Source organism: Sciurus vulgaris (genome assembly GCF_902686455.1).
Source record: "Sciurus vulgaris genome assembly, chromosome: 3".
In the NCBI taxonomy this organism is placed as follows: Eukaryota; Metazoa; Chordata; class Mammalia; order Rodentia; family Sciuridae; genus Sciurus; species Sciurus vulgaris.
The window spans coordinates 168,621,413-168,765,591 of NC_136463.1; the positions used below are offsets into that span (position 1 = coordinate 168,621,413).

At 45.5% G+C, this 144,179-nt stretch overlaps 1 protein-coding gene and 1 long non-coding RNA gene across 8 annotated transcripts; one reads left to right on the top strand and one right to left on the bottom strand.

Moving 5' to 3' along the window:
- The first annotated feature begins 16,990 nt into the window (after positions 1 to 16,990).
- LOC306657372 lies at positions 16,991 to 81,175 on the top strand. 7 transcript variants are annotated; one of them, XR_013762770.1, is made up of 5 exons: positions 16,991 to 17,199; positions 39,498 to 39,651; positions 40,461 to 40,606; positions 74,096 to 74,147; positions 79,654 to 81,175. It is a non-coding gene; the product is annotated as an uncharacterized lncRNA (long non-coding RNA). The 7 variants fall into 7 exon arrangements; XR_013762771.1 differs by lacking the exon at positions 74,096 to 74,147; XR_013762772.1 differs by lacking the exon at positions 79,654 to 81,175 and having other exon boundaries at positions 74,096 to 74,801.
- A 23,241-nt stretch (positions 81,176 to 104,416) lies between these two features.
- TNP1 (transition protein 1) lies at positions 104,417 to 104,791 on the bottom strand (the record flags this gene model as incomplete). The annotated part of the gene is made up of 2 exons (XM_079132506.1): positions 104,417 to 104,445; positions 104,653 to 104,791. The coding sequence occupies 2 exons, from the start codon at positions 104,789 to 104,791 to the stop codon at positions 104,417 to 104,419; spliced, it is 168 nt and encodes a 55-aa protein (XP_078988632.1).
- Between the last annotated feature and the right edge of the window lie 39,388 nt (positions 104,792 to 144,179).

Below are 144,179 nucleotides of genomic sequence, written 5' to 3' on the forward strand. Positions count from 1 at the left end.
ATAGAGGTGTACTGTGCAGACAGAGAGACACAACAGAGAATATGGACGCTGTGGACTGGTAGGCCTGGATGTCCTTTGAGAGTGACCTTCATCAGTGACACCCCTTTCCTTTAGCGTTCTCCAGCCCCCTTCCTCTACCTCTCTAACTCTCTTTGTAAACCAAGCTCTGAACATCTGTTTCTGTGAATGAATTCGTGGAAAGTTTTCCCCACTGTGTGGCAAGTGGTGGCTTTGACTCCAGAGCCCTGGGGCTGAGGACAGCCTCCTGTGCCCAAGATCCACATCACCAAATTGAGAAGGAAGAGGGGATGGCATGGGTAGGAATCACCTCTTTGATCTCTTGGGGACGATTCCCAGAACCTTTTCCTTTGGATGGAAATCGTGCTATAACATTTTGCTATGTTATGCAGGACTTCCTAAGGATCTTGCAGGTAAATTTGGGTACTGTGTGTGTGTGTGTGTGCACCTGCGAATATGGTAGAGAATCACTTTGCCTATCTTTTGAAAATCCTTTCCTGCCTGTTTAAATAGTGCTCTTCCCTGTTTATCATCAGTTTGGTGTTAATGGCCATTGCTGAAATCTTTCTTCATAGGACATTCTGTATCTATAGCAGGCAGTAAGGTGAGAGAGGAAACAGGAAAAGAGCTGAGGGACTTAAAAGAACAAATTGGATCTTTCTCTAATAAATTGCAAGTAGGACAGTTAAGGTCGCTCTTGCTAGAAAGAGAACAGGGTTGGTTAGAGGCTCCTTGCACTTTTTTTTTTTTTTTTTTAAACAAAAACTGCTATGAAGACACAAAGCACAGTCAACTTGGGATAAGCCCTGGGGAGAATTTATGTCCAAGTTAGGATAATCAAAAAAGAATTTAATTTGCTCAGTTCTGGAATAAAACCAAGACTATTCAGCAATATTTGAAACCCGTTAAAGGTTAGCAAATGAGATGGCCAGTTGTATTTGTGTTTGCATCTGTTTATTTACATTTTACATTGTACTCTAAGTTATGTGCTTTTTTAAATTTAAGAAAATGGTCATAACTAATTATTTCTGTCATAGCTTAAAAATTTCAACAAGCAAAGGAATGGAAAAATCATTTTCCAGTCTTCATTATTTACTCCTTCCCTCTCAGGGGTCTTTAAGCTGAAGAGTATCTGTTAGTGAATTAGAATAAAACCACAGGGTAATTACTTTCTGGGCTTCCAACGCAACATGAGTTGCTTTCCATTGTGAGAATACTGGGAGGTTGCCACAAATTTAAACCAATTAGGGTAATAAGGGAAGAAAGAGAAGATTAAATTTATTTCCATCTGATTTAGCTTATTAATTTCTGAAGGGAGAAGGATTTCCCTGCCGTTGACCTCCTGGTTTTAACCCATGAGTCCCTTCTGTTCTCAAGATGTACTTGGGTTGGAATTCAGCCCTGCCTGTCTCCTGGCTCTTTGTGGTCCCCTCCAAAGCCCTTGCCCTTGGGAAGTAGGTTTGAGGAATCAGAATCTGTGAAGAAGTTAGTCAACAAATTTGTTTTAAGCCTCTACCACTTGCCAGGCATGTTATACAGAGGAAGGATTCAGTGTGAACAAACCAGAGCTCCTGGCTTCCAAAACCTTATGTCCTAATGGGGCAAAAGAGACAATAAACACATAAGCAAACCAATCACTAAAGTAATTGATCGGTGCTGCAGAGACTGTGGACTAGGGAAGCATGACCGGAAGTCACTTCCCAGCAGCTAGGAGAGCAAGGGCAAAGACCCTGGGACAGGGACACACTTGGAGTATGTTCAAGAAAAGTCTTGCATGATCAGGGCAAGGTGGGGAAGAAGGTAGTATTGAACGCACCTCCTCTTCCTTCACTCCCTCACCATGGCCTGTGCAGCCAAAATTGTTTCCACTTATTTATTTATTTTGAGAAAAGAGAGAGTTTTATTGTTCACAGCAGGGGATCAGTCTGAGAATAGGACTGACCCTACCCTCTGGCAGTTAGCAGAGTTTTTATAAGTTTTTTTTTTTTTTTAAATTATTCGTTCTTTTTAGTTATACATGGCAGTAAAATCCATTCTGACATAATTATAAAAGTATGGAATATATCTTGTTCTAATTCAGTCCCCAGTACCTCTCCTTCCCCTCTGGCTGCTCCCTTCTGTCTAGTTATCACTCTGCCATTTACCCACAGTTATTATTTAAAAATTAACTTCTTGTGGATGTGCACGATGGTGAGACTCACTGTGGTGTATTCATACATGTACATTGGAGAGTCCTGTCACTTCATCCCACTGTCTTTCCTGTTCCCATCCCTCTTCCTTCCCTTCATTCCCCTTTGTCTAAGCCACTGAACTTCTTCCTTTTTTAAAATCCCTCCTCCTTTATTGTGGATTAGCTTCCATGCATCAGAGAAGAAAACATTCAGCCTTTGATTTTTTTGAGATGAGCTTATTTCACTTAGCATGATAGCCTCCAGATCCATCCATTCACTGGCAAATGTCATACAGTTATTCTTCTTTAAGGCTGAGTAATATACCATGGTGTATATATATATCACATTTTCTTCATTCATTCACTCATTGAAGGGCTCATAGCTTGGCTCTGTAGCTTAGCTATTGTGAATTGAGCTGCTATAAACGTTGATGTGACTGTGTCACTGTAGCATGCTGATTTTAAATCCTTTGGGTTCATACAAAGGAATGGGATAACTGGGACAAGTGGTGGTTCCATTTCTAGATTTTTGAGGACTCTCCAGATGCTTTCCAGAATGGTTGGATCAATTTTTAGTTTTCTCATTTTTTTCTCTGCCTTGTTTACCATAAAGAAAATGCCAAGGAGGGATTTGTTAAATTCTCAAGGCTGGTTCTGCAGTTGGTTCTAGCCAAATAATAAAGAAACGAATATCATCATTGTTCCAGCACCTAGGGAATATAGTTTTCTTATTTTCTTCTTAGGTTTAGGGCTTGGTTCACCCCTAGTTAACATGTCTGGGGTGGTAAATTCTTCTTAAGGGTTCTCCCACTTCCAGTTACACTCCAGCTCATCTTAGCCGAAAGGGATTTTTGAGGTGGTGTAGACACATCATGGACCAAATGGGAGGGCTGAAGGAAGATTCTAGGCTGAGCTTCCAGGAGTGACTTCTATGGGAGCTGCTGCTTCTGCTGGCTTCAGGAAGCTGCAGCCACTACTACCTGCCCGGGGTCCACCTGCTTTTGCTATAGGTAAACGGATATCCCACATGGGTCCTCTCATTCCTCATAACTTGATTTCAAATCAGTCTTGAATGAGTGTATCAGGTTAAATGGATCCCACATCACATCCCAACCTTAACTGAGTGGAATCAGAGCAACGCAGTTTCTGGAGTGTGGGCCACTGCAGGGGAGGGAACCCTGTCAGAGCCGGTGTGGATGCTGAGCATGGCAATCTACCGAGCCAGGTCTACGCCATCTGCGTTCTGAACATGGGGGCTCATTCCAGTGACTCCAGCGATTTTCTCTCCTGTGCATGAAGATTGAGGCAGCTGCAAACCACAAGCAATTTTCCTTTTCAGATTCTGTGTTCAGGGGCGTGTGCTCCCTGGCAAGATTTAATCTAGGTTGGGCTGGTTTAACCTGACAGAAGTTTGGAGGAACCTGGAGGAAAAGCTAATCAAAAGAGGTGACATTCAGGCTCTTGGCTCCAAGAGTGGGCAGCTGTGGTTGGTTCTGCTCATCTTTATAGTGACAGTATTAACATGGAGCTTGACATAGCAAAGGCACTCAATAAATATTTATAAAGCAAATAAGTGAATGAATAAAAGAAGAATAGGGAGAGAAACCCTTTGGCATTAAACCTTAGGCAACTTCATTTGAGCCTGTGTTTGTTTAGCAAATACTAATAATGTTTGTTATCTGCCAGGCACTTCACAAATATTCTCAGTGCTTCACAAATATTAATTCATTTAATGCTCATAACTGCTCTACAAGATACGTGCTATTATTAATCCTATAAAGACTCAGGTACAGAGAAGTCATGCCATTTGCCAAGAAGCAGTGGAGGAGTTAGAAGCCCACTAGACTGGTTGCCTTCAGTATCTTCAGTTGCTGGAGGATTTGCCGTTATTGATCTAACCCACCTAGAGCATCCTGAGTTTGCTCTATGTACCATATGAAAAGCACTTGTCCTTATTCCTTCTTTAGACTGTTGCCCGGTCTCTTCCAGTCTCCCCTAGGCCCTGACTGCCCAAGTATCTTTCCCTCAGTTCCCCTGCTGTCCCAGATGGACCAGGAGCCCTGCTGAGCCACCAGGAGGCCGTGGTCCCTGAATGAATTCCAGAGCAGGGCTGTGGCAGGGAGAGACAGCTGCAGTCCTCTTTGGGCCTCTGACTATCCTGATTGGTGCCACTCCCCAGAACTCTGTGTGTGTATCTTTCTGGAAATGCTGGGGAGACCATGACAGCAATACAGAGCATCCTGTCCCACACTGTGTACTGGGACCGGTGTCCAACCGTCTTGTTGGCTGGTTTCTTTGAAGGTAATAGGTGCCTTGGAAAGCTGGAGATAGAGCTCTGGTCCAGAGAGCATGGTATTTCCCGGTGCTCTGGAGAGCGGCTCTTTTCATAGACTCAGCCTGGATTATCTGCAAAAACCCAGAGAGTCCACTGGCGATCTCACAGCTCACACAGGGCTGCAGAGGAAAGCATCCTCTTTGCCAGCACAAACAGTAGGGGCAGGGAGGGGTGTGTGCTCTTTCTTTGGAGTTCATTGCATCTATCCCCCTGTCTCCAAGCAGTGCAACCTTCCTTAACTGAGATGGTCGTTTTGAGGCCCCTTCCTTCTGGGAAGGCAACTGGCAATGAGGAAGCCTCTGACATCTAACACATCCTGCTCCAGGACTGCAGAAGTCTAGTGCGATGCGCTTTTGGTGTAGGGGAAAGCTAATCATGCGTGGATCTTGCTGCCCTACATAAAGGATTCCCCACACTATGAGGGGGTTGAGGTTCCCTTTGTGCAGGTTTGGAAATGCACTTGTGTCTTTGTCTCAGGCCCAGAGAATTCTGTAGCTCTGGACTTGCCTCCCCTGCTTCATCTCTGGGAAGCATATTTTTTCTTTGAATTTTTTTCTTTCCCTTTAGTGTTTACATGAACTGGTTGAACCCATCATGCGGTGAGTTCATGTTTATATTTGCAGAAGCACTGCCCAGGGAAGTTCTGTTTGTATCAAGGTCACCCCGTGTCCTGGGCTTGGCTGTCGCCCCATGCTGGGGTTTCAGCAGCAGTAGCTGAGCACATCCCAAGGGCCACGCTTCTCTTCTCCTTTCTCTCTGCCCCAGGGTCAAGGCTCCTAGTCTCGGTGTGCCTCTTAGACTAGGAGGAAGAGGCTAACCTGCTTTTCCCAGGTGTGGTCTGTCTCATTTCTTAGAATCTTGCTGTTCTGCATGGTCTTAGAGTCAGACATGTGTTGATAAGCAAATGGTAGAATTTAGAGACTCACCGTGTTTCCCCCCCTTTTACTGGGCCGATGATGTAGGAAGGTTGAAACCATAAACTTTGGGGTAGCGGTAATTAGAATCATTACCTTTGCTAGCTGTGTGGCCTTGGACATTACCTCTAAGACTCAGTTTCATCATCTTAAATGAGTATAATAGTACTAGCCCTTAAGATTATTAGGGGGATTAACTTAGGGGATAGGCATAACATGTTTTGATGATGATAGTGGTGGTGATAATAATAATAACTATTATGGAAGTAAGGATTGGAAACTTTCCTCCATTCATTTTCTCCACTTTTATCAACTTTTTTCCCCCATTACCACCCCCTTAGGAGTGTTCATATACATTGATTTCTTTATCATTTCCCTTCCTCCCCCACATACTCTGTTCACATACTGTGAGGCTTTAGAGATCATGAGTCATTATAACTGTTAAGATCCAACATCAATACAGTCCCTGTTAAAAGTGCATGTGTTCGAGAGAGGTTCTGCTATCTGGGGAATTGTGCACTTAAATGTTGGTCTTAGACAGAATAGCAAGTCGACCCCAGTGTAACCCTTTTGTGGGGCTGGCTGTCCATAGGAGAGGAAAATCAAATGCTTGTACAATAATGGTACTCACTGACCAAAAGGGTAGGGCAAGAATCTTTTCCCAGTGTGTACTCTTCTTTGTCCCATCCCTGTTTAATGCCTGTCTTAGAACAGCTCTCACTGTTGGGAGAACAGAGGACCTATAGTCAGTCACTCTTGCTCAAGCATCTGGCTCCCTTTCTTCTACTGGTGTCTTTAAGCCTGAGTGGCCACCAGCATGCTGGAGCTGACCAGAGGCTGCATGAACAGTCCTACCTGAGAGAGTTCAAGAACTGACTTAGGAAGCTGAGACCTCTTTATATGGAAAGGAGAGAAAGAGTTCCTGAAGGAGACTGGCGTTCAGGATAGGGAAATTTGAAGGAGCAGTGCTTGAGGACATGTCCATGACCTGAGTGTAGGTGGGCTGACTTAGGGGTGAGGCAAAGCTGCCCTTAGGCCGTGGGTCATACTCCCACAGTGCCAGGAGAGCCACTGTATGACTGTTCCATGCACAGGACCCCCAGGATTGTGCAATGTGGTGGCCCTGCACACACCACCTCTTCCTCGTGAAAACCTGAGCCTTAGATGCTTCCACTGGGAGCTGAGAAATTCCACTTTCAGAGTTCACTGAAAATTAGTCCGGCCTAGATAATCCTTTCATTTTGGTTTTCTCTAATTCACATGTAACTATAGCTTGGTGTTTTAGTCTTCTGGTGGCCAAGGAAAGGAGAGGGGGTGTTGTCTCAGCCTGGCTCCAAGTTCTAGTAAAGAATGGATAATGGCCTATTGGAAGAGGTATGGTTTCAAACACTTGGGGTGAATAGGAGTGGCTCCAGGTAAGCCTGTGGCAGAGCATCCCAAAAGGACATATGACAGAAATAACATTGGATCCGGCTTGGAAATACCTCCCTAGGCCAAGCTATCCTCAGAGGGGAAGTGGAGTCTGGGAGTAACTCTTGAGTGACAATCTTTTTTGTTGCTTGCAATATGCCAGGCAGGTTATTAAGTGCCTTGATTTACATTCTTGACCCATAACGTAGATGGTGATGATGTTTATCACTTAGCTTTTATATTTTTATTTTTCTACGTTGGGACAGCAATATTCTGTTTTGGCTTTGAGGTCCTGTGGAAGCTGAGAGAATTGTCAGTCAGCTCCACCTCAGTGTGGATGTGCCCATTCAATTCTTTCCTGAAGAAAGTGTGACTCATGAAGAAGAGGAACCTGGCGTCTGGGAGAGAACAAAGTACAGAGAAGGAAGATGAGGAGTATAGAGCACAGGCCCTTTTTGGCTCTGCCCACACCCCCCACCATTAGCTTTTCCTCCAGTAGCACCATAAACTTCTAAATGTTTCAGAATGTTTTGAGGTCTTTGCTTTTTATTTATTTCCAACCATTTGCCTTCTCCCTTAGACTTTCCCTAGAGTCCTCTGTGGTCACTGTCCTGCCTCTATGTATGCTTCTCTACCTACTGTGTGACATTAGGCTAGACCTTAGCATCCAGGGTGACTGGATGGGAAATAACCCTCATTTGAAGGAAGATGTGTGGGGTACAGGGCAATGTCCTGGTGAGGCTTTCCGGGTTACACATGGTGTGAATATGAGCTTGGATAATAAAAACACTCTAAATCTGGATTCAGAAGACAGGGGCTGTGGGCCTGGCTCTCGCACTGGCCCTGACTGGACACATTATTTTAGGCAGCCCATCTAGGCTGCCTGAACCTAGATATCTTCATCTGCAAAGGGAGGAATTTTCAAGACAGTTTTTGAGGTCCTTTAGTCCAAATATAAACATATAAACATAGTTTTCTGTTGCTATAGTAAAATCCTGAGACTGGGAACTTTATAAAGAAAAGAGATTTACTTCTCTCTAGATTGTTAATATTCTACAGATTCAAGAGCATGGCACCATCATCTGCTCAGCTCTCTTGAGGCCCTTCTTGCTGTCTCACAATATAGCAGATGACATCTTGGTGGGTGTGTGGGTGACGGCATGAGATCACAGGGTGAGACAGAAAGTCAGAGACGAGGGAGGAGCCAGTCTTGCTCTTTGTACAACAATCCATCTCTTGGGAGGTAACCTGGATCCCACAAGAACTACATTTATTCCTTCTGAGTGTGGCACCCAGAGACCTAACCACCTTCCACTGCACCCTACTCTGAAAGGTTCTACCACCTCAACACATTACATTACATTACATTGGAGATCAAGCTTCCAGCACGTGAACCTGTGGGAGAAAAATCACATCCAAACCACAGGAAGATGTTATAACTTAAAAAACACTTGGTTGAAGGAATCATCAACTCCTTTCCCTCACAACATCTGTACCTCACTTATCAACCACTTAGGACTTAGAACATCATACCTTTCCAAATTTTTGACATATTGCTCTGTGAGCAAGAAATAACATTTATTTCTTCAATTGCTCTGTGAGCAAGAAATAACATTTATTTCTTCAATATTGGTCAGAGCCTCTATTATCTTGACTCTATCCTGCTTACCACCTATCAACTCTTAGTCACCCACGGGCAGTTGGGTGAAGGTCCTGAGAACGCAGGTACTGGAAGCTGAAGCAGAGTTAGGAAGGAGTCTCTAAAGAAGAAGCAGGAAGGACATCAGTTATTAACAGTATCCTTCAATTCCTCAAATTGATAATTGCATAAATATTAATTGCATAATTAATAATTGCTATTGATAATTGCATAACCATGAAAAAATTCTTCTCCATCCTCCTCCCAGCACTTCAGGAAATTGGCCTTGAAGAGAAGAAACTCTTTTCCTTCCAAGTTGTGACTACCAGGTTTTGCCTTCCTGAGTCACTCACATGGTTCTGTAGACAGGGTTAGACTCTGTGAAAGAAGCTGGTGTAAAGACCCCACAGGATGGGGTCTTCTGTCCTTTTAGGCCCAGTTACTGGCCACTGAAGTGTCTGAGGCAGCTGGAGAGTGAGGAAGGATGCACTGCTCTTCCTCTTGGTCTTAGTGACTCCATCCCCACCCCAGGGACCAGAGGAGGAGAGTTGAATGGCAAGATGTGTTTAATCCCCACCCCAAACTAAGGTTGGAAGATTCTGTTCTCTGTGGACCTCTGTCCTCAGATGGACCTTCACCTCTTCAAAGGTTGTTCCCTCCACCAAGCAGTGCCTGACTCATCTAACAACCACTTCTTTGTTCTGCCAACACACTCTTACTTTAGATGCTTTATCAAGGTCTACTCTGTCATCTCTCTGTAGAGAAGGTTGAAGCTAAGTACTGGCAGAAACAGAAGATGCTAGCACTGACTAAAAATTACATTTTCCAGCAAACCCCAATCCCAGAGGAAAAGCAATATTTTAGGGCCTTCTCAATCCTACAGACAATGGCCAACCTATAGACAGCGAGGAAGAGGGCATGTTTAGGAACTGGGATGGTGGTTTCAGGAAATGGGAATGTGTGTGAATTTATTTTTTCAGAGGAAATAAGGAACTGAAAAAAGGACCTATTAAAAATTGTCAAGTACTAAATGCTTTTGGGTAAATGGAGCCACAGTTTGTGTATCTCTTGGCATGCAGGAAGAACTGACCATAATTCACCCTGGACAGAAAGATCCAGGGAACTTCAATCATTCATAATTATCTTTATAGTCAGCAAAATTTTCCTGACAGCTTCAGTTTTCATTGCTTTCCTCTTATTTTATTTGGACCATCAAGCAACTGAAAAGACTGCCTTCCATATTGTATTTGGAAGTGACCCTGCAGGAAGGAGCTTAAACATGGTGACCTTGACCCTCCCTTTCCCATTGTGAATGACATCGAACTTCTTCAACAATCAGTCCTCAAATTGCACTTGGTCTTAGGAGAAAGCTGGAAGGGAAGAATGTGCAGAACGTGGACAAATTCTTGTGGTATAATGTTAAGAAAAAGGATATCACAGCATCCAAAAAGTGTGAATAATATGATGATAATTGTGCATGTTAAAGAGATATAAGGAAGAAAACTGAAAGAAGTATACCAAAATTCTACCCATGATGAGATTGCCCCAATTTCATCCCTCAGTTTCCCAAATGTTTCCAGGTGAATCTCTTTTATGTGTGTTTCTGTCGGAAGTGGGATGTATAATTGGGCAGCTGACATCTTTCTTGTCATTGTCTTTTGAATTTAAGAACACAGAATGAGAATCATGCATTTTTTCTGAATAGAAGATCTGTGAGAGATTTTCTGATTCTGCGTGTCTCTCCTTTGATTTTTCCTAAGCAACACACACACACACACACACACACACACACACACACACACACACACTCTTACTCCCTTCTAGCCCAACCTTCACAGGGTAGGGAGAGCAGTGCCTCTGGGACGGGTCTCTGTACAGAGGTGCTGCTTCAGGCAGCCTGCTGGTCCCAGCCCCGTCTCTAACCATTCAAGATGGTGGGAACTTAGTGGCTGCTGAGGCCGATGTGGGAGCATTGCAGAATCCACTGGTGAAAGGCACCTGTGTTCCTCTCCAAATCTGATCTGAGGGAACAGAGAAAGGGATTATCCTGGGACTTGGGACTCAGCCCTCTTTGACCCCACCCTAAGCACTGGGATGGGGAAGGGCAGATGGGAAGACACTAAGACGTCAAGGTTGTGAAGCCATTCAGCCGCGGCCACCCATCGCCTCTCCAGGAGCTAGAGTTACCATGACCTCACATTGGGACCCTTGGCTTTCCTGGTTCCGGACCAGAGCACTCTCTCCAAATCTCTCTGTGACTGTGTAACTGCCCTATCACCTGTCCTCTGCTCCACAGCAATGCAGTGGCTGAGAGCCAGGGAGCAAGAATAGATCTTTCGGATGTCAAGTTCAAATCTGAAATTCTTCCAACTTACTGGTTAATCACCATTCCAATAACCAAACCACCCCCTGGCCTTCTAGACGTTCCACATGCTTGCTTTTCTACATTTATCTGGTTACGGCCGCGCGCTAGGAGGCCAAATTCATGGTCTAGTTTTCTGTGAGAACCATTTAGCTTGCTCAGGTCTGTGGCCAGTGGCTGCTGCTTCCTTAGGCTTGGAGGTGACTTGTGTTAATAGTGTGGCCATGACGATGATGGCTGGTGTTCACGGAGCGCTTGAAGTGTATCAGATGCCATCAGAGCAGCACCTGTGCAGACTTGTTCGGGGCTCATCTGGTTCCATAGGGACAGTTTGTTATTAGCTCCACTTTTTCAGATGAAGAAGCTGAGGAGGCACAGAGTAAAGGAAGTCCCCAAAGTCCTCACACTGGGAAGGAGCAGAGCCCACTTTTGAATGAAAGCAGTGTGGGTCCAGAGTGCATTTTTATCCCTTTGACGTTGGGGTTACTGCTGCCCTGACAAGGGAACATGGGAGACCCAGGGATGCATCCCCCAAATCTGGAAAGCAATCATCTGAATGTGGTAGAGAGAAAGGGGCTTGCTGGCCACTTTGGCATAGGAAGACTCTACCTCGCTAAGGTTAGAACCTTGCTAAGGTTCATTTGTATGTCCCCAGTTGCCACCATGGTACCAGGCACAAGGTGAGCATGGCAGGCTTAACCGAATGAATGAATCATTGAGTTATTAAATATTTGCTTGAGTCAGGGACAATGCTTGATATTCCTGTAGGGGCAGGGATAGATCTGTCTAGTTTACTCTGCCCCAAAGCAGTTGTTTGGATGGTGTTGAACATGGAGGTGATGTTCAGTTTGCTGTTTCTTCCTTTTGCTCTTCAAGCCCTTCTCCCTTCCCCCATGCACATATGTCATCACCCCTTATGTGATTCTCTTGGGTATTCTCCTGATGCTTATTCCTATCCAATGTTTGGTTCTCTCTTTCTCCCTGACCTCGAGAAGTTGACTTTCTCCAGGTTTTTCTCTGGAGCTGTGAATTGATACCTCTCAAGCAGTCAGTTTAGGTAACTACAAGACTCTGGGACCACAGTTGGGGGCTCATCATGCCTGTGTGGTTTATGCCAAATTGCTTGCTCTCTCAGAACCCAAAGTGGAGACTATCCACCCTGAAATTACATAAGGATGGGCAGAAAATGCCCCCAATCTGTGTTTTAGGAAGGTTCTCTTGCAGCCATAATGTTTGGGAAAGGCTTGGCTGAAGGCTCATTTGAGCAGGAACGTGGGAGCTGTTGGAGGATGGACTTGGTGAGCAGTGGGGGGATCTTGAAGACTGGTCAAATAACTTTCTTTTTAAAAAAATTTAATTTGTTCTTTTTAGTTATATATGACAGTAGAATCTATTTCGATATACAAACATGGACTATCTCTTACTCTAATTGGGATCCTAGTCTTGTGGCTGTACCTGCTGTGAGGTACACTATAGTGTACTCATATATGTACACAGGAAAGTTAGGTCAGATTTCTTGTACTGTCTTTCCCATCTGCCCTCCCTTCCCATCATTCCCCTTTGTCTACTCCACTGAACTTCTGTTCTTCCTTCCCCTGTGCTTAGCATCCATATATCAGAGAGAACATTTGACCTTTTGGATTTAGTACATCTGGGTTTCTTTCAGCCTTGTGCCAACTTGAGCCATTCTTGTAGGACTGTGTCAAGGGAGCTGCGGCTGCAGGTGAAGCAATCCATTCAGCAGGGATGAAAGCAAACACTTTGCCCTCGAAGGCACACCTAGCTCTGCCAACTCCCAGCTCCAGAAGCTGGCCAGAGCTGGCCAGAGGTTCTGGTGTGACAAGCGTGGCATTCTGGGTATTGACGCGCAGATATGCAGGGCATGATATGTGGGTGGGTAGAGGGACGGTCACTTGCAGTTTAGGGAGTTCTTCCTCAACAGACTGTCAGTCTCTCCCTAATGAGGTGACTTGTGAGTTGCAGAGTGGAGACAGGGAGAGGAGAGGTCAGAGAAAGGAAAAACAGAGAGAGAGTGCGCGGCAGGAGTGGCAGCCAGCTGCTGGGACAGCCTGCCTGCTCATGTTTCAGAGGGCTACCTGAGAAAGGACTCCCCAGATCTCAGATGAGGCCTCAGGGCTGCCAAGGCTGCCTGGCCCCCCAGGCTCCTCACACCTGGCTGCATGCTGATTAGGAGCTTTACCTCCTTCCCTCTCTGGAGGTGGCCTCGATTCCTCCAGGTCCTTCTCATTCACAGAGATTGCCCCATCCCACCCAAGGTGCTGTCCAAGGCACTGAGCCGCTTGTTTCTCCCGTCAGCTCCCAGGGGCTCCGCCCAGCTCTCTGGCCACCATCATTCTTTCATCCGACTCACTCATCAAGTCCCTAGCCAGCTGCCCGCCATGGAGTGTGTGGCATCAGATGGATGAATGGATGTCCAGTCTTCTCAGCACATCTGTGGACCATCTTCTTGCCCCTGTGGACACAAGGCAGCTCCTACATTGTGACCCCCAAATACTGCTTTAAAATCTGTTGAGCGCTGTTTTAGTCAGGACAGGCCAAGTGTGTTAATAATCAGTACCCAAAACTCAGTGGCTTCACATGCTAAGTGTTTATTTCTTACAGGGAGGAAGGCTGGGGTTGCGGGGAGGGGCCTCTGCTTTCTGAAGTCATGAGCTGCCTAGTGTCTCTTTTCATCCACAGCCCTGCGTCCTCCACTGGAGCCTAGTATGCCCACCATGGCAGGGCTGGTGGGAGGAGGGGGCTGAAGGGGACCATCTCCTAGCCTCAGCCTGTAGGTGACGCTCTTTACTCCTGCCCACATTCCTTCCTCTAGTGCTGGGCACATGGCTACACCTGACATTCAGGAGGCTGGAAATGTGCCCCAGGGATGAGACATGATGGTCTGGTGAAAGTAAAGTGGTCTCTGCCATGAGCACCTTGGGCTTTTGAACATAATGGGGCATGCACCAGGATGGCCGAGTGGTTAAGACATTGGTCTTAAGGACGTAATTTTGGACTCAGGAAGACTTCGTCTCATCTCAGTGCTCAGCTCCACCAGGAAGTAAGTATGTGCTGCTAACTATGGAGAAGCTGTTGATCACTGAGTTAACCATACACAGGTAAAGTGATAAAGAAGGTGCTCAAAATGAGGCCGACCCGACTCCAGAGCTGCTGGTTTTGGGTTGCTTACTTACTTTCTGGGCCTCCAGTTTTCCATTGGTAAGGAGCTAGTAGTAATGCTCAGCAGGGTGGTTTTTCAGCAGGTGGTGTTTTGCATGTGAGGGCTCAGGAAATGCCACTTGTCCCTGTTATTACTACTTGCAGTGTTGTTGGGTTGTTACTTGATGCCGTCATGGGAGTTGGGGTCAAAAAGTCAGGCTTAGCAGAAACTTTCCCCTACCCTCAAGGATCTCTCTGTCTTTCAGGGGAGCTAGCATGTCAACAAAGGCTTTCAGTATGGTGGCATTCTTCATGAAGGGGATGGCTGTGGCCAGAGGGGGATGAGTGCCTTATCTTAGTGAGTCAAGGGATTCGGTGGCCTCTAGATGTAGCTTGGTGGAACAGGAGGACTTGGAGAGGTGGGGAGGTGGACGGTGGGCAGTCACAGCGGGGGCTTAGGAGGTGGGCAGTCCAAGAAGCCTGGCGGCATGGTGGGCAAGTGCCAAGCAGCCCTTGGGGGATGATGGGGTAGGGCCTGCATGCCCTGGAGGGAGCTGGGGTGTCATAGAGGGTGAAGAGAGATTAGCCGGAGCCAGATCAGGAACACAAAACAGAATGAAACTTGACTTTGGCCTGCAGACAGTAATAGGATCTTCTTGGCAGCCTCTGGCCTCGCCTTGTGCCTGCCCCAAGACTAGCCTCAGCATGTTGTCACTTTGCAATCCCACAAGTCATGCTCCCAACGTTGGAGGACCTGCCAGAAGAGGGCATATTATATCACATAGAGCAGAGCTTTCTAGATGTCCTCTAACCACCTCCACGTCAACCAACCACCACCTTTTTTTCTCTCTTTCTACTCTCTACCCCTTCGGTTCCTATTTCCCTATCCCTAGATAAAGTCCAAGCTTCCTTCTTCCACTCAGGACTCCTGAACCTTTCCCCCAGCCTTTTCTTTCTTTCTTTCTTTTTTTTAAACATAGAGCAACTCAGTCCTTATTTGCCTTCTCTCTGCATGCTTCATTTCCTTTCTATAAAACAACCTTCTCCTCTTTACCCTTGCCCTTGGGGGTAAGTAAATGTTTTTTCTCCCTGTCAAACATAGATTAATTGAGTTCCTACTCTATGGAAGACACACTAAGTAGTGGTCCTCAGGGCTATTCACGGGCAGGGGGTAGAGTTACCTTTTTTCTTTTTCTTTTTTTTTAGGGGGTGGGTGGGTACTGGGGGTTGAACTCAGGGTCACTAAACCACTGAGCCACGTCCCCAGCCCTGTTTTGTATTTTATGTAGAGACAGGGTCTCACTCAGTTGCTTAGTGCCTCGCCATTGCTGAGGCTGGTTTTGAACTTGTTATCCTCCTGCCTCAAGCTCACAAGCTGCAGGGATTACAGGCATGCTCCACTGTGCCCGGTGATTTAACTTTTTTCTATACACTTTAATTCAGATGTGGTGGATGACTTACTTTGGCCAATGCATGTATATCCCTTCCTGTCAAATGCTTAAGAGGTGGTGTGGGACTGGCCATGCTCGTTCCCTTATGTCCTTCATCACTGACACGAACAAGGTCTGAGCTGTGGCTGCCCCACCAGCCTGGATCTTGGAGGAAGGAGACATCCACTGCAGTATGTCTAACTAACCTGGGTTGATTAAAGCCTTGGAGGGTTGTTTGTTACAGAGCACAACCTGCTTGTCCATCCTGACTGCTACATCTGGTAATTACAGACAGAAGTCATCACACGGGGGATTAAACCTTATATCTCTGGGTGCCATGACATACTTTCTGTTGAGAAAGATGACTACAGGGGTGACAGTAAGAAGCAACCCTGGCACCCAACAGAGAAGGTTCTATTGTGTGACCCAGATGACTGAGTTAAGGAAATGAGGTGGCAGAGGCAGCTAAGGATAGGCTATCTTCCAAAGAAGGGAAGGGACTTGCAGTGGCTGGTGAGCACCTGAGGCTGGAACATAGTGGAGAGAGGGTCATGCAGGTGTGATTAATGAATCTCCAGTGTCCTGGGTCATGCTCCACATCATAGCCAGTGTGTGTCAACCTCATTCATTCATTTATTCATCTAAACTATTACTTATTGGGGGCTGCAGGCCCTGAGCTCATTGCTGTGAATTTGAAGATAGTTTGGATGTGGCCCCAGGGTTCCAGTAACTGCCACACAGGGATGGAAATTCTGAATTAAAATGTAGTGTGCTAGGTGCAGTAGCACCATCTGTAATCCCAGCAACTCTGGAGGTTGAGGCAGGAGGATTGCAAGTTCGAGGCCAGCCTCAGCAACTAAGAAAGATGCTGTCACAAAAAGAAGAGGACTTTTTTTTTAATAGAAGAGTGAAACAGATATTATTACCTCATGTACATGTATGACTGCATGACTGATGTGATCCTACAACATGTACAATCAGAAAAATGAGAGATTACATTCTATTTATGTATGATCTATCAAAATGTATAAATGCATTCTAATGTCATGTACAACTACTTAGAACAAATAAAATGAAGTAATGTAATTTAAAAAAAAAAAGAAAAGGACTGGGGATGTAGCTCAGTGGTAAAGCACCTTTGGATTCAGTTCCCAGTACTAAGCCAAACCAAACAAAAAAACAAACAAAACCCCCACAGTGTGATTACGATTTCTGGTGTCTGCAAGCAAACCAATATGAAGTCGTTCAACAGTAATGCTCCTAAGTTGCTATGGGTCCTGAGATGAACAGCCCATTCTTCCCAGCCAAGTCTCCAGGTAGGAACTTCTCTTTCCCGCCAAAAAGAATTAGAAAGGATCCTCCAAACCAGGCAGTGGAGAACAGTGGCTGTCTGAGATCTCAAAGCCCAGGTTAGAGAGAAAGCTGCTGGGTTGAACCAACAGGGCCTTGTGATTTGCACGTGTTGTTAGGAAGGCAGGGTGTATTTATTTATTTATTTTTAGAGCAGGTTTTAAAAATAAACTTTGAGAGCTGGGGATGTGAGATGTGCAGGCGAGGACAACTTGGAGGCCAGAAGGTCAGGCCTGCTCAGCTGCTCCCTGAGGTTGAGGGTCCTCCTGGAGCAGAGGGTGGGGGGGAGCTGGCCACGCCTAGAGAACACCAGCCTTGGGTGGCGCAGTGGAGAATGAAGCTGACATTTTCAAGCTGTTAACCTCTCTGGGCTCCGCCGTTCTCATGAAATCCTTTTACCATCTTCAGAAAGGTCAGTGTCAGGTGTCACAGTTAAAGGGTGTAGTTACCAGACGGCGGAAGCTTGCTTGATCATCAAGATTCTGGCTCCTGGAGGTGGCAACACCAGGCGAGTAGCCCTCTTCCAGGATTCTGTCTTTACCAAGCCGCTCTGGTGAAGAGGTTTGGTTTACACTGAGGGTGGGGGCGAGGGGCGGGTCCAGGAGGCTTTGTTCTGGAGGCTGCCTCTCCTCCTCAGGGGCTCCGGAAGATTCTCCCTGAGAAGGCAAGGGTGTTTCGGGCAGAGAGAACTCTCTGCAAGCGCACAGGAGGATGGATGGAACACTTCCCTGTCCAGGTCAGGGAGTGGAGGTTGCAGGGTACGTGCTGGGTCCACAGGCCCGTTGCATCATTTCAAGATAACAGGCGGTCTAGTGAAATGGCCGTGACGTGGCAATCCCAGCCTCGTTTTCCCCAGGGACGCCAGCTTGGTGTTCATCATGGTCATGAAATATTTGTTCTCAGTGTTCCAAAAATAGGCCTGGGTTCTAGGGAGGACTGCTTGCCACCCAGTGGCTCATGGATTCTGTTCCTGGCCAGCATCTCTTCAGCGAGACTTTCTTCCTTGGATTTGGGACTCTGAAATAACCCAAGTGCTGTTTACAAATGATGATATCTTCTTTCTCAGTGGGACCCTAACTCAGTGGTGCATCTTCCCATGCATATATTTTAGATTTGGTAAAGTCTGTGCAGTTGGTTGATGTACTTTCATCTCCAAACCCACTGAAGCAGCACTATCTTTAGGGCCTCATAGGAATTGAGAACTTTCTGTTTGTTTCTGTCATTGCTACTGGTAAAGTCATCAGCTTAAATGGATGTCAATTAGATACTTGTCACACAGTCATGAAATTAGCATTCTATGAGTCATTTTAAATTTGATAACCTTTTCCATCATGGCGTACTATGTGATGTTTTTTAAGAAGACAGTTTGAAAAATTAAAAAATGGACTAAACCACAAATAAAAAAGGATCAGTTTAAAAAATCAGGATACATCCACATGGTAGAATGTCAGTTGCCATGAACAATTATGTTGGAGGAAATGCACATAAATGACAGGAGACAATCGCTAGAGCAAACAAGAGCTAGGCAGTGGTGATACGGTAAAAACAGATTCCATTCAGGCATAGCTAGGGAATGAGAGACCTCAGTACAGAACCGGGCTCTTAGTTTTGAGTACAACACAGACCAATGGGGCTTTATAGCCTTGGAGCAGAGTGGGGTGGGGTCAGTGGATGGAAAATTACTAAGAGGCATCAGGAGGAAGGGGGAATTCTGGCTAAGGACACTAGACTGGATGCTTGCTGAAGCCAGGCCAGAGTGATCAGAAACCAAAGGGGCAGACGGGGAATTTGATGAGATGTCAAGGCTAGGGGATTCTTTCTAAATGGACTAAGGAAGATACTCAATGCACCTGGGTGATAGAGGATTGACAAGGACAGATGCCAAGGTCAAAGCCTCCAGGGCTGAAAGTTATTGTTATGGTTTGGATGTGAGGTTTGGAAGCTTGTGTGTGAGACAGTGCAAGAAGGTTCAGAGAAAAAAAAATAACTGGGTTACAACTTAACACAATCAGTGAATTAATCACCTGATGGGATTAATTGAGTGGCAATTGAAGGCAGATGGGGTGTGGCTGGAAGAGGTGGGGAATTGGGGGCGTGGCTTTGGGGTATATATTTGTGTCTGGCAAGCGGAGGCCTCTCTCTGCTTCCTGATCATCGTGTGAGCTGCTTCCCTCTGCCACCCTCTTCTGTCGTGTTGCTCTGCCTCACCTTGAGCCCTGAGGAATGGAGCCTGCTGTCTATGGGCTGAGGCCTCTGAAACCATGAGATCTCAAAGAAATTTCTCCTCTTCTACAGTTGTTCTGGTTGGGTCCTTTAGTCACAGCAGTGAAAAAACTGATTAAAACAGTTATCCTGGCTTAAGTTTGGTCAAGGGGAACGTCTTTGTTGAAATGTTCATGTCTTATTACTGCGCCCAAAATGTAGGTGGCGTATTTTGCAGTGTGAGCCTGATTGTGTTAAAATATCTACATACAGATATATGCAGAGAATATGAGGGAATTTGGTTTTCTTGTTGCTTTCTCTCAATTTCCCAGGTTTCTACAGTGAACTTGTATTGCTTTTATAATTAAAAATATATGTTAAGTTTATTGCACCTATTTGAGAGGTGGGAACTTTTTCATCTTGACTTTTAGGGTCAGGCAAGATTTCTTTAACTTTTATTGGAGTGTTGCAGCCTAGAAACAGAAACTAAGAGTCTTTGCAGACCATTGTCTGGAGACAGGGCCATTAGCTGTGACAGAGAGGGGCCCGTCAGTGAGTTTTGGCAAAAGGGACATTGAGACCAGGAGTTGGTGTTCTGCAGCTGTGGTACAAACTCATTCTGGTCTTGAATAAAAAGAATAGATGGTCCCCAGGTGATCTAGCTCATGGGAGACCTGCCATCTACTTTTATAGAAAATTCCTCACCCTGGAAGTGGGGAGGCTGAGGAATCATACGGTTCATATTTATGAGGCTTTTGGAAGATGAAATGGGGTCCACCTGGATGTGATTTTCAATTCCTTCCTTATGAGAAAGGAGCATCCCTAGGGGCATAAAATGGGAGCTTATAGAAAAGAATGTAAAAGGACACACACTTTCCAGGCCCATTAATACATTGAGTAGATATTATTATCTTTCAAAGGTAGTACAAGTGGATCCCAAAAAAGCTTGCTTGAGGGTGATGGGATCGGAATATGCTCCAAACCCACTAGTTTCCAACCTTTTTCTATTTGTGGCATAATATCGAAAACATGCTTCATACGATTATTTTTAAGAACCTAAGATAGGGCTTAATGAGTCACTGTTGGTGACAACGCAGTCGATACTATCTTTTGGCATCTGTCCCATGATTCTCTGGAGTTCCTTTCAGTGCTGCGATCCTGGAGAGGAGATCTCTTCATGATTCTGACTTCACGTGGACCACTGAGTGTGTCCCCTTCTGTGAAGCGCACCTCCGTCCTCTTAACCCACAGCGGACAAAACCTGCTCAAACGGAGTTAAACGACGGAGTTGACTCGGAGCCACCTGGTCATCACTGCCCGGTCAGTGTGGATACCCCGGGCAGAAAAATCGAGAGTACACATGCAGGGTTGGAGGCTGGCCTGAAGGTCGGGAACGTGGGCTGGGAACCACGGCCCCAGCCTGTGCTGCTAGGGATGTGGCCGCCTGCCCCAGGGAGCTGGCAGCATTGGGTTGCAAGGTAACTTTGGTCTGACCTGGAGTGACACTTCTGATGTTCTTGCAGAACAAATATCAGTTGGACGAATGAGGGAGGTTGGTGGTGTTTCCAAGGTCTCAGTCAGTGGCATGTTTTCTTTGGTCATATGTTTGAAAATCTTTGGAAGGATGACAACCTGTTCTTTCTTCTTTCCCATCTTAATGTATAAAACGAGAAAAGAAACGGGTGAGGCGTGGCACCCTCAGGTGAGAGAGGCACTTAGTTTGGGGGAGACCATTGGTTAGATGTGTGCGCATGCCTCCATGTGCACGTGCTCACAGTGGCAGGTATGTATTTCCCTGCTGTCAGGTGTGCGGACACTCTCACAGTTCAGCTCGCAAGGCAGGGGCCCCCACAGAGTTTAGAAGAGGTTGGATGGAGTGGGATGTGCCTGGTGTGAGAGGTGCGTTGGAAAAGGGGGTTCTAGCTCACTCTTCCTGGACAGCCCGTCATTGAGGGAGTTGTCACCTCACTTTTGCTTCCGCATGAGAGAGGGTCATGTTGATCTCTTCATCCACATTCAAGGCTCACGGCTCTCTGAGGCTTTGGAAGCATTCCTTTCCCTCAGTTTTGAAAGTGGGCAAGAAATTCATCTCCTCATATGTTAAGAAGTTATTTTTACACTTAGCGTCAAGTTTATGGGGTCACTGAGGGCTCCAGTCACTAGAAGGCTTATCCTCTGTCAGGTTCCACTAGATCTGCTCTCTCCTGCCCAGGCATCTGCTGGGCAGATGAGTCCCTGATGGGCAGAGGGGTGCCTGGGCGGGGCCTGCTGAGTTGAGAGCTGGGAGCTGGGGCCAGACCAGGCTGATGGGGCACTTTCGAGGGATCTAAGGCCCTTCTCTCTTCTTTCCGCCTCCTCTGTAGGCCAGACAGCCACGTGCAGCCCCGGGGTGGGAGGCCAGCCGGGGCTGGAGGAGGGACGGAGAGCCGGGTCAGCAGGACCAGGCTTTGCTCAAGGCAAAGCTGTCAACTCTGCCCTTTTGAAAATGAGCAACAAAGGGGAAAAGGAAAGAAAAGAGAAAGGGAAGTGGGGGAAGCAGGGTGGGCCGGGGAGGAGGGCGCACAGGTGGGGACTGTTTAAACAGAAGGCCTGACTCAGCCTTTCCTTTCACTGAATTTCCAAAGACTGTTTGTTTTAGCTCTCCCAGGCAGTGGGGGAGTGAGGCTGGGGCCAGGCCTGGGCTTGGGGGAGGGGAGCGGCCTCCCCAGGGCTCAGCCCGCCTTTCTGGGGAACTACTTTAGGGGTTTCAGTTGCTCCCTTTCTGGTTTCTGAGCCCCAGGGCTTTCTCCTCCAGAAACTGGAGGGGTGGGAAAGAGAAGCTTTGGGAAGAGTTATGATCCCCACCCCATCACCCCAAAGAGCTATTAATCTAGGAAACGTGAAGGTGCAAAGACTGATAAAGGCATGAAGAGAAAGGAGGATCCTCCGGCCTCCCCAGCCTAGTTATTAGAAGGTTTTTCTCTTTGGAGAAATGTGCCTTTTTTCTGGCTTCTTAATTCCATGATTATATTCACTCACAGGGCAGATTTTAGGACTGGCAAACCATACCTCCTACAGGAAGGCCCCAGGTCAGCTTTAAAGGGAATTCTGCTTGTATTTGGTCTTACCATCTCTCAGTGAAGTTACCTGGACCTGCCTATTGAGACTTGGAGACCAATGATGTCCATAGCAGAGAAGCACAATTTGCCAATCCAGGTGGGGGTAGGTAGGGGTGGGAGGTGATCTGCTTGTGCAAGAGTTTTGAAAGCTAGTGTTTTCCCAAGGTTTGGTCTTATGGGGCCACCTGCAGGGCCTAAGAATCAACAAAGTGGTTTTAGGATTTGATATGTTTATCATTAGGAGTGAGACTCAATCTCAACTCAAGGTTGTAACCCCAAGGCAAAGCTGCACTTGAACCAACACATGATTAGCATTAAAGGAGAAGTGTAAACAGCACTCAAATTCACAATTGCCCCTACCTCCACGCAGCCTAGGACACCCAGCAGGATCTTTACTAGTTAATGTCCACACTCCTCCCAGTCCCCACCCCCCGCCCCTCACCCCACCGCTCTCCCTTTCTGTGTTGGTCCCTCCTGCCTCTCCTCTCTTCTGCCCTCCATTCCTGAAGCCTGGAGGTAGCTCGGCCAGACTTCCTGTCAGATCTCAGAGGTCAGGGAGTCTGGTTTTCTTTTGCACAGAACTCAGTGTGGTGTCCAGTGTATGTCAGGGAGGAGGTGGGTCTGGGGCAGATCAGCAATATTTCATCTAGTTGTGTTGCCAAACACCAAATTGGATTCAAAAGAAAAAAAATAAATACTTGTGAATCTTCACATTTAACCAGATTCATAGTTCATCCAGGGAAATATTTTCACGTATTGAAGATATGTCAGACCTAGTGTAACCAAATGCAGTGAGTTTGCATCTTGGTGAGTGCAAAGCCCAAAAGCACAACCAGGAGATAAGAGTGTAGGAAGATTTATTACCTGCAGCAGATAAGGATATCATTGGGGTTATTTTCCAAGTGCTCTCCTCCAACACGGGAGAAGCATGGGGGTTATATTTGGGGTGCCTATACATGTTCATATGGGAAAGCACATGCAGGGGTGGGCACGTTTCTGAGCATGCTCAGTTTATGGTGTACTTTTCCGAGCATGCTGAGTGTAAAGTCATAGAGCACATGTTCAGACAGGAAAGATGGCAGACATATTTCTGAGCACATTCAGTTTAAGGTTATAGATCACATGTTTAAAAAGGAAAGATGGTAGTCACAAATGCCCTGGGCATGATCAATTCAGTATTACAATGAGCTGAGTTTACTCAAGGCTGCCTAAAAGAATGAGTTAGAGTGATTTGGTGACCTTGTCTGGTCTTCCTGAATTTCTCCAGAGTTTCAACTGCAACAAAAAGGAAGAACAACTTTGAGGTGCATTTACAGTCTTTTAAAGGTGGAAGGCAACTTTCTCCCCAGAAGTGGAGGAGTTTGCCCCTGCAGGTGCCTGCCTTGCTTAGCTGCCAACACTGATGCTTAGTTGAATCGCTTGACCTTAGCAGGAAACTGCATAAGGGGTGTGGGATGGTACTTACCAGTCCCCTGGTGACTTGAGGCAAGTCTCTTCTCTGCTTTGAAGCATGAAGAGGTTGGATAAAATGGGAGTTTTGCTCTCTTTTTTTCATCATCAATAGTTTTATTATATGAAATTCATACTGTGGGGCATTTGCAGTTAGAATCTTTAAGGATAGAGCTCTGTATATTTTAAATCTTAAAATCAAGCCTATACTACCCATTAGTGCATGAGATAACTGGTGTTTACCATATAAAGTTCATTTAATTCCAAGAAAAATAAAAGCCCACAATTAAGCTAATTATTGCTGAGTGCTAGGTCCTCTACTAAACCCTCACATGCAGAATCTCCTTATCCTCACCCAAACCCTTTAAAGTGGATGTTATGGCCGAATTTGGGTGACTATAAGAGGGAGTGCAGAGCAACTGAGGCAAAGGGCAGCGCGCCACACAGCGACCAATTAAAAGGGCAGGAAAACTCCACTGACCCTTAATTACCTGTCACTCAGCAGGCCCTCAGCCCATTCCGGCCTATAAAGACCCTGGGCATTAGGGCCATGTGTGATTTTCTCTGGCCCCTACCCTGACCTGTGGGGCGGGCGGGGGGGGGGGGTGCGGGGTTGGCTGGGAATTTCACCCGAGAGCCAAATTCCAATAAAGCTTGCTTCCACCACTTTCTGTCTGATTTTATTTGGCCACTAGCCGTGCCCCGAGCTTACAGTGGGCATTATTATACCTATTTTATATTTACCTATTTTGACACTAAGCTTTAGAGAAGTTAGCAACTTATCTGAAGTCACATAATTTGTAGGAAGTGGTAGAGTTTGGGGTTTGAACCCACATCTCTCAATCAAGACCCCTTCTCTTCTCCACTATGCATTCCTGTCTTCCCAAACAAAATGTTACTACCATCTCATCTGGCTTGTTGGCTTCCTTTTGGTTCATTTTCTGTTCTGCCTTTTAATGTGGAGAACACAACTCGTGAACACTCATTATTAGTTGGGACAACAAGATAAAATATCCTGATCATATAGACAAGTGAACACACAGACAAGAGTTAAAGAGTTAAAATGGATTTCACTAAAATTAAAACCTTCTGTGCTTCAAAGGACACCTTCAAGAAGCTGAAAGGAGAACCTACAGAATGGGAGTAAATATTTTGCAAATCATATTTTGGATAAGGGACTTATCTGTAATATATAAAGAATTCTTATAGCTCAATAAAAACCCCATAAAAATGGGCAATGGATCTGAATGCACATTTCCCCAAAGATGACATATAAATGGTCAATAAATGCATGAAATATGTTCAACGGCATTTGCTGTCCAAGAAATGCGAATTAAAACTGCAATGAGATATCACTTCCCCCTCAAGAGATGGTTAAAAGCAAAAAGCCAGATGGTAATAACGAGGACTGTTGGCAAGGATGTGCAGAAACTTTATGTCCTCACTCATGCTGGTGGGAATGTGAAATGGTGCAGCCCCCGTGGAAAACAAGTGGACCATTCCCCAAAGGTTAAACAAACTTACTGTAAGATCCAGTGATTGCATGCCTAGGTATATACACCCAGGAGAGCAGACTTGTCCACACAAAGATTCGAACATGAAAGTTCATAGCAGCATTATTCATAATAGACCAGCCCTGATCCCACCGTCTGCCTGCCGCGTGGCAGGGATGCAGTATATGCTTCTCTTTGTCCCTCTGAACCTCCTCTGGGCTTCTGGAGGAAAATCAATGGCTCTGAGACGATGCTGAGCGATTTCTTTCTGTTCTCACGGTTCAAATGGTGGGTACTTGCTTATTCTGTTCATTCTAATTAGGGATAGAAGACACAGTCTCATCTGTCCTCTCTGCCGGGCATAACTTAGTCTAGAATCTTCTAGATCCAGCTGACCTCCAGCTGTAGAAACTCAGGTTCATCCACAAGAGTAAATATTTGCCTCCTTTATTTAAAAATGATTTTGGTCACTGAGTATGATAGAGTTTATTTATATTGTGTGATGCTTTGGGTGGAACCCAGGGTCTCTCGCATGCTCGGCAAGCACTCTACCACTGAGGTAGACCTTGAGCCCAGCACTTCCTTTTCTTCTACGCTCTTTTTTCCCCATGAGGTGGTGGTTCTGGATCAGCTACCTCTCCCTATTAGATGCTTTATTTCAGTCATTAGGCAATGAACAGCCATGGAAAGGGAGTCACACTGAATAATAGGGAGTTAAATATACATAATCAAAGAGTGAGAAAGAGTGGGTAAATCGGACTGGTGCGCACAGTGATGTGAGCTTGAGATGGAGATGGGTGCTGTTAATCTCCCACTGCCTCCTGGTCTCTGTCCCCAGGTGCATCACCTTGCGGCAACAGCTCAGCAGGTGGACGACTCTGGTGTTCTCACTATGGGCTGTAACCACAGTTGAGCCACTAGCTGGCTATATTCTCAAAGGAATGGATCTCTTCCTACATTGAGGTCAAAACAGATGCTGAGAGGTGGTGTGTGCTCTCCAATGGAGGGAAATCGAAAGCTTATCTTGACCACTGGGAGTTTTTCCCCTGGACACTGACTTTGGAACTCAATTCCCACAGGAGATGCCTCACTGGGGCTACTAAAAAAAAAAAAAAAAAAAAAAAAAAAAAAAATATATATATATATATATATTTAGTTGTAGATGAACACAATATCTTTATTTATTTATTTGGGGTGCTGAGGATGGAACCCAGTGTCCCACATGTACTAGGCAAGCACTTCACCATCCCAGCCCCAGGGGCCACTTCTTGTTCCTCCAGTGCTTGTCACGATGATGGGATCAGCCATCATGGAGTCCTGAAGGAGCTTTCCATTGAGGGACAATTTCTTAGACATTCTGCACAGCTGGCCCTCTCACTACTGCCTTGTCCCTATTCCACCCAATGGCGCTACTTCCTGTATCTTCCCAGGTGACCAGGGCACCTTCCTTTGCCCTTCCCTCTTTATAAATGATTTGACATGTGAGATGGAGGGGGCAGTTGGTGTGATTGAGTAAAGGGTTTCTAATAGACCCAACGGTAAACTTCGGGGGTTCCTTTTCTTTTTCTTATTCCCGGCATTGAAAACAAGGTAGACTCACCGTCACGTTCTGTAGTGGTTGGCATAACAGAGCCAGTCACAACAATGGGTTTAAGCAATTGTCTTAGATTTTTCCTCATTTATCACCCCCTTCCACCCACTTTCCCATCTATCCACCCACCTACCCATCCATCCATTTTTACATGTATCCATCCATCCATCATCTGCCTAATATTTTTAAAAATAAAAAGCACTATATACCCATGGGAAAACTATAGAACACGAAAGGGCTTATAGTGACAAGCAGCCTTTCTCCTTTTGCTCATCCCACTGCCCCAATCCTCTTACCACTTCCACAAGTATTTCTTGTATAAAATGTGCTATATTTAAATCTTTGTATTTTATTTATTTTTCTCAGATGGAATCATAAAATTCACATTTTCCTCCTTGCTTGTTCTCACTTCAGCATGTATTCGGGGGGTTTCCTTATATGTCCTATATGACTCTTCCTTTTCTCACCCCTCCCTGGCATTTCTTTCTTAAAGCCTTCACAATGACATCAAGTTCCACCTGGAATTTTCTGGTTTGGGTATTTTTCTGAATAATAACAATGGCTGTGAGCAGACATGTTGCGTTCTATGCATATAAACTCATGTAAGGCATGCAATAAAACTGAAGGATCAGCATTGTCATCCTCATTTTGGGAAAATGAAGCAGATGGGGAAACTGAAGCATGGAAGGGTGAGAGCTGGGTAGGCGAGCAGCAGAGCTGAGACCTGCGACAGGTAGCCTGAAGCTGGGGTTCACCAGCTCGGCCCCTATGCTATATGTGCCTTGGCCATCTGCCTTCGACTTCCTTTGCCATTTTGATCTCAGTAATCTGAACATTCTCAGGTGAGAGGTCTCTTCTTCAGAACTGGGCTCTGCCCTCTACCTCTGTTGTGGGCGAGGGAGTTCAGAGAACATCTGAGGATGGTCTGACTGGAGGTTGTGATGTGGCACATATTCCTGGCAGGGGCCTCGAACACATCCATGCAATTCTGTCTGCTGGGTTACACCTGATTGGGGGAACTCTGGGTTACAGACTGTCCCCACATCCCTGCTCTGATTTGTCTTTGGGAACTCTACCCAGGGCCCTTCTAATTTCTCTTAGATGGGTTTTGGGACCCCTGGGGAATGTCTCCTATATGCTGTGCGGATCAGTCCTCTTGACCATCTTCCCTGGAGGATGCCATCTTCCAGTCGCCTGTCTGGGCTTCCTGCCAGGAGGCTCTGACTGTGCAAACCCACGAGACGCAGCTATGTTCCTAATGGCTGCCAAAAAGGTCTGCCACCCTGGGGGTCCGCCTGTACTATGGTGGTGGGAGATAAGAGTCCTTCCAGAGCCCTGAGCAAAGTGCTTGGAGAGGGTACTCAGAGGTGCAAGAGAGCCTTTAGGATCTGGGATGGGGACTGCTCACCATGGAGCCTTTGATCTAGAGACTGTCAGTGAATGTGGGCAGGGGTGGGGTGGGCAGAAGCTATTCTGGGAAAGAATATCACAGAGGAGACACACAAATCTGTCACCTGAGACTCTTGAGTTGTGCTCAATACCAAGCTCTGAACTTAGCCGAACTGCCCCTGGTTTGCCACAGATTCAAATCCTATACAACTGAGTAGGGCCCAGGTAAAGCTCTGCCTCCTCCCACTCCAGCCTGTTCTGGATGTGAGTAGCATTGACCATCCAGGAAGAAGCAGCAAGTATTTGTTGAGTGCCAGCTGTTCACCTAGCAATGTTCTCCACTGGCTGTATACATACGGAGGCACTCTCGGTGGGCTCCCTGGCTTCTTGGAGTTGGGGGAGGTGTGAGGGCAAGACTGGACCTTTCTAGCCTGAACTGTCCCTTCCTCCCGCTTTGTCCCAATGGTGAAGGGCTTTCTCAGTTGTTAGTATTTATCATTACAGGCCTGGTTTTCTCAGAGCCCAGTTTAGATCAGGTGTGTAGGGACAAAAAGGCAGAGCATGATGAGGAGGAGGAGATGGGGCGCCAGGTCTGGTAACATTGGAATCCCTTCTATCTCAGGGTCTTGAGAGACCACCCCCTTTTTTACTGGATCCTGGAAAGAAGGACTGGAGTGGGTATGGAGTAGGTGGGTACACTCTCTGGTGGGAGGGAACAGAGTCATACTTAACAGAGCACCTACAGGGTGCCAAGAATTTTCCATGGGTGCTCTCATTTGGGAGAAGGATAATTTCCCCCATTCTACAGATTAGGAGTTGAGGGCAAAAATAGATCAAGCAATTTATCCCCAACTTGCATATTATTGGTATAGTTGGATCTATTTGTGAATTATCCAAGACCATGCAGAGAAATTAGAGTAAACAACTTCTCCAAAGAAAGACAAAGTGAAAGAGAGACTACAGGAAGCCCCTGACACCCTGGGACCCAACCTCAAGTCCTTATCACTGTGGGTTGCTGCTTCTTTGAGCCCAAGATCTCTGGATGCTACTGACTTGGAATTGTCAGAGAGGATGTGAGTCTCTGCACACCCTGGGGAGAAGGCTTGCTCACTGGATTCCAGGTTATGTGACTTGTACCTAGATTAGCAACAAACGAAACCACATCACAGTCACATAAAGAAGGGGCCCAGTCACATAAAGAAGGGGCACAGCCACAGAAGTGGAACCGTTGCCAATGGGGAGATGTTGGAACTCCTGGATATCTGCAAGCGGGAATCAAACCTTATTTTTGGAAAAAGAAGGGTCATGGAAAGGGTGAGGAGTTGAGTGGAGGGGTCGTTGTAGTTGAGCTTTTGGAAACCAGTCAGGATGACCTTGCCTTTAGAGATTTGGGAAAGTTCTGCGCTGCAACTGGAAGTTCAGCTGAGCGGGACGGGGAGGAGGGAAGTGGTGCCTAAAAATACTCCCCGAGGAGGGCTCGTGAGGTCATCTCCCCAGGATACTCTGTCCACTCTGGCAGACTGGCTGCGGTCCCTCGTCCAGCTCCGAGTACAGTCATCTGTGCAGAGCAGGAACGATGGTGTTGACTGATGGGCAGCTCGAGAGGCACAAGGGGAACCTGGAGAGGGTTCAGAGAAGGGACCCAGAGGTGATGAAATAGCTGGAAACTAGAGCCCAGAGGCGAGGTCAAGTGCCTGGGACTGGCTCCACCCAGGGTGGAGAGGGCTGGGGAGGAGAGGAGTGGAGAAAGAGCTATTCCTAGCCCCAAAGCCTCTGGCTGTGGCTCTTATCTGGCCCTGACAAAGAGGGAATGAGGGTCCCAGTGTGCTCTGCTTCTGAGGATGGACCTTGACCTCCTTTCCAGGGAGAGCTGCATTTTCAGGTTATCAGCACACTCGTCCCCTCTGCAAATGGGAGAAACTGGGGCTGAGAGCCACTGCAGTTAACGGGTCCTGAGAGCCCGTGGGTCCTAAAAGCTGAGTCACGACAGATGTATTTTAGACGTTGGCACCAGGGAGGTGGGGACTGTTTTGAACGGGGTGGGGGAGGGCCTACCTAGTACCCATCAATCACCCTTTGCATGAGGTCACCCACTTTTACACTGGACATTGGGAAGGAGCCCTGGAGCTGGTTTGGAGCAGCTGGATGAAGACCCTTTCTCTGCGGAAGGGAACAGAGCCACACTTTTGGAGCACCTACTGGATGCTGAGTACTTTCCAAGGGTGCTCCCATTTGGGAGAGGGGTAATTTCCCCATTTTACAGATTAGGAGATGAAGACATTAGAGATCAAAAAATTGACCCAAACTTGCATTGTGCGCAGCAGACATGAACCAGGGTGGGTCCCGGCGGCGGCTGGTGAGGGAGAGGTCCTTGTCACCCAGGAGAGCATCCTTAAAGTTGCGCTCACTTCATCACTCCGTCTACACCTAAATTCAGAGGTGACTCTCTCTTGGAGCACCCCTGGGTCCCTCCCCGGCTGAGTGGAAAGTGCCATGGGGAGAAGGGATGCAGTTTGTGTGTCTGGAAGTGGTGAAAGAGATACAATCCTCAGGCTTGGATCTGCAGTGAGTGTCTGGTTGCCTCAGCCTGGAATCTGAACCGGACCCTTTTCCATGGGCGAATTAGCTGAACAATCCAGCCGACAAAGGGAGCAGCTCTTGATATGTCAGTTAGCAGGCTCAGAGGGGCGTGGGGGCCCGGGGGTGCACAGAGCTGGGAAGGGAGGGAGGAGAACGTTGACCTTCTCTTGTCTCACTGCCCTGAGTCCCAGCCTTTCTGCTTGGGAACCTGGGAGGGAGGCTGGTTTGATTTCCCTGTGGTCTGAACGGTGGGAATTTTTTTGGTGGCAGATTATGTTTTCCTGAGGCGTTTTGAATTACACCTACCCCATTTCATTTAATTAGCCTGGCGTTGCTGTCTATTGTGTCCAGTGGGCCTTCCTGAATGAATAAATAGTAACATGTTTGTTTTCTTTGGGGTGGGGTAGTTTTTTGTTTTTTTTGTTTTGTTTTTTTTTTTTAATGGTGGGTTTGGCAAAAGAGGACAGAGAATAAGAAATGACGGTGAAGTCATGGGGGAAGAGGGTAGAAGCAATTTTTCACCCCTGAGTCGGAGCTCAGTAGCCTCTTCCCCCCACTTCTCTTTGCCCCCCTTTCACACACTGTATTCAGAGCCTCCTCTGCTTTCACATCTACTCCCCAGCCAGGCTTTCTTTTTCTTTGCAACGTCCCTGGGAATCAGGCACTTCCTCCTTCAGCGCTACTTGTCTGGCCTTGGCCCTTCTCGTTTCACTGTAGTTTTCCATGGAACCCTGCATCCCCCTCTGTCTTTCTCTAGTTTCTGTCTACCACAGGTTCATCCACAGTGAACTTGTTAAATATCTCAGCACAGAACATTAGGCTGCTGAGAAAAAGAATAGAGAGACTTATACAGATGTCAACATGGAATGCTTGTGGAAAGAGATAAAAGGAGAATGGTTGTCAATAGTATGCTCCATTTGTATAACACAGGGATGCCTATGTGTACACATAATATTTCTGGAACTATATAGAGATCTGTTGCTGCCTGAGTCGGGAATGAATGGAGCTTGGGTTTGGAGAGGGACCAATATTTATATCACATTTTTTGTGCTATGTTTTTATGATCGTGCACATGCATTCCTTTTTTTGTCAAGAAGAACTGGTATATAAAAGAAAAAATGAAATATGAAAACATAATACAAGATGGTACATGCTTAATGACCAGGTGAAGCAGTAATTAAGGATTTAGATTTAATTTGCAGTTCTCCCAAATATTAAGCATGTGACTGTAGGCAATTTACTGAATCTTTCTAAACCTCAGTCTCTCATCTGTAAAAGGGGCTAACTATAGTATCCATGAGGTTTTTGAACTTATACTTTGCAGTGAAGGCAAAGTTAAGTATATAAATTGGTGGATTTAAGTTTTAGCTTCTTTATAAACTATCCATGACAGTAAAAGCACAGATTATTAACAATGTAAGACCATGAATCCTGATTTTTTCCTTTTAGAAAATGTTTGAGACAGATAATGACAGGTCTAAATGCCAAAGAGATTGGGAGCAGTGTTTAACGGGGAGGCTCCTAGAGGCTTTGGGGAAGGGGTTCTGACAGCTGAGTCTTGAGTGACAAACAAATTTGGTGAGGCTGCACCACGAGGCGCCCCCAGGCATGGACCGCAGTGTGGACAGAGTGATGGGAGGAAGGATGGAGGACGCTGATAGACAATGCACAGTCGATCCGACAGGAACCGAAGTTTTCTCTAGAGGGTCAGAAATGAAGACAAAGATTTGGAACCAGGTTGTGAGGGTCCGGAAGGCCAAGCCAAGTATCTCAGACTGGGTCCTAGAGATAGTGGGAGGTACTTCAGTGGGAGCCACCTCAAAGCCTAGAGGCATAAAACAACCATTTGTCATGCTCACAAACTCAGGGTGTCAGTGATTTGGACTTGGTACAGCAGGAGCACTTTGTCTCTGCTCTCCAGTGTCTGGGACCTCAGCTAGAAGACTTGGAGGTCTTGGTGACTGTGGCTGGACTCATCCTGAAGACTTGTCTACTTAGGTGTTTGCATATGATGCTGGCAGTCAGCTGTGTCTCCAGAACGTGCTCTTGACCTCTCCACATAGACCTGGTTTGCTCATAGCATGGCAACTGGGTTTTAAGAGTAACCATCCCAGGACAGCCAGGAAGCTGCGATGCCTTTCCTACCAGTGTAAGAAGTCCTGAAGCATCCTACCCACTGATCACAGTTCATCAAGGCAGTTACAAAGTTTTGTCCAAATTCAAGGCAAGAGGAAGCAGAGACCACCTCTTGATGGAGGAAGAGCGTGCAGGACCAGAAATGTTGTTGTGAGCATCTTTGCAAAATAAAGTCTGCTATAGAGAGTGGTATAAGGAAAGCCATTTTTGAAAACAAATATTTATTGAGCATTTGTGGAGTGTTAGATACCATGCTAGAGGCAGAGAATATAGTGATGAGCAAAAGCAGACACAGTTCTACTTTCCTGGAGATAACGGGTGGGGGAGGCAGACATCAATCCATTCATTAAACAATGTAAAATTTCAACTCTGGTAAGTCCTGGAGAGGAGCAAGGGGACTCTGAGCTCCTACAACAGATTGTGAATTTTATAGTCAGAGAGGGAGAAAAGGTTTTCCCAATAATATTTGGGCAAAGAACTGAGGGTGATAGAAGCAGAGTTAGCAGAAGCCAAAGGAAGAGGGCTTTCCATGTAAAGGTCTTATGACAGGAGGAAGGTGTGCCTGGTGACACGTGTGTGTGTGTGTGTGAGTGTGTGTGCAGTCTTGGGGAGAGAGGACTGTGGCAATACGAATGAGTAGCCATGGGGGACGATTTGGAGAGTAAGACATTGTGTTCGTACTGAGAGATGTCGAGTTTGAGGCAGTTGTGTTAAAAAAAAATAGCAGTAGATTGTCCATTTATCTGACCAGCAAGGGGTGGAGCAGCTGACGGAAAAGGAGGGCTAAAGCTGTGGGAATGAGGGAATGAGAGTGTCGACAGAGGAGCATGGTGGATCAAGAGGGACTGGATGGGGTTTAGGGAATTCCCACAGTTGAGGGGAGAAGAGGAAGGGAAGGAAAGAAGAAGACCGCAAGAGTGGCCTAGGGCAGAGGAGCTGTACCAAGGATTCATCTGGAAAGTGGAAGGAGGAACCTTCAGGAGGAGGCCATGGTCCATGTGCCGTGGTCAGTAACCAGGGCAGGAAGCTAACGAAAAGCCGAAACAAAAATCCTCAGGGGCTTGACGACTTGGCCTAGGGTTTTGCCAGAATTCTGGAGACAGAACCAAGCAGGATGGGTAGGCCAGGGAAGGGGGGTGGTGAGGAAGTGGGGGCAGGTGAGGGAAGAGGCTCGATGACTTTGGCAGTGAGGAGGCACCAAGGTAGGAGATGCAGAGGGAGATGGTGAGGTCAAGGGGAGGCTGGTCAGCATCTGGGCGTGCTGCTCAGGAGTAGACCCAGGATTCAGCTGAGGACCTGGGAGTGTAAGAGATTTAGGACTTTGCAACCTCCTTTGGCTGAAGATTTTTCCTACTTGTTTTTAAGAAGTTCACCCCAAAGGGTGCTGGGTAAGGAAACCCTGTCATTCAGAGGGGAATGAAGCCACACGGGATAGATTTGTGCTTTAAATCAGGCCTGACTGAACAAGTAATGCGCCATGGTAACTGGAAACAACTAGTCTATATAGAATTTTGCCTGTAGATCCTCGGGTACTAAATTTTTTTTTTTTTTTTTTTTTTTTTTTCACTCACAAGCTCTCCAAAGGCCTCTCTTAAGCTCCTCACAGAGTATTTACAACATCGAATTGACTGGTTTGTTTACATTCCCCCTTCCCCTACTGAGGCCTCTTATTCTCCAGGGCGATGACTGCACATTGTTTTTCTTTCACTGCCAGAACCCATTGCCAGACCTGGGTATCAGGACCTCAGAGGTCAGAGAGGGCAGGGCCTCTTCTTCCATTTTAGAGGGCTCTGACATTGATTAAAAATGGGGAAAATGACACAATAAGTTTATAAAAATCATAGTGTAACTCAAACAACAGACGAAATGAGTTGACACTCTTACCACACTTGCACAATCAATCATCAGTTACAGACTTATTGAAAAGGCGTCATTCATAGTGAAGGTTCTCCGCAGTTTTACAGTCTGCACATCATCTCACCAAGAGCCGATGTCAGAAATGTCAGAACATGCACTCCAGGCTGTCCCAGCAACCCTTCCCCTCCTGCCTGACCCCCGCTGCATGCTGTGGCATATGAGTGGCACTCAGTGCTTGTGCTGTTTCCTCTACTTGGACCACAGAGCTGTGGGTATCTCTTTGGGTCCCTCCTTCACCTCTTTCAGGTCTTTGCTCCAACATGGTCTTGGCGGACAGCCCTCGGCAGAGAGAGTTGTTTTCTATGGCAACACTTCCCATCCCCGGCACTCTTCAATTCCTTTCTCACTTTTATTTTTCTCCACTGTACTTGCTGTCACCTAGTATTCTGCACATTTGGGTCTTGGTTTCTTGTTCTGTTGTCTCCTTCAAGAACATAAATTCTAGGAAGCCATGGAGTTTTGATCTTAGAAGGTACTTGACTCCTAGTAGTGTTCGTTTCCTAGCGTTGAACTGCCATAACCCACTCCTGCCCCCCGCCAAACTGTGTTGTTTAACCAACAGAAATAAGTTGCCTCGCAGTTTTGGAGGCTAGAATTCCAAGGTCAAGGTGCTGGTAGGATTGGTTTCTTCTGAGGGCTGAGAGGGGGGATCTGTTCCAGACCTTTCTAGCTTGTGGTGGCCTCAGACATTCCTTGGCTGATAGATGACATTCTTCCTGGTCTTCACATTTTCTTCCCTCTGTATGTGTCTGTGTCCGAACTTTCCCTTTTTATAATGACACCAGTCACATTGAATTAAGGCCTACCCCAATGACCTCAGTTTAACTGGATCATCTGCAAAACTCCTACTTTCAAATCAGGTCACACTCACAGGTACTGGAGCTTAGGACTTCAACATCTTTTGGAGGAAACCATTCAAACTTTAATTGTAATAAATATTTGTTAAATAAATAAACGAAGTCACTTTCTTTACTTAGAATGAAGGCAGACCTGATCTTGACAAAAATTGGTGAATATGTAACAAGCATCTGCAAAAAGTAGAGAAGGGGGCCAATGGAAAGAGGGGCTTCCTGGAACTGCTGACTGTTGAGAGGTGGAAAGGCTGGAATGGTCCAGCCAGATCGGGGTGAGGGCTTCCTTCACACTCAGCAAAGCAGAGCCCAGAGCAGATCTCAGAGGAACCCAGAGGGGCTCGGGTGCATTTCAAGGAGTCTGAAGCTGGAGGTCACAACTGGGAAGCAACACCCACCAGATGTGGCAGCAAAGAGGACCTAACTCTCTCTTGATTTTTAGAAGGACGAACAACTTGGTTTAAGGTTCCCACCTGGGCCACAGGTGGGGATGGGAAGTGGGAGGCTGGTGTCTTGTTTGTGGGCTGGTGCTGAGGATGGAACTCTGGGCCATTTTACCTGTTTGCTTTAAGGCTTCCATTTCTACTTCCTTTTCCATTGGCTTTTTTTTCTCTTGATAAAAGGTATTTTTGAGCATTTCAACTTTTTCTTGGCTGTTCTTGGGAGAAAGGGAACTGCTGATGGGAGACCAATTGAGCAAGGGATGTTGAAGGTGCCACAGGGCCAGGCAGCAGCCAGCCCAGCTTGAGATGAGAAAGAAGTAGGAGCAGAGAGTTATAAATTCAAGAGAGAGCAGACCTCGTGGCTGACCACTGAGCCTTTCCTAGTTGAGGATTTAATTTGTAGGACACAGAAACAGAAAAAATAACCCAACTTTGGCCTCCTGAAGATGTAATATCACTGGGCCAAGCTTATGGTTTAGATATGAGGTGTTCCCCAAAAGCTCATGTGTGAGACAATGCAAGAACGTTTGGAGGTGAAATGATTGGGTTATGAGATCCTTAATCTAATTCCTAATCCTTCCATAGGGATTAATTGGGTGGTAAGTGTAGGCAGGTAGGGTGTGGCTGGAGGAGATGGATAGACGGGGGTGTGCCCTTGGGGTTTATATTTTGTTCCTGGTGAGGAAATCAGTCTCTTTTTTTCTCTTCGTTTCCTGGTTCCATGTCCCGAACAGCGTATTTTTCCGCCATAGCATTCTGCATGATGTTCTGAGACCTCTGAAACAGTGAGCCTTAAAATAAACTTTTCCTCCTCTAATTGTTCTCATCAGGTCTTTTGGTCACAGCAGCAAAAAAGCTGGCTAAAACAAACGACAAAGCCATTACGTGCACTTACAGAGTGTAGGGCGAAAGAACTTTAATTCAGTTAAGGAGCAATGGCCAACCGTCTCCCAGCAGACCTAGGGGATATGCCTGTGGACACAGAGATAAGTGTGCTACCTAGTAGTGAGACAGGTGTGTAAAGAAAAGTTCTGTGCCACAGGGAAGTGTCAGTGAGAGCTTGCCTATATTGTTTTCTTCAGACTGCCCAAAGCGAGTGGCCTAAAACAACAGAAATGCATTATCTCATAGTTCTGGAGGCTAGAAGTTCAATGTCAAGTTGTCAGCAGATCCACACATCTCTGCTGACCCCCTAGGAAGAATCTTCCTTGTTCTTCTAACTTCTGGTGTTTGGCAGCATTCCTTCGAGCTTCTTTGCTTACAGATGTTACTCTAGTCACATGGCATCTTCTCCCATGTCTATACTTTGTGTGTATTTCTGTATCCACATATCCATTTTTTATAAGGACTCCAGTCATATTGGACTCTCCTTAATGGCTTCATTTCACTTTATTACTTCTGCCAAAATTCTATTTCTAAGTAAGGTCGCATGCTCTCTATGGGGCTTATGACTTCCATGTGTCTTTTTTGGGAGGACACTATTCAACCCATTGTCCTGTAAGGGTGTGACCACCTGAAAGAATGTGTATATAACAGGTTGAGGGTTAGGGAAGTTTTCCCAGAAAGATCATGGTGGCAAGAAAAGCTTCCTGGGCAGACAGGACAGCAAAGACAAGAAGAAAAAAAGATGAAGTCACTGCCACACTTGAGATCGGACTGTGTCACAGGCATGATGTTAGATGCTACCTGAACACACCCATTTCATCAAGTCCTTACTGCATGGCCATTACTACCCTGTCTTACAGATCAAATATGACATGGAAACAGGAAATGACTAGCCAAAAGTCAGACCACAGTGTGGCACCACAGTGGAGATAAGAACCTATACCTGCATGCTGTGTCCAGTGACTTATCTAAAGAATGGCATAAAACAGAAGTGATTCTCAGGTGGAAGAATGTCTGGGGTAGGGTGTTCTCCTGGGTGGAGCCTACTCCACTGTGGAAATTCTGGGTCGGACATCTGAGAAAGATCTTTGACTGACCTCTGAATCTCCAGAGAAACTTGCTGAGCTTCTGGAGGTTTACGAATCCAAGCATCAGCCATGGTGACCGGGGCTGGGTTATCACACCCAACTCTAGGACTTGGCTTCTTCTGTGCCCTTGGGTAGGGCAAATCCTGCTCCTGATGAGAAGATTAACTATCAGTTTCCTGTGTGTCCTTGACCTTAAGGAAAATAGGAACAGCCAAGAGGCCCTGAGTCTCCTGCTTCTGCGTCTTTGCCCAGGTCTTAGCTGCCATATACTGCCTCCAAAGTCCTTATAAGTACTTGATGAAGTGAATCAACAATCTAACCTTCTCCAAGATGGAGTGTGAAGAACTCCATCTTTGGAGGTGGAATATGTGTGTGAACTTGGGTCCTACTTACCGTGTGCTTCTGGCTATGCAGATCTGACCCTCAGTTTTTCCATCTAGATGTTAACCTAAACCTTACTCACAGGGTGGCAGTGGGTTTTGAATAAGACCATAGATGTGTTTTGTTAATATTATAGTGCTGTGTATATGCAAGGTATTAACCACAGTTCATATATTTAGGACTCTTTGTGGAGCTAAATCAGACAATCTACCCTGTAAGTTTTTCTCTCCCAAATAGGACCCTTTGAAATAGGTTAATAAACTATGGTGTATGAGCTAAATCTTTCTCGTCTTTTGTTTTTGTACAGCTCATGAACTAAGAATGACTTATATTTTTGAATGGTTGAAAAAAATCAGAAGAATAATATTTCTTTTCTTCTTCTTCTTTTTTTTTTTGGTACCAGGGTTAAACCCGGGGCACTTAACCACTGAGCCACATCCACAGTCCTTTTTATTTTGAGACAGAGTCTCACCAAGTTGCATAGGGTCTCACTAAATTGCTGAGGCTGGCTTTGAATTTGCAATCTTCTTGCCTCAGCCTCCCAAGTCGCTGGGATTACAGGCATGTGCCACCGCATCTGATTTAAGAATAATATTTCACAGCATGTAAACTTGATGTGAAAGTCAAGTGTCCATGTCCCTCAGTAAAGTTTTGTTGATGTGTAGCCACACTCATTCCTTGTCCCGTGGTTGTCTTTACTCCACAAGAGCAGGGTAGAGTAGCTATGCTAGAGCTGCATGGCCTGCATACCCCACGATATTGACCCCCAAGTCTTTACCTAAAAGGTTTGTTGACCCTGCTCTAGAATAGCAAAACCAGGCAAATAAAGCTCTGAGCTACACCCCAGTCTCTAAGTATTCAAATTGGTTGTGTCCACAGTTCTTAAACCTTCAGGTCTTTGAGGAGTTCCTGCAGATCTGACTTTGCAGAGACTGAGGGCAGCAGCCTGAATTGCTAGTTTATACAGGGTGGCAAAGTTCCTTGCAAGACAGCCTGTGTGCTGGGTGGCCTGAGGCCTCTTCTGTCAGAACGGAGGGACAGAAGAAGGCCTGTACCCTTAGGAGAGCTGCAGCTGTCTGAGCCCAGAGTCACACAAATCCTGCCTGCTGTACTTTGGCCATTGAAGTTGCCTGCATGTCAGCTGGTGGAGTGCTTTGCTTAGTGACAGGTCTCCTATTTAAATATAATCACCTTTTTATATCCACAGAGCTCTCTGAATGCCTCTCCCCACCCAGAGCTTTCCCTGATGATTGAAAGCAGCTAACCCAACAAATGGCATTATCTCTTCTGAATGGACTCAGTTTATCACCTAGACAAGCCCAGAAATTTCAGTGCTGAGCTTCTCTTTGTTGTAGCAACAGGTGCTCAGGAAGGGAGCAGGGGTGGGCGGGGGAGGATGGGTTTAAGTACCGGAATGGGGCAAGGGAAGGGAGGTTGTGGGATGCTCTTTGGGGGAGAGCTTTGGAAGCTGAATCAGCTTTGCTACTCTGGAATGAAGTGGGATGGAATCCTCAGGGGTGACAGGTGACATGAAGATCTTCCAAAGTTCTAGAAAATGTTCTATGATTAAACTGAGTGTTCTATAAAAGGAGAGGTTCCCGTTCTTTTTTCTTTTTTAGGCAGTGCTGGAGATGGAAAAGGAGAGGTTCCTAAAGAATTTTCCTCCAAAATTCTAAGGAAACATATATTTTAAGGGAATATTTATTTTTCTTTATATTTTTTAGTTCAGCATATAAATATTCCTATAGCCTAAGCTAGTTTAAGTGTCCATAAATGAAAGAAGGAAAGGAAGGAAGGGAGGAAGGGAGGAAGAAAGGGAGAAAGGGAAGAAGGAAGGGAGGAAGAGGGGGCGGAGAGAGATACAAAGACAAGTTCACTCAAAACTACCCCCATCTAGGGATATCTTGCATGACTTTCTAACTGCTTTGTTTGCAATGTCTTCTTTTCCAGTGAGTTTCGATTTTTGAGGAAAGAGACAAGGTTGTAGTAGCCAGGATTATTCTAGTTACAAATAGCAGAATTTCCATAATCAGCCCAGGCTAGAAGGGATTTGTTGGCCTCATGGACAACTGGGGACAGGGAAAAGATGAACGGCTAGGACTGACTGCCCCTCACATGGATTTCCGCCCATGTGCCCATCTTGTTCACCCAGACTGACTTTCTTTTTGAGGTTGGAACCAATGGGGCCAGCAACCACGAGTTCCACATCAGCCATCTTTACCCTGGAGAGGAAGCGAAGCACCTTTCCTCGAGAGGTCTGACTCAGAAAGTGCTAGGCCAGCATCGGCCCACCTTGAATCACATGCCCAAGCTGAGGTGACAGAAGCAGCTTTTCATGGCTGGTGGCCTCTGGTAGAGTATGAGTGGTGTGGGGTGGGCTGAAGGAGGACATCCCCAAGCAAGAGGGACGCATCTGTTAGAAGTAGGTAGGAGGTGTGCCTGGGAGACGGAATAAGAGGCACCTAGCTCAGTGTCCTCCCTTTCTTGAATAGCCTTCCTCAGTATTTGGCCCAGAGCTGGAGAGAAACATGCATGGCCACTGAGAGTCATTTTCCTTCCAAGGTGCTGTCTCTCATCTCTTGTTCAAAATTTATCTCTAGGCTGGGACTGCCAAAGCCTTTTAAAGAGTAAATACATCCCCTCACCCTGATTGATTAAGAATCTGCTTTTTCACAGACTTCCTAAGCTACAAAGGCCACTGGCAATTTGGCTCTTCCTTTCCAGAGAGCTGCAAGCATTGAATAAATGAGGCCCAACCACTGAGCATCGTGCCAGTCAGCTTTCCATCACTGTGACAAATACCTGGGATAATCAACTTAAAAGGAGGAAAGATTTACTTTGGCTCCTGGTTGCAGAAGTTTCGGCCCAGGGATTTCTTGGCTCTGTTGCTCTTTGGGCCATGTGGAGGCAGCACAGCATGGCAGAGAGCTGCTCACCTCGTGGAGGCCAGGAGGCAGAGAGAGAGTGGAGGGAGTAAGGGTTTCAACATCCCCTTCGAGGGCACAGCCCCAGTGACCTAACTTCCTTCTACCAGGCCCCACCACCCAGCAGCACCACAGACTGGTGACCAAGACTTTAGCACACAGACCTTTTGAAAAGCATTTGAAATCCAAACCAAAACAAGAATCCCTTCAACTTTATATTTGTCCTTTTTAAAAAATAAACTTTATTTTTTTAGAGTACTTTAAGGGTCATAACAAAACTGAGTGAAAAGTAGAGAGAATTCCTGTTCAACACTTATTTTTTCATAAGCTATTGTGTGACTGGCTTTTATTGACATGCTCTTATTCTACTTCACAGGTCTGTGAGGTAGGGGTACATTTTTCTACTTGCAGGTAAGGAAACTGAGGCCTAGGAAGGTGAAAGTTTTTTGGCCTTGTAGCTTTGAGGGTCCAACTTGGGGTAATGACTTCCTTCCAAAGTTCCCAAGGTAGGAAGGCTGACTGTAATGGCGGAATTCTCTATATCTCCATTTATTGTTGGGAGAAATATTTACAGGTGTTGAAAACTTTTGAAAACCCGGAACTCACCAAACGGGCGAGGTCGTCTGCCTGTATTTAAGTCATCAGCCTTGAATCTCCACTATGTCCTCTTCACGGGAATTCTGGCAACTTCAAATAAGCAATGGGGATCCTCTGTGTGGTTTCCTCCATGGCACTGATGCCGACCCCTTTTCCATTTCATTTGTGTCAAGTGGCCAAGGTCCTGAAGTAGAGGGTACCAGGGATGGTCCAGCAGGGCTCTCTGGATGCCTCCGATTTCTCTCCCACAATCCATTCTTGTGCCTGAAGAAGTCTTATGACTTAGCCCTTGAGGCCTGTGGTGCTACGATTCTACTTTCTCCTTTCTTTGATCTTAGTATTTCCTATCTCTGGTCTCTTCGGGTGAGGTAAGTGTGTATGTGGCCAGGGAGTGTGGACTGGGCAAGGGATGGGGGAGGGGGAGTTGAGTGGAGTGGGTGACTGGTAATATTTTCCAGTTCTTTCTAAAGTGTCTGATTTCCTTAATGGACACGGAAGTGAGCCAGCCGGCTGACTGTGCTGGCTGCAAGATTGGTTACTGCTTACATCATCTGGGCAGCCAGACTGGGGATGGGGTGGCAGGAGGTGGGGGTTGAAACTGAGCAGGGATTAATCCAGCTCTGAGTGAACTGATAGACAAAGGCAGTGGTGATCAGGTAACCTTTTTCCCAAGCACTTGCCTGGGGAGGTGGAGAAGAGCCAGGTAGTGACATTAGTGCATGCATGGGGTGTTTCGTGGTAGCTCTGCCCTTTACCAATGGCTGAGAGTTCCATTCCACCCACTCTATGCTGCTCTGTTCTGTGAGCCTGGGCTGAGAATTTGGAATGTCTCAGGACTGTAAGTGGAAGAGTGATATAGAGAGACCAAAGATTAACAGCCTTCTTGGCCCTCCCTTGCCAGTGGGGGACAGAGATATTGCATAGGTTAGCTTTTACAGGATGAACCACCCTCAAGGTCTATTTGCAAACTGTGACAACATTCCCTTATTGCCATGCAGGAGTCTGAACTGGACCAGGTGCTACTAACCCCAGTTCATGTGCTGTGGACTGGTAGTAGGTCAGGTGCTGGTCAGTGGTGGCTTTCAGGATTTCTTTCCTCCTGCAGGTGAACTTGAGCTTCTTCAGGTGGTAGGGGTGGGGGTCCAAGAAAGTGAGGGGAGGGGCAGCATGCTAGGCCTCTTGAGGCCCAGGCTTGGCATCTATCTGATGATACAGATGATGGTGTGGCTTCTGGCCACATTCTATTGCCCAAAGCAAGTTATAGAGCCAACCTGAACTTGAAGGATGGGGGAGAAGCTCCACATATTTTTAAAATTTATTGTTATTATTTTTGTGTGTGTGGTTTTGGGGATTGAACCCAGGCCTGGTATGTGCAAGGCAGGCACTCTACCAACTGAGCTATATCCCCAGCCCAAATTGATTATTTATATTAGAACATTATGGCTATACCTGGTAGTTGGGTTCATTTTGACAAAATCATACATGCATGGAATTTGACTTCAATCCCTGTCTCCCCACTTTCTCTCTCCTCTTCTGTCTCCCATTCTTTCTTCTCTACTCTACTGATCTTTCTTTCATTTATTTATTTTTTATTGGTACTTTCTACTTATATATAAAGGTAAAAGTCCATCTGGTATATTTATATATGCATATAACTTGATTGTGTTAAATCCATTCCTTACTTCCTCCACTTTCCATCCTCTTCCCTCCCTCTTGACCTTCTTCTTTTACCCCACTGATCTTTCCTATATCTTTGTGATACCTAATCCCTTCTCCCCGCTCAGCCTACTGACCTTTTCCCTTATTTTACTCTAGCTTCCACAAATGACAGAAAACAGTTGGCTCCTGATTTTCCTGAGTCTGGTATTTCACTTAGTATGATGTCCTCCATTTCCATTCATTTATTGACAAGTGAGACTCTGACTCTTGATGGCCAAGAATTGTTGACAGCTTTTGTACTCTATTTTAGACACATGTGCCATTATGATACACAGACAATGATTAGTCCTCTATAATGGTTCTTACCACAAGCAGTTGCAGCAAGATAGAGGAAGAGTATGGTAGTTCCCCCTTATCCACTGGAGAAGTCTACCAAGACTCCCAGTTGATGCTCGAAAGTATGGAAGCCCACACATACTGTTTCTTTCTATGTACATATGCCTATGATAAAGTTTAATTTGTTAATTAGGCACAGTGAGAGATTAACAATAGCTAATAATAAAACAGAACAATTACAACAATATACTGTAATACAAGTTATGTGACATAGTCTCTCTCTCTCTTGAAATATCTTATTATACTATACTGACTGAGATGTCCTAGGATAATAAAATTGTAGAAAGTGAAATCACAGTAAGGAAGCTGATGAGGGTGGGTGGGGTGAGAAGTTCAGAGACAACTTCACAGAGCAGGAGCCTGTTTAGTCAAATAATACTACATGCCTGTTTCTCTATTAGTTCCTCCTGCCGAATTCCACGTGGGTCCACTAGCTCCTACCTGGTCTGTTTGCCAGGGTTCCATCAGTGAACCTGAGGTGTCGGATCTCTGCTCCCAGCACCAGGAGGCAAGGAAAGTGCCAGCCAGAGGTTCTGGTGGTTAGAAAAAGCGAGGTTTCCTGACCCCCTCTTTTTACCAAATTGTAACATTTCTCTCCCATCTTCCTTCTCTTCTTGAGCTCAGACTCCACCTCTTTTTCCCACTGTGATTTCTGATGGTCATGGATCTGTGGATGTCAGCAAGGAAAAATTTAAGTAACATTTACCATGATTCCATTGCCAATGAAAGAAAAAAAAAAATCAATTCATTTCTTTTATTTTGTGGTGAGCTTGCACCTTAGCCTGTAGGTCCAGTGTAAATCACTTAGCTCGGTGTTGGGAGCAGGGTAGGCAGGGTGGGCACTGAAGAAGCAACAGTAGTTGTAATCCTGTACCCCTGAGTCCTTGCAGAGGGAAACATTTCAGCAGAACTCCACTGCCTTAGTAGAATTTGCTGGCAGACTTTACCAGCAAGATCATTAAAAGATCATTAAAAACAAACTCAGCCTCAGAAGGAACTTAGGCTTTGTCTGGGGTTGGTTCTCTTCCCCAAATATCTAAATGTTCTGTACTCTCCCTTTTCTGGCATGGGTTTCTTTTTTCTTCTTTACCATTTCATAGAGAGATTTGGTCTCACTGCAGAGTTTTGCAACCTCAGCAAATTAAGTCAAGAACTTTCATCTTTTCACTTAAAGGAACACTTTATGACTTCTCTTTAGTGTATCTGAATTGCTGGCATCACTTCTTTTGTGCTTTGGGAATCTTATTAAGTAAAATAAGGCCAGTGAACACACGCACTGCGATGCCACCACACTCGATCCAGTAAAAAGTGGTCAACATTGGGGTAGCCTAGTCTGGAAAAAGGGGTGATTCACATCCCATGTGGGACAGAGTGGGGTGGCTCAATAATTTTTATCTAGCTACTCTGAATGGCATAGAACTTAAAATTTATGAATTGTTTATTTCTAGAATTTTCCTTTTAATACTTTTGGACTGAGGTTGACCATGGGTAACTGAAACTGTGGGAAAATAAAACCTCTGAAAAGGGAGGATTATGGAGTTCTGATTGGACCCTCATCACAGCGAGTGTTGGAAGGAATCTGGAATCCTTCGGGTTCTACTTGATTTCACTTATGTGGCTGAGTTCAGGCAGGAATTGTGCGTGAGGTGCATGACCTGTGTGCTATGTTCTACTCCTGAACTCTGGGTCCTGACTTCCCTCGCTTTGCCAAGGGGCTGCGTGGAGTGAGTGACATTCTCTCTTTCCCCTGAAGCTTTACCTCAAGAGGCCTATATCAGCCAGGGTCCTGGCAGTAGACGGACTTCTCACTCAAGCTGGGAAATCAGAATTTAGTAAACAGATTGCTTTACAAAAACACAGGTAGGTTAAAAGGAACCCAGGCACTGAGAGCCCAGGGCCCTGGAGTAGTAACACAATCCCACCTCGGACTGTAAAGCAAGGAGAGAACAATTACTGGAACCCAGAGAGGGCCGAATGGTGTCCCCCAAGATATGTTCACCTCCTAATCCCTGGTATTGTGAACGTGAGCTTATTGGTGAAAGAAAGAAAAAAAAAAAACAAGGCATCTTTAAGGATCTAATTTAGTTAAGGACTTTGATATGAGGAGGACCCTGAGTCCAATGACCAGAGTTGAGTCAGATAAAAGAGGAGAAGGTACAGTGACTGGCCACAGATGCAGAGACTGGAGCGATGAGGTCACAAGTCAAGGGATGCTGACAGCCACCGGGCGGGGACGAGGTAAAGAGCACATTCTCCCTCAGAGCTTCCAGGGGAAACTTGGCTCCACTAACATCTTGATTCCAGACTTCTGGCTTCCTGGAACTGTGGGAATAAAACTGTTGTTTTTAAGCCACCAAGTTTATCGTTATTTGTTATAGCAGCCTCAGGACACTAATACAGTGGCTCTACGGAGAGCACCAGGTGACAGCTGGGGCATTCTTTCAGCAGAGGAGCCAGTCATCCCGGGGGATAGGGGAATTGATTCCTAGACTTGACTTTCTTCATGCTCTTTGACCTTCAGGGGTTCTATTGGAGAGATTCAAATGAATGCCTTTGAATAAGGGATCCTCTTAAGGTGGGGTTGGCCTCCTGAGGCTCAGAGAAGGAGGGAGAAGGTCGGAGAGAGAACTGGAAGGACAAATGCAAGCCCCTGGCTTGCACCCCATTGCAGGAACAGCACAACTGAATTATAAACATTAGAAGGACAAGATAAGGAGGAGGTATTTGTGTCAAGAATTAGTACCTCATAAAGCTGATAGATAAAACGGTTTATCTGGAAACACTTGTGGAAGAAGTGGAAATTCAAAGGGTATTTGATTATTGGGGAAAAGATGGTTTGCTGATGTGGGATGAGGAAGTGATTTCTTGCATCTCCTTGTGCTTGGAAGAGAGCTAGAGATGATGGTGGAACAAGAGGTGTGTGCATGGTTTATGCTTATAAGGGAGAAGGAGAAAGAGGGACTGGGGAAGTACTATGGAAGCTGATGTAGGACTTTGGCATTTTTGCACAATTCCGGGATTATGGTTCCATCAAAAACAGCGTTTCTCACATAGAGCCCTAACCATCTCTTCTACTGACAATTGAAGACGATACAATAAGACCTAGCCTCAAAGTCTCATGGAATACCACTTCCCAGAAGAGTGAGATGTGGGTCGAGTCTGTATCACAGGGGTGAGGAGGCACAGAGCTCAGGGCACAGACACAGGGCTGCATGAATTGGAGGGGCCACAGCAGTCCTGAGTTCACTGTCTCGGAATTAAGTTGCTAGGCAGGGTCTGGGGTGGGGACTTGGCCTCAGATTCATTACCAGCCACAGCCACCTGTGGTCCAGGCAACGGGTTCTTTCTCAGTCAAGTGGGGAAAATGGGGCTCCCTTTTCTATTTTAGAAAGGCTTTGAAAAGAATAAATAATGGTAAATAAATCAAGGGAAGTAAATACCAACCATTAGTCTATCAAGCTATACAAAATTATCTAATTACAAAGCAGGGAAGAAAAAAGAAAAGATTAGAGAGGCAAAAGATATGAAGCCATGTTAGTGTGGACGAAGGAGGGATCAAGGGTACTAATATTTAGTAGTAGGAGAGACGAGCTTACCCTGTTTCACCTCTGCTCAACAATTGTTTTTTTTTTTCTCTTTTGTGGATAATCCAAGAGGGAGAACTGTTGTCTACAAGGCTGTTTCACCTAACTGGTAAGGATATGGCCAGAGTCATTCTCAGGATTATGAACTTCTTGGCAGCGTCTGTTCTATGGTTCCTCTCTAGGTCCACCTTGTAAGGTACAAGTAACAACACCACCCAAATTGCCAAAGTGCAAAGTTCAGTCACCTGCCAAAAGCTGTTGAGCCAGAGAGGTGGGCATCGGACTCCTGGAGGGGCTGTGAGGGGTAATTCTCTGTGTTGTAATTCTTTAGTTTCACAGTGAGCAGAAGCTGTCACTGAAGTGTATGAGCTCCAGGGACCTTGTAGTGGTTTACTTGTGATTCTGGCCAGCGCTACCCGTGGGTCTACGTGCAGTGCTGCGCCAACAGAATTGGCTGTACTTCTGTGCACGAGATGGGGTCTTGGCCTTGGCAGTGAGGAGATGTACGTGTGGGTTGAGTCATAGCAGACTCAAGGCCTTCAGGGACTTGTCACCTGCCGGGCTCATTATAGAAGTGACCAGGTGCTTGGAGTGTCCCCAAAGCAATACAGAGTGCACTGTCATGAGTTTGAAAAATATTCTTGTGAGAGTTATAAATAAAGACTCTAAGCCCCAAGCCAGGGTTTTAGAAAGCCATCCTTAAACACAGGATAATTTATAGCTACTGCTGTCCCTTCCCATGGATGACTCAGCTCTCCTCACCCGAGAAGGCCCAGCCTGCTCCAGTAACCTTTGGGTTTGGCTGAAAGGGTAGAACTGAAGCCGGCCTCAGGGAGCCCAGTTATCTAACCCCTCTGCTGCACAACCAGCTTCTGCTGGACTCTCTTCCTCTGTTCCCTTTGGACAAACTAACCCCAGCCCGGATGAGCTGCCCGCAGATTGGAGAAACAGACCCACGTCGGCTCCAACACCATTCCCCAGCCCACTCCAGCCATGGTACTCATCCTCCAGAGCAGCCATCTCAGGACAAAGACTTGCTTGAAGCTAGAGAAAGTTTCTCAGAGACTTTTGAGCTCAAGGAAGAATAGAAATGACAGTACTTTCCCCTTTTACTTAAGAAATATTTACCCAAGTTTAGTGCCCCCCAAAGGTCTGCACAGAGGGTCAGATAGTGATACATCCAGGTGCCGTGGTAAATTTATGGTGTGAGGCAGTCAGGAAGGAGCAGGGTTAGATTCAAACTCTTTCTGCACTCCCTCCCACGCCTGCCTTCTTTCATTATATTTTTAGCAAACTGTGTGGCCAGCCATGTCTGAGGAGACAGAGTCAAGTACATAGGGGTTCATATCAGTGCATCCAAAGGATGTTTCTTTTTCTCCTTCTTTCCTTAAAAACATTCCAGGAACGTGGAAAGGACTGGAAGTGCTTGAAGGTCTTTTTAGCCACATGCCTCACCCCTACTTGGATCTCAGGACGTTTTTATGCCAAGGCCCATGTGCCTGGTTGGCCCAGTGGAGGGAAAACAAATTCATCGCTCAGGACTATTTTAAAAATAGTTTAGCTTGTTGATTAAATGACTAAACAGCCCTAAATCAAGTTTTCTCTGCTCTAGCAGATGAATTTGTGCATCTGGTCTAATTTTAGCACAGGGCCCAGCATATAATAGGTATGCAATAATTGTTGAATAGATGAGCAATTCCTTAAAATGGGAATGCAGTGTCCTCCTCTTTCAATGTGCATTTATTAAACCATCCTGTGTGTGTATCTATGAGTGTGTGTCCTCAAATGCCTTTTCCTGCAAAATGTCCTATGATACTGTGACCTATATTCTGGGTACATGTTGTCAGACACTGATATGTTCCTAACCCCCTGGGAAGGAAATATCAGATCACACACTGTACACATATACACACACAAAGTGCACACACCAAACCTACACAGACCGATTTCATAAATGATGGAAAGCAGCATATGGGCCTGGCCTGGCCTTGTTGGAAATTCACAGCATAGTGCCTCTTCTAGATTCCCTGACTCAGGCTTTGGAAGTTTGTCTTCTGTTCTCTGCCACTTCTTCTTTCTGATTTTTCCATTTGGGATTGGTCTTCCACTTTAGTTTCTAGGTGTCCCCTGACCTTTTAATCACCTCGGTCTTTTCCCATTATCAAAATAAGAAAGGTTGTGATTCATTCATAAGCTTGTCTTGATCAGCTCATGTTGACTGATAAGGTTTAGAGACCCTTGTATTTTATAGGAAAGAAGCAGACCAGCAGACGGGTGAAGAGACTGTCACAACTGTAAAGGTACTAGATAGTAGAAATTTAGCCCTTTGTCCTGATCTAAAATTAATAGATAATAATTGTTAAGTAAGAGCTACAGGTAGAATTGACAGTCCTGCCAATTAGGAGCCTTGAAGTAGAGTGGAGACAAGGTGAAGCCCATTTTTCTGCCTTTTTGATAGCTAATCACTGTGCTTTGAGTCAGCTTCCAGAGGCTTCTTCTGCTCTATTTGAAATCTACATACTAAACTAGCAATTCATAGACCCAAGTTCCCCAGATGTCATCTGCTTTCTGAAGCTCACAGCCACTAGGTGACGAGTTTCAGCCCTACCAGCTCCCCTCTTGGATCTGAAAGATGCAGGGAGGCCCTTCAGTAAAGAGTCTAGCCCTGGGTTTCGGGTGTCTCTTCCCAAGTGGGAGTTAACCTTGGACATCCCTGCTGTGCATACTCATCCACAGTTCTTGGCTGAACACTGTAAAGACACAGAATGCTATTCGGGTGCAACAGAATCATGTAGAGCCCAAAAGATACAAACCTTCCATCCCACTGGTTAGGGCGGGAGAGAAGACCAATACACATGAGTATCTGTTTTTCAAACAAAAAGAACTTTGTGTATGTACATGGACGAGGGGGACGGCCTTTGGTCAAAAGTGACACAATTCTGACCTGACTTGTAAGATGGGCTGCTCATGTGTATGGCAGCCCAGGTCATAGTCACAAGGGCCCCATATATGTGATTAGTCTGGACAAAGAAGGTCTGCAGTCTGGAGAAAATTTAGATGAGCAAGGAAGGAGAGGAGGAGAGGAGAGAAGAGAAAGGAGCACCCATCTTGCAAATCCCTTCCCCTCCTCCCCACTTCCCCAAGCCAGAGGAACTTTTCTGGCATGCACCAGGTAAGAGCCAGCTGACTCTGTGACCTGCTTGTGTCCTGTCACCAGAGCCTGGTCCTGCAGAGGCTTCCTGACAGCTGTGGAGACAAGCGGTTGGGCTGCTGTTTCCAGAGATCAGATGACATGTTCTGGCACCCATCTTGGGGGCAGCTTATCCTGGAATTTTCCCAAGCCAGGGGGCGGGAGTGGGAAGATGTGGGGCCAGCCACCAGCTACTGGTCATGGTGGCAGATTCTGGAGCCTTCTATTGAACTTGCATGTTTACTCCTTTGACTCCTCATCTCCCAATGGGGTTGCTTTCTGTAAGGTTAAGGGAGGCGAGAGGGTAGATCTGCATGTTTCTTGGGCTTATTTCCCTCACTACTTATCTCACCATCACAGAAACCAAAAGAACACATGGTGAAGCTACGGGTCAGGCGGGATTCTAGGTTCGGCTGCCAATGGGTCTTCCAGATGACTCACGCCCCCCCCCCCCCCCCCCCCGCCCCCAGGTTTCCATTCAGAGGTCAACTTTGTCCTTTTTCCCCACCTTGATCCCTTCCACTCTGGGAGGCAGGGCAAGGGTTCCCTCCACTCAGTGCAGCCTGGACCCTCAGGAGGCTGGGGCAGTGGGTTCCTCTCGCCTGCCTCTGGTGAGGCTGACAATTCTAGCCATGCTCGCTCTGCTGGCCCTTCCACAAATGGTGTCCCGATCCCATCCTCCACCCATATCCTGATCTTTCCAGGTGAGGGTACTTCTGCCCTTGACTTCCTTTTCCTCTTGTATTAATTGCCCTTCTGGCAGCTGCCTCTTCCTGGGCCCCAGCCCCAGTCCTGGGTGCCCCTCCAGAGTGGGTACACATTGTGTTCTGGTTTGCAGTGTTCACACCTCTCCTGAGATTTACAGATGGCTAACATGTTCTTCCCTTTGGTCTCCTGCACCCTGGCCAGGGTGAGAGGTGGCAAGGAGGAGGGCAGATTTAGCTCAGGCTGGAGCCCGGCCCTGGAATGGCCCATGACCCGGTACATCCAGGCTGCATGCCAGCGAAGTCCTTTACTGTTCTGGCCTGTCCTCCTCCTGATGGCCACCTTGGCAGGAGTAGAAGAGAGCTCATGACATTGGCTGAATTTGCTCAACAGCTGCCTAAGAAAAGAAAAGGTTAGGGCAAGGCTATAGGGTATGGGGAAAACAACAAGATCCAAGGTGTTTAGAGTTAGAGATCTGAGTTCAAGTCCTCTCGTGGCCACTGACCAGCTCTGGGACCTTAGGCAGTTTCCTCAGGTTTAAAATAGGAATGATGATGATTTCCACTTCTCGATCAACATCGTGGACATAATGGAGGAGAAGATGATTGGCAAACTGCTTCCTTTCTGGCTTTTGGTGGGTGTCAGCAACAAGGAAGGAAGAAAGCAAAGAAGGAAGGAATTTCCTGGACCTTTGCTTTCTCAAGTATTGAAGCTTGAAACCAACTGGGCTCAGAGACTGTGGGGTTTACAGGGTCTGCTTCCAAGATTTACCTTGTCTTGACTTTGCAAGTTGGTCCCCCACTAATGAAGTTTTCTTTTCTTTTCTTCCCTGCTGACAAATCTCAGGGAGCAGAGAGAGCACCAAGCATCAGCCTGGCATGGAGCAGTTATTTGACAAGAGATTTGTGCTCTGAGGACTTTCCAGCCAGGAGTGAGCTTGGCCAGTATCTCCCCTCTCACCTCTCGCCCTCCCTGCTCCCCCTGTGCTCTGTACTCTGTTCCCATAGTTCACCCCTTGGTTCTTGAGCCTCGCCTGTTCCTTCCCACTTTAGGACCTTTGCCATGTCTCCCCTGTGCCTGGAATACTCTGGGTTGTGCAGGTCACCTCCAGGACTCCACCCTTTTCCATCTGAGTGACCCAGGGGCATTCAACCCCTTTGGGTTTCAGTTTCCTTTTCTGTAAAGAGAAAACCTGGACATAATCTTTGGCTTGCTGGCCCAGGTGAGGGAGGCACTCAGCTCAAGGCCTGCCTCCCAGTCCATGCATAGGAGACAGCAGCTCCAGAGATTTCTGTTCCTTACCGTAGTTCTTTCTCTGTTTTTGGGACTTGTCACTCTCCATTCTGTTCCTTGCTATGCTTCTGCCCCAAAGGCTGGCTTCAGAGTGGATAATCTCTCCCCAGCTCCCATTTCCTCACCACTAGGGATAAGCCCCTCTATCACTTTCCACCGTCCGCGGAGAAAATGATAACACGGACGTCTTTTTTGGTGCAGTGAAGCTTCTTTTCTTTAATGTGGACAAAAGGCTTTTTAATGTGGAACTACTCCAGGTTATAAAGAATACATGGACCAATCAGAAAGTTGTCCCTGTGGCGAATGCATGGACATATCCAGTAAACGCCTAAAACATGTACTGTACACAAGCCAAGCACAAGGTACATCAGCCAATCAGGAGTACTTCCTGAAACTTGTTAACAGTTTCAAGCTTTTTCTGGCACTGCGCCAGGCGCCATCTTGAAGATCAGGCCAGGGCGTGCCCGCCTCCGCGGGCCCTCAGAGGCAAGCGTCCCTGACACCCCTTACCTCCCCACCCCATCTGCCATCTTGGTTTTGCTACTTATGGGAGAAGTTACTTAGATTTCAGAACTTCACAAAGTCCTACAAGCATAAGCCTGAATGGCATCCTTATTGGGGTCAGAGTTGGAAGCTCTGTTGGGAAGCTGTCTTCCTGCCATTAGCTATAGTTCCTTCCAGCTTGTCCCCTGATTTAGAAGAACACGGTGTTGTTTTCAGAGTGCTCTCAGGTTTTAGGGTGAGGCTCTGCCACCAGAGGGGATGACCCTCTGTTTTAGCTATTGTGCCAAAGTCACAGTCAAATCTCCTTCCTGTCAGGCCTTTGCTTCTGACTCTTGCTGTCCACCAGGGGCCATCTTCCTGTCACCTACTGGATGGTGACCTCGGTGGGTGTGGGCAGGCTTGTAGGGTGGGCAGAGCTGGGAGCTGGCACTGGGTGGCCAATTCACCTTCTGTGTGAATTCTTAATGGTGGGGTTTGTAAAACTCCAAATATCTTGTTTCTGACCACTTCTACCTACTGGATGGCTCACTCTTTTCAGAAGTTGACTAGAAGATGTCAAAAAATGATTAATGGGTAATGCTTGTTCTCTGGAATTCCACCACACTAGCCACTGGCTAGTCTGGGAATTGGGAGGTGAGAAGAGATTTCCTTAGTGGTGGTCCTCAAATTTTAGTGTGCAGAAAATCCCTGGTATGCTTTATGAAAAATACTAATTGATAGTTCTTTGCTTCCCTCCAATATTGATTCTGATTCAACAGATCTGGGCAAGGGCCCAGAGATGATATTTTCAGGATAATCTGAGGCAGGAGGTCTAGGGAACCCCAAGGCTATTGTGAACACTTGAAAATGCCTTTTGTTTATCCTGTAGTAAGCGTATCACTCTCAGGTTGTCCCCCTTGTCACAGCGGATGGATGTCAGTCTATTCAAGCACAATTCTTGGGTTCTTTTCGGGGTTGAGAGTGGGGCTGAAGAGGCTGGAGCGAAGTGAGCCGTTTTCTCTCATTCCTCTCACCGTGCTCTAACGAAAGCACATCTCAGACCAGATCCAGACCTGCACTCATTAAATCAGCCCTCACAGCCACACAGACAGGATCACACATGCTCCACTAGCTTAAATAATCCCCTACTCTCTGTCCTTGTGGGTGCTCTGACCTTCCCAGAAGGTTCACTCAAGGCAGAAACAGCACAGTTCCAAAGGCAGGATCCGGTTACCCTGATAATCAGCATCAGGCAATAGAAATCCTCCTGACCATTGGCTGGGCATTGGGTTGATTAGGGGTCATCCAGAAGCCATCCTTGGGTCAGGCTTCAGTCTCCTTGGTTTCACACCCCTTCGGGCCAGGTGAGGACTATTTCTAGACTCTTTTGGCTAATCTATATATTGGGACTCTAAGTTTACAAGGAGAACTCATTTTCATCGTTCTTCATTCAAAGGATCATCAGTGTTACCAGTGAAAGCCCCTGTTTGAACCAGCGAATTGGCAAAGTCTCAGGTGTGATCAGATGTGGATACCTGAACGACTTGGGTGGCTGACCCTGAAGTCTGGTGACACTCCTGGAGAGGTTCCCAGGAGGCCTCTCTCTGTAGGGCTTTTCCCTGAGCTCACAGCCTTGCTCGGCTCCCTCCTTCCTCAGATCCCTTAGAGCTGGGGCACTACCATAAAAAATCACAGCACAGGAATCCTCTCAGGGCTGCTTCCGGGGGACCTCAACTCTTCAAGGTGCTAGTTAAAAATGGAGGTTTCAGGGTCACCTCCCAGACACTGTGATTCAAGCGGGTGGGGTGCAGGAACCTGTGATCTAGCAAACCCTCCAAGGGGTCCTGCTGTCTGTGGTCCTGGGGCCCCACTTTGAGAACCACCCCCGTAGCCCCTCTGGAAGCACGAGTAACACCAGTCATGGGCCAATGGTAGCTTGAACTCCTGCAGCCCCAGCCCTGCCCCGACATCTGCTGCTCCGACAGCTCCAAGCAGCTTGGCTTCCACAGCAACAAATTGCTGCTGCCTGTGGTCCAGCTGGCACTGGTCTGTGTCAGGCTGATCTTCCGGGCTCTGGTCAGTTATGCTGGGCTCCTACCCCAGAGGGTGCTTTGCAGACGGACATGGCTGAGCACTCGAGAACCAGAGTCCCTCCTGGGCTCCTGCTCTTCTCTTCTTTCTGACCCTTGCCCACGTCATCAGTTCTTATTTCCTTGTTATTGAGTCAGGCACACACACACACACACACACACACACACACACACACACACAATATACATACTTCTTTATCTCAGATCTGAGGAGCACCAGGGTGGGACAGGGCCCTGAAACAACCCTTTCTGGTGGTCACTTTAGCAACTGCACACATAGCAATACTGTCACACTTTACATGACACCCAATGTGGTCACACTTCCTGGACTGAATCTGGGTTCCATCACTTACTAGCTGTGGGGCAGTGAGAATTTGGGCCAGTTTTATTTGTTGCTGATAAATGCAGGCACAGCTTGTGGGTGGGAAACACAGCTTATCTTGTTGGGCAGGAAGAATGCTGCACCCCCAGTCGATAAGTCTCTTGGAGAGGATCCAATGGCTACTGGCACCATTCTCCGAGAAGAACCTGGGGTGCATCACTCAAGGGCCCTGTGATCCTGCCTGATTTCTTGTCAGCTGTGTGCTCTCTGCAAGGTAGCAATGGGGAAGTAGGACGGAAATAAGTGAAGCAAGGGTTTTGCAGCTTTGTGTGATGGTGTTGGTGTGCAGGGGGCCGTGTGACATTTTGAGAGCTGAGGGGATGAAGCCCCGTGGGATTTTTCCAGGGTACACTCACACTCACAAGGACCTGCACATACACTCACATGCACACGACATGCTCTCACATGTACCCACAAACCTTCTTACACACTTGGGCACACCCACATATACACACTCCTATACAAACTCACACAAATACATACACTTTATCCTTACACACACACACGATCTTTTCATATATTCCGGCACACACATGCACATTTTTCTCCTCCTTGCTCACATATCCTCTTCTACCCTCTCCCACAGCCTCGGAGGCCTTCACTGAGAGTGGTGGCAAGAGCTGAGGAGGAAGAGCAGGAGGAAGGCCAGCACCTCTGAGCTCCTCCTGGGAAAGGGCCAGGTAAAACCAGACTCGATCCCTGTGTCTTTTGCCATGGGAAAAACCAAGCCTATTACAAAGCTGAGAGTTAAGCCATGCTGGATTCAGACACAATGTCTGAATAGGAGGAGGAGGCGGGTAGATGAAATCTGCCTGGGAGAGGACAAGAGCCACACCCACCGGGAAGAACCAGCCACGTGCAGGCACACGCTGTGTGCTTCTGATGCATCTCATTCTGTGTGCTTGTTGCCTGCAGGTAACACCATGCACCCACTTTGCAGATGGAGAAACTGAGGCACAGCAATCGACCCATTTTTCAAGGTTCCTCAGCTCACAGGCATAGAGGTGCATGTGAAGCCAGGCAGCCTGGTGAGGATGGTAGGGGTCCCTGCCTCCACCGCAGGTGCACAGAGGGTGCTATTTGAGATGAATTTGAAGCCTGTGTGTGAGGTGGGGACATGGCAGGTGGCTAAAAGGCAGATGAGCGGGAAAGTGTATGACGCATTCCTGGGAAGGGAAGGTGGCCAAGCGGTGTCAGATCTGGGAGAGGTGCACAGGGAGTTTGCCTTTGGTTTTCCTCAGTGGGCAGCGGGAGGCGCGGAGGCCTCAGGAGAAGAGCCATTTGTATTTTAGGAGGAGGATTCTGACAGGATGGATGGAAAAGGCCAAAAAGCAGAGGCGGGAAGCTCTGGTGTGGACCTCGTGGAAGGGACGGGGACGCGGGGAGTCCAGGCGCAGTGAGGACTCGTGCTGGAGGCTCCGGGAGGGCGCAGGCCACTCCGCAGGGGTTTGCTGGCAGGGTTTTCTGACTGACGGCAGGAAGTGACCATAGTGGGGACCAAGTGTGACAGAGGCGTCTGTAGCAAGGCAGCTGGAAGGATGGTGGGCGTGGAGCGCAGGAGGGGCAGCGAGGGGCGCGGCGTGGACGTGCTCCTTGTGAGGGGCTGCGGCAGCAGGCACGGGACACTCAGCTGCAGAAGGCTCTGCTGCGCCCAGGGCTCCCTGGGGCAGGCGCGTGGGGCAGTGCCCTGAGGAGAATGCCCACGTGGGAGGCTGGGAGGGCCGCCAGCTCTGGACGCCAGAGAGGTCACAGAATGTTCCCCTGAAAAAGAATGGCCAGTGTGTCCGCCTTGTCGCCTCCTGCCCGGCGCCCTCCTTCCCTACAGAGAGGAGCTCGGGCTGCTGGCTTCAGCGGACCTCTTGCCCAGTGCCGCTCCCCAGATCTGAGCTCCAGCTCCTCCTCCTCGGGGCTCGGGGCTCGGGCTCGCTAAGTCTCTCCAGCTCTGGGAGGAGGCAGGGGGCTGGGGCGAATCCGTCCCTCAAAGGCAAACACCTGGGCCTGCGCCAGAACTGGGAACCACCGTGGTGAGGGAGCCAGGGAGACAGAGGTACGTTCCCCGGCCCAAACCTGAACCGAACTGAAGGGGACACGGATCCAGGCCCTTCGCTCTGCCAAGCACTGGGCTCCAACCCTGAGATACAAGGATAAAGTATGGAGTGGGGTACTACTTGGCCTTGAAAAAGAAGGAAGTCCTGTCATTTGCACAACACGGGTGAACCTGGAGGACAGTATGCTAAGTGAAATAATCCAGACTCAGAGAGAATGCTTCATGATCACATTCACATGTGGAATCCAAGAAAAGTGAACTCACAGAAGCGAGTGGAATGAGTGGGGGAGGGGAGATTTCGGGATGTTCAAAAGGTACAAAGTTACAGTTAAACAGGAGGAGTAAGTTTCTATTGCTCAGTGTGATGACCATAGTTAATAGTGTAGTGTATATTTCGAAATGCTAAGAGTAGATTTTAGATATTTGAATCACACATGCTGTATGAGATGATGGGTATGTTCACTGACTTCCCTTAATCACTCTGCAATGCTTATCAAAACCCCACGTTGTACTCTACAAGAGCATACAAATATTTTTGTCCACTAAAAATAATACAACTTTCTGTTGTCAGGGAGAAAAAAATAATAATAAAAAAAGAAAAGCAAATAAGTGGGACCCCCAGTGCCTGCCATGAGGGGTTTCATGGACCAGCAAGAGTACCTCATGCTAACCCAGCAGGGAACTATCATGGAGTAGATGTTGTCAAGGAGACAGCAAGCGTGAATGGAGGGGAGAGGGATGCACTGATTCTTCCTGGAGGGCCTGGAGCAGAGAGCAGGGTTCTCTAAGGCAGCCAGGAACAGGGTAGGGACAGGTGGGGGACAGGGTAGGAAGGGCATTCTCACCAAAGAAAACCTTAGGAAGAAGGTCATAGACAAGTGGTAGTACTGGCCAAGAGAATGTGTGGCTTGGCATAGGAAATAAGGGAGCGTATGGGAGTGGCAGGAGGTGGGCCTGGCTAAGCGTGGCTGCCGTGAATCAACGAATGAGCCCTTAGTTCACAGGAGTGGTGACCACACTCTTGCAGCCTTGCCTGATAGAACTTCCTGTGATGGTGAAGATCCTCAGTATCTGCACTGTCCCATACCATACACTGGCATGGGCCAGCTGTGGCCCCTGAGCACTTGCAATGTGGTGTATGGGGTGAAGAACTGGATTTTACTTCAGTTTACTTGTATTTAAATTTAAATAATCACATGTGACTAGTGGTTCCTCTATGGGACAGTGCAGCTCCTGTCCTGGTTATGATGACCTGGTTAGACAGGAAACTAGGGCTAGTCTGGGAGGTGGGATCACAGACATTGCCAATAACTATGTTTGAGAGTGTATTAGTTTCCTAGAGCTGCTGTAACAAAGTACCACAATCCGGGCGGCTTCAACAATAGAAATTTATTTTCTCTTAGCTCTGGTTGCTGGGAGTTCAAGATCAAGGTGTTGGCAGGGTTGGTTCCTCCTGGGGGCCAAGAGAGAATCTGTTCTATGCCTCTCTTCTGGCTTTTGGTAGCCTCAGCATGCCTTGGCTGGCAGACAGAATCCTGCCTGTGTTTTATTTATTTATTTTTACATCTTTAAAAAAATTTTGTTCTAATTAGTTATATATGATAGTAGAATGTATTTTGACATACACATATGGAGTATAACTTCTCATCCTTCTGTTGTACATGATGTAGACAGACATTGGTCATGTAATCATACATGCACATAGGATAGTAATGTTCAATTCATTCTACTGTCTTTCCTTTCCCCTTTGTCTAATCCAAAGTACTTCTATTCTTCCCTACCACCTTCTCCAACTTATTGTGAGTGAGCATCCACCTATCAGAGAAAACATTTGGCCTTTGTATTTTGGGGGGGATTGTCTTATTTAACTATGTTCTTTGGGTATAAACCAAGGAGTGGGATAACTGGGTCAAATGGTGGTTCTATTCCAAGTTTTCTGAGGAATCTCCACACTGCTTTCCATAATGGTGCCCCAATTTGCTGTCCTACAGCAGGGTATGAGTATGCCTTTACCCCCATGTCCTCACCAATATTTATTGTTGCTTGTATTCTTGATCATTGATATTCTGACTGAAGCGAGATGAAATCTCAGTGTAGTTTTAATTTGCATTTCTCTAATTGCTAGAAATGTTGAACATTTTTTTCATGTATTTGTTGATCAATCATTTTTCTTCTGTGAAATGTCTGTTCAGTTTCTGCCTGTGTCTTAAATTTTCTTCCTTCTATGTGTGTGTCTGAATCCAATTTCCCCCCTTTTATAATTGATGACTATGAATTAGGCCCACCCCAGTAGCCTCATATTTTTATCATCTATAAGGACTCTATTTCTCTTAACATCTCACATTCTTTGGTCCTAAGTATTAGGACTTCGATATCTTTTGGGGGAACATAATTCAACCCATAGCTACAGTATATAAGGTCATTCATTCAGAATAGAATCATACAGTTTCCATAACTGACACCTCTTCACAGTACCCTCGAACCACAGTATAATACACGTGCTTAGTTTTCTGCACTGTTGTATCTGAGAAGCCATTTGCTCCTCTCATAGTAGCCTGTTCATTTTTCAGGCAAGCTGAGGTTCTGCAAGATTATTTAGCTTGTCCAAAGCTGTATGACTTTTAGTTAACAGAACCAGCATTTTCAGATAGATTTCCTCTACAAACTGTTCATGGTTACTACCCCAGGTGACCGAGGTCTCTGACTGCCTATTGAGTCATTAAGATTAAAATGGTCCCTGTGAGGTATAAATGGGAACTCTTTTTGTCATTGCCTCCAAACACCTGCCACAATGGAACCATATCAAGGAGGTTACACAGTCAGACAGAGGAGCGGGGTAAAGTGGGTGTTGGGGTGGTAGGAAGAAGAAGCAGGAACACTGGGTTCTCCTCTTTGGCTCCACCAAATGGCAATCAGTTTTGGACTTTGGCTCAGTCACCTCCCACCTGTGGGGTTGAGTACTGTTGTTGATGGACAAGGATCCTGGACAATATAAGAATACTATGTTTTCCAATCTACTTTTGAGAACTGGGTGGGACTCCATAGGAGCTGCGCTCTGGAATCCTTACAGCCCAGACAGCGGCTCATGAGGCTGATCCCGGCGAAGGTGAGGGCAGCTTCTGTCTTTTGTCCAGAGACTGTGGATGGGAGGAACTCAAGGTCCCATCATAGAAAATGAAGTGACCATATAATTTAGCTTCTCCCTTGCCCTGCCAGGAAATTCAAATGCAGCTGTCTTTCTGGCCAGGTTAAGGACCTGGTCAGGGGAAGTTGGACTTCTTATGGGACAGGGGCTGAGGAGACCTTGCTTGTGGATTGATTTAAAAGTTCTGGAAACTTTGAAACTACAAGGAAAAAATGGAAGTCTAGGTAGTGCTTTCTTTAAAGTACATTTCTTTTAAATTTCCCAACTGAAAATAGAACTCATTTAGTAACTTTAAGTGCCCTTAAAAATCACATTTGTTTTTTGTTTTTTTGTTTTTTTTTTTTTTTTTTTTTGAGGCTACTGTGAATGGAGTGGTTTTCCTGATTTCTCTTTCAGAGGATTCATCACTTTTGAATAGAAATGCATTAGATTTATGCATATTGATTTTATAGTCTGTTACTTTGCTGAATTCATTTATTAGTTCTAAAGTTTTCTAGTGGAGATGTTTGGATCCTCTAAATATAGAATCATGTCATTAGCAAATAATGACAGCTTGAGTTCTTCTTTTCCTATTAGTATCCCTTTAATTTCTTTGGTCTATCTAGTTGCTCTGGCTAGTGTTTCAAGGATGATGTTGAATAGAAGTGGTGAAGGAGGGCTTCCCTCTCTTGTTCTAGTTTTTAGAGGGAATGTTTTCAGTTTTTCTCTGTTTAGAATAATGTTGGCCACAATCAATAAATGGGTCAAGGAATTGGACAGACACTTTACAGAAGATATACAGGTGATTAATAAATAAATGAAAAAATTTTCAACATCTTTAGTAATTAGAGAAATGCAATAAATATATGAAAAAGTGTTCAACATCACTAGTAATTAAAGAAATGCAAATTAAAACAACTCTCAGATTTCATCTTACTCCAATTAGAATAGCTATTATCAAGAACACAAGCAATAATATATGTTGGCATGGATGTGGGGGGAAAGGCACACTTGTACATTGTTGGTGGAGTTGCAAATTGGTGCAGCAACTCTGGAAAGCAGTATGCAGATTCCTCAGAAAACTTGGAATGGACCCATCTTTTGATACTGTTATCCCACTCCTCAGTTTATACCCAAAGGACTTAAAATTAGCACACTACAGTAACACAGTCACATCAATGTTTATAGCGGCTCAGTTCACAATAGCTAGATTGTGGAACTAACCTAGATGCCCTTCAACAGATAAAGAAACTGTGGTGTATGTACACACAATGGAATATTATTCAGTCATAAAGAATAATAATATTATGGCATTTGCAAATAAATGGATGGAATTGGAGAATATGATGCTAAGTGAAATTAGCCAATCCCAAAAAACCAAAGACCCAATGTTTTCCCTGATAAGTGGATGATATATAATGGAGGTTTGGGGGGTGGGAAGTGAGAGAAGAATGGAGGAACTTTAGATTACATAGAAGGGAATGAGGGGGGGTATGAAAAATGGTGGAATGAGACAGACATCATTATCCTATGTACATATATGATTACACAAATGGTATGACTCTACATCATGTATAACCATAGAAACGAAAAGATGTACCCCATTCGTGTACGATGAATCAAAACGCAGTCTGTAAAAATAAAAAAATATATATAAAAGTAAAAAATAAAACGAATGAATGAATAAATAAATAAAATAAATCACATTTGTTATATTTCAAGATAAGAAGTCTAACTGAGAATAACAAAAGGATTTGCAGGAAAAGAAATTGGTTTTTGACATTTCCACCCTCATTTTTAGTGGAAATAAGTAGTTATGTGTTTTTTTCCCCAGGACTTACACCTTGGTCTTATTGCAGATGTCCCCTGTCACTGAGGAGAACGGTGGAAAGTTCAGCCCTGCCTGGCTTTGCTTAGCAAGGGTCCTGGAAGTATCAAACACGGGAGCCGTTTGCTGGCTGTGTGCTGGCGCTTAGAGTTGTCGGATAAAATATAGGATATCCCACCAAACTTGAATTATACATATACAATGAATAATTTATTTAGTATAAGTATGTCTCAAATACTGCACAAGACATATTTGTACTTACTCATTGTTTATTTGAAATTAGAATTTAACTGAGTACACTGTATTCTTGCTAAATCTGGCCAATCCCAGTATGACACCCTTGTGGCCTAATTTTTACACCAATGTGCAACCACCTTGAAGCCCTGACAACCCTGTCTGACCTGATCTTGTATCTCTGGGTTTGCTTCTCGGATATTACTGCATGGAAATGCTGGGCATTGGCAGGGTTGGAGACTCGGAAGTGGGAGGGACAAACCCCGACTAATGAAGAATGAGGGCTTGCTATGGATTGGTTGTGAAGTGTCCCCCAAAAGCTCACACGTGAGGCAATGCAGGAAGGCTCAGAGGAGAAATGATCCGGTTGTGACAGTCTTAACACAGTGAATTAATCCCCTGGTAGGGATTAACTGAGTGGTAACTGAAGTGGTAGGGTGTGTCTGGAGAAGGAGAAAATTGGGGTGTGGCTTTGAGTATATATTTGTATCTGGAAGTGGAGTCTCTCTCTCTCTCTCTGCTTTCTGATCTTCATGTGAGCTGCTTCCCTCTGCCACACTCTTCCGCCATGATGTTCTGCTTCATTTTCAGCCCTGAGGAATGGAGCCGGCTGTCTGTGGATTGAGACCTCTGAAACCATGAGTCCCCAGCTAAACCTTCTCTCCTCTACAATAGTGCTGGTTGGGTCCTTCAGTCACTGCAGCTAAAAAGCTGACTAAAACTGAGCTGCTATGATTTGGATGTTTGTTCCCCAAGTGTTCATGTTTCAGAGGCTTGATCTTGAGTGTGGCAGTGTTGGGAGCCTTCAAGAGGTGGGGACTGGTGGGAAGTCCTTGGTCATTGGGAGTACAGCCCTTGGAAGGGTAAAACTAGTTCTCATTGGATGCTGAGTTAGTTCTGTAAGAACCCTTGAAATGCTCTCTGGAATCCAGTTTTTTTTTTTTTTTTTTTAATATTTTGTAGGTCGTAGATGGACACAATACCTTTATTTTATTTATTTTTATGTGGTGCTGAGGATGGAACCCAGTGCCTCACAAGTGCTAGGTGAGCACTCTAACACTGAGCCACACTGGAGCCCTCCGGATTCCAGTTTTGTAACGTGACCTCTGGCTCCTGAACACACCCCCACGATTGGGTGCTATTCCACCAGATGCCTTCACTGGAGCAAAGCTAATGCCGTGCCATGCCCGCTCTCAGGTATTTTCTTATAGCCCTTAGAAAATGGAGCCAAAGAATAAATATTCCTTTTTTCCCCTCCTTCCAGGAGATTGTTATCAGGTACATTCCAGATGGCTCTTCAGAGGATACTAGTGAGATTGAGCCTCCATTTCCTGTAGAGGCGACCAGCTCATAATGCATCCTTGTGGTATCCTTCTTCCTTCCCTCCATTTCTCTCTCCCTTCTTCCAATTTTCCCACTCACATTTCCTGGGTTCACTTCAAAAACTAAGGATTTGCACTCAAGTCCTTGGCTCAGGCTCCACTCTGGGGATAACTCAAGCTGGGAGAGGCTTGGAAACTACACTGGGGCTTCTGTTAGAAGAAGAAACTAGATCTCAGAGCTGCATAAAATTTTAGCAAATTTGGACTGGAAGAACACTGAGAGATCATAGAGCACACCCACTCACTTAACAGAACTGGAAACGGGCCAGAGACTTACCCAAGACTATCTCTCATCTTACGAGCCCAGGGATAATTTGGAATTTCTGCTCTTCATGAAGTGAGCTAATCTATATAAAAGCACAGTGCTTAACACACAGCAGGTGCATGGTAAATGTCAAGATAAAATAACATGGGGAGAAGAGTGGATAAAGGTCAGCTGTGATATTGTACAAAATATTTCCGTATGTCTCTGTGGCATGTCTCTGCCTCTAGGGTGGTAGCTCTCCACCTGCTGCTGCTCTTCTGGGCTACAATTTGTGCATGAGAAACTCTAGAGAGTTCAACACATCCCAAGAAAGGCAACCCTTAGGGAAGAGTGACCGAGTCAAAAATCTTGGTGGAGTTCTTTTTCTTCCTTCATTGTGCCAGGACCAGAGAATTTGGCCAAAGGCAGCAATGCTTCCTGGGAATTGCTAAGAGCCTTCTTGGATCAATACAACTCAAGTAACTTAGTTCGATCCCACGAACTTATGCTAGGAACTTCCTAAATCTGAAGAGCTCACAATTATTAACATGGTCAGGTTCATGTTCTAGGGAGCCCGCAGTTCTTCAGATCCTTGAAGTAGGTCTCCTGAGAGGGGAGGCATGAACAAAATCCATTACACCAAACTCTCATGAGAGAGGCATCCGGTAACCTTTAGGAACACATTTGTATTATGGAGAGCAGAAATTCCTTAACAAGACCCCTAAAGCACAGGCAGTAAAATTAAGAATCAGTAAATGGGATGGAGTCAAACTAAAAAGCTTCTTCTCAGCAAAAGAAACAGTAATGTGAAGACAGAGCCTATAGATTGAGAGAAAATTGTTACCACATGCATCTCAGATAAAGCATTAATCTCTAGGAGATATAAAGAACTCAAAAAACTTTACACCATAAAAATGAATAACCCAATCAATGGGTAAGAAACTGAAGAGATACTTTACAGAAGAAGATATATGATCAATCAACAAATATATGAAAAAATGTTCAAAATTTCTTACAACTAGAGAAATGCAAATTAAAACCACACTGACATTTCATCTCACTCCAGTCAGAATGGCAATTATCAAGAATACAAGCAACGATAAATGTTGGCGAGGATGTGGGGGAAAAGGTGCACTCATACATTGCTGGTGGGAGTGCAAATTGGTGAAACCAATATAGAAAGCAGTATTGGAGATTCCTCAGAAAAATTGGAATGGAACTACTGTTTGACCCAGCTATACCATTCCTTGATTTATAGCCAAAGAATTTAAAATCAGTATACTACAGTGATGCAGCCACATCAATGTTTATAGCAGCTCAGTTCATAATAGCTAAACTATGGAACCAACCTAGGTGCCCTTCAACAGATGAATGGATAAAGAATATGTGGTACATATATACAATGGAATATGACTCAGCTTTAAAGAGGAATGAAATTATGGCATTGCTGGTAAATGGATGGAGCTGGAAAGTATCATGCTAAGTGAAATAAGTCAATCCCCCAAAACCAAAGGCCAAATGTTTTCTCTGCTATTTGGATGCTAATTCACAATAAGGTTGTGGGGTCCACTAGGGAGGAATAAAGTTATTTTAGATTAGGTAGAGAGGAGTGAAGGGAGGGGAAGGTGTATGGGGGTAAGAAAGTAGAGTGAAACAGACATTATTGCCTCATGTAAACATATGAATGCATGACCAATGTGATCCCACACAACATGTACAATCAGAAAAATGAGAAATTTTACTCCATTTATATGATTTATCAAAATGCATAAATGCATTCTGCTGTCATGTATTACTAATTAGAACAAATAAAAAATTTAAAGAAAAGAAAAAATACATGAATGAGAGAAGGAAGAAAGCCCACATGGTAGGTGTTTCCTCTGTGATGGGGATTTAATCCATTGAACAACCTCTTCTGCTTTCTGCTCATTACATTGATGAAGTCATGCTAATTGAATCTGTTAGCAGGAGGTGGCCCTTCTCTGATCCATGCACACCAGAAAGTGGGAGATAAACTCTACAAAGATTCAAAGATCTATGACAGTGAGTATGCTTTCAGGGTTTCTCTGGTTTGCAGCATACCAAATGTTATAGTTCAGATCTTGAATGTCCTTTGAAACCCCATGTGTTGAAGACTTACTCATTAGTCCATGGTGCTATTTGAAAGTGATGGAACATTTAGTAGATTGAGTCTAGTAGAAGAAACTAGGTCATTGAAGGATGAACCCTTGAATTGGGCTATTGGGACCCTGGTCCTTCCTGTGTCCCTCACTTCCTGGCCACCACAAGGTAAGCATCTTCCTGTACCATGTACTCTCTTGATATGTGTCGCCGCCTGCAGCAACAATCCCGCGGATATTTGTTACCGCCTGCAGCAACAATAGCGCGGGTATTTATCAGAGATGGACTGGAAATAAACTACTTCTATTTCTGTGCTGCTTCCTTGCTTGCTTTTTTAGAGGAAGAGAGGCTTCTTTGAGAGGAAGAGAGACTTTGCTTAGAGGAAGAGAGACTTTGCTTAAAGGAAGAGAGACTTTGCTTTTAGAGGAAGTTTTTAGAGAAAGAGAGGCTTGCCACGCTTATCAGAGATCTATTTATTCTTAGAGTTCTGCTGCTTCTTCTTAGAGGTAGGCCCCGCATCCTGTGAATTAGGTGCTATCTATCTGAGGTGCTTCTCAGTGGTGTGTCCCGCGTACTGTGATCTGAGCTCTCCAATTCAGATATTGTCCTCCAGATAACACTGCTCTGCATAGCTGTTTCCAATCAGTCGTAACTGCCTCTTTAAAGTTTTTACGGGCAGGTTCCATGAATTTTGGGGTTCTCCGTATCAGATTTAGCTTTCTCCTACATTTTTCCCTTGTTCTTAAACTTTCTGAGTAATTGTTTTCTAAGTCACTACCACACAATTATTCCTAACTTTGTTCTCTTTAACAGTTCTTTTCTGTTGCTATTAGATCCTGTTTATGAAGATCCCCTTGTGGCACATTGAGCAGCTTTTCCTCTATAAACCCTGGGCTTATTTCTGCTAGAGTTTGAACATGATTGTGCAGTGGTTTCCTTATTTTCTAATTCCTCCCCAGTGTTTCCTTCCTCCTCAGAACTTTCCTGGTTTTGGCTACCCCAGCTAACTTCCTTTTTAATCTCTTCCAGCACTTCTTCTCCTTCTTGTAATATATTTTTCATGCCTCCTTTTTGAATTATCCTTTCAGACTGATTTCATGATATTTCTGAACCCATCTTTTACTGTACAAAGGCTACACTAACAGCAGTACAGACACACAAACAATACAAAATACACACATTCTGGAGAAACACATTCATTTACTATAGGACGTCCTTTTGCTGTCTCTCGGGACAGTCTTCTGTTATGTTCCCTCACTAGGGGAGCCTTCTGTTAAACCTTTTTTGCTGTCTCTTGGGACAGCCTTCCATTAACTTGAATTTGACAAACACACAAGCAACACAAAATACACACATTTTTGCACTTCACTGTCGTGTCCTTTGTGACCTTTCCTACTATCCCTCGCCCTTAAACCGCTCTGGCCAGAGACTCCTGCGAGGTTCCTACTTTCCCGGCCGTACCTATTCCCGCAGGTGGACTTGGAATTTGCCCTCGCCCTATTCCTGCAAGGTTCCTCAGTTTTCTTTCCCCACCGTTCTAATTTCCCTTTTCCCTGTACGATTTCCTTTCTCCCCATACGATTTCCCTTTCCCCATATGGGCCACCATTTGTTGCTGCCCGTGGCAACAATCCTGTGAATATTTGTTACCGCCTGCAGCAACAATTGCACGGGTATTTTTCAGAGGTGGACTGGGAATAAACTACTTCTATTTCTGAGCTGCTTCTTTGCTTATTCCCTAGCTTATTGAGAAAAAAGAAGCAGCTAGCAGAGAGAAGAAGCAGCAAGCAGAAAAAAGCAGCAGCTAGCAGAGAAAAGAAGCAGCTAGCAGAAAGAAGAAGCAGCTAACAGAGAGAAGAAGCAGCTAGCAGAGAAAAGCAGCAGCTAGCAGAGACAAGCAGCTAGCAGAAAGAAGCAGCAGTAAGCAGAAGCAGCAGAAAGAAGAAGCAGCAGAACTCTAAGAATAAATAGATCTCTGATAAGCAAAGTTTCTCTTCCTGTAAGCAAAGTCTCTCTTCCTGTAAGCAAAGTCTCTCTTCCTCTCAAAGCTTCTCTTCCTCTAAAATCAAGCAAGCCTCTTTTTCCTCAATAAGCTAGGGAATAAGCAAGGAAGCAGCTCAGCAATAGAAGTAGTTTATTCCCAGTCCACCTCTGATAAATACCTGCGCAATTGTTGCTGCAGGCGGTAACAAATACCCAAGGGATTATTGCCATGGGCAGCGACAGATATGTGCCACCTTGCTACAGGCCCAAGGGCACTGGGCCAACTGACCATGGACTTCAACTTCCAAAACTGTGAGACAAAATAAAACTTTCCTCTTTGGAATCTATGATCTCAGACATTTCATTAATGGAAAACTAGCACACTAAAGCACTTCTCTAAGGCAAATGACAAGGGTGCTGCCCCTTTTGATCTCCACTCTTGCCTTCACTATCAGATCATTTTAGGTTCCTCATGCCAGTGGACTAGCAGGTAAAGAACGGAGTTATTTACTAGTGGTGAGCAGTTGACATTGATTGATATGAGGAACTCTGGTAGCGTCTATATAGTGTAAGGCAGAGAGGATTATATCTGTATCTCATGGAATTCATTGAAAATCTCTCTTCATGCTTCCTTGATCAGTGATTTTGATGAATGAGTAATTTCACCATACATGGTCTAACAAGGGCAGTGCAACTAAAGACTCAGGCCCTCCTCTGAGTCTTGGTGATGTCCTACCTAGAAAGCAATCCAGATCAACCAGTGTTGACCATAAAGGGTGGTGGAGAAGGGGATGATGAATATTAACTATGGCTTTGGCTATGGGGACTTTAGCTGGCTTCACTCCTGCTTTAAATCTTTGTGGAGACTGGCTGCTTAGCACCCTCCAGGGACTCTGTAATAGACTGCACTAAAGGCAGGGAGGAAATGAGTGGACCTGAGGGGGTGGACTGCATCGGTCACACCTTGAGCATCACTTAACATCCTCTTGGGCTCTTTCCTTCTAGCCACTGCTTGGGTGGCTGCCCTCACAGGGCTCTCTTTTCACATTATCGATTGTATCCCTCTGCTGAGAAAAAGCTTTATCCCACTCCTCAGCTTATACCCAAAGGACTTAAGATCAGCATACTGCAGTAACACAGCCACATCAATGTTTATAGCAGTTCAATTCACAAAAGCTAGTTTGTGGAATCAACCTAGATGCCCTTCAACAGATGAATGGGTAAAGAAATTGTGGTATATATACACAATGGAATATTATTCAGCCATAAAGAATAACAATAATATGGCATTTGTAGATAAATGGATGGAACTGGAGAATATCATCCTAAGAGAAATAAGCTAATCCCAAAAAAACCAAAGGCTGAATGTTTTTCCTGTTAAGTGGATGATGATATATAATGGGGGTGAGAGGTGGGGGGTGAGAGAAGAATGGAGGAACTTTAGATTGCATAGAGAGAAATGAGAGGAAAAAAAAAAAAAAAAAAGAAATGAGAGGGCGGAGTGGGCAGGGGTATGAAAGATGGTGGAATGAGACACATCTTTACCCTATGTACATAAATGGTGTGAATCTACACCATGCACAACCATAGAAATGAAGAGTACCCCATTTGCATAAAATAAATCAAAATGCAGTGTGTAAAAATAAGAAACAAATAAAAAAAACAAAAACAAAAAAACTTAAAAAACAAAATAAAAGAGATTTCCTATTTTATCTCCCTTTCTTTCTGGGGTGGGTAAGAGCAAAAAAGGTTTTATTAAATACAGTGTTACACTGATTCTATCCCAGAGAACTAATCCTGCAGGGAAAAATGGAGAAAGGTTGAGACATGGCCTCAAACCTTCTGGATTTCACAGAAAGAAAGTAATAACAAGTAGAAAAAATTTGAATATTAAAATGTGGGATCCAGATAAATTACAAGGAACCGGATCACGTGAGGAGGCCCCATGTCCAAGTCGTCCAAGTCCATGGTTTCTGCAGGGGACTCAAGGGGCTCCCACCTGGGTGGGACTAGGTTAAAGCCCTTGTGCATGAGTTTAGAGACCAGGGCGTGCCTGATCAAAATTGGGCAACGGGACTAAAGAGAACATATCATACTTGGCCTCCCAATCCCTTCCCTCTTGGGCAGGGCCCTTGGATCTCCTTGGCTTAACTGTGTCTGTTGTAGGCTCATGTTGGGTTTCTCAGGGCCCAATACATGAAGAGTGATAGGCTGGAGTGGATATTTGGAATCCCTTGTTTTTTGTAGACATTGCATGTGTCCTGGACAGAGCAGGAAAGTCGTCTGCAAGCCCTGTGTCAGTGATGCTTCTCTGCAGGGCGGGGTGTGGAGCTGAGGGTGATGGATGGGAGGTCTGGTGCATGCCACTGGTCTTGCTTTCTCTACATACCCAAGAGGAAGGAAAGGGTTCAACTCCTCAGTCCCCCACCTCCAAGGATTAGATCAGGATTTTACCAAGTGTGTTCTGTGGGACATAAAGGAACAGGAAGTGATAAAAAATTAAAGGTTTCCATTGCTAAGAAAATTTAGGAAACACTAGATTAAACAAAGTGAAATGGAATTCTTTATTGCAAGGTCAGTCTGAACCTTTAATGTGATGCTGTGTGTCTCAAAACTCCCTCTATGGATTATGGTCCTGCAGTCAAAGGAAACTTTGACTTGACCAAAGAACTGATTTTTTATGAACACCCAAGAACATCTCTTGGGACACTAGCATTCCCAGGAATCATTTCAGAAGCATTTAATATGCATAGAATTTGCCTTTTAAAAGAGGACCCCCACAAGCAAAAGCAATGCTTAACATGTTTTGGTTTGGATGTGAGGTGTCCCCCAAAAGCTCACGTGTGAGACAATACAAGAAGGTTCAGAGGAGAAATGACTGGGTTGTGAGAGTCTTAGCCCACTCAGTGAATTAATCCCCTGATAGGGATTCACTGAGTGGTAAAGAAGTGGTAGTATGCGGCTGGAGGAGGTGGGAATTGGGGGTGTGACTTTGGGGTATATTTTTGTATCTGGCAAGTGGAGTCTCTCTCTGTTTTCTGATCTTCATGTGAGCTGCTTCCTTCTGCCACACTCTTCTGCCATGATGTTCAGCCTCACCTCGAGCCTGAGGAATGAAGCCAGACTGCTGTGGACTAAGACCTCTGAAATCGTGAGCCCTTAAATACACTTTCCCTCTCTACTATTGTTCTGATCAGATCTTTTAGTCACAGTGGTGAAAAAGCTGACAAAGACAGCACCATAAGATTTTGGTTAGCCAAAGATCTAAATGTTTGGGTCCTCCCCAAATTTATGTTTTGAAAATCTAACCCTTAAGGTGATGATATGCAGTGGAGAAGTTTAAGGAGGTGGTTAGGCCAGTACCTAGCCCTCATAAATGGATTAGTGCTCTTACAAGAGTCAGGAGAGCTAGCTAGAACAAGAGAAGAGAAAATGTGAAACTTCCAAGATGGCGGGAGGTGAAAGATCTATGGCAATGGCCTTCTGCCTTGGAAAGGCTTCCTCTTCTTCAGCCCCAAACCAACAGTGTGTATTTTATCATTTTTTCTCTTTAAGGAGAAAAAGAAAAACTGAAATCTGCTTCATTCAGATGTGTCTTTGTAGTTCAAGCAATTATCTGGCAACCATAGCTCAGGTTTGAGAGGAAGGAGACCCCTGGCATGTTTAAGATGAGGAAGTGTTTTTCTCAGCACCACTGTTCACTCACCAAAAAAATGTCTAAGAACAACTGGCTTTGGCTTCAAATAGGAAAATTTGAAGATCCTAGAAACCCCTAAAGCTGGGCCACTGGCGTAGATGTATGAAGTTGAATTAAATGAAGTTGTCCTTGTTCCTAGGTCACAAAAGCTTGAATACTAGTAATTTTATATAATTCAGATGACAACTGAAAAAGCATTTATGGATGAGCCTGAGGGAGGTGGGGACAGGCATGTCTAATGGAAATGGTCTCCCTGCTGATGAAAAAGTGGAGGAGGACAGCTCTCTTGGGCATATTTCCAAGGGGTGAAGAGTGTTCTTGGGATTTCATGAAGGATCTGTAACTCAGGAAATAAAGGTGGAGGTTTTGCGACTGGCTTCTGTGGATCCAGAATGCAAGGACCCTGGGTGCAACACTGGCCACTCAGGAGGGAGGCCTGGGGTCCACACCTGATGGAGCACTAAGCACGAGGACTTAGAGACTTAGCAATGAGCAAGAGTGGAACAAAGGAGTCCATATCGCTAGAGACTGAGCCCGGCCTTCAGGGTTGTGACTTTGTCCTCACTTTAGCCTGTCCCTTTGTCTACGCACCAAACACAGCAATCCAAAGTGGTGGTGGTAGAACTGGGGGAGGGGTGCACCAAGAGGTGGGTCACGCGGGGGAGGGTGGTCGGCTCGGGCTTGGCATGAGGAGCCTCCATCCCTGACCCTCAGCTCGTCCTTTTGGAGGCCGAATGCAGCTGTGGTGATGATAAGCTTTCACGTTTTCATGGTATTTTACAATTTACAGAGTGGCCCGTGCATATTATCTTATTGTGATTGACAAACAATCTGTGAAGAAGGAATTACTATTCCAATTTTCCGGATTAGGAGAACTGGTTCAGAGAGCAAATTTCCCAAGCATGGTAATTGGCAGAATCAGGCACAAACCTGTGACGTGGGACTCCAGATATTGATTTGGTTTGACCCCCTGGTGGCAGACAGAGACATTGTTCAGGTATGACAGGTGCCAGGTGGTAACAGGCATGAGTGAAGCTGGATATGGAACACCAGGGAGCGGTGGGGACTGCGGCTCAGGACTGCTGACCAGCACCCTGCTAAAGGATTGCTCAGCTCCAGGTGGTCACAGCCAGGGACAAATGCCAATGTTTTCTTTCCTTTCTTTCTTTTTTAGAGAAGCTGGAAATTCAATTAAACAAATACTTACTGAATGCCTATTATACACCAGACACTGGGAATAAAGCTGTGAATAAAGTGGAGAAAAAAAACTCTAGATTTTTATATGAACTTGTCCAAATTTTAAGTGTCAGGAACTAATAGAAAATTTAGAAAACATTGTTTAGGCCAAGCAAAACACATCTGTGGACTACATTGGGCCTACAGGCTGCCAGTTTGTGACTTCAGTTCAAAGACTTTGATGGAGCAAGCGTCCTCTGAAGAGGGGAGTGTGTGGAACGGGCCACAGGGCCAGGGAACAATCATCAACACTTCTATTCATGTTTTTTTATGTCATCCTTCAAAAGCGTCCACTTCTGTGAACACTTTGTTGTATCAATAACTGATTGATATGTAGCACATGCATATCATTATAAATATTTAGACGGACATTATGGGTATTGCATTGGAGATAAGTGGTCAGAATACTTTGATTGATAGGGATATTGATAGACCACTGGGATAATCTTTGGAAGTGGGATGATCTTTGGAAAGTACATCCTTTGCCTAAAAGAGGGCGGAAGCTGTCTGTACCTCAGAGTGGAGAGGACTTCTGGGAATGGAGATTGAGACAGATATGGATTGCAGCACTGACTCAGCTCGGACCATCCTCTGTTCCTTCCCCCAGAGCACTGGCCTGTCCTGAGTGAAAGCTGCAGACCCTTCTGAGTGCTGAGGCGGTAACAAGATGGGTCCCCTCCAGGGTGTACCAACAGTTCTACCATATGGCCGAGGCTGTGGGGCGCTGTGATCATCATTGTGTTTATTCTTGTGACCCTGAGAGGTGCGTGTGAGGGTGCAGCTATGCTGGAGAGGCAAAGACCGGAAGGTCATTTCGTCAGTGTCAGGAAGGTTCTTGGAAGAAGGCAGGTGGGCCAGTCACGCTTCAGCTATCCTGAGGGCAGCAAATGAAGAGACGTGGAGAGGTCCCCAGCTGCCGAAGATGGGAAGATGTGGGCTTAAGACTTCTCTGGCCCACAGGGTGGATAGAGCCTGGGCTAAGACTCAAGGTGTCCTTCTTGGTTCTAATTTGGGCTGTCTCAACCTAGCTATGGGACTGAATATGCCTCATTTGACCTCAGTCCTTCAGTCTTCTCATCTATAAACGGCAACCCAAAGTTTTACTTTATTTACCTGACATAATTGTCTTAAGAGGCAAGTAGAGTAACAAGCACATTTTTAAACTAAAAAGAATGATTAAAATAGAAATGAGCTTAAACTGCAGGTACAAAAAATTAGGTGAGATTAAAAACAAAGAAGAAGAGAAGAAACTTTCCTTGTAGGGAGCTAAAAAAAAAAAAAAAAAAAAAAAAAACAAACAAACAAACAAACAAACAAAAAAAAAACCCAGATACTGTGCAAACAACTCAAGAAATCAATGTGAAAGAATTTTGAGAACAGTAGAGGGAGGATCCAGACTTGGGTAGCTGGGGAGTCAGTGCCTAAGACATGGACCTCTGCCCTAGTTCTGTGGGTAAATTACCACTTACCATTGAGGAAAGGAGTTATTTTGCCTCTCTGGGCTTCAGTTTCCCCTCACAAAATAAAATAGATTTTTAACTTAAGTATATTTTAGTAAAGCCTCATTCTCAAAAGGCATCATCTGACTGTTGGATCTAGCCTGGAAGCAGGAATCCAACAGGCTTTAAACATTTGTGCTGATGATCGCGGTGTTGATGGATGGACTGAAAACATGTCCAGCTGTCAGGTTAACATCTCAACCTGGATGTCCCGTTGGCATTTCATCCAAAGTATTAGAGTTGTCTTCCCTCCATGAAATGATCCCCTTGCAGGCTGCTGTATCTCAGGATCAAGACTGCTACTCTGGAAGTGTCTTTTTCTTCCTCAATTTCAAACACAGGCTGTATTCCACTGGCCATCAGGTCTTGCTGTTCCACCTTCCAAATGTTCCCCAAGTCTCATTTCCTCCCTGCCCACACCTAGTGCAAGTCACCATGCCCCAGCTATACTGGGCAGCCACCTCTCTGAGCCCACATGATAGTCAGAGTGAGCTCTTTGTCCTTTCATTCATTAACTGTCTTCCAACCACATGTGAAATAAAGACCTTGACTAGGCCTGCTGAGCTTCCTTCCTGTGAACTCTGACCTCATCTCCTACCATGAGATGCAGTCTGAGTTCATCTCTGTCTTAGGGTCACAGTGCTTGCTGACCTTCCACTGGGGCACTTTCCTTCCAGATCTTTTCTGGCTCTCTCCCTTGCTCCATTCAGGTGGTAGCTCACATGAAGGGGCTCGACTGTCTCCCCAGCTTCTAATCCATCCATCTCTCACCCTTGCCCTGATTCATTTCTTCTTAAAGCATTTCCCATGGCCCGACAGTATCTTACGTCTTGTTGACTTGTGCATAATTGTCTTTTTTCAAATAAAATGTGAATTCTATAAGTGCAGATATTTTTCCCATTTTATGTGCAACTCTATTCACTGGAGTGTATTATCAATATGCAATAAAATGTTAACTAAGTGAATAATGAATCAAGGAAGAGAACATGACCATGAACCTCCCTAGAGAGTGCTGTTTCCTGTGGCTGACATCCTTCAGCAAAGGGAGGAGAGCTGGGTTTGATGGCTAGATGATACTAGCCATCCTGCCAGGGTGGTGGCATTTGAGTAGAACAGAAGTCTCTGACATGAAGCCAGTTGTCCCTGCCTTGTGGCCACATTCAGTTCCTGAAACTAGTGGCCCTATGCTCCCCACTTTCTTCTTTAGGAGGCACTTGACTGAGCTCTAGGGATTATATGTGGCTTCTTCTCCAAGCCACTTGCTCTTGCTGTTGAGAAATGACCAAGCAGATTCTCCACCTCTTGGTGGCCAGCTGCCAGCCTGTGAGAGTTGACACTTCCAGCTCAGACCGGTTTAGAGAAGGTGGCCTCTTTCTGAAGGAACTCCCTTTCTTTGCTCTGTGTTTAGAGAAAGCACAAAGCAGACCCCATCCTGCCCTCTGTGCAATGCCTTAGTGCCTGCTCTTGGGTTGTGCTCTAGGCTGACCCCACAGGGGAGAGGGAGGTGGAAAGTGGTAGGATTCCTGTCTCAGGGCTCAAAGGAAAAGACATGCTGATGTTGCAGAGTGACTGTCAGAGAATATTCAGATGATGGCGTAACAAGACGACACCATTTTTTCCTCAATGAGTGCTTCCTGTGCTCCCGGCTCAGTGCTGCCCTCTTCAGGTACGTGGCTCCTTTGGTTCTCACAATGATCTTATGAGGTAGGTTCTATGACTTTATAGATGAGAAAGTAGAGATAAAGAAAGGTTGCCCAAGTTACTAAGGCTTGGAAGGGTGTGTGTGTGTGTTGTGGGGCAGAGGGGACTGAGGTCTCTCGGTTTCCAGATTGTGTGCCTGCCTCATTTGAGAGCTTCCATGCATTCCTACAGTTCAGCACAAAGGAAGGCCCAGGCAATTTTCCCAAAGTTTTCACCCCTTAGTTCACTCTAGGAAGATCCCTGTCAACTTCAGTGCAAAGTTAATAGGTTTACTGTGGGAAAGAGGTTTATGAAGAATTAAGTTGAGAACTACTAGGTATGATAAAGCTAGAATGAACTTTTCAGGATCACTTATATGTTGATGTTTATTGCAGATCTTTCAGAGAGGTCTACATCATATTGCCTGTTCTTAAATTTAATTGGCTAGAAAACACATATTTCCTCCCAAGAATATCTTGGGGTTTAGAGTTCCATGAGCACTCCGGAAATTACTGAGCTAAAGTATTTAGTGACCTATAATGATGGCTTGAGCATTACTCTTTCCATTCTTTTATTCATTCCACTATTCCCATCAGGAATTCATCCATCCATCCATCCATCTATCCATCCACCCGTCCATCTATTGAACAACTTCCATGTTTCAGGCACCATACAAGATATTTCCCCATCTTATTCATTCTCACCACGAGCTCATTTTATAGATACAGCAGAGAATCAGCAAGACCAAAAAGCTGGGCAGAGAGGGCTACAATCCCCCGCCACACACAATTTCCTGACCCAGATTCCCTGATTTTTCTTCTATTCTGCAGGGTTTTTTCCTCTATTTAATTATTCACATTCTAAATATGTCAAAACTCAACTCAAACCTTGTTGCCTTTTGAAATTTTTTTCCCTTTCCTCCTTACATGCTCTGTGCAGAAATCTCTTCCCTCCCCTAAACTCTCTTCTGCCATCTCTGCTAGAGTTTGGCACGCACTTCATCAGATTGCTGGTTAAGGAGTACGCATATGTGTGTGTGCATGTGTGTGTGTGTGATATTAAGTGGCACTTAAGGCAAGCACACATCGTCTCCTTTAATTGGCACATCAGTCTTATTAAGGAGGAATCATTAGCTTCCTTTTATAGATGAGGAAACCAAGGCACAAAGAGGCCCAGTCGCTTGCCCAACATTACAAAGCAAATCAGTGGTGAGCCAGGACTTGAACCTAAATTTTTTGGCCTCAGAATCCACATTTCTACTAGTCTATGCTGCTTCTACCTAGTTCAATCCCTGCTCCAAAGTTGAGAGAGCGGAGGCCCAGAGACGATAAGTAGTTAGCCCCCAAAACATGGCTTATGAGTAGCAGTGCTGGGACCTCCTGCAAAGGCTCATGTTAAGGGAACCTCTTCTCCCCGAAGGCTTCCTCCCCAGGCTTAGAGAGGTCCCAGCTATTACTACCAGTCAGCTTCCATTATGTGGATACCCTGGAAATCACACCTCATAGCTCCTGATGAAACAGACTGAATTTGGGTGCTCCTTCTGAATTAAGAACAAATGTCTTCCTGCTTAGAGGAGGAAACTAAAGGACTGTGATCCTCCATGCTTAAAGGTGACAAAGAAGCAGAGCATGAGTCCCCATTCTGTCTAACACAGGATAACTAAATCGACAGGTGTGTTTCTCCTGCTTCGCGTCACTTGCCTGCCTCTTCTTTAAAAGTTCTGCTAATTTTCAGGGATCTTGGAGATGCAAGTTTTGAAACAATAAGTTTCTTCCATCTTTGTTCAAGCTGGGCTTTGAATAAAACCTATATTCCTATTGACTCTGAATATTTCTGGAACAGAGAGCATTATGGTCTAGCCTCTTCCTCAAGTGGGATCTTGGGCTACCTGGTAACACAGAGATAGCAGGAGCCTGGTAACCTCCTCCCTGGGGAACAGCCAAGGAAGGTCAGCCTACCAGCTTGCATACCCAGCACCTAAAATAAACTAGGCATCAACCCCAACGGAAACCAGGCAGCCAGCCCAAAAGAAACGACATAACCTTCTAACAGACCAGGGCCAGATGGGCTTCCACACCCCCAGGTTCCTTTGTTCAGCTCTTAGCAAAACACACAAGAACTTAGGGGCTGCAGCTTCATCCTTTTCCTATTAAAAAAAAAAAAAAAAAGAGCTCCTGTTACTCTGGTTCTAGAATTGTGGGCTGCCAGGAACGGAGGGAGCTAAGACCCAGTAGATCTTTGGAGTATTATGTAGACAGGGCAAGGAACAGTCTTCAGACCGTTGGTTCTCAAATTTTAATACTCATCAGAATCACTGAAAGAGTTTTAAAAGTGATCCAGGTTTCTTCCCAGACCTAAACAATCAGCTTCTCTGGGAAGAGGGCCTCGGTATTGGCATTTGAACATGTCTTTGAGGTCAGTCTCTTCTGATTCAGGTTTGTGGACCACCATCCCAAATTCTCCTTCGCGGCCGTCTCCATTTTGGTCTGCCTGATGACCATCTCCCATTCTTAATTCTTGCTTAGCACATGATTATTTTCACTTGTAGGATTGAAATTCAAAGTTGTCCATATTCATGCATTATGGGTTGACATGATTAAAAACACTGAGTGGGGTTTCTGTTATTTTTCAGAAAGGCAATTTTAAGTTTTCCCATTAAATTGAAGTTTAGGAGGGTTCTGTTTTGCAAAAGGAGTCAGTGCTGAAGAATGTGGCTGCTTAGGAGGCCTGTTTCCAAGGCTCTCTGTATCCAAGGCAGTCTGTGAAAGTTCCAGGTTGCTGGGGTAACCGCAGCTGGGAGGCAGGCTATTGTAGTTAGATGTCTTGCAGTTCCCTTGCCAGCAGCTGGAAATACCTGTTGAAAGAGGAAATCGTCTTTCCCTCTTCTTTAAGAAGAGTATGGAAAGTTTCTTTCCTTCAGCTCCAAAAGGAATCAGGGGTTTGTATTGGCCGCAGAGGGGATCATTTCTTTTTGCTTGTTCCCAAGGCGAAGGAAGAGGACTCAGATGGGGCTGGAACCTTCCTATCCAAACAGGAGAAGAAAACCAAACCAAGGCAGTTCTTAAGCAAATGGAAACAAACCCTGACCTTGCTTTTCTCTAAGGACGTGTATGGGCAGAGAGCCCTTTTTGACAGACCAGTGGAAACCAACTAGATCCAAAATGGCCCCTGATAGACCAAGCTCCGTTATAATTCCTGGGTGCTAAGTGACACTCCCAGCCCCCACCAGTGCCATGATAGTTAACAAATGTCTTGACTATGGCCAGAAAGAACCATAATAGGAACAAAGAAAGGCGGCACCTAAATCCCTGGAAAGTCTCCATTTCTTCCAAGAATAGACACGAGTATTCTTCCCCTTTCTTGCCCTATCCTTCTCCTCCATCTCTTTTACTCTGTACCCATGACTTCTCCATCCCTGACAAGTTGAGAACTTGAATTGTGAGCTAGACTCCTATGTCTCAGTTCTTTGTTGAATAAACTTGGGCTATTGGTGCTCAGTCTTGGTCTCGTCTTTGAGACAGCAAACAGAAAAATTTATCCCTTTTAGGGGAATATAATTTTTGCCTCTCTTAGGAGAAGGGGCCAACAAACTGTGGGTAACTGGGAAATCCCAGATGGAGGTTGACACCAAGGTGATGGAAACTCTGGGAAGCTCAACTTCTTACCTGTGGAGAATTTGCTTCCATTATAGGAGTTTGGGGGCAGGTAGTTTGCAGCACCTTACTAGAAAGATCCTTGGATTCCATTCTGTGCCTCCTAGCTGCAGAGCAGCCTAAGGAAAGGAAGAGGAGGAGAGGTCTAACTTTAGTTGAATGCCTACCACAAGTTAGGCCTCATAGTCATCAGGTTAGGTGCAGGGAAATAAAATGACTATGATAGAATTTGTATTTGCAAGGAGTTCAATGTCAAGAGGCAAGCATGGAACCAGCGATAGATGGCAAGGAGTGACATTTTATTACCACCGGATCATTGTGACAGGTGGGCGGGTGTTGTCTGTGCTTGTGGGAAGGGAGGGATGCACACCACTTGCCACATCTGAACCTAGACAAGCCATGCCATGATTTCTGTTGCTCTAGAGAGCTGTGCGTCATGCACTGTGAATGGCTCTGGGGAAGCTTCTTAAGACAGTGATGTTCATGCTGCCCAGGATGGATGAGGTATAGAGGAAGGCAAGGCGGGGAAGCAACTCTGGGCAGAGGGCGTGGCTTTCCATCATCAGGAGACGTGGCCGACGGAGAATTCAGAAAGATTCCCTTTTCATATCCTGACCATTATAGCTCTTAGCAATATCAAAAAGTAGACTAAGTTTTTCTTTGAGATTCCCCTTTTGGAATACTTCAAAAATTTCTTCCCTAGTTCCCCTTGGTCTTTAAGCAGGTTTCTTCTTTCATGGAGAATAACTGTCAGACAAATAAGTCATACCAATAAAGGTAATTAAAATCATTCTAGAAAGGGTTCTATTAAAAAGGATGAGGTGGAAGTGTGGAGAGAGAGAGAGAGAGAGAGAGAGAAAGTTGTCCCAAGCTGGCTGTTGTGACGCACACCTGTAATCCCAGTGGCTCTGGAGGCTGAGGCAGGAAAGTCCCAAGTTTGAGGCCAGCCTCAGTAACTTAGTGAGACCCTGTCTCAAAGTAAAAATTAAAAAGGGCTGGGGATATTGCTCAGTGGTAGAAGGCCCTTGAATTCAGACCCCAATACCAAAAATCAAAAAGCCAAAAATACCAAACCAAACAAACAAGAAAAGAAAACAACACTTAACCCAAAACTATTGAGTTAGGGGTCAGCAAACTTTTTCTGTAAAGGTCCAGAGAGTAACTCTATCTAGCTTGCAGGTCAGGCAGTCTCTGTTGCAAGTACTCAGCTCTGCATTGGCTTGCAAACGCTGGAGCAGACAGTGCCAATGTGTGAGTGGGAGTGTCTGTTCTCAAAAACTTTTATTTATGGATACAAATTTGAATGTCATTGTTGACTTATCATGAAATGTTATTTTCTTTTCATTTTTCCCAACCATGTAAAATGTTAATAAGATTCTTAGCTCATGAACTGTATGTACAAACACAGGATTTGGCCCATGGGCTACCATTGGCTAAGCCTTGGCTTCTTATCACAACCTAATTGAGATGCTCTCTCTGGAGGAGGACCCTGTACTTGGAGATTCTCTTTGTATAGCCTGGCACTTCTTCCTTCCCTCAGGCAATGCTTATTGAGGATCTACGGTGTGCTGGGGCTGCTGCGGGTACTGGGGATTCAGAGGTGGGTGTCCGTCCTCATGGAAACTTGTGTTTCCCTGGCCTTGGTGGGAGGATTTAGGTGCCAGAGGCAAAGATCTGGATTTAAGTCTCAGTTCTTGATTCCCTGGACTGGGGTCTCTGTCAGCTACTCTTGGGGGCTCTGCTTATTAGCCATGCTGATAAGCATGAGCTGAGCACAGGTCCCAAGTTATCAGCTGCAGAGGAGTTGTGTGGCATGCTTGGATCTAAATGCCCTGGGATGGCTTCAGTGTTCTAAATTCCCAACTAAATGTCCAGCCAAAAACTAAAAATGAATAAAATAGCATAGAACCCAAGACCTTAGGGCCCCATGTACTCTGGCACAGAGTTCCAGTGGGATTCTGGGATGGTTGTCAAGAGCTGTGGCTGCTCTTGGACTTTCCCATGGCCTATTCCAAGACAACTAGTGATCTGCAGATGTTCCCCCAGGACTGGGTCATGGCAGAAGCACATTGCAATAGCAGCTACCGCTTCTGCCAGGGCCAGAGATCAGTGCTCCGGGGGCCTCTGGCGGTGGCCCTCCTCTAGCTCCCAACCATTCCCAGGCAGGTGATTGAGAAGCCCTGTGAATTCCTCTTTTGAAACCAAATGGTCCCCTCCATGATGTGGGGCAACAGATATGGCTGCATTGAGATAGACTAGGGGCTATACAGTGAGCAGGAAATTGCTCGCACAGTTTACGGGCATCCTTTGTTGATGCTGCAGGGTGGGGCGGGGGGAGTGGAATTGAGTCTGGAGAGAGGAGGACAGAAAGATAAGGGAGCCATGGGGAGTTTTGTCCTTCCTCTGAAATGCAAGGGGGAGAGAGAAAGAACATTTCAGAGGAAAGACAAAACTACTGCAAAACTTAGTGGCTTATGACAAAAACATATTTCTCACAGCTCTGTGGATTGATTGGGCTCTGCTAGGTTTTCCCTGGGGGGTCTCTTGTGCAATGGTAGTCAGATAGCACGTGGGGCTGGAGTCATCTGAAGGCTTGACCAGGCTGAATATTCAAGATAGTTCCTTGACTCACATGTCTAGCCTTTGGGTCAGGCTGGTTGCAAAAGCTGGAAGTTGGCTATCCATGGTCTTTCTCCTTTGACTTCTCACATGGGTAGCACGGTCTTGCTGATGGCCTGGGGGCTCAAAATAGTTGAACTTCTGTCAGGGTGGCTTTTTCCAGTGAGCAGGAAGGAGGGGGAAACTGCCAGTCTTCTTCAAGACTGGACCTAGACTGGTCTGGTATCACTTTTGCAGTGTCCTGTGAATCAAGGTGATTAACACAAGCCAGCTCAGATTCTGGTACCCAGAGAACCAGAGTCCACCTCTCCAAGGGGGAACAGCTGGTGTGCACAGGGAGAGAAGGGATGGATCATGGGATCTTGGAGATGAGGTAAGGCTTTGAGATGGAAAGTCTTGGTGTGTTAGAGAACCAGGAAGAGAGCCAGCCTTGGCAGACCATTGTGAGGGTGGCTCAAGATGGGACAGATGTGGGAGGCTGATGGGGTCCTCATAGGTAAGTGGTGACAGGGAATCTAGGATATTTTTGAAGTGTCACAAAAGGCTTAGGTATTTTTCTTTCCAAGGGCTCATAATTGTGAGGCCCCTCCATTCTTTCCTTCTCCCAACCTGCCCTTACTTGTTACCCATAAATTATCCTTATGCTCAGTGCTGGTCTTATGCTCCTTGGGTTCCCCAACCTCCTAAGCCAGGCACAGGTTTTCCAACTCAGCTTTTAGGGTCCTTCATTAAGTTGCTCACTTACACATTTTTCTTGCACTTTGCTCAACCAGACAGGTTAGACCTCTTGCTTCCCTGGGAAGTGACTTTTGTCTCCCTGCTTCTGTACCTTATCACATGGTCACTTTACCCTGAGTGCCCTCCCATGACCCCATCTCCATCAGTCAAAATCCTGCCCTTCCTTTAAGAGTTACCTCTAATGCCACTTTCTCAAACTGAGGGTGACCGCTCACTCCTGGGAAACCAAGTTCTTCCTCATTCAGAGCAGAGTCAATGTTTGGAAAGGGCCGTTGACATCTCTGTCTTGCCCTTTCCTTCACAGACCCCTTTCCCGGTGCCTCTAGGTCTTCGGGGAGGGGAGACACGATGGCCTCACTTTTTCTGCCCCACCGCTCTGGGCCTCGCCCACGGCAATCATTCAGTTATGCCTGTTGAATTAAACAGTGGTTTCTCTGGGCCACCAGCCTCCAATTGTCTCTCTCCTTTCCCATGGCAAATTGCAGCATTCAGCTCCCGGCAACTCCTGGTCCGTGGCCCCAAGGTTCCTGGCAGACCTTTGCTGCAGGACCAGGGGGTTGCTGTTCCCACACGACCAGGCCTGCACAGGCCTGAGCTGGGTCCCAGGGAGATGGAGAGCTTCTGATTCCATGGGGTCCCCTGGCTCCTGCTCCAGTGCTTTGCACTTGTTTTCCTTGGCAGGAGGAAGCCCTCGGTCACCACTTCAGCTTCCATTTATAGGCATATATGCATCTTTGTTATTCTTTTCACAAAATGAGTGTTCTCGGCTCAGAAAAGGATGAGAGAAAGTTGAAGTCTGCATAAAGCTGAGAAGGCATTTCATACCAAGCCTCCAGGGCTTCCTGCAATCTCTGCCCCTACTGCTCTTCTTTCTATGCTTCAGTCTGTGCTGCTAGCTCCTCAGACCTTCCCGATGGACTGCTATGGGGGAAAGGAAGGCCAGGGCACGGTCAATAGATGTGGCCAAGACTCTTGTTGTTTAGACAAGGAAAGGAGTGTGGACCCTTGGCTTGAGTCCATGTCTATACAGTCCTTGGATTCTTCATCGGACTCCCCAATATGCTCCAAGTACAAAGGACAAGCTCTGTGGACTCAGTCAAGTTATACCTGCATGCAAAAAGTTCTAGGAAGAGCAGTTATTTATGTAGTGCCCTTTCTCTGCCAGCCAATGTCTTAGGCAGTTAATAAACAGTAGCTCATGTAATCCTCACAGTAGACCTATGGACTAGTACTATTATTATCCCCATTTTACACATGAGGAAACTGAGACAGAGAGAGGCAAATCACTTCCCTTTGGTCGCACTGATGGTCAGTAGCACAGCTAGGATCTGGGGCTAGGAGGGCGGGCTCTTGAGTTGGCCACTAGCAATGCTGCTTTAATCACTCATCAGATTAAGATGTTTAAATAACCTAACAGGGTCAGCTCAGTCCCTCTTGCATACCCAAGTCTGCTGGAAAGGACAGTGTGTCTGAAAGTTGTGGACAGGGGCCTGGACAAGTCTGAACCAGTTCTCGGCACAGGTAATTCAATTTGGTTCAAATTTTGACGTTCCCACAGATTTCTGTTTCTCAGTCTAGCTTTGTGCGCCTATTTGGAAGGGTAGATTAGCACAGGGATTTATTGGTGTATCCAAGAGCAACCTGCTTCTCTTGGCTCCAATTCACGGCCTGGGAATTCACTAAGTGGCCAATTAATTCATTTTCTTCTCCATTCATTCTTCCAACTTTGATCCCATGTCTTGTGTGTGCGAGGCGCCTTGCGGGCACAAGGACAATGAGTGGAGAAAAGAGAAGCAAAGCAGACAGTCTCTGCTTTCAAGCTGTGCATGCGTGCACCTGCGATGAAACCTGGGAACCTCACCATCTCTGTCTCTGTCCCCTCTTCGCGATCAGTCATGGTTCTTCTGAAGCGTAGGTGGTGTATTCCACTGGTTTCATTGGAGGCTTGCATGCCCGCATACACAGGTTTTCATAAGGAAGTTCACTGGATCCCAGACGTTCTCACAGGCCCACAGGTCTCTAAGCAGTCCAAACCAGTACAATGGTGACAGTGGATTCTTGCCCCAGGCTGTGTGGCACTCTATTTGGCTGTAGGTTAGAATGCAGCCTCTCTTATCTTTCCAGGGCTCTACAACACAATATCACAAACTAACTATTCTTAAAACTACAGAAATTTATTCTCTTACAGCTCTGGAGGCCAATACTTGGTGGTCTGAAATGCAGGTGGCAGCCAGACCAGTTCTCTTTGGAGACTCTGAGGGAGACTCTCGAAGTTTCTGGTGACTCCACATGGTCCTCTGCAATCCTTGCCTTGCAGATGCATCTCTCCCATCTCTGCCTCATCTTCACAGGGTCTTCTTTTTCTCTGTCTCAAAGCCCACCTTCCTTTCTCTTATAAATACACTGGTCTTTGGATTTGGGGTGCCATCCTCAACACAGGAAGATAGGATCTTAATTACATCTACCAAGATCCTATTTCCAAATAAGGTCACACTTACAAGTTCTGAGATTTATGTCATGGGCATACATTTTGGGGGCCATTATTCAACCTGCTAGGAAGACTCAGAATCTTCAACCCAGAGTTCCTGATCACTGCTACCAATGTAGTCGAATTGCCATATTTGTGTCCCTAGGGTACTAACCATTTCTTTATTTTTTTATTATAAATATTAATTCATATTAATCACACAAATCAGTGGATCTCCCTGTGACTGTCCCATGTGTGTACACATCGTGCTAATCGTATCAACTCTCCCTTCTACCCTTTCGTGCCTCTCCCTCTCCTTTTCCCTAGTCCCCATCTCCTTCCCTGAAAGTCCCTTTGTAGCTTCAGGGATTTTTGGAAGCATAGATCAGCAACAGGATTATGAGAGAAAACACGCTGTGACACTTGTCTTTCTGCATCTGGCTTATTTCACTTAACATGATGTTCTCTATTTTCATCCACTTGCCTACAAATGACATGATTTCATTCTTCTCTATGGTTGAAAAAAATCCATGGTGTATATGTACCATATTTTCTTTATTCATTCATCTGTTGACAGGCACTAGGCTGATCTTATAATTTGAGTAGCCATTTATTTCTGTGTCTGTATGTTTGCATAAACATGAGGATAAAAAAATCTTTACTTTTTTTTTCTTAGAAGAGTATTAGCAGAGGAATGTAAATATAAATATTGTAGTAGGGTACCAGAATCCAAATCAAGTAGTTCAAATGAAAAATAGAGAAAAACCAAACCCCAAATGAACCAAGAAACTAAGGAAGAAGTGCTTCAAAGGTGTGGCCAGGTTTAAAGAAACCAGTAAGAAACTCTGAGGCCAAGCGAATACAACAGTAGCAAGCCGTTAACTTGTGTAGGCCTTAGGAAGAAGGAGGAAGGTCCATTGTTACCAGAATTCCAGTAAGAACTGGAAATGTAGAGGACGGTCCACCCTGGCCACAGAGGGACAGACACTGCCCTAAATGTGACTCAAAGTAGGGAGGAAGTAAGAAAGATACCCCACAATTCCCTATTCCAACTTTTGACCTCTGCTGTGTTTTTGTTGGAGGAACCCTACCAGAATCAACTGGCAAGGGTGCCTCGGTACAGAATCCACAGCAGTGGGTCCTGGAATACCCTGGGCTAAGAAGCGCAGAGATGGGCCTGCTACCCAGACTAACCAGCACAGGCTCTGCTACAGAGACTAACCAGCAAGACAGCCATTGACAGATCTGCTTTACACGAAGCCATGGAACCTGGGAAGTGGATCAGCACTGAGAGACCACCTACTTCAACTCCTGCTTTCCAGATGAAGAACTGGGTTCTAAAGAGGAAAAGTGTCTGCATGTGTTCATAGGCACGCTCGCCTGGACACAGTGTGATTTTCTGTCATTATCCAGAAGTCCAGGGAGGGTGAGGATGTGGTTACTAAGCACTTTAAAGACCCAGGACTCTGAACTTGAAGAACCATTTTGTAAATATAACAGATACTTGTTGGTTGTCTTCCAAGTATCGTTTTCCCCTTTGCTCCTTCCAAAAGGCTTCCACTTTAATTTGGGAATTTAAATGTTCAGGGGAAACTGCTTTTGCTATTGGCTCTGGGGAGAGCTAAGTTAAATAGCATATCCAATCCCCAATAACCATCACCTCTGGGTGGCTTAAGCTAGTCAAATCCTGGTTAATGATGGGACTTTGCTGTGAGTGCTGGAACCAGGATGATCTGACAGTCCTAGATGTGAATGAGGATGCTCGTGATCTTGGGACTGCTTGTAGCCTGTTAAGCACAGTAGGGGAACGAGGGTCAAGATGAAGTCGAACTGTTGACGCCAGGATGCCTTTTTTCTTTTTTAAATCAGGGGAGCCAACAAATGCCTAAATCTCAAGCTACTTAAGCCATATTTTCTTTTCTGTGTGGTGGAAAGAGGCAGGAAGATGCCTGTCCTCTCTGGCCTGCACTCTTCTGAGCTTGAAGGGATGGCTCAGCCTCTAGGAGGAATTTCACGAATGCAGGTGGAGTAAGACCACTAAAATGCATTAGCAAAATTTAGTTCTTTTTCCGTGCCTCGTTTTCTCCTCAGGAACATGAGTGCCATTTGCTGCGGCTCTGGAACTACTGGTCACTCTGCAGAGACAAGTGTCCCTCCAAACAGTCAAGGGAGAGGCTCTGAACTCTACACCACCAGCAGTTCCCTTTCCCAGGCTGACCTTCTTTGAGGAACAGACCCTGTCTCCCTCCTGGAGACAGGGAGCCCTCTCAGGAAGGGGCGTGCTTGTGAGGGCAGGTGGTGAGGAGGGGATTGCAGTGTGGTGGGAGGAAGGCTTCAGCAAAAATGCCAGAGAGGTGTTAGGAGAGGCAGAAATCGCTCAGGGATTTCTCCCTGTCCTAGAGGAAGATAAACCGAGGCTTAGACTGAGATCATGTTCAACATCACCCAGGCGATCCAGCGGTATTACAGTGGCTTGAAGGAGAGAGTCCCAACTTCCCAACCTGTTCTCACCCTGCAGATGGCCTCTCTGCCTCCCTCTACGCCTGCAGATTGCTCCCCTGGACGTGACCCAGATGCTCTGGAGAAAGCACTTGTCAGCACTTTGGGAGGACGGGCCTGGTCTCCTGAGATGCCACATGCTGGGCTCACTGCGTTGGGCTGACTCTGGGCCCACGTGTTTTCCAAAGCCCAGTGACAGGCATTTAGTTCCTCTTAGCGCCCCCTGTGGAAGAACGCAGAAGCATGGGTGACATGGGGCTCGTAAGACTTAAGGAGGGCTGGGTGCTGTTTGTGGCAGTGGGCAGCCGTCAGTAACCATCCAGAAGATGGGGTCATCCCCAGTGTTTATTCACAGCAGCTCCTGGAGTTCTGGAAAGGCTGGGGCTAGAGGACGGGGGCTGAGCCTCTTCACTCCGGGAAGATCCCTCTTCCTTTCTCACTGCAGGATTGAGTAGAGCAGCCAAGGCAGTCCTGTGGAAGGGCGGGAGGCCTGGAGAGGGGTGGCACCTGACCAGGTATTGAATGGTGGCGATGAGGGGAGAGGAAGAGATTGCGGCTGCGTCAGGAGAGCCATAAAGCATGAGAGCTGTGAGGATTCTAGAGATCTCTCTCCCCTATTCCTCATTCCACAGAGAGGATGCTCTGATTCCCAGAGAGGGGAAGTCCTTGCCTATGAGTTCACTAGCTCTCAGCAGCTTTGAGGCCTTGTATTTTCAGGCTGAACAAATGCATTCATTACATATTACAGTGTAAGAAGTACCCCCCAAATCACGGTTCTGTCGTTCCTGGGGACCAGGAAGATGAGTGTGTCTTAGCTGGGTGCCCTGGCTCTGAGCTTCTTAGCATGCAGCCCCCTCACTGGAAGGCTTCGCTGGGGGAGATCTGTTGATAGGCTCACTTGTTGTCAGAGTTCCGCTCCTTTCAGACTGTTGAGCCAACATCTTCTGTTCCCCTCTGGCTGATGGCCAGTGGCCTCCCTAAGTCCCCAGCCATATATCACTCTCCACATGGTGGCTCCCAACATGGCAGCTGCTTCCATCAGGGTGAGTGAGTGAGAGCAGGAGAGGTGAGCAAGACCGACACCAGAGTCTTCAACAAACTTGAGGTGCATGTTGTCGCTTTTGCTGAGTCTTGCTCACTGAAGTCAGCCACAGTGCCTAGGCCACACTCCTGAACATCAGGGGCCAGATTCCTTAGGACCATCCCCAAAGCTGACTACCACACCAAGGGCTTTCACCAAGGGCTTCCTACACAATAGAGCAGAAAGGGCCGGAAGCAGGCTCCAAAGAGGCGGGTGTTTGTTTTGTAGCTCTTCTGCTCTGTATTTCACTGAGAGAAAACCCTCCTCAAGGAAGGGAAACAAGAGTTAGTAGCAGAAAGGACACTTTCCTCTCCAGAAAGAAGCAATCCTTGCACTGGGTAGTAAATACCATTCTCTTCTGAAATAACAGTTTCTTTCTTTCTTGTCAGTCAGTTGCTTGGTGAGAAGATAGAATAAGGAAGGGATTTGATTTAGAAACTGAAAATCTGAATCTTATTATCAAATGAAACCCCAGACAAGTTTAGTCAAATGACATGTACACCTTCCACAGTTAATTCTTTCATTAAGAATCACGAAATCAATAAAAATGACCCCATTAGGAAGTCAAATGAGGACCTTCTTTCTCATGGTACATCCTACACTTTATAATACGTGGCCAGTGTGACATGGCAGGAAACAGAAATAACTGGTAGCATTCTGGTGGAAGAGAAGCCAACGTTCTTTTTATTTTCTGATTGTATTATGATACATTGGTTTGCTGTCATGACAAAATACCATGGATTTTGTGATTTAAGCAACAGAAATTAATTTTCTTGGACTGGGGATATGGCTCAGTGATAGAGTACTTGCCTAGCATGCACAAGACACTGAGTTCAATCCCCAGCATTGCAAAACAAACAAAAACAAACAACTTTATATTAGGTAAAGGGGAGTGAAGGGAGGGGGAGGGGTATTGGGTAGGAAGGATGGTAGAGTGAAACAGACATTATTACCTCATGTACATGGATGACTGAACGACTGATAAAATCCTACAACATGTACAATCAGAAAAATGAGATTACACTCCATTTATGTACGAGTTATCAAAATGTATAAATGCATTCTATTGTCATGTACAACTAATTAGAACAAATAGAATTAAAAAATTAAAAGTAAACAAGAAATTATTTTTTTTTCTCATAGTTTTGGAGGCTGAAATTCTAAGATCAAAGGGTCAGCAGTTCTGGTTTCTTCTGAGATTTCTCTTCTTGGTTTGCAGATATCTACCTTTTTCTATCTCTTCACAGGTTGTGAAGTGTCCCCCTGTGTGTCCAAGTTTCTTATTCACATGAGAACACAGTCAAATCAGTTCAAGACCCACCCTAATAGCCTCATTTTAACTTAATCACTTCTCTCAAGGTCCTTTCCCTAAGTGCAGTCACTTTCTGAGCTCTGAGCCATTAAGGCTTCAACTTATGAATTTTAGGGGACACAATTAAGTCCATAACAGATGGCATATGTAAAAAAACATCAAATGAACTAAAATTTGGTAGAATGAACAAGAGGTTAATAAGGCAGCCAGATACAAAATAAATATACGAAAACTTTTAACTTTATTGATCTATTAAAAAATGCAATGTGAAAAAGATACCATTCACAATAACCACCCACCTGTGGTCTGCAGAAGTGTTTCCACACAGGAAGGGTGTCTTGTGACTCAGGGTTTCCTATGGTAGGTAGGCACAGAAAGCATATAGATTGTAGCCAGAGTCTCATGAAATATCTTGGGGGAATATTTCAATCTTCTTATTCTGAAACCTGTAAACACAAGGGCTCAAATACTGAGCCTGCCTATGTTGGATGAGATATAAATGCCCCCCCCACCCAGTCTTCTTGGTCCTCATTCCTTTTTCATCTGCGACCCTGTCCTCAATAACCTCCTAGTACAGTCCATTCTGCTCCAACATAGGAACATGTTAGCACAGGAAATAGTAACACCCTCAAAGAACTTTTTCTCCTGGCAAGAACATCTCAAGCACATCAGACAGTCCATTTATTTTACTAAAAGCCTCATGTGGGCAATTTCCTATGAACAAAGAGACTCTCTATTCTAAAGAACTGTTGATGTTTCCATTTCTTGCCAGATAGAAATTGCTTGCAGCTTCAAGAAGTTTTTAAAAAGTTAATTATAGAAGTAATGTGTAATAAAATTTAAACAATATAGATAAATCAAAAGTCGTCTTTGTTCATCATTTAATTTTACTCTTTCCCCCAGAGATGATCACTGTTAACAATTAGGTGAAAATATTTTAAAAATACACAAAATGGCGTGTGTGTGTGTGTGTGTGTGTGTGTGTGTGTACACATGTGTGAGCTTGATGTATTGATACATATGTATATATTTATATGTACTTATATTCATCCATCTTATTTTTAAATATGAAAAGTTCTGTTGTCTTAAATTTAAATGGAATCATATTGTATGCATTGTATTACTTCTTGCTTTCTGGAGAGGTCCTCATTAGACTTTACATATGGCCGATTTTTGTTATTTAATCAACTCTATGCTTCACATGCTGCCGTGAGCATTATGGAACACTTCATGTGCAGAGGTGCAAAGATTTTTCTAGAACAAATGATGTCTTAGTTCATACTACTATAACAACATACCCAAGACCTGGTAATTCAAAAAGAACAGAAATTTATTTCTTACAGTTGTGAAATCCGGGAAGTCCCAGGTCAGGGCACTGTCAGGTTGAGTGTCTGGTCTCTGCTTCCAAGATGGCACCTAGAAAGCTACAGAGGGGAAAATGCCATGTCTTCACTTGGTATAAGCCAAGGAGCAAAAGCAGGCCTATCTAGTTTCCTCCAACCCCTCAAATGCCTCTCCTCTTAACACTGTGATGGTGGGGATGGTGGGGTTTAAGTTCCCACAGGAATTTGGAGGGGCCCGAATATTCAAACCATAGCAGACCTTTAAGGTGAAATGTCTGGGTCCAAGAGTTTTCATATTTGCATTTTGAAAGATCAACTCTTCATATTTTCATTGCTGTTGTTTAAACTTCTACCCACCAAAGTTTCAAAAATCTTCTGGTCTGAGCTCCTGCCTGCGCTCCACAGACAAGCTCCCTGGTTCTTCACAGCTTATGGGTGCCAACCTTATGGTGGTTACATTGTTAAGCTTGCCCCAATTTTCCTCCATGACTCAGTTTCTCATTCAGGTTCTGAATCTGAAGTCCTCCTTGATACTGAATGAGTATCATGCTATGGTTCTCTATTTTCTGACTAAAGTTCACAATCTTAGTACAAAGTTTACTGCTGGAGAATGATCAATAGGTACCTAACTTGGCACAAATTAACACAAACCCGAAGAAAAACTCCTGGTTACGTTTCGCCCTGGCTAGCACTGCTTCCTCTCTTAGTGTCAAGTCTAGAGGATACTGACTTCTTTCCAGTGGTGTTCTGGGTGCAAAAATCCCCAAATTCAGGTCCAAGTTTTTCTCTAACAGGCCAGCTACCCCTTGGACACTGGTGGTAACTGCTTCTTCTTAGTTCCACTAGCAGAATCTTCTGCTCTCCTGTTCTCCCCACACTCATCCCCTGGAGCAAGACCCGCACGCTCACTCTCTCAGCTCAGATGTATGAATCTGTGGTTTGAAAAACACCCGTTCTTTTTATGAAGGCAGAACCCCTTTACTTTGCTCCAATAACCATACGTTTTTCTGGTTCTCACCAGTTTCCTCAGACAGGGATGATCCTTTTCAGTTCTGATCATCTTCTCAGACACAACTTTACAGTCACCAGGTGACTGTGTTTTCAATGAAAGCCATTTTTGAGTCTGTAAAAAAAATTAGTTTGTAACTGAGAGGGAATGTATAATGAACAAATGCATTTAACAAATACCATGTAATTCAGTTATGGTGGTGACTATTGAGTTACCATGGTTGGCAGGAAAGAAACCCAAACCAAGCCCCCTGCTTACAATCAGAAGATTACATAAGAATAGAGTCATGGATGTGAAAAGTGATGCATTCTAGTGCTTTTCTAGTATAAAAGAAAAAGGATCTGACCTAGTCCGTGGGATGGAGGTGGAAGTAGGGGTGGCGGGTTGACAAAGACGACTTCCAATCCCTATGGACAGTTCTTCTTTTCCCCCTGAATTTCTGTCAGAACAGGGATCTAGGTCTCCCAAACCACTCTGCCATTTGACCTGGGCCCTCAGTTTTCAATATAAACCTAAGAGACTGGTTTAGAAGGACTCTAAGATCCCTTCCAACTGCACTCCTTACTGTTATTGTTTTCTTCCTCCTCCTAATGGGAGACACGTGTCTTCTCAGAACTGCCACCATCATCTAGATGTCCACCTGCTCAACATATTTGTTGAGTAACTATTATGTGCCAGGCACTGTCCTAGGAGCTGGGAACACAGTGGAGTATGAAACATGGCACTGCCTGTTCTCCTGGGAATGTCTGGGTCTGGGGTAGCAGTCTGGGTTTATGGAGCTCTCCTCTACCCTTTTTGATCAAATTGATACATTTAACTGCCACATAATGTACAGCCTGATGGCCCCAGGACAATGTTTTGCATCTTTCAGGTTCTTAACACCCTCCTGGGGATGACCAGCCTCTTGAGTTGCTGCCTTCCTTACCTCAGAGGCATGTCTGAAGGGCGAACGTGGTCTGGGCCACTCTTTCAACATAAGCACTGGTATATGGTACAATGGCCTTTCTCTCCACGGATTTTTATGGAACACTGGCTGCCATCATAGAGGGTTGTGGGAAACTATAAATACAGTTCGGAGTAGACATTCAACAAACCCTTATTGATTTAGTGGGGAGGCTATTGTTCCAACTTGGGAGACCCTGTATCAAGTAGTGTGGATGAGACAGAGCTGACGGTGGCTGTCTTCAGGGAAACTGTGCTCTATTAGGGCCACGGGGCCCCAACCCTGTAGCTATGAAGTTATTATACCCATGGGGACTAAGCACCTGGAGAACGGCAAACACAGTGAGCCAGAAACTAAGAAGTGACAAAACCTGCTAATTTCTGCCTCCATCGATTAGGAAGAAACCCATGACATTGTGTTGTCAACTATGGTGGGAATTTCCAGGAGATAAGTGACAGTGAGACACTCAAGTGGTCTCTTAGCAGAATGGTGTCTCCCTTCAATTACCTTCTAGTTGAGACCTTGAAAAGTCAAATAGACCTAGAAAGAAGTTTGTGCCAGGCTTTGAGAGTCTTGGGGTCTCACCTGTTTGTCTGTGCTGTATTTAGGGAAATGGAGAAGATGGGCCCCGTTGTCCCCTGAGGGCTCCGTGATGTTTCCAGTACCAGACTATCAGTCAAGGGAACCAAGGCATAGAAAATGGACCTCCTTTTAGCCTTGTAATTTAAAAAATGGAATTTAATTAGTTAAAATGCAAGATGAGAGAAATAAGAGGGAGGTCTCTCCCTTTTTCCAAGTCTTAGCTCTTCGCACACCTGTTCCCCTGTCACAGGACACTTCCACCCACCACCCTTACAGCCCACCAGGCTGGGCATGAAGCCAGCCTTTCTTAGATACAGTTGAGGCTGCCAGCCCTTCCCCCAATCCCCCAGCCTGAGGCCCCACCCTCTTCTCTCCTGGGAGACACAAAGGGCTTCTGTGACTCATGCCAGAGTTACCAAATCCTCCTCTTTCTTTCTAGCAATGCCAGTGAGGCTGTGGGGCGAATCTCCTGTGGTTAACGTTGCCCAACTTGCTATGCTGTGAACAGCGTGGAGGTTGCTCCGTGTAATGCTCTAGAGCTACACGCTTATTTTACTCCAGTTAGGATCCTTTTCTAGAAATATCAGGGTCCCTATTTGGTTCTCACTGAAGTTGAAGGGATCCAGGGGGATTCCAGAGAGGAACTAATATTTATAAAGTACTTAGGATACACATGGTATGTGTGAAGTTGTTTTGCACATGGGTTTTATTCAAATTCCCACCCTGATTCTAGAAGGACGTGTTCTTAACCCAGTTGCACAGAGCAATGACAGACCTTGGAGAAGCTGAGCAGCTTGTTCAAGGTTCCATAACTGTTCAGTGGTTGAGGCAAGATTGACACGTAGAGGGGCTGGTGCTGAAGCCCTTGGTCATTCTGCTCTGGCTTGTTACCTAGGGTCTGAATCAGCTGGCCCTGGCCCTGCCTGATGAAAAGAAGTAATGACTGCTGGATTTTGCTCCCCTGGTCTTCCACCTGCAAGCATCCTTGGTCTGCTGTCAAAATCCTCGTTCACTTTGGACACTGTTGTGGTCTGGTTTTAGGGGCAGGGAACTGGAACCGGGTGGGGACAGTGAGAGCAGAATTCTGGTTTTGCCTCTGTCACTAACTGGGCCATCTGGTGTGTGGTCTTTCCTGTGCCGAAGCGTTAACCCCCTTACCTGGACAAGGTGCAGAAGCTTAGTGGCTGGGCACACAGAAACAGAGCAGATGGCCTGGATCCACTATATCGCTGCTGTCTAGTAGCCATGGGACAAACCGGGTAAACTTCGTGTGTCTCAGGTTCTCATCCATAAGAGAAAGATCACAATACGATCCATTTTGAGAGGGTGGTGTGATCCGTCAGGGAGTCTTGTGTTTTCTAGTGTTGTTGTTCTTCTTATTCCTGGGAGTAGAAGCTTCCGAAGGTTTATTTTCAAATTAGCTTACGGACAGTAATATGTTTAGGATTTACAGCTGGTGCTGCCCCTATTTATTTTTCTTCTCTGCTTGCTGCCTCCATATACGTGTAAGAGAGTCAGCAGGCAGTGCGATGTTAGTAGACCATGGTGATAATTAGATGTCAGTTCTCCCTCTGTGTGTGTCACATAAAATTTCCTGATACATCAAAAAAAAAAAAAAAACTTTAAAATTTTTGTATACGTTCATAATGAACCACTTCGAGCCCCTTCCTTAGAAGATGAGTATGATCCGGGTGGAATCTACACAAATATACAGCTTTGGGCAATTTTACCCCCAGATATCCAGAAAATGCAATCATTTAGACATATGGAGGGCAACAGGCTGACCATGTTACAAGAATAAACAGCATGCAGTGACCATCTCCCAAACCCCTAGACCTCAAAGACCAAGTTAAGACAAATGGAGACAAGGTGCGGGGGGAGCCAAAGAAGGAGTGGGGTGTCTGAGTGAGACAGAGTTGGGAGAGGCAAGGTGGATAATGGACTCGGTTCATCTCTCCATGGTGCTGGCTTGTGTTTCGAGTACAGGGCAGCTCAGCGACTCCTGAACTGAACTGTCATGATCCAGGGAAGCCTAGGGCAGCTCTAATAGAAATAGATACAATGCAAATCACATTTGCCATTTACATTTTTCCAGTATAAGTATCCACATTTTAAAAAGGCAAAGAAGAAACATGTCAAATTAGTTTTAGCTATCTAACCTAATTTATCTAAAATGTCATTTCAACACATAGTCAACCTAAAAAATTAGTGAGATATTTTGCATTTTCTTTTCATACTAAAGTCTTGGAAGCTGGCCTGGGTATCACAGTGAGAGCATATCACAACTCAAACTAGTCCTATTCCGAGAGCTGCATGGAGTAGAAGAGGGGAGGAGGGCATTTGTTCTTCCTGGGAGTTGGACACAGGGAGAGGCAGTTCCCTGAGGTCAGGGCCTCTTTACCCACCATGACTTTGTATCATGATACTCCTGACTTTCATGGATGTCACAGTGTCCATCTTGGACACTTCAGAGAATTCATGATCTCCAGAAACACTTACTTTTGCCGAGGTATGAATATAAAATGGGCACACCTGTGAACGAGTCTGGCCATCCAACCAGCTTCAGCCCTGCCATGACCTCTGTGACTCTCTCCTTGCTGTCCACTTGCCGTTAATCCTCCTGATGAGATTAAAAACTTTCTACATGGGGAATGAAGCCAACTTCTGGTTCTGGTGGCCAAAGTACAATAGATGTTATTTACTTGAAGCAAATTTATTGGGCTAAGATACCAGTTTTATAGGAAAAGTTTAATGTTTTAAAGGTGTTCATAGATGTAGGAATTCAAGGTGGGGGCGGCTCTGTGATTATAAATGCTGTTTTTACCTCATGCAGCTGGTACCGCCGGATTCTTTGCATGGTATGGTAGGGAAGCGGTTTCTTATGTCTATAGAGGATGTTGTTGTATCTGGACGGCATGCATCTCCTCTTCTTCAGCAACAGTCTCTCCATTTTTCTTCAGGACCAGCCCTGCTCCACTGTAACAGAAACTTGACCACACATCCTCTCTCCTGGGGCTCTCTGAATTTTGAAGGCAGTGATGTAAGAATGGGAACCGACTGGAGTCATTCCGGTCAGGAAGGACTGCCTTGAGTTCTTCTCTGCCGCCTGCCTAGCTCCCATTGTGAGGTCTGTTGTCCTGGTTTTCCTCCTATTCCTCCCCATCTTCCCAGTGGATTCTGTTTCTTCTGGGTGAGCTAAATCTGCTTGTTGGTCTCAACCAAATGCAAATGGAGGCAGGTTTTGAGCATCATGCGGGGTGGGGTATCGCTCATGATATGCAGTCTGGGAGAGCAAATGGAAAAGGAAGAGGGATGGGGGAGAAGCCTCACTGTGTGAGGCGGGTGTTTCATCATCTCTTCTCTCTCCTCTCTTTACACATCTCTGGGAAGGATGAGTCCCATGAAGTGGTGTGGACAGCCCAGAGTTCAGAGGCATCAGAGAAAGCCCTGGGTCAGGTCCTCTACCTGTCCTTGTGGTTCAGATTCCTAGAAGAAAAGTCACAGAGATGGTGACTACTGTCTGTATTTCTTTAATCTAGTACTTTGATTCTTAGGACTTTTTTTTTTTTCTTTTCTTTTTTTTAAGAACTGGAAAGAACAGAGAGATCATTTCTTCCCTTAATTTTCTTTCCACCTTGGGAAGCACAGTCAGTCCCAGAGAGGGTTGACGAATTGCCATGGAAATTCAGAGAAGCTGAGTGAGGGACCTGCTCTTTGGACTTCCAGTTGAGTACTGTGTGCACTCTGGGTATTCCTGCCTGGTACCCAGGCCAGCAGCAGCAGGCAGGGTATTCCTGCCTGGTACACAGACCAGCAGCAGACCAGCCAGAAGTTGCTTAGAAAAGCAGAATTTCAGGCTACCCTGGACCTACAGTGTCAGAATTTCCATCTTAACAGTACTTCTAGCTGATTCTACCCAATCCAACTTTTAGTAGCATCATATACTTGGTGTGGTATTATTCTTCTGTGTTTCTGAAGAAAGCAGTATTTCAATAAAGTTCCATTTTCTACTTCTGTATAAGGGTGGATCTCTTCTTCAGGTCTTTATTCTAAAGCACTGTTGAGCATAATCCCCACAGATTGTGAAATTCAAGCTCTTTATGTCTTTTTCAATAAGACCCCTGCGTGTTAGACCGTAGTACTTCATAGCTAATTAATTATAGACATCTTTGCCTGTTGCTAAAGGAAACAAACAAATAAACAAACATGATCCGAAGGAGTAAGTTTATGAAGCCATCCTTGGTCTCCCTTCACCAGCATCTGTGGTCAGATTTACCTTTTTATAGCATACTAAGTTAGAAGGTGGGTGTCTCCCCACAATGACTATGTGTGCGCTGATGTGATCATTATGCCCCTCACTGTTGTTTTAGTCATTTTTTTTTTTTAATGCTGTGACTAAAAGATCTGACCAGAACAATTTTAGGGAAGAAAAGTTTATTTAAGGGTTTATGGTTTCTAGAGGTCTCAATCCATAGACAGCTGGCTCCATTCCTCAGGGCTTGAGGTGAGGCTGAACATCATGGGAGAAGAGTGTGGCAAGAGGGAAACAGCTCACATGATGATTTGGAAGCAGAGCGCTTTACTTGCCAGGTACAAATATATACCCCAAAGCTACGCTGTAATTCCCAACTCCTCCAGTCACACACTACCACTTCAATGAATCCCTATCAGACAATAAATTCACTGATTTTGTTAAAACTCTTATGACCCAATCATTTCTCCTCAGAAACCTTGCATTGTCTCACATGTGAGCTTCTGGGAACACCTCACATCCCAACCATAACACTTGTGGATGATTTGTGTCTTGCTTCTTGAAGTCTGTGGTCAGTTTGGAAAGACAAGATCATCCCCATCTCCTACATTTGATAGGAGAGGAAAACAAGCCCCAGGGAGGTGTAGGTATTTTCTGATGTCAGGAACTAGCTTAGGCAGTTGGCTCAGGACAGGTTGAGAGGTTCCAGGTCACAATGGGAGCCTGCAGTCAGCTTTCTGCAGAGCTGGTATAGGTCACTGGCGAAACCTGTTCACAGGGGCAGGACTCAGCCTTATGTGGTATGGCATTTAGAGACCAAAGACTGGGAAGTAGGGACACGGGTCAGGATCAGACAGGCACAAGATACTTAAAAGAGCAGACTGAGAGGAAAAGAGGACTTCCAACTAACTTAGGACCTATAGTTTATAGCATTTTAAGTTCTCCCAAGTGCCCTGTAAGATAGATATTATGACTGACATTTTACAGATATGGAAGATGAAGTTAATGGAGTTTCAAAAATCACCTAGACCCCGGCACTGTACAGTAGTCATTCAGACACATGGGGACTTGCCCAGTGCCCATCTGTTTCATGTTTTGCCATGCCAGCTGCCCAGAATGCCCCATTCCCTTCTGCCAGAGGTAACACTTGGCTACAGCAATGGTGGAGTTGGGCCATGGAAAGAGATGAAGTAGCCCCATTTACAGGAAGAAAATTGTGTAAAGGAAGGACTGATAGGTCCACCAAGGTCACAAAGAGGGGAATGTGGGTTCAGATGGAATACAGACACTGGGATGCAGCGCCGGATGTCATGATGATCTGGCTCATCTGCACCTCTTTGGGGTTCTGGGCTAAGATAGTAGGAATGGCCGCCGGGCTCTGCTGGAGGAGAACTTTCATGTTGGGCCTGGTGAAGATTGGAGAGGGAGAAAGCCTGGGTGGGGCCAGGCTTGGGGAAAGGCAGGCTCTGTTGGAGGAAAATAGCTGTGTCATTCATCAACCTGGCCAAGCAGACCAGCCTGGAAACTAAGACCCGGTGCACCTAGAGGTCAGGAATTTAGACCCTGTTCTGTTTGGTCCTTTCCCTGGGGTTGGCCTGGCCATGAGTGCTCAGATTTCAAAGCCAGAGAGTGAGACGAAATTTTCAGGCTGCTGCTGTTCTCTGGTCTCTAAGGACAAAACCTTTGGGTGACCCCGACAGCCAAGCCCCAGGCGTGTCTGACTTGTACCAACTACCCCCAGAGCACACAGTCTCCTCTCAGTTGCCATTTCTGCCTTCATCTCCCCAGCTCAGCCCTGGGTTTTTCTCCAGAATTTCCTGTTTGCTTGCGGTTGTCTGCACATTCACGTTGGACCCACCCAGGGCCATCTGGAGGAGACCTGGGGTGAGGAGTGGGGATCAACTGTGCTCCCCATAGCTCTTCCATCCGCACATGGGTCCTTTGAGCTTCACCACTGCCAAGGGACCTGCAGCCAGTGCAGTGGAGGCCATGTATCCAAGGTCAAGGTGACCCAGAAGAGTTTGCCGCCAAGATCTTTAGTTTTTTTTTTTGATTTGATTTTTCACTTTCCAAAAAGACCAAACAAGTGATGACTTGAGGACATGACGTTCCAGAGGAAACTGGGAGAGGGACAAATTCTGCCTTCACTGGGGAGGTGGAGAAAAATCACACAGAATGGTCTTCCTATCTCCCTAAGGAGCGTCACTATGGTCCAAAGACTCCCAGGTGCTAGGCCTGCGGGAGCCATGAAGAGGGACAGAATGAATGTTCCTGGAGGGCAGGGACTAAGTCAACACCAGTCTTGGAAAATTTCCAATATGTGGGCCTGGAAAATGTTCCTATAAACAGAATTTTCCGGGCGGCTGCTGTTCCTTCACAACTTCTCCAAGAGGGTAAAGGCTGAAGTCACCGGGCGAGGATCTGTCTACCTTGACTAGCCTCAGGCTGTTTTCCACGCTCCTGTCCTCATGGTTAATTAAAGTGTTTCAATGTTTAGACAGTTGCAGAAATACAAGGCTGCATTAGGACATTATGGTGTCTTGGGTTGGGGTAAACACCGTCACACAAATGACATGAAAATGTGCTTTTCTATAGCTAAGGGCTTAGAAGCCTGGAAGAGTTAGTTTTGAATCCTGTCATGGTCCACTTCCTGAAGGGACTTTGGCCTGTGACAATGTATGGGAGAAGACAAATGGGATGCTAACGTGGCAAACTTGAAGAAATCTCAAGAAAAAGAACATCACCCCTACAAAGTTGTGTCAGCTCTTACTACTGCATGCAGAGCTTTCTCCAACATGCTGTCCCTTGAACCTGGTTTTGGGATGCCCTGCCTGCTGGCTTCTACATGAGTGTGGCCAACAGGAGATCAGAGGACATTTCCCGGTATTTGGTCTCTACTTCTGAGATTGTGGTCACCGCTGTGGTCCTCCTTCACACAGTCTTTCCCCCTGGGGCCCATCTGCCTGAACACCCATTGGCTCTCCTTAGGCTTCTTTAGTCCCTTTCAATCTAAGGATCTGAAGCCATCAATCCTAGGCTGTAGGTGTCTCTCCTCAGCAAATAGTCTCTTCAATGATGTCTCTGCAGGGATCTCTTTTCCCACAAGAGGGTTACAGGGCCCTTAACCAGGCTGACCTCCAGTCATAGCCCGTTTCCGGTGGGTAGTTAATGTCAGGCTCTCAGCGCTACTGTAGTTCTGGTTCGTTCCTGCCTATTGACCCATGGCCCTGTAGGGAGGTCATTTTTGACCCTATGGGCAACCTGGATGATGGCACGGTACAGGGGCAACAGGGCACAGGGCGCAATGGCTGAGTTGCATGAGAACACTGGAAGGCCCATGGCACAGTCGAAGTAGAAGGGACAGAGCAGTGAGCTGTGCAGAGGTGGGGAAGAAATGCAGGCCATCAGAAAGCAAGTGTAGGCTCAGGGGTGTGTGGCAGGCTGCAGGTGTGCAGGCACACTAGCAGCTTCCTGCCGGAACCCACTGGCCGTCACGTGCAGGTCACCTAGCAGGCTCTCCTTCCTGATCTACTGATGCTTCATTCAGCTCCTTTCTCTGCATAGTGCTCCTTTTCCTTCCTGAGGGTTAGACTCCAAAGCACACCTTGCATTCAAATCTATTTCAGTCTCTGCTTCTAAGAACCCAACCTAAAGGGTTGATCTAGAAGAATCTGTAGGAAGAGCAATAAAAGCTCGACAACCAGATAACAGTTTTTATTTTTTGGTTTTGGGAGGCTGCAAGGAGGTAGAGGACTTCTCAGCTGTCACAAGGGCAGGGTGGGTTCCAGCTCTTTCCAATTAGCCCTTTTGCAGCTTCTCAAGGAAGGATTCCATTTAATGGACTCATTAATGGAATCGTTCTGATCATTCAATAAATGATGAGAGCCATTTATTAACTGAAAGAAGTTAAAGAGCTTCACAGAGGATCATTTGAGACCAATCTGAGAAAAAGGGACAGATAAAAGGAATATTTAGAAGGTAAAACAGGTAAAATTTTGAGGATCAGGGTGAGAGAGTGTTTTCCCCATTTCCATTTTAGAGGAGGAAACTGGAAACCTTAGATCAGTACAAGTCCAGCTCAGTTTGAAGAGGAGTTTGAAGGGTCTGTATGCTTGGTGAGATGACTTCCCCACCAACTTGAACATGACTCTGGAATGGTGTGCAGATTCTCTAGGGTCATGAGACAGTGAGCACCAAGCAACTCTTTTAACAAGTGAAAAGACCTGCACAAATTGTTTTCTGTCCCTGTGGGTCACCTTGTTAACAGTCTTCCAATCCTGAACACAATTGTTTCATTGGCAATATGAGGAGTTTCCTCTTCCCTTGCTCTGTCACCAGCACACAGAGCCCTCCACCTCTCACTGCTGGAAACTTTTTGCCTCCCCAGAATCCACGTGGGTGGCTGGTTCTTCAGTTCATTAAATAATGACCCCTTCTAAGTGAATAAATGCTGAGAGGTGGTGTCAGATCCCTGGCCAGAGGCTTTATAAACTCTGTCACAACCCAAGGTCCAGGGAAAGTGAGGGCTTAGGAATGTCCTAAATGAGCAGAGCTCCAAGGACCGTTCTCTCCCAAATGATCAATAAGGTCCACCCAGATTGAGGTAATTCCTACTGCTAGTCACACCCAGCTAAGGTTCATTTATGACATCAGTCAGGCAATGTTCCTGCCTCCAGTCTTGTTCATCTCAAACAAGAAACCAAAATAACCTAAGTCTAGGCTAGCAGGCTGTTATCAATGAATTAGAAAGCCCCTCCCGATGGTCCATAGCTCTGGGTCAAGACTTTGACTTACAATAAGCCTCTTTAAAACTCAGATAATTCTCCTTCCTCTCTTCCCTGTCCATGTTGGGGAGAGGGCTGGTTCACTGAGACAAAAAAAAAAGAGGGGGGAACTAAGTGATGTTTCTTGGCCAGAGTTGGACCACCATTGCATGGAGTTATAAGGACAAATAAATATTTTCCAAGTCATCTTTAATAGTTTCTTTCCATCCAATTCTCACCCCTAGCTCAGGAAACCAAGTTTTTCCAAAGGATCAAAGGAAACATTTCAGTTTTCAAATTTTTATTGAGATGTTGGGGAGGAACAGCCAACATATACATCCCTCACTTCATCACGACTGGCATCTTATCCACACCATAGGCTCTTCTCTGACTTCGATCTAACTTCAGGTCTCCTTGGCAGTCCCCCTTCTGTTCTCGTTGCTGCCTGGTGTTGTTTGAAGTCCACCAAGGCAGGGCCCACTAGTAGATCACAAGTGGGAGCGGTAATTGCGATTGGCTGTAGGGGAAGGACAGGTTTGCAACAGGGACACCCGTTAGAACAACTTATCAGGATTCTTCCTGCCCAAACTGCCCAGGAACCGCGTCGCTGGAAGTAATCTCAGGCTGAGACTTCAGGGTCAGGTAAGGGCTGCCTCCAGGAGGATGGGTCTGGGGAGCACCATGTCCCCAAGTTTACCAGCTCTCCTACTTGCCCCTCACTCACCATCATCGCCCCGTTTTCTACTCTTCAGGCTGCCCTTCCGGTATTTTCTTTTGCTGCCGCCTCTCTTGACACCTTTGTGGGGAGCTCGGTTCTTGCCCCTCCTCATGCCATGACTCTTTAACTTGCGGCTGGTCGACATTGTAATTTCTGCCAAAATGAGGGGCTTTGCAAAGCCCCGGAGGCCAGGAGTCAGGGTATTTAAGGCCTTAGCCATTGTGACAGCCAAGGGGCGTGGCAGGTGGGTGGGGCTCTTTTGTGATGTCATTAGCTTTTGTTACACTTTGGTCAAATATGTGAAATAAGGCAGCCGCCTGAAGGCAGCTCAAGGCTGGTCTTCAGTTTTGAGGTCCTTTTTAGGTTAAGTGAGGGTTACAGACAGGTGTTACTGAACCACTATATCTCAGCCTTGTGCTTGGCATCTGGAGAGTAACAGAAGCTATTAAAATATGCGTCTCTTGCCTGTAGGGCATACATCAGTCATTGATTGTGTGAATACGCACGTCTCTCAGCATCTGGAGGTATTGAATGTATTTCTAAAAGCACTTGACTCTAGGAGATCCAATTCAGTATGATCAAAATATACATTTTCCTTCTCTTTCCTCTAACTCAGGGCTTACTCAATCTGAGCACCTTTGGCACCAAGGGTTGGGTAAGTGTTGGTGGGTTCCATGCATTGTGGGGTGTTTGGCAATCCCTGGCCTCTACCCACTAGATGTTAGTATAGCCCCGGCGGATGTAACAACTAAAACTATCTCCAAACATGGCTGTCTGTCCCTTTGGGACCCTGGGGGAGTAGGGAGCAAAGTCACCCTGCTTGAGAACCATTGGTCTGACAATTTTTAAAAAGTCTCAGTCACAGTTATGTTTGTGAAGGATATGCCATGTACTTAGGTGCTAGGAAGACAGCGGCATATACAAACAAGTATGTATGTGTGTAATGTTCAGCCTAGTCAGGGGAGAGCCATTAATCAGCTATCTACACAAATCAGTGATTTCTTAAGCTGGGGTTGTGGGAAACTTCCTAACATGGTGCAGGATGATGTTGAAGAAAGAGGCAAAGACCAAACCATCCATGTTAGGAAGACTTAAAAAATGCAAAGAGGGCGACGTGGTGAGATGAGAGGCCACGGGGTGGGTGGGGAGCATAGGGTAAGTAGGGAGCTGAGCAAATGTAGTGAGAGGCTGAAGCCAGTAGCACTGGTTCAGGAGAGAGTAAGATTCCATAATGGCTTAGCTACGGGGCAGGAGTGTTTTGGAGATGTGGAGAGGTGAGCAAGAGGCAAAGTCTCGCTGAAGGACTGGAGGTGGGAGGTACCACCTGTATCAAGGGTATGGCTTTTGTTTCTTTGCAATGAAATTATCTGGATGCTTGTGCTACTCAGTGATGTGAAGACCAGGCACGGGCCCAGAGATGATTATGCATTGGCTAAAGCAGACCGTATTGGGTTGGAAGTTGTTTTGAGATTTTTAAATAGAGATGCTGAGTGATGGTTCTGGGTCTGTGTGTCTGGAGGCTGGTCATCAACCTTTTCTTCTTCCTCATAGTAAATCCTTGAAACAAATTTCAGTAGAACCTAAGAGCTATTTCTTCTTTTTGTCCTTGTGTTTCTCCCCACTGCCATTATCCTTATTCAAAATAATCTTATACACAGGGAGTTCTTAGCCAAAGGTTGGCTGACTAGAAGATGAGATGGTACAAGCTCCACTCCCTGAAATTCAGATCCTATAGATGTCAAATCATATTTTGAAACTTGGATTCCTTGAGTGGCCTCCATAGTGACTGTTTTAGTCAGCTTTTTTGCTGCTATGACTAAATGATCTGACCAGCACAGCTGTAGAGGAGGAAAGGTTTATTTGAGGGCTCATGGTTTCAGAGGTCTTAGTCCATAGAAGGCCAGCTCCATTCCTTGGGGCTCAAGGTGAGGCAGAATATCATGGCGGAAGAGCGTGGCAGAGGGAAGCAGCTCACATCATCAGGAAGCAGAAAGAGAGAGAGAGAGTCTCCACTCTCCAGATACAAAATATATCCCTGAAGCCATGCCCCAATTCCCACCTCCTCCAGCCACACCCTACCACTTCAATTAATCCTATCAGGGATTAATTCACTGATTGGGTTAAGACTCTTACCATCCAATCATTTCTCCTCTGAACCTTCCTGCATTGTCTCACATGTGAGTTTTTGGGGGACACCTCACATCCAAACCATTCTAAAAGTGACTCTTCTCCTTCTCTTGTTTCTAAGTAGGTTTTTCTGGAGTCCTTTTCTTAGTGGTTTTTCTTCATACAAGGATGGAGGAACCTATAAAACAGTCTGCTACTTTGCCTCTCAGGAGCTTCTCGTCCACTCCAGTCTAGTGTCCTGTCTACGAGCCAGCGACCTTCATGAAAGCATGTATTAACCATTGTCTTCACCACTGTACAGTCCCCAGGCATTGGGAACACAGTCCTATCCCAGAATAGGAGCCCACTAAGTATTGGTGAATACTTATTCAATGAATAAGAAGTCCTTCTTTTACCTTTTTAGTGATCCTGTTCTCCATTTTGATCCATACCTTCAAGGAAGACTTTTCCTATTCAATAAATTTTCATCATCCTTTAAAATTTGTTCAAAGACCATTGTCCCATAACCCTGGACTTCAGGTCTAGATGACAGACTCTGATGGTGTGGAACTCCATTTTGCGTAATGTGTGTTAAACAGGTCTCAACGGGAGGCTGTGTGGTGTGTCTGTTCTGGTCCTCATTGGACTTCTCTGGACTTTTGTAAAGGAGCAGTTTGGACCAGGTGATCTGAGATTATCTGGCTTTGGAAGTAGCATTCTCACAGTTAGAGACTGTTTTTTGTTTCTATTTCATTCCCCCCCAGATGTCAGCATGGTCTACAGTAGGTGGTCAGTGAATATTTGTTCAGTCTAGCCTCTTTGGTATGTTATGGAAAGTGACAGATGAACACATTCAGAGTGGCTCTGTGCAAGTGGGAGAGAAGGGAGAGAAGGGAGCAAAGGACATTGTCCCATCACACCTCTCTGGTGCTCTGTGCTGACCCCCAATGCCTAATTGCTGGCTAGGAACTGGCCGTTTTGGTTTGAGAGATGTTCTCTGGATGGTTCTTGAGACTAGATACTACTTCTGTCCCCATTCCCTCATACCCTAGAACCACCTGCTTGGCCAAAGAGTGACTGAGATCCTCAGAGAAGACAGGTTTGGGAGCTGGTGAAGAAACAAACAGGCCCCCTTTGCACAGGGTTAAGGAACAGCTCTGGTCCCAGACACCCCGGCTGAGAAATTTGAGCTGCAGAAAGCCCAGTGTGGTGAAGGCGCTTCACAGTCCAGCAAGGGTGGGGCTGGGGGTGTTTGAGTTGGCTCCGGATCAGACCTCCTGGGGTGAGGACAGAGCAAAGTTGAGCTGGGCCTTGCTGCCTGCTCTGTTTCTCTTTCCATTTCGGCTCCGGTGCTGCATGAGCCAGGGCAATTTAGACAGAGCATAGTGAGCTCACTCCTGACCCTCAGAGGGCCCAGAATGAGACCTTCCCCTGAGCCATCTGTTCGTTCAGTCTTCTCATTGTCTCCTCACCTTTGCTTCTGTCGACTTTATTTTATTTTATATTTCTGAGTAAAGAAACAGACGGAGAGGATTCATGAGCTACTTCTGATAACCCAGCGCAGGACCAGCGCAGGACAACCTCATACATAGGCCTGCCTCCTACGTGTTGGCTTACCCAATGCAACTTAGTTTTTGTTCCTTTTTGATGCTTTGCTTTTATTTTTATTTCTGATTGATGAAAGGTAGTGGATATTTTCTGATAGGGATTAGAACATTGGAGAGACAGAATTCCTGGCCTTTTTAGAAGAGATGCTACTAGCTCTTCCTCTCTCTGGGCCACGTGTTGTCTTTCCTGGACACAGGTGGCTGAACAATATGGTGTCTTTATCTCCTAGGGGACAGTTAAGGTAGCACTGCAGGGAAGAACTTGGAAGCCAGTTCTTCCACTGGCTGGGTCCTTAGGTTAGGAAGGGTGGGTGTAGGGTGTTACTGTTTTGGAAGTAACAGATCTCTAGTTGGATCCCATCTTACTTCTCCAATTCAAAGTAACTGCATTAATTTTCCTGGGGAGTCCAATAGATGTCTTCACAGGGCTGGATCTTCCCAGCAGGCTGGGACTTGGGGTTTATTAAGAGGGATCATGGAAAAGTTGCTGACAGCCCTTACACATGCTGATGACTCAGTCTGAATCCCTCTCTGAAATCTAAGTCTCTCCAGATGTTGACCTCAGCTGGGGAGTGGGGACCTTCTACCCTGTTCACATGAACACCCTGTCTCTTGTACTATTGCTGATGCTGCTATTGTTCTAACAGGCAGAGGATGCTGGGACAGGCTGAGGGAAGTCAAAGTGACTGAGAAAAGCACACACATCTGGTATCTTTAGTAGGGAATCAAGGGAGACCAGAGACCAAGCCAAGAGGGGGTTTCCAGAGAAAAAGGAAGGAGGAACATCAACCGCATTTACCTTTCCCATCCAGGGGCACACAGGGGCATCTTGGTTCTGCTGATGGCCCAATTTCTGCCTGCAGATTTGTTGGTATACTCTTCCATTTATCCATCAGGTTCCTCTCCTATCTTTTCTACTGTATTCTCAAATTGTCTTTCCATATAATCAATTCTTTTTTTTGGAATAGAGAGATTGGGCTGATAAAAGGTGGGAGACCCATCCAAAGAGTGGAGTCCTTCAGAACTCCTCAAGGGCCCTGTCCGTGCTCTTTTGGGCAGCCAAGGTTCATCTGAGGTTCCATATCTGGGCAGAGGAAGATCCAGGAACAGACACAGGATTGCTAATCCCCAGGCCAAGAATTGCCCACTGCTCCACATTGCCTTTTCTGTTTGACCTGAAAATATATCTGACCTTGACTCTCCACTTTGTTTGCCTTTCCTCTCACACATGTGCTCCGAGGATCATGTGAAGGAATCTAACATTGAAAGGAGGAAGAACTGGGAAAAAGGAAGTTTGCTCTTCTTAGAGGCCAGTTGTCAATTTGGAAATCCTCTGGACAAATGATAAGTTCTCATTTTGAGATGCAGCAAACTTCTTGCTTTTAGTTATTTCTAGTCTTCTGAAAAATCAGTTGATTCTTTCCATCCCTTTTGTCTTTCCAAGTCATACTAACAGTAAGGTCACATGGTATGGTGGTACACAAAATTCAAGTTTTGTCCTTCACCAAGAAAATTCAAATTTTATCCTTAAGTGTCCAAATAAAGTTAATTCTCCCCCCTCCCCATTAAACTTTAAACCATCTGTAACATAGTAAAGCAGGTGTCTCTTCAAAGAATACACTGGAAATATAGTTCCCATCAGTTAAAAACAGAAGTAGGGCTGCATCCTGGGATGTTAGAAAGGGTGATTGCATGAAAATATAACGTGTATCAAATCATTTAGCTTCATGTGGTCTTTAAGAACAAAAGCATTTTAATCAATCTACCAATTACAGTAAGGAACTCTGAGTTGGAGGGCTTCTGAGAAACAATTTCCTAACAAGTAGACTTGGGAATGAAGGAAAACTTGGACAAAGGCATAAATTATAGGCAACGTTAGATCTCATGCCCAAATTTCCTGATCCCCAGTTCAGGCTTCTTGCCGCTGTGCCATGAGGAACCACAGTTTGTTTCTTATCTTTTATTTTCCTGAGCATTTTCTCTGTTTATCTCATCTGTCTTCATATTCCATGAGTCGTGTACTGTGGCCCTTGCCCTCTTGAAATCATGTCACTTGAGGATTATAATTTCATTGAGTTTGAGGATATCTGGCCCTTAGTGGTAGAGTGGCCACTGAGAGGGGAGAAGGTCCAAGAGAGGTTACTGCACATGAAGGTCAATGCCTTCATAATTGACTCATGCATCATTCACGCATGATTTCAAAGCATTGTGACCATCATGTCAGTGCTGGAGAATTGGCAGAGGAGATAACCAATATGGCCAGGCTTTGCTTAATGGTGAGGATTTTTTTTAAGAAAAGTGTCCTTAGGGGATTTAGCTCTTTTAGCCTAAACAAAAATTAAGAGAACTATAACATCACCAGGTGACATAATCATATGGGGCCACTGTTTTACATGCAGTTCACTGTTGACCAAAATGTCATGAGGTGTGACTATTTTTGGATTCCTTTTAACATAAATGCCTGAACTAACTCCACTGAGCAAGGTTGGGTCAGGGGACACCACAATTCAGTCTGATCTCTCTGACTTGGTTTGCTGAACCTCTATTTCCTGTCTTCAGGGTGATCAACTGTGGGTGAAGAAGAGGAGAAAAGCAAAGTATAATTTGCTGTGTGTCCCGAGATTACTAGGAGATGGAGCTGGCCGGGAAGTCTTGCCTGACAGTCTCACTACCTATTTGTTTTCCCCAGGGTTCTTTTGGGCAGAATTCCCACATTTGGAGATCTCAAAAAGTAAATTTAGTTGTATTTACGTTAATAAAGACCAAAGACATTCCAGTTGCTTTTGAATGTTGCAGTAATCAGATTTTATTGTCAATAAATTTCTGCTATTGGGCAGTCTTGTCCTCTTTTCCAGGAGGAAATGTGAAGGATAATGCTGTGGAGATATTTTGGGGTTTGGTGAGGACTCTGTCACCTGGCAGAAGCATTTGTTTCCTCAGTAAATCACTGTCCTCTGTAAGTGGTAGTGACACTTTCCTCAAGCTACAAAGAAACAAGGACAGAACTGAGGTTGTAAAATTCAGGTGGGGGAGTCTAGGAGCTTCTTCAGATGGGCACACGAACCCCACTTGACAGCTTCCAGACTTTCCTCATGCTCCTGTTGCACGTCTAGCTGTGGTTTGGACTGGTTTAGTTACTACTTCCTGCGACTTCTGTTCTTGGTGAAAAGTCACGTCTCCCCAGAACTAGCTACATTCTTTATAGGACATTGTGCAAGATGAATATGCCAGACTCATGGGAAGAAATTAAGGATTTTGAAGACAGGGACAGAAGCCTGGGGTCCCTCTGGGCTCAGGGTTCCTTGTGATGCCTGCTCACGAAGCCCACCCTGTCTCCCTCCTCACTTTGAGCACTTCACAGGTAGGCCCATACGTGGTCCACACCACCACCTCCTCCTCTTTATCTTCTTCCCTGCCTTTGGCGTTAGGGTAAAGAATGTCAAGAAAACTGTAGAGTTCTCTGCTTTTAGAGAAGTCTTCCTTAGCTCCACTTTAAAGGAAGAGAGGGGTGACTTATCTCTTGGCACCTCCCAAGCTGGCACCACTCACCGGCCACCTAACTTAGGCATGAAACTAGCAGCATCCCAGGACTCTTCCCTCTGCTTTCTAGTCCTTGTTGAGTCTCCCTTCTTGGTGCCCACATTCCCATGGCCCAAAGGGGCAGTCCCTTGATCAATCCTTATTGCCTTTGGACAATGTTATTTTAGGGTCCATTTGAGTCTCTCTTATCTTGCAAAATGGCAGCCAGTGAAACTTCCTAAAGCAAGATTGATCCTGTTGTTGTTCTGCTTAAGAAGTCTGGGATACTCCTTACTGTCTACAGGAAGAAGCTCATTTCCCCCATAACATTTCGGTTTCCATATCCCCCTCCCAAATCTGCCTCATTGTCCTCACAGCACAAGGCCATGTCCAACATACTCCTCCTCAGGTAATCTCTGCTGTGGGAGCCAAATTGGGCTACTTAAAAACTAGAAAAAGTATAGATGTTCAAGGAAAAGATGTTCAGCGATTCACACAGATTTTTAAAGCATTTTTACCTGTTAAGTTCCGATACATTCATCAAAACTCAAGGGCCCCTAACTCTATGGTTATTTCTTCACATGAACTCCGTAATGTATCTTTTGGGCACATTTTATATCATTTATTAGAATCTGTCCAGAACTCTCTTTGTATGCATGTCTTCTCTTCCCAGATAGACATCTGACTTCTGGAAGTTGAATCTATGTCTGTGGGGTTCTTGGGGAATGAACCAGGGGTAGTATGCTGGTCTAGAACTTTGACTTCCATATTGAGGTGGGGTGGGGCAGGGACAGAGATTACAAGGGGGCCCAGGGAAACTCTTGGAAGAGGTAGATATGCTTATTGTTTTCATTTGTGGTGATAGGTTTGTCATCTACCAATGTCAAAACTTGTCAAATCTGACACTAAAAGTATGTGCAACTTATTATATGTCAAGTGTACCTCAATAAATTCATTGAAAAATTCTATGTTGTTCAAGCACTTGCTCAACAGCTTACCAGAAACAAGACAAATCAGGAAAGCATACCTATGCGCCAGTGACTAGGACTTTGGAAATTCTGGCCTTGTATTTGAAAAGCAAGGGAATTTTACTTTGTTCATACTATTTGTGGGGCTTCTCTGGATTCTACTGATGGTAGGCCATTGATTCAAGGAGGCCTCATGGGTGCTTTCTTGATTTTATACAAATATCTCAGTCTTCCCCAGCCACCCAACCACGCTCACCTTTTTGCCTTTTAGTCATTATGACAAAGCATCGTAAATCATCAAGTCCTTTCACCAGGAGTGCCCGTGTCACAGCCTCTTATATAAAGGGGGTGATGGGTGGATGGATTTGGACCAATGGGCTGGAGTGAGGAAGGTGGATGATAGGGAGAACAGCCTCTGTCTCCCAGGACCTCACTAATGGCCAGAGCTGGGGAACGTGAGAAGATGGTCAAAGTCTGTAGATGCACGTGTTCTGCATGTCGCCTGAAGGATTTCCCACAAAGGCAAAAAGCAAAGAAAGTAGGCCAGAAAAGGAACAAAAAGACAAGGTATCAATGACATTTTCAGATTGCCAAGGGGACACTCATAACTGAGGAATTGTCATCCTGGCTTGACCAGTTTTCTAAAATGGTGTACCTTTGTCAAAAGCATAGCTCTTCATTCACCTTTCAAACGAATGTCCCCAATTCCTTCCTAACAACCCCTTCTCTCATTCTCCTTTAACTAAAACAAACAAACAAAACATCCACTCTTTCCCCATTTCTTCTTCAGTCCTGCAGAGAACCAAAGTTCCCAAGTTCATTGCTTGTTTCCTTTGTGCTGTAAAGTCTCCTCCTAAACTTGTCCAATAGGTAGAGAGATTGACATAAGCAGCAGATCCACCTCTTGAAGGTGGATTTCTCAACTACTTTGAAACCTTAGGTTTTGGTAGCATCTCTGGGAAACTCAGGTGGGAAAGTCCCTATGTGAGAACACATGTATTCCTGGAGTATACATTTTACATTTTCTTGTTTGTCTTTTTAGTCAGTCACATACGTCAATCTTTTGGCTGAAGCGACTGTTTGAATCTGTGGTTTACCAAGTCATGATTCCCATGGATGGCAAGACAAGCCCCTTTTGCTTCAGGCCCAAGACCACCATAATCATTATGGATTTTTCCTCTCCGCCCCAGGGTCTCTAAATAAAGTTTCTCTCCTTTCCCTGAAAAGAAAAGGGGGTGTTTTTAGTTTCAATATGTAGCTAAGGATTGATCTGTGGTCCCTGGAGTCCCCAACTTTTTTTTTTTTTTTCATGTCACAGGATAGTGGGGTGTGGTAGGTGGAAAGAGAAAGTGAGTCAGGAGGAAATATGCCGTTTTTGCCCTTTTCCCTGTTTTAGAGATTTACTAAAGAAATTTCTGGTTGGGCTTTGGTTTGGGACAGATCAAGATGCTTTCTGGATGTGAAAAGGGCTTACTTGGTTTGATAACCCCTGTAGACCAGCCGAGATGCAGGCTAGGCTTGGGAATCCACGGTATGCAACAACCAGATTTCTATCAGCTCACACGTCAAGTTTCATTTGTTGGCAGGATCAAAGATACACATTTTTCTAGAAACAAGCCCAGGTCATCCTAACACAAAGCCCAGAAGCTGTAAACATGAGAAAGAACAAAAACCTAATAGGTCTAGAACAGCATATATGTATTTGGAATATTTTTAAAGGGCAACATTCTCAAACTTCTCCTGATTGTGTACTCCAGATACAATACAGTGTTGAGAAAATTTAGGGACAAAAAATTTGTACAAGTATTTGGAATCCCTTGAGTAACTGAACTTGAACCTTGTGTTATTTACACAAGGATACCAGGTCATCTCTTACCCTCACTTCATTACATCAAACCGCAGAAGTTCTGCTAATCCCAGGTTGCCTCCCTAAGTGATCACATGTACAGTCCTAAAAACTGTATGCTAGAAGTGACAAAGCTAATCTGCAAGCTGGAGGCCCAGACACTCAATTCTCCTATCTCCCTTGGAACATAAAAGATGAGGAAACTGGAAGACATAGGGACTGCCTTGTAATTGCTCAGCCAACCTCAGTGGGCCCAGAATTTTGTCCTATTCTTACCTAGTGCAGAGCCTGTACTTCTCTTTGGCAGTTACATTTGGTTTTGGTGTGGGATTGGGGAGAGAGAGCAGTTAATTGCTTGAAGATAATATGACAGTATCCCTGGACGAAGAGCAGAGCATCTTGAGGTAGTTCACTGAAGTAATATGATGGTAATACAACTGAACCTCGCAGTGGTAGGTTGTGAAAATATCTAATAAGTATGTCTTGTGATAGCAGGTTGTACCAATGTGCATGCACTGTCCTAGCCTCAGGGACAAGGCAAGGACAAAGGGGGTTGGAAGCCTTCCCTGCTTCATGTTAGTCATCTATACCAAAATCATTATTTTTCCATATTTTTTATTGGTGCATTTTAATTATACATAATGGTGGGATTCATTGTTACATATTTGTACATGCATACAATGTAATAATATAATTTGGTCAATATTGTTCCTCAGTATATCTCTCTTCCCTCCCCTCCTCCTTCTCCCTTGGTCCTTTCCCTCTATTCTGTTGATCTGCTTATCTTCCTTTGATTTTCACAAAACACCTCCTCCCTACTTTCCTTTTCCCTTTTTGTCTTTAGCTTCTGCATATAAGAGAAAACATATGACCCTTGACTTTGTGAGTTTGGCTTATTTTGCTTAACTTAAAGTTCTCAATTTGATCCATTTTCCTGAAAATGACATGATATCATTCTTCATGTCTGAATAAAATACAATTATGTTCATATATTACATTTTCATTACCTATTTATCCATTTGGGTCATCTGGGCTGGTTCCATAGTTTGACTATTCACACACTATTTTTGCTACTTATATAGAGTTTGTTTTAGTTTTGAATAACACCCATATGCATGTTCATGTCCTCTAAGAGCTTAAAATCTAATGAAAAGCTACAAGGAACCAGCATAAGAGTACCGGAAGATCTCCTTAGGTGCCTAAAGCTTTAAACTTAGAAGAAAACTTACTGAAGTTAGTAACTGTGGAGGAGACTTTAAAATATGAAAGTTTGAATCTAGTGTCCAGGTCATTCAATCCTTATTGATGAAAGTCCTACATGAGGTAAGCCATCATGACCCAAGTTACACCTTACACAGCTTTTGTGAGTCATGTGAGATGATAAGGTCCCTTGAAAGGTAAAGAGCCAGATAGCAAATATTTCAGTCTGTGGGTTAAAGCAGATACAGTAAGTGAATGCTCATGACTGTGTTCCAGTAAAACTTTCCAAAAATGCTTGATTTGGACTGTGGGCTATAGATTGGTAAGCTCTGCATTCGAGCTTGCGCTAACCATTATTTCATTTATCTCATTATGCCATTGAAGTCATCATTACCCCAAATTTATAATTGAGCAGCCTGAATAATTAAGATCACACAGCTTTTAGGATGTGCTTAATTGAGGACTCAAATCAGACTAAATCACATGGAGACAAAGGTAGGGAGAGCTGGCCTTCATAACCCTGTAATGGTTTAGATGTGAGGTGTCCCCCAGAAGCCCATGTGTGAGACAGTGCAAGAAGATGGAGAGGAGAAATGATTGGACTAGGAAAGCCTTAACGCCATCAGTGAATTAATCGCCCAATGGGATTAACTGAGTGGTAACTGAAGGCAGGTGGGGTGTGGCTGGAGGAGGTGGGCATTGGGGCCATGGCTTTGGGGTATATATTTGTATCTGGAGAGTGGAGATCTCTCTCTCTGTCTCTCTCTGCTGCCTGATCATGATGCAAGCAGCTTTCCTCTATCACACTCTTCTGCTGTGATGTTCTGCCTCACCTGTGCCCTGAGGAACGGAGCCAGCCTCCTATGAACTGAGACCTCTTAAACTGTGAGCATCTAAGTAAACTTTTTCTCCTCTACAGTTGTTCCAATTGGGTCTTTCAGTCATAGCAGTGAAAAAGCTGACTAAAACCCCCGTAGTCCTCTAGCCCCAGGGAGGCTGGATTCTCCTTCTTGGGGTCTCCAAAAAGGTCTTTCTGCTTCCTTTTCCTAAGAATGCCATTAATTCACCATGGTAGTGTGTGCCCTCTGTTTGACATACTCATGCAGTGGTCAATCTTGGGATGTTAGTTTCTTGTTAAAAGGGTCGTTTTGTGGGTAGGTGCAGGGAGAGTGGGGCTGGGGCAGAGAAGCTACTAGTCTAAACCAGATGCTGCTTAGGCAATTAAGCCAGTGACGGGAAGAAGGCAGTCAACAGGCTATTTATAGGCTCAGGGCTTTGTATGATGCAATACTGGTCATGACATTACAGTCACATTTCCTATATAACACATAATATCAGGTGTGGAACCTGACCCCAAATTACTTTCAAGATCACAAGCCTATGAATTTGAGTAGAGCCCCTCTTGTACATTTACAACTTGTTTCCTAAAATCTTTCTCCTTTTTTTTTTCATTTTGAAATGTAATGCTTGTCCAGTACTATGAGCTTTCAATACCTTCTCCAATTACAGTGGATAAATTTACTCCTGTCATTTATGCCTTCATATTGGTCTAGGAGCCAAATATAGTGCAGGTCACCATGGGGTGAGCAAAACCATTTGAACTAGTTGCGCCTACTGAAAAATCAGGTGTTTCCCATGTAAAATTTACATTGTGGACTTCTTGGTTGCTTTTAAAAATTTGCAACGTCAACTCGGGAGGCTAAAGACCCGAGGAGGTCAGCCTTGCAACTTAGTAAGGCCCTAAGAAACTTAACGAAATAAAAAAAATAAAAAATGCTGGGGATGTGGTTCAGTGGTTAAGTACTCCTGGGTTCAATCCCTGGTACCCCCCCAAAATTGTAATGTCTATCAACACTGGATCCTAACTTCCTAGCACTCAGGGCTCCTGTCAGGGGCCCATGCAGGTTTCCATTTGTCTTTATTTCCACAAATTCCCACTCAGGTGACTTACTGTACTTGCCTGGACCCTAAAGGCACCTTGTTGCCTCTGTCCTTTGTGGCTCATTCTCGCCTACATTTGTCAATAGGTCAGTTTGCAGTCTAGGCAGGTAAGTGGGGGTAAGAATCTGGGGCTGTACCCTAGTACCCTCTCTGTCAGGGCCTCCTTCACTGCCAGGGCCACTTCATTCCTGCCCTCAGAATCCCTCCTTTTCCTTGAAGCACAGTTCAAAATCCATGAAGGAAGTTCAAGGAATTATAACCAAGGAGAAAAGAATCAGTTGTCTGGATATGGCTTGGGCTCCAGATTGGGAACAAGAGGCTGACAGCAAATCTCAGCCCTCCCAGTCCTGTCACTTGGTATTATATTTTGGTAGACATAATGCCGTGCCCTCTCCTGCCTGATTCCTTTCTAAATGACAGGGCAGCATGAAGATTGTGTTGGGAAGAGGAACTGCCTTCAACAGGGCCCAGCCCTTCGAGTCCGTTTCCAGCATTGTGGGTGTCTGAGGGCAGGACCCTGTCCTCCAGTATCTGCGTCCCTGGTGTTTGACAATAGCGACGGCAGTGCTGCTGCCACTGTTGAGTTGGGATGCTCATGAACTCCTTGCTTTTGTGTGTGAGTGCATTTCCTCTCCCTCGTTCCAGCAGAGAGCCACATTTTCCTTTTATGTTTTCTTGTTTTGAATGGGGCATGAAATAGAGGTTCTTTGTACATAACCCCCTTCCTGAGTTTTTGATGTCCCCAAACCTGAACTCAAGATGATATTATGTTTTTGGGGGGATGACTTAATTTTATCTCACCTTTCCACAGAATCTAAAAGAAGGATGTGAGTCCAGGCTTCATTCATAATGGGAAATAGATGGTAGGAAGGAGGGTGGGGACAGGGCACGTGGAGCAGGGAAGGAAGTGAATAAAGAGTATGGACAACTGGGGTTCCATCCCACTGGATCTTCTCTGGGGAGCCCCGTGGAAGGCACCTCGATTTGCCCCTTCAGATGGGAGGCTGAGCGTGGAACCGTGATTTCGATCCCCAACAGTCGAAGGTGTCACCTGGGGATGTTCCCTGCCCCCTTCCTGACTGTCTCACAACTTTCCTATGTGGGATGCTTGAATACTTACTCATGTGATTTTGTCCTTTACTTTCTAGGGTCTCAGTCAAAACTGAGACAGAAAATGTATCATTTAAACATTTGTGTGTGTGTGTGTGTAAGACTGCATTATTATTTGGGTTGACATAATTGATTAATCAACATCTTATATTTAGTGCATCTCTAAAGATCTATTTTTGTCAAGTATATACATAAAGACTTATATCTTTGTTGGTAATTGTTAGTATTTTTATATTTTATTATGATATAACACTGAAAGTGGAATTATGGGAATATATATATATTTTTTTCTAAATTGCCCTTCAAACATGTTGTATTGATCTGTAGTCCCATCTGCAATGTGAGAGAGCATTACGGGTGAATTTTAGCAATGACCGGGGAGTGGAAACTAAAAGAGGTTGTAAAATCTTGTAGCTTGGGAGATTTTTAGCACAGTGGAGGCAGGTTAAGGGCACTATTCTGCTTGAATAGAAAAGGAATGGATGACCTCCATCTTAAATCCCCTGCCTTTTCTGAATTCTGAAAGTGCTTCTTTATGATATCAGCTGAAAAGTGCAAATGCCCACCAATGTATGTGTGTATGCACACAATACAGAAGTTCCCCTTTGACTTCAGTTTCTATGGATTCAGTTACCCACAGTCAACCACAGCCTGAAAAAAATTAAATGGGAAATTCCACAAATAAAGAATTTGTAAGTTTTAAAACGTGTGCTATTCTGAGTAGCATGATGAAATCTCACACCTTGCTTTCTTCCTCCTGGGGCATGAATCGCTCCTTTGTCCAGTGTATCCACACTGTATATACTACCATCTCCCCATTAGCCAATGAGAAGCTGCCTGTGTTATCAGGTCTGTTGTTGCAATACTGCAGTTCTTGTGCTTGGGGAACCTTTATTTTACTTAATAATGGCCCAGAAGTGCAAGAGTAGTGATGCTGGCAATTTGGATATGTCAAAGAGAGGCCATGAAGTGCTTCCTTTGGGTAAAAAGGGAAAGAGTCTCAATATATACACAGAGCTCCATGCTATTTGTGGTTTCAGACATCCACTGGATGTCTTGGAATGTACTCCTATGGGTAACAGATGTTTTAAAAACAGTCCCAATGTTGGGATATTGAGTATTTGAAGGTCTGAATTCCCATCCTATCATCACACCCCTATTTTCTGTGTGTCCGTGTAATAACTGGGTTACCAGGTGCTTAAATTTCCATAATTAGGTGAGACTCTTGGAATTTCAATTTGCCTTACCAAGTGCTTAAAAGAAATTCTAATGAAGAAAAGGCTTAAACTATTTATCAATAAATAGAATTGCAAAGACCTTGATTTTCCTTTTTCCCTGTTAAAATGATACTCAGAAAAAGAGATTTAACAGTGTAGATCAAGGGGGCGGGGGAGAACAAAAGAGTAGAAGAAAGCAAATTTCAACTTAGGCCTCCAATTAGTGAGCACAAGCCCTGTTGATTAAAACTCAAGTGAAGGAGAAATGCAACCACATCTCTATTCTCCAAGACCTCATCTGTCTTCTCTGACTTCCTTGCTTTAGCCCAGAGCACATCTGTATGCATCATAACAACAACAACAACAACAACAATAACAACAACAAGATGGGCCTATTATTATTGGAAATGTGGGGAATAGAACCTAAGAATTTTCAACCCCCAAACAAACTTGGACTGCTCCATTTTCTGTGAGGCTTCCCACTGGATCTGTTAAAGGTTCCTTTGTCTGTGGAAACCCTGTTAGGAGAACAACATGGGTGAGCTAGAAGATGCTATGCTAAATGAAACACCTGTCTCTAAAGGACAAGTACATCATGTCTCCACCTACATGAGATATCTAGAGTTGTCGTTAATAGAAGCAGAAGTTAGAATAGTAGTCTCCAGGGGCTCCTTGGAGGAGGAAATGAGGAGCTGTTATAAAATGGATTTAAAGTTTCAGTTATGCCCCATGAAAAACTTGTAGAGATCTGCTGTATGACTTTGCACTTATAGTAACAATATGAGATTGTACAGTTAATTTGAGAGTAGATCTCATGTGTTATTTAGCACAATAAAAAATTTGCCATTGAGTAAACTTAGCTCCCTTAGCATCCTTCATGGATGCTGATTTCCAACCAGACTGAACCTCACCCGTGTCTAAGACAGGCCATTCCTCCAGAACACCAGGGGGCACAGTTGTGCCACCCAGTCCTGGCACACATACCTTTTCCAGGGTGGGGTATGGATCTAGAGAAAGACACCCTAACTATCAAGACCCAGGTTCTTAAGATATACTGGTCGCAGAAAGCAGAAAGCCTAGAGTTGAGAGGGTCCTGTGATGGTCCGTGAGTTATGGGGGACAATGCAATCTCTATGGAGAACATGCTGGGTTGCCGCACCAAACTTCTCCATTAACCACAGCCACTGGCTGAGCTTTGTTTCATGGTGAGAACCACAGATAAAACAAGTGGGAAATGAAGGCCCTGAAGTGATAAAGAGAGGAACTTGAAAGAGATGCAGAAAAAGCCCTCTCTGCCACCACATAGCTTCCATTTCACGTTTCCCAATTCTTGGATACTTTAAGTGACAGACATTTTCCAAGGACATAGACACATGGCCAAAAGAAAAGACGTGCAGTAAATAATGAAAGAATGATTCCAGTTCCAGGGCTGGTCCTGCTGCCCTCTGACTGTGTGGTCCCTGTGATTCTGCTTCATTTGTGGATGGGAGGAGAGGAGGCGGTTCTAGCTGGTCTCTGGAGTTCTCTCTATTTGGGGCAGTCTGCAGTTTACATATTCAATGTTCAGTTGGTTAAGTGTCTTAAGTAGGCATTTTCTTTACTGTCTCCTGGAATAAACTAATCCTATTCCTGAAAAATCTAAATTACTCCAGAGTAGTGGTCCTATTCCTGAATATGGGCATCAGAGTATGAGCATAGAGAATCAAAATAAAAGATCTATGTTTCAGTTTTGCCTTTGTCATCTATTAATTTCAAATTGGAACTGGAATGCAAACATTCCAGTTGCAGGCAATATTGTTCTGGTGACTTTGTAGGTGAGTAATCTGGTCTCTGCAGGCAACCTCCAGTTTGGCTTAGGCAATGCTCCGTCCCGTTTGCTCTCTCTTCGCGTTATGCTTCCTGCGCCAATCTCTACCATTGGCAATGGTTTTGCACTGTCCCAAGAACCAGGTACTTTGATGGCTTTTCTTGTCTGGCAGTGGCAGTTCCTTTTAGTAGCAGCTGATGGTTCCATTTGGTAACTTTTCCAGCACCTGTAGAACCAGGTCCATGATTCTCCCTCAGAAGTACCATCAGCAGCTTCCTGACACCCTCTTCTGAGGGGCTGGGTCCCAAGCTCCATGCCAACTCCCTGAAACCTCAGCAGAGCTTCAGGTCCATGATTCTCCCTCAGAAGTACCATCAGCAGCTGCCTGACACCCTCTTCTGAGGGCTACATATCAGCTTGGTGCGAGTCTACCCCCAAGCTTTTCATATTTAATAATTCTAATGCTCCATTTGTTCTTTCAGACTAAGGATGTGAGCTGCTTATGATTGCTACCTCTTTGATACTGTAATGTTCCCTTTATCCTTTTCCATTCTCCATAGTGAGTGAATGATTCCTTATATTAAATTCTCTTCGTTAAAATAACTGGTGTGGTTTCTGTCTTCTGAGACTGGATCCTGACTGAAATATGTCCTGAAACAAGGGAGCTAAAGTTTACCCCATGGATCCTAAACTCCCAGCCATGTCAGGCTCCCTGCTTGTTTGCAGGGGACACTGCTCTCGTAGGCCAAAGGTAGTCTGAAGAGACACTCAGACGGGGTGCCCCAAACATGCAGGAGTGTGCAAAGAGTCTCCAAAAAGGAATTTGGGTGGTCTCTGCTATGTGAACTGAGAGGTTGCAGGGGCCAGATGGTCATTCAGGCAATTGATGCTTTGGGAGTTCAGGAGAGGAGAACATCAGGAAAGTCAAGAAAAATCAGGAAGTTCCTCAGCTGGCCAGGTGGGCATGGCTTTCCAGGCTGGAAGACTGGTCACAGGATGGTCAAGATAAGTCCAGGGACATAGACTAATTTTAGGAACCTCATACACGAGAAAGGAACTTTCTGGAGTTTTTGCATCAATGTAGATAATGAATCACAATGTTATCCTCCAAATCATTTGCTTATGATTCAGTTACCAAGTGTACCACCCAACAGACCCCAGAGAGAAGTCAGGGGGGATAATAAGATACACTTGCTTGCAGAACGGGGCTGGTCTTTCCTGCACCCGCTTAGACAAATCTTGAGGTGATGCCCTGTCTGGGAACTGCGCCTGTAGGAGACATCCGGCTCTGTTTGCATTTTAGAAAATCTTCGGTTAATGACAGGATGTCAGACAGCAGGAGAAGTGCTGAGGGGCTCCTCGGGAAGGGCCAGTGTGTCATGTCTCTATCCCTTTGCCTTCGCATGCCATGTCATCTTGGTTTCTTCGGCTAAACACCCAAGCAGCTGAACACAGCTTGTCTGAACCCCTACTCTGTATCCCCCAAGACCCAGCCCGGGACAGAATATGTAATCTCTACACATCCCCACTACAAAAACGTTGGTTTGGGAAGTGTGGTCAGAGCAGCTGTGCCCAACACCGTCCAAAGGCAACAGCAGTCCTCTCCCAGGGAGCCCGTGGCTCCGTGGGGGAGGCTGCCGTGTCTGGTTTTATAATTTGGTGCATGTTAAGGACGGAGCATTCTCCTCTTTCCTAGGTCCTGCTGGGTAAAGGGGGAGGAAGGGAAAAGGGCAAATGGCATGGTTGTGTCAGCTTGGGAAATCAGTGAGTTCAGCTCCCTGTGGCAGGTGGTTGGGCCTGGTGGGCATGCTTCTTAGGGAGGGGAGGAGGGAGCACAGGAGGCCCCTGTGCCTCTCGAGAGAAGTGAGGTACCCTTCCTCGCTCGCAGCCCAGACCCACTCACTGGTCACAGACGGGCAAGGATCCCCAGGGAGTTATGGACGTGAAACCACGAGACGGGTGGGAGAAGGTGGACAAAGAGGGTTTCAAAGAGGGAACAGAAGAACGTGAAGGGTGCAGGGCAAGACAAGTGGGAGAGAAGAACGAACTGAGGGTAAGAGGCAGAGGAGTCGGAAGACCTGCACAGGAAGGAGGACGGGAGCCAGCGCCACAGGACTGTTGTTCCCTGCCTCCCGGGGAGAAGCTCATCCACCCCCACCTCTGAGTCTTTCCAGGCCCAGGGAGAGAGTCAGGAACATTGCTGGAAGGCTGGGCTGCCTGTGGGGGCAGGAATACTGCAGGTTGGGAGAGGGGTGCCCAGGCCCCTTCCCACCTCTCAGAGCCCGACCTGCTGACCCAACTTGCCTGGAAAGCAAAGGCCATCTCCTTCCGCCACGAGCCGGCTGTCTGCTTGTTTTTCATCTCCACTCTGTGTCCCCCTGCTTGGCTTCCACCCACTGCCCTTGACACTCCGAATTCTCAGAACTCACTACCATTGGATTCCAGGAAATGAATGGTGCAACTTGGAGACCAAATCCTCTTGAATCCCTTTGTATATCTTTCTGCCATCCTGCCCCTTCTTGGTGTCCTTCTGGACTGAGTCTGTTTCACAGAGGGGCCCTGGATGGGTCCTGTCTCACAGCTCCAGGACCCCTCCCTTGTACCCACCGACCCATGGATTGCCCTTCCCTCTCCCTGGCCCCATGCAGTGTGCTTGGCCTGGCACTTCCATGCTGAGGCTCTTCCTGCAAGAGGCTTGGGGATCTGGGAGAGATGGTGGGAGAATGCTTTTTCCTGGTTCTTAGAGGAGTCTTTAGCTCACCTTGGGCTGCAGGCTGCCTTTTCCTTTTCCTGTATCCTCATTATTTAGATTCTTCCTCTTCTCTGTGGGGAATACTATTGATCGAATATCAGAGAAGAGAATGGATTAGGTTGGTGTCAGCAAAGTTTATACAACCACCCTTGTTGTGACCACCTGAGCACGTGCAGGTAGATCAGAGTCAGGAGCAACACCAAGGCCCAGATGACTGCAAGGCAAGGAATTTGGGCCCCAGCCTGGGGACCCAGGCTCTGTTCTCAGTCCCACCAAGAACTAACTCACTGTGCAATGCTCTGCAGATGTTTTTCCTCTTGGGGTCTCAGCTTCACTTACCCACCAACACTAGGAGAATATGCCTTGGGCCAACTCCATGATTTTGCCAGTGATAGACAAATGAGGGAAAGCACTTGTACGTGGCAGGACACACAGAGGACACACAGGGTTGCCACCGAGCAACCTTTGTGGAGACACACAGTCCACAGGATGCCAGCCAGGGCTTGGGTTGGTGGGCACCCTGCCCGTCTCGCATTTGTGGGAACTGAAGCTCAGAATTGTAACCCACATTCTCTGAGTCTCCTTCCCGCGTTGACAGAGGAGTTAGATGGGAGTAGCATTAGAAGGAATGGGGGTACGGGGAAGGGGAGGGAGAGAGGAGATGCCGAAGAAGACTTCTGCCTGGAGGCTGTCATTTGAAAGCAGGAAGAGGGATGGGTACAGGTTGCCTGCCTGCAGCGCCATTTTCCCCTCAGAGAGATCTGTGGAACTCTGCAAGGCCTCATGCGGAAGCCGGAGGTCCTGCTAGGAATTCAGAGGCAGGCCTTGGGCCTCTTGCCAGAGCTCCCCACTATTATTTGGTTGGGACCAAGAAAGCTTGTGCCTTCCAGTGTAGCCTGGGTGACTAATACTGGCCAGTGGGGGGAGACGATTGTGGAGAATTTTCTGTTCTGGGAGGGCACCAGAGGGCCCCAGGTAACAGGTTTCAAGTTGACTGTTAAAAATGGATCAAACCTCACTATCTGCAGAACTAAAATTCTGCTCTAATCTTAAGTCTGGGAAGAGGCAAAGAGAAGGAACCACAGCTGGGAAGTTGATAGTCAAGTCTTTGGGCAGGTACTTAGGGCATTCTGATGTGAATGGATGGAAGATTTGGGAGCTAGGGGTTAAAAATGAAACCCTCCTGTTTAATACAACATTCTGGTTAACAGAGAGAAGAGAGTGGCCTCCAGTATCTTGCAGGGGAAGCTTGGCATCCCTTCCCCTTTCACAGAACGAGAGGAAGGGGCTTGCTAAAAAACCACTGCATCCCACCTCCTCAAGGTGCAAGGGAGGAATGTGGAGAACGGGGCAGAGAGCGTCTCGTCCTCGGTCCTACATCACCCTAAGCCTGCAGGGAGAAAGGTGGCTGTGCATCACTGCTAGGCCCTTGCTCAGGTGTAGATCTCTGCTGACCTTTGTTGCCTAAAAGTACTGGCCAAGATGCCTGAGGGATCCCTGAAGGATGGGGCTGCCTGAGGCCGGATGTGTTGACAAGGGCCTCGGCGGCAGCTCTCAAAGTGAGGATTTTGGGCCAGCAGCAGCAGCATCGCCTGGACACTCCTCAGCGGGGCCGATCCTCAGTCCTTCCCTGATCTAGAGCGTTAGGAACTTGGGGAGGGGCTCAGCTGTCTGTGTCTTACGGAGCCCTTCAGGAGATTTTGATGCTGTCTAGAGATGGAGGCCACAGAACTCGGGTATCCAGGTGGTATATGGAGGGGAAGTCTGGTGTCCCCATCTTGCCTGAAAACCATCGGACCCCACAAAGAAGCTCTGGGGAGAACTGTTGTACCCTGCCCTCCCCCCCAACTACAGTGTTCCTTGGGTCTCCTTCCTACTGGGCACATCCCAGTCACCCCTCTAGGGCTGCAGCCTTATCTGCTGGTCCCAGATAAAGAGCGAATTGGCCTAATCAGTCTGACTGGACTGGCTGGCTCCAGGGAGGTCTGCTGATGTGCCATTGCCAGAAATGGAGCTGCTCACAGGGCTGACCCCCTTCTCCACCCGTGGGGCCGAGTCCCGCTGCCATCTCCCCTCCAGAAAATACAGGTCCTCTGTTGGACTCTCTCCTTTCTAATCAGACTCCAGCAACTTTATTCCCAAGACAGATAAGGGCTGACTATCTCAGGCTTCTATGAAAGTCACAGTGGCAAATGCCTTGGTCAAGGTCGGGAGTCTGTTGGGCGGATGGGTGGGGGGGAGCCATGATTGTGTGGAAGCTCTCTGGGTGGGTTGCAGAGGAAACAATGTGTCTTTGTGCCTCTCAGTGGGATTGCAGGGTGTCTGACACTTCGAACCACTGCTGATATTATAACGCAGGGTCAGGTAGAGTGATGGAGCAGGGTCTCCCCACGTTGCAGAGAGGGGGAAACAGGCTCGGAGGGGCTCGGTAGCCTTCTCCAGGCACTGTTAAGCTCATGGCTCGCCATCCCAATGGAAGGGCAGGAAACGGCGCTCCTGCCCACGAAAGCCCATCTGTGAGGGAGGTCCACTGACATACCTCCCAGATGTGCCTCCCGGGCTCGGCCTGTGTGGCATAAAGCGTCAGTTCAAGGGATTTGGAATCTGGGGGAAAATAGTTGTCATTCAGAGCTGGCTCCCAAATTGGTTGAATTCGCCATGAGCGAATCTAAGAAGGAGGGACAAAAGGCAAAGAGGGCCTTCATGAGGTCTCGGGCAGCAGCCACAGGGCGAGGGGGCTTTGGGCTGGGAGAAGGAATGGCAGGGAGGACCTGGGGCACCTCCAAACTGTGTGGGTGCCACAGGGCTTGTCCAGACACCTCTGCTCCGCTCCTGACGGCAGCTCCTTCACTTCTCTGGGTCTGAGTTTTCCCCTCTGTCTCCCTCCCTGCTTCAGAATTGGGGGTGGAAGAGTATCTGATCAACTGCCAAGTTCACAGGGAAGGCGGAGGACTATTCTAAAGGGAGAAGAGTTTAGGAGGCAGCTAGCTGTGTGTGGACAGGCCAGGGCACACACTGAAACCCTCTGTGTGCTGGAAACATGCTTTTCTTTTAAGTATCAAACTACTCTTCTGGTGCAGAGCCTCCAAGTCAAGCAAATGGTCTTCCCTGACTGATGCAGGGAGAGGACAGAGCCCCAGCCCTCGGCTTCTTGTCGCTCTGTCAGTGGCTCCTAACACATCTTGGAGGATCCCAGGGGCCCATGGGGCACAGTTGAGAAAGCCCCAGGTAACCTATTAATTCCACAATTATTGGGTAGTCTGGGGCCCTGTGTCCCACTCTCTGGCACGGCCTCAGGGGTCAGCCACCACGCACAACTTGTGCAGGGGCTTGTCTGCTTGGCCAAGTGGGACCACTACATCACAGCAAGGGTGGCCCCTATTTCTAGAAAGACTGTGGTGGGAGCACCCATGCAGGGCAAGGGCCACCAGGGGCTGGGGGCCACGCACCCCTTGGGGGGTGTGGTGGGGGGTGGGCAGTGCAAAACAGCAGGAGCTTGGCCAATGGGCTACATTTCTGGATCAACTTCCCCTTGAACTTTTCCTACTCAGGTCTCCATAACCTGGACTCCGAAGGAGTGTTTCCAGAAGTCTCTGAACTTCTGGTGCAGAGAACGCTAGGTCCTCTGGCTCTTCACCTAGGACCCCCTTCCACTTTATTTTCTTCTATCCATAAAGCAAGTTTGACAAGTCCTGCAGCCTAGTAGCACCTGCCACCGACTCACTTTGCCCAAGAGCACTTCCAGAGTCCTGAGAAGTCGCTCATGAAAGACTGCCTTGGCTGGACCAGGCCTCACTCTTCTTTGAGAAGCACCTGTTTAAAAGGCATCCTTAGGGATTGGGTTCTGCATCAGGTTCTTCCTGATATTGAAAGTTTGTTACCTCAGAGCGTCCTCCACCATGGGGAGCTTGTTGGCTCTTTATTGAGTCTCTTCTTTCATAGAACTTAATCTTCAGCAGAACAGGACTTTGTTTAACTTGCAACAGTGCTCTGTACACAGTGGATGATAAATATTTGCTGAGTGAAAGAATCCATGAGTGGTCTGAATGCAGGGCAGGCAGCCCTGCACACCATGCCTGACCGGTCCTTTGCTCCCGCTGGGAGTGCCCTCCCTGACCTCTGCTCTCTGCATTCCATGCCCGCCACTTCCCTCTAGTCTGACTCACTCTGCTTATGGAGTCTGCTTGGCTACCCACCACCTGCCACCATCAATCCTTGGCCTGGCTCCCTTTGGACACCTGTTCTTACTCCATCAGATCAAACTTACTTGGCTTTCTTCTTTCAGGGAATTAACGCAAGCAGGCTCGCGTCAAGGAGCAGCTTGGCGGCCGCGCTGTGCCACACTGGACAGTCAGTGGTGGGTACCGAGTGTATAGGTAGACGAGCACAGGCCTTTTCCCCGGGCACCCAGCAGGGGCCAGCTCCATAGAGCCCTGGAACCAGCACCAACTGGCTCCTCAGAGCCCCCACTAGATCCCAACTTAAATTTTGGAGAGTTTTGCAAACACAGGCCTTTGTCCAATCATGGTTAAATTGCAACCACAGGCTCATTGGTGACGCAGAGTTTAGCAAAAATCCACCAAAACATTCTTTGAGAATCAACTGGCTATGTGGAATTTACCATAAAGTATACTTTTATTTCCGTTCTCATTTATAAATTGTGTGCTGCACATCCCTGTATCTAAAACATTTATTTTACGTATACCTTTGTTTTTATTTCTGGAGAGCAGGTTGGTAATCAGCTCTGTACTGGGACCACTGGGGGTTCAAGGGCTTTATTAAAGGAGGATCAGATGCTGTGTGATCAAGAGGGGGAGCTTAGACCCGTGGGGTGAAGACTCACCTGGGTTGGTTAGCTGAATCTCAAAGTTAGAAAGTTACACATGAACTCAGAGGATGGACCTGGGGGCTCCATGCTGGCTCATAGCCAGACTGCATGGGTGGCCACAGGGTCTAGACCCAGTTCCTTGGCATACGCTATACCAGCGTTGGACCTTCCTGCTCTCTTGGTCCCTGGCATGGCCTATTCTCTTTCCTGGTTCCAATGAGTTGTGCAGATGTTCTCAGCCTCTCTCCAAGTCTTTCCCAAGAGCGGGAGGGAGGAACGAGGGGAAGGGGTGAGCAGAGCTTGTGTGAGCCTTGCCTTGCAGGGCATTCCCAGGCAACATCTGCCACAGCTGGGCTCCCGGCTGGCCAGACACCCTTCAGTCATGGTCTGACAGAGGCATCCAAATAAATCAGTTCACAGCAGGAAAGAGTTTGGAGAGTTCCAAGTCTGGTGAAACAAGATCTGGTCTGGAGGGACAGAGAGAAGACATTTCAGAGAGAGCCAGGACGAGAAGGCCCCAGGCCAGACTGGGTGCTAGTGCTCCGAATGGAGCCCCAGGGGCTGCGTCCTGTTGGAGACCATTTGTACCTTCTCCCAGGGCCCCTCCAGCCTCTCCTTGTCTGACTAGGCTTTTGAGCTGTGGATTCCATGATTTCTGTGCACACAAGAGCTTGCATCTGTCTAATTCATGTGCAGGTCCCTTGCCTGGAGAACCCAGAGTCAATATGGGAGCCCCTGAAGGGTTGAAGGGCAAGGATGGGCTGGTCTATGCACAGATGGGGTTGTCAGGCCTGGTCACGGCCAACATGGTACTGAATGGAAGAATTTGAAATTTGAAGTCCACTGTTATTTCTTCTTCTTATTTTTAATCACCAGAGTTGGGCATGGAGAGGTCAGCTCTGTTCGAAGTTGTTCCTGTGGAGACTGTGTGTTCCAAGTTGACATTCAGATGTGTTGTGGCGTATCCTCCTGGTGTAAAAGAATCACAGATGCTCCTTTCCTTCTGGGCCTGTATACATAGTCCCTTCTTCGGGGTCATGAAGTTCAAGGGAGGTTACCATCTGTGCCTCCTTTTGTAACCTGTCCCGTTCTCTCCAATGCACGTCCTGTCTGTAAGGGCAAAGTGTGCAGGTCTTCTGGCTGGTTCAAACCTTTTCAGCTATGACACAGAATAATCCCTCCCAAGAGACCCTGAACCCAGGGTCGCTTGCTCTGTTCTGGAGAGTTTTCTTTTTCGGGTTCAGAGGAAACACCTAAGCCTTATATCCTTGCAAACTGGGAACTGCTACTTATGTTGGTGAGGGATAGCCGTGAGAGCTGGGTCTGGAGAGTCTCTCAGGCTCCTGGGGCATCCCAGATGAGGCTGCGGAACCTCTGGAGTCCAGAGAGGTGGCCTGGAGAGCAGGGTGGCGAGTGCTAATTCCAGGCCAGAGCCAGCTCGCTGTCTTTCCTCTTACTGATGTATGGAATCCAGGCCACTAGTTTCCAGCCAGGAGCCACAGGAAACAAACCTGTCCTGTTACTCACACCCTAGCCAGCCTGCTGGGTGTGGGGCTCATCGCCAGCGAGAGGCCAGAAGCCAGCAGGTGAATGGAGGCCCTGACAGAGTCTTACCTCACTCGGCTGGCATCAGGGCTGACTCAGAGGACAGGGTCCCGTATCACTGCTGCCTCCCATGACCCCCTTGGCAGTTTCTCCTCTGAGCAGAGAGCAGGCCAAGCTCCGCCACACTTACATAATGGAACCTGGTTGCGCCCAGCAAGAAAGTTTGTGGTGAAGTCCAAAAATAAATCCTATTGACAAATAATGATATGAAATGCAGTTTAGAGGTGGGATGGAAAATGGGCAGGTCTGATGGCAAGAGGTATTACTACTGGCAGTGAGGGACAAGACACAGAAAAGGCCATCTGAGGACCTACCTTCCCTTAGCTATCATCTGACCCATGGCAGCTCCTTCCTGTTTCTTTCATAAGTAACAATACCACCACCAGATGGGCATATATCCTATATGGTTTTCAGATTATGTTCCCTCTGAGGATTATCTGAGAGCACGAGGGGACGGGGGCAACAGTCATTATCATTTTGCATACTACAAAACTGGGATGTAGTATGCTGATTTTAAGTCCTTTGGGTATGAACCAAGGAGTAGGATAAGTGGGTCCATTTCAAGTTTTCTGAGAATTTCCACATCGCTTCTAGAGTGGCTGCATCAATTTGCGACTCCACCAGCAATGTATGAGTGTGCCTTTTTCCCCACATCCACGCCAACATCTATTATTGCTTGTCTTCTTGATGATAGCCATTTTAATTGGAGTAAGATGAAATCTTAGAGTTGTTTTAATTTTCATTTCTAATTACTAGAAATGTTGAACACTTTTTCATATATTTATTAATTGCCTGTATATCTTCTTCTGTAAAGTGCTCAGTTCACAATAGCTAGATTGTGGAACCAACCTAGATGCCCTTCAACAGATGAACAGATAAAGAAACTGTGGTATATATACACAATGGAATACTATTCAGTCATAAAGAAGAATAATATTATGGCATTTGCAGATAAATGGGTGAAATTGGAGAATATCATGCTAAGTGAACTAAGCCAATCCCAAAAAAACAAAGACTGAATGTTTTCCCTGATAAGTGGATGATGATACATAATGGGGGTGGGGAGTGAGAGAAGAACAGAAGAACTTTAGATTATGTAGAGGGAAATAAGAGGGGGGTATGAAAAATGGTGGAATGAGACAGACATCATTACCCTTTGTACATGTATGATTACACGAAGGGTATGAATATACATCGTGTACAACCATAGAAACGGAAAGATGTACCCCATTTGTGTACAATGAATCAAAATGCAGTCTGTAAAAATAAAAAAAAAAATAATTAAGAAAAAACGTTGGGACGCAGCGTATCAGTGAGGGGTCCAGCTTTTAAGAGGCAGAGACGCTGGTTCTGGAACTATCACCTTCTGTGCCACTTTGTCACTCCTCTGCCTTGTGCCCTGGGCTTCGCCAAGCACCCCTCCTTAGGTGAACCCCTAGGAGATCTGAAGAACCAACCGATGACAATTTTAGGAATCGGTAATGTGGGTGGTCAGAAAGGAAGTGGTCTTTGAATGGGTTGCATGGTGACTTTAAAAGTTGAAATTTAACAAGTCAAAATGTGGGTTCTTAGTTCAATTTGAATTTCAGAAAAACTGAACACATTTTTAGTACAAGTGTGTCTCAAATATTGCATAAGACATGGCTTATACTAAAAATCTGAAATTCAAATTGTCTGGCAATCCTATTTTAATGGCTCCTAAACTATACCATGTGGACTTTTTTTTTTAAATTTTTCAGTATTACTAAGACTGTCTCTGTATTAGAATATTAGAGTTTGCTGTCCGAGGCGTAAGGTTTAGAAATTAAGGTTGGAAGCTGATTTTTGAGGGAGGATTTGAAGTTAATTCTGGGGAGTAGGTGGGACTAGTTGGACCCTGGGATAAACCACTGTGTTTCCAGCCACTGGTTCTTATTGCCCTATAACTCTGGGATGCTCTGTATTTATTTCATCTTGTTTTAGTTTTCTACTTTTTTTTTTGGCTTTGTGCACTCATTTGTTTAGTTTCCACTGACACCTCGAGTTCACCACTTTCCCCCTTGATTGCATCAAGTCTATGGATGAGTCAGGCCCTGGCTGCCAGCAGCAAGAGTCAGCTCCACAGAAATGGACAGACATTGTAGGTGGGAGGTCCTGGACCCAAGAGAGTCCTTCCTGTAGTGGAGGATGTGACGTCCTTGGAGAGGAGATGGAGGGAACTGATCTCCAGATCCAGCTCAGGAGGAGCCTTGTGTGGAGGGAGGCAGGGTGCAGAGTGGGTCAGGACCCTTTGGACCCATGCAGTTCCTTCACTGTGGTTGGGAAGGGAGGGTTTTCCTGCCATTATTCCCAAGGAGCCAAAGCAGAACCCACCTGGAAACTGGGCAGAGCCTTGATCCTGGTCAAAGACAAACAGGAAATGAGAAATGTTAGGGAGAGCCAAGGTTTAAAACCTCCTGCCCTGGGCTGGGATTGTGGCTCAGTGGTAGAGTGCTCGCCTCGCACCTGTGAGGCACTGGGTTCCATCCTCAGCACCACATACAATAAAATAAAGGTATTATGTCGATATGCAACTAAAAAAAGTTATTTAAAAAACTCCTGCCCTTAGGAAAGAGTCTCTGTGTCCTGATGTGAGGAGGAGCTGGATCCGTGGCTGGTGCCTCTCCGCATATGGCTCTAGAGTGACTTCAACACTGGCTTAGGGAGCCTTGCAAAACAGGAGCACGTTAGATAGGTCTGGAGGCAATTGCCCATGTTCTGAAGATTACAAACACTTTTTATTGAGTGCCCATCAGGACTAAGGTCCCATGGGAGTGACTCTGGGGACTATAATGTTAAATAGGACCCAGGCCCTATTTACGGAGCTTTTAGCCAAGTAATGTGGGGGTGCTTCTCCCAGGTCCTTTTGTTAATTCCTTTTTTCCCTCCTGTTATTCAGGTTTCAGCTTGAATGTCTACTACTGTGATGGGTCTTTCCTAAAAGTCTGGCAACCCTGCCATCAAATCACACAATGATATTATATTGCCTGGTATTTTCTTGTCTCTTTATTGATGAATGACTCTCCTCCCTTTTTTGAATATAAGCCTTTGTGAGAGTCTGGAGCTGGCTTCTTCTGTTCCCTGCTATGTTTCCCTTGCCTGGCAAATAATAGGTATTCAATAAAATTTATTTAAGGGATGAATGAAGAAAAGGAAAAAAATCTCTGATCATACTTTTGCTGTGACAGAATAACATTTGACCAAAGGTAACTGTGTTAGTCAACTTTTTTAATCACTGTGACTAAAATACATTAGGAGAACAACTCAGAAGAGAGAAACTTCATTTTGAGTTCATGGTTTCAGAGGTTCAGTCTATGGTTAGCTGGCTCGATTGTTCTGGGCCCAAGGTGAGGCAGAAAATCATGGCAGAAGAACATGGCAAAAGAATATTGCTCACCTTATGGAAACGTGGGAACCTGGAAGCAGAGAGAGAGGAGTCAGAAGGACAGCTATATAATCCCCAAGGCACACATGCCTACATTAACACAGGAGCTTTTAGGGGGCACCCAATGTTTAAACCATAACAGTCACCCCAGAATTACTTTTAGGTATTCTGCTATGTTTTGTCCAATTTCTTGTTTAATAATGTCAGAAGCTTTGTGGAAATTCAGAAGGCAGAAGATAGTCTTAGACTGTGAACTTTTAGAGGAATAGGTCTGTGCAGTTTTTTTAAGCAGCTAACACAACAGAGCTTAACGGATGCTTTTCTGACTGATTGCTCACGAGGATTTAAGCCTGGGGAAGCTCTGACGACTGGGAAATTCCCCCACGAGCAGCAGGTGCCCTCTGTACCCCAGCTCTGTGTGGTAGGGGAGTGTTGAGTTCCTGGAAACCCTAAAGGGCAAAGAACAGGAATTCACGCAATGGTAGACACCCAGGAATGTATTTACCTAATCGACAAAGCTACAAGTTTATATTTAAACAAATCAATTTACAGCAAAGCTTTTGAAGCATACCTCACACAGGAAGCAAGTATGATTTTAGATACCCAAACAAATAATAAAACCCGGCAGTGGCTGTTAGTTCTGTTAAGACTTTCTCAGAGTGCCTTGCTGGGCTGTGGAGTTTAGAGAGTCCTTTTCAGCATTTAGGTCAAAGGTCTGGAGGCTCCAGGTGCTAGGGTCACAACAGAATTTGACCCCAGATCTTCTAAGCTAAACAGACCTGACTTTTCCCCAAAAGAAATAGGACAGAAGAAGTATTGTACAGGGAGCAGGACAGAATGCCAGAGAGGGAGAAGGAGAAGGGGAGAGAGAAAGCGGGGAGGGGAATAGAAGGGGGAGGGAGAGAAAGAGAGAGAGAGAGAGATAACTGACAAATTTCTTGCTTCAAATTCATTGCTTCAATCAGGTATTTAGGGCTGGTGATATAGCTCAGTAGGTAGAGTGCTTGCCTTGCAAGCACAAAGCCCTGAGTTCAATCCCCAGTACAAAAAAAAAAATCAGGTATTTATTCTGCCATATTTATTAATCTCTTACAAAGAGTCTGACGTATTGCCAGACCTTGTAGATGCTGGCAAGATGAATCAGATGAGGCTTCTGACTCTGAAGGGTGGAGCCTCAACAGGGAAAAGGATGCAGATGTCGGAGCCGGCTTGGAGGAGAATAAGGGGTTTCAACTGTGATAGATTGGTTTTGAGATGTCATCAGGACCTTGAACTGGCGGCATCCAGTAGTCTGTTTATCTATCTTCTGGGCCCTGGACTCACAAATCCAACCGTTTAGCTGAACTTTCTTCTTGGATATTTTAAATTCGATGCATCTGCAGCTGAATTTCTTCCCCACACGTGTTTCTCCTCGATTGTTCCCATCCTGTGGGAATGGCACCACCATTTGTCCAAGCCCAAAGCCCAGGGGACTCCAGATTCTTCCTCCTCCCTCCTCCTCCAGTTCCTTAAGCCTCATGTTCTTCAATATCACCTCCAAAATCTCTCCAATTTTCACAATCTTGCTTCTGTGTCTTAATCCTAGTCCAGACAGCCATGGCAACACCCTCCTTCTCCCCCGCTCTCCCTGTTCCACCTTCTTGCACCTGGCCCTTTCTCTGCTCTCTCCTTATCTTGCAGCAGCCAGGGTGACCTTTCCAGTTGCGAGTGTCATTACCAGCATGCCCTGGCTAACTCGCCCCAGTGGCTCCCTTGCTCTCAGGGAGATGACCACATTTCTAATGTAGCATATCAGGACTGGCCTTCTGGTCTAGACTCCTGACTGCCTGTCTTCGTGATTACTCAGTTTGAACCATATGGACCTTCTTCTACCCCCCACACTTGCCTTCTCCTGCAAGGTTTTTGTACATGTTATCTGTGGTAGGCACAACACTGCCCCCCCAAAGATGTCTGTATCTTAATCCCCAGAACCCATGGCTAAAGGGGAAGTGAGACGTGGAATTCAGATAGCAGACCTGTCTCTCGTTCTGGATTCTTTGGGTGGTCAATCACAAGTGTACTTACAGATGTAAGAAAGAGCCAGAAGAGGCGAGAGTGATTTGGTAATTGAAGGACTCAACTTGTCATTGGAGGCTTTGAAAGTGGGAGTCATAAGTCAAAGAATGCAGGTACCTCTAGGGACTGGGAAGCCCAAGGAAGCAGGCCAGTCCCCTAGAGCTTTCGGAAAGGAACACAGCCCTGCCAGCACCTTGATCAAGCTCAGTGAGCCAGTGTCTCACTTCCAACCTATAGAGCTGTAAGATAAATGTGTGTTGCTTCAGCCACTAAGATGGTGGTTATTTCTTATAGCAACAACAGGAAATGAACACACCTGTCGCCTCCCTGCCTGGAATGCTCTTCTCTCCCTTGTTGTCAATTCTCTGATTTCAGCCCAAGTGCCATTTCCTCCAGGAGGCTGGCCTCTTCAGGTCCTCCTGCCCAGATCATGACCCCTATAAAATAGACACACATAGCTTTAGTTTTCTCTCCTCTTTAATCGTTCGCTATGAATGCCACTGTCTAAAGGAGCTTAGCATAATGTTAAAATACAAATGGACCCTGGAGGCGGATGGCCTGGTTTGAGTCCTTCCCCCACCATCTGTTGTCTGTGTGACCTGTGCAAGTCACTTAACCTCTCTACATGTGTCAGTTATCTTGCTGATATAACAGGAATAATAACAGTACCAACTCCACAGGATGTCGTAAGAATTACATAAATTAATAAAGTGCTTGGATCTGTGTGTGCTATATCTAAGTCTATTCTCTTAATGTCCATCTCTCCTTGCAAGACTGTGTCCCCTGAGGACAGGGACTGTGGTTACTTCCACTTGCCATTTTCATTCAGCACCCACACGGTCTTGGCATGCAGTAGTTAGTGCTCGATATATGCATATACAAGGGGTGAATAAATGAATGGGTGAATTCAAAATTGGAGCTTGGGAGAGGGTGGTCGAAAATACATATCAGAAACGATTCCTCCAAAATTAGTTACTCCAAGGGCAGAGTTTCTCAACCCGGGGAACAGGGGACGTCCTGGGCTGGATGTGCTGTCCTGGGTGCTGTGCCCGTGGTAGGGTGTTCCACAGCTTCCCTAGCCTCTCCTCACTGGGTACTATTAGCACCTCAAACACACACAGCAGCTGGGAGGACACTGCCACTCACGGATGGCAAAATCAATCACGATTGACAGCCACTGCTCTCAGGGTGCAGCCATCATGCCAGACAGCAAATACGAGTGTAGGTCGGCATGTGGGGCACTGCTGTCCTGCAGACGTGACCTGGCCAGGCTCCAGGAGGTACCTGCTGCGCTGAGCCCCAGGCGCTTTATCTGCCGCAGCTTGGCTCTCAAGGCCTCTGAGTGCAAGAGAGCGATTTGCTATGAGGAGCAGGGACCTGCCCTTCTTAAGGCCACAGCACAATCATTTTCTGAAAGCAGGAAGAGGTTATCTCAAAGCAGATAGTTCTTGAACTTTTCAGAAGATAGATTTTTTTATATTAATCTAAATTCCAAAAAGATGTGAATAAATGGGATACATTTTGGATAAACAGTTGACCTTCACTTTTGGCTTCCTTCATTCATTTATTGGCTTGGAAATAAAAGCAATCCATTCGTCTGGTTTCTCCCCCCAACACCTCCTCCTATAAAGCGGTTCTCTTCACATGCTGTTTATTTTCAGAAAAGGGTTATTTGGGAAAATCCCAGCAGATCAACATTAATTTCCTGTATGGAGCACAGAAATGGGTGGTTGAGGAGGTAGTAAGAACCTTCTCTCTGGAGAACTGCATAAACAGGTTAGAGCGTCATCTCAGTGGACAGGGCTCTGTAAAGGTGGACATGGAGCGGGGGATAAACTCCCAGCATCCTTTAGCCTGAGGCTTCTCTGCGTGGGCAGGGCTGTGTGGTTTGGCAGGACAGAGTGAGGCCACCCTTTGGGACTGATTTGTATTTCCCCCAGACCACTCCTTGCGCTGAGACCTGCAAGGCCTTGCTCAGTAAAGAAACCTAAAAATGGAGAGATGAAGTGGAAAGTGAGATAACCTTGACCTCTATTTTAAAAGGGGTCCTGAAAAGGGAATGGACCAAAATCAAAGTCAAAGGTGCCTCAGAGAACCTCAGGAAAAACCAGTTTCTCCACTCTCTGAGGCAGCTGGAAGAATGGAGGAGATAAGCTGAAGTTCCTCAGGCAGCTTGGAAGAAAGGGAGCCCAGAAATAAGGCCTCTATTTGAAGCCTATTTTTAAAGTGGAGTCAAGTTAACACTGCAAGTTTGTGCAACCCAGAGAGGCCTATGGACCTCTGGCCACTTTCCTTAGGGATGGTCCTCATGGTCTGCATGTGTGACTATCAATAATAATAAATGCAACGGAAGTCGGTGATACAGGAAGGAATCTCATGCTCAATCACCTACCTGTGTTTTACAGGTACTTTCATGTGGCAAACTTCAGTCAGCATTTGTTAATGCAGTCCCTTTGTCCTTTTAAATTGGTGCATGTTGGGAGGGGTGTTGGTTCTTGCATGGCACAGGACCGGTACCTAGAAGGCGAAGCAATGGAGGAGCTGCATTCAGAGAGATGAGGATCCTGGTAGGAGGATGAATGAAAGAGGTAGGACTAGAGATGCAGCGATTATCAAGGCCATGGGATTTCTTTTGTACAGAGAAGATGGAACATGGCCAGGCTGATTAAACTAGGCAAAACAGAGCTTAGAAACACAATGGATCCATTTTACAGATGGGAAAGTGGCCAAGTAGGGAGGTGAGTTACTCAAAGTCAGAGTCAGTACCAGTGATGGATGTCATCAGCAGTCAATCACTCATTGCAACCTCTGCCAACTGCACTTTTGGCTTCATTTGCATTTAATACACTAAATGAGCTCTGAATCAACTATAGAAGCTAGGCAGAGAGTAACATTTAATCTTGTTAGTTTTAGAATTTCTAGAATAGCAATTTATGAATAGAAGTTGCCAAGACATTATAGGATTTGTTTTTGCAAACAATAAGACACAACACTATTTTCTTATGTAGTTTATGTTTTCTTTTTAGAAAAGGAAATCACTTATTGAACAGAAGCAAAATTGTTCTGAATTAATTGTATTGATTTCTATACACATTATTTTATTAAGATCCTGCACTTAGCTAAGTTTGGCTTGTGGAAAGGGGGCTTAGATCCATTTGTGTAATGAATTCTCAGCATGCAGTCTTCTAGGTCAACACTCCTCTCTGGTACTTAGACTTGACCCTTTTTGGAAAAGTCAATAAGAATTATAATAATATTTTCCTTGTACCCTCCCTTGGTTAGACCTCAGATGGAATATATGACTTATCTCTGAACCACACTTTGAGAGATACCCATTCAGGAATTTAAAAGTCTGATTAAAGAAGAGGTCAAGAAAGAGACCAAAATGTCACCAGGCATGTGAGAGGAAACACAGACTCACTGGACCAACCTTTTCTCCTCCAAGACTGTGTGTTTATTTGTAGTTATTTATTTATGGTTTTAGTGACATTGGAGTTAGGTGTTGTCAAAAATCTGTTGGAAATACTGAGACGTGTTCTTTGGAGTTTTAAATTAAGAGGTTATGGTTGGACTTAGGATGGATGTGAAGTACAAATGTAATGGAGGCTGTAGAAAGGTCAGAGACGGGTTGCAGTATCTGGAGGAGTCTGTCAGAAGTGTGGAGATGGTTCAAGTAGCCTCTGTGAACTCTTCTAAACTGGTAACTTTATCCTTGTTTCTCACACTAATTTATATCCCCCTTAAGCCCATGTGCGAGGGTCTTTAGCCTTTGCTTTTGCCGAAGGGACAGTGAAGCATCTGGGCCTGAGTTGCTTTTTCTCTCTCTACTGGTTGGTCTTGAATAACTTCCTGCTGTTCTGACTTCAGGTAATTTCTAGACAATCAAGTTTTGCTCCCCAAACACTTCCCACAGACTTAAGGATGCTGGATATGACTTGGTCTTCTGCCACCTCTCCTTTGTAGAGGCCCCCTCACATGGCTCCTTTCAGTGGCCATAAAAATTGAATGTGAAAAATTAAAGCCTGTTCCCTAGACCTAGATATAAAGTATTCCTTGCAGTGTAATCAAGTTTTAATATGATTTGGATGAGTCATTAAAGTGAGATCTGGCTTTTATCTCAATATGTTTTTCAATTTCTGGAAAACTTTGTTTGATTTATAATCTTTCGAATAATGTCTTCTTGTGTTCTAACTCATTCTCTCCCATGGTAGTCCATTTTGTATTGCTATAACAGAGTACCTGAGAACAGGTTAATTTATAAAGAACGAAAATTCACGGGCTCACAGTTTGGGAGGCTGGGGGTTCTGATACCAAGGTGTTGGACCTAGAGAGGGATTTCTTGCTGCATCATAAAGTGGCTGAAGGACAGAAAGGCAAGGAGAATGTGAGAAAGATGGAGAGGCGGTAAATCCACTCCCATGACAATAGACCAATCCCTTGATAATGGCATCAGTCCACTCATGACCATGGGGACCTTATGTCTTAAACAACACTTAAAAGTTTTGCTATGGACAAAATAGCAACTACATTTTAACAAAAATTTTAGAGGGAACAAACATTGAACCCACAGTACTACCTCTCTCCTAATTTTCTCTTTTCTTTCCCCTCCTTCCTCTTCTTGTCCCTTCTTCTCTTTCTCCTTTGCTTTTTTAAAACCATTTATATGCCCTTCCTACTTATTTTTGTCCTGAACATTCTTCTTTTTAAAGCACACCAGCAACAGATGACTACATTGCTGTTGCAGGGAGCCAACTCTCAACCCCCCAAATCTTTAGTTTCTTTCTTAAATGCAGCCACGGGTATTGTGGTTAGGGATGTGCTCTCCACACACCCCTGCTCCTCAGAGTGCGTCTGAGGAAGGCCAGCATCAATGCCCCTGTTCTCTCTCTCTCCTTTTCCCTGGGGGGTCTTTTCTAAAGGGCAGAATCTTAGCCCCATGCTAAAATCATTAATTCAAACTCCACGTTGTAACAAAGTCCCCAGGTGATTCTTATGTACAGTAAAACTTGAGAGGTGCTTCCATGGCAGGCCAGCGTTTCCCAAACATCCTCACTCCATTTTTAAAAAATGATGTTGAGTACATGTCTTTCATATCTCTATTTATGAATTATGTACATGCTTGAGTACCAATATGAATTATCAATTAGTCAATATTAATAATTAATTGATGATTAATTGATAATTATCAATAAATAATTAATTGATAATTAATTATCAATATTAGTCAAGATTCTTATAGACAATATATATAGTTGGGTCTTTTTTTTATCAATTCATTTTGACAGTATCTTTTAAGTTGGTTATTTGGATAGCCAACTTGGATTATATACATTTAAAATGAGTATCGATATAGTTGGATTGATATCTACCATATTTGTAACTGTTTTTCGTTTCTTTTCCTCATTATTTTTTGTCCTTTACTGTTTTTAAAATTTCTTCTCTCATTTTAGTTGAACACTGTATATGATTCCACTTTCTCCCATCCTAGTGAATCGACTCTGCTCTTCATTTGGCAGTTGCCCTGAAGTGTGTGGCACATACAGGGACAACCAATTCAGCATCACTCTCAAGTGACACAGTACTTGTTCACAACAGAGCATTACTGGCTCTTCCTTTTGTTCCTTATAATGCTGACATTGTTGATTTTAGTCATCTGTAAGCTACAAGCACCAGATTTATTGTTGATAATATTATTTTGAACAAACTGTCATGTCAGAGCAATTGTAATTAAAAACAAAATATTTCATCTTCATTTATTTCTCTCCACACTCTTTACGTGGATCTCAGATTCAGACAAATAATTTTCTTTTTCTCTGAAGAAATTTTGACATTTATTGCAAGGCAGGTCTACTGGTAACACATTTCCTTGATCTTTGTCTGTCTAAGAAATTCTTATCTTTATTTATCCTGCCATTTGAAGGACAATTGTGCTGGATAAAGAATTCTAGTTTTTTCCTTTCTTTCGACATTTTAAATATTTCCTTCCATTTTCTTCTTGTTTACGTGGTTTCTGAAGAGAAGTCCCATCTAACTCTTTTTCTGTCTCCTCTCTAGGTCAAGGTTTTCCCTTTCTGACTTCTTTCAAGATTTTCTCTTTGTCTTTGATTCTCCACCGTTCACATACGCTCTACCCACAGATACATTATTTGGCATTTTTCCTGATTGGTCTTCTGTGCGTTTCCTGATCTTTGGTTTGTTATTTGTCACTAACTTTGAAAAATTGCTGGCCAAATATTTTATCTGCTCCTTGCTTTCCATCTGCCTTCTCTAGTGTTCTCAGTATGTGTGTGTCACATCTTTTAGAATTGGCTGGTGGTTCTTGAAGATCGTGATACATCTATGTCATTTCTTTTCACTCTTTGCATTTCAGTTTTAGGAGTTTCTACTGACGTTTGTTCAAGCTCACCGATTCTTTGCCTGGTGGTGTCTAACCTACTAAGCCCATTGAAGGCATGTTTCATCTGTGTTAGTTTTAAAAAAATTTCTGACAAGCTTTTGCTTCTTCCTGAGAGTCTGCATTTTTTCCTTATGTTATCCAGTTGTTCTTGCTGGGTATTCACTTTTCCTGTGAGAGCCCTTTAACATGTTAATTGTGGTTATTTTAAATTTCCAGTCTGATCTTTTAAAACTGTCATATCTGAGTCTGGTTCTTATGATTGTTTTGTCTCTTCAGACTTCTTTCTTTCTTTTTCTTTTTTTTCTTCTTCTTTTTTTTTTTTTTTCTTTCAGCATGCCTTGCAATATTTGCTGAAAACCTGACATGATATATTGGTAAATGGAACAGAGGTAAGTAGATCTTTTTGTGAGAAATTTTATGTTTATTTGGCTTGGAGATATGCTGTTTACAAGTTTTTGTGATTGTGGTGTCAAAGACTAAAATTCTCCTGGTGTCCTTGTTTTTGTTCTCTCTGTAGTCTAGGTTTTCTGAGAGACTCCTTACATAGAGTTTGGGGCTTTCATTTCTACTAACTTTAATCCTTTATCATTATACAGGAGTCCATTATTGGGGTGCTAAAGCATCGGTGGTAAAGTCTCTGTCTTCCTGTGAGTCAGAGTTGAGTTTCTTCCTTTCCCTCTGGTTGGTTAGAATTTGTCCAACCCCAGTTGGCCAGGCTCTCGTAAAATGGTTTCTCTTGAAGGCTGGCTTTGTTCAGGAGACAAAGAGCTCTGGGCATAGTTCAAAATGGTTGTTCTCTCCCTTTCAAAGGAGAGTTTTCTGTGATGTTCATAATGAGAACATGGAGGGATGAGATAAACTCAGGAAAGTGTGGCATCCTTTCTAAGACTGGACCCATCAGAGGTTTTGACTTAAACAAGTCTACACAACCATACTGTAATTCAGCAATTGCAATTCAAAGCATTTCTGCTAATACTGGCCCCAGCTGTGGGCATCTACCCCCTGAGTGTGATTCTCTGGATGCACCTGCCTCTCCAGAGTTGGGAGAGTAGTTTGTTCTATGATAGTTCTCTGAGGACTTCAGGATGTTAGTTTTATCCCATTCTTTTCTTGTGAGAATGGAAGCAATGACTTCCAAGCTCTTTACAGGTCAGTTTGCAAACTAGAGTGCT